Genomic DNA, 117,500 nt, shown 5'->3' with positions numbered 1-117,500 from the left:
CAAGAACGGTGGCGATGCGACGGTTGCGAGGTGTGACGTGAAGCGGCGCCGCGGTAGGTGGTTGATGTTGTGGTTGGTGGTTGTAACAATGGCGGTTGGTCCAAAATAAAGATAGTAAAAGAAAAACGGCTATCCTGAAGAGTCGCAGCACGCATAAATGACATTTATTCCCTCTAGACAACGGGTTTGGGCCTAACTACACATATACTTACAGAGATATCTCACCTAAGGGACCTGAATGGTGGTTTGCGAATTTGGTAACCACAACAATATATATATATATATATATATATATATATATATATATATATATATATATATATATATATATATATATATATATATATATATATATATATATATATTTTTTTTTTTTTCAATATTTATAGATATTTTTAATCATATATTATTTTTACATTTATATTTATAAATATATTTAATCGATAAGAATATAAAACTGAATAGCAAGGCAAGTATATCAGTGGAAAAGAACAGGTTTGGAAGAAGACAGGGCTTTATACACCGGAAAGAAAGTGGTTACGAGGAGATATGATGGAGATGTTTAAGATCATGAAAGGTATTGATAAAATAAGTGAAGATGAATTATTCAACAGAGTAGACAGTGATAGGACCAGAGGACCAGAGCCTGATAGTAAAGAAGAGGGGAGTTAAGACGGTAGTAAGACAGGGGAGAATTGACAGGGGAGACAGGGGAGTAAGACAGGGGACAATTTTCACTCAGAGAGTAGTTAATGTATTGAATGGTCTCCCTGGAAAGGTACTGGAGGCAGAAACAGGAGATAAGTTTAAATTAGAATTAGATAGATACCTGGAAGTTATGGAGATGGAGGGGTATGGGGATGTTGGCAGGACTTTTCGGTCGTTTGAGCATTGATGGGTGATTGTGTGCATGTGTATGGAGTGTTGTTGGTGGGGGTCTTGTCAAGGGGTATTGTGTGGTTGATGTGTGTTTTTAACCAAGACCGTGCCCCCTCCCCTGAGGGGAAGAAGAAAATAAATTTTAAAATGAATAAATAAATTCAAAAACTCTAAAAACTTTGAATAGATTTTTAAAAAATAATATATATATATATATATATATATATATATATATATATATATATATATATATATATTTGTATATTCTTCCTTGGATCTTTTGAATATGGATTGGTGTGGTGTCCGCCCACGCATGATGGGCTGAATGGCGTCCGTGTGTGTGTGTGTGTGTGTGTGTGTGTGTGTGTGTGTGTGTGTGTGTGTGTGTGTGTGTGTGTGTGTGTGTGTGTGTGTGTGTGTGTTCATATACCCTTTGTCGTATGTCCTCAAGGACATTCTCTTTCCTGTGCAGGTTATTGTGATGAACACGTTCCGTTGTTTTCACGATAGAAGACTATTTGTACGTCATCGTCGTCGTGGAATCTGACGTCCTCGTATTTATGTATCTGATCAGAATCGAACATTTTTATCTCACCACTGCCACGAGCATGACCCGTGTATTTGATGGACATTGCGAGTCCCAGAGGAATCGCACGTGGGACCTCCTGAATAAACACGTGTCCACGCGGCAGGACAACCCTGGGACAAACAACCCGTCACTCACCGAGTGACCTTGACGCGACCCCAAATGCGCAGTCCCCAGCTGGATATCACCTCTTCATGAGTTAATCTATTTCGCCCGTCTTGTGTGCTCTGATCGCCTTGAGGGACTCGACGAAAGTCCCATGAGACCGTTCTGGCGCCGAACGACAGATGGCGCACAATACCTCTGTGTGACGTCACAGTGGCACCGCCCAATCGCGGTCGTCACGGAGCATCCTCGGTTCGTCCTCATCCTTTCGAAGACATCCTGACTCCTCTCTCGCCATTGTGTCCATTTCCGTCTCCGCTCCACCTCCACAACCCCCGCTACCTTCCTCACGATGAAATGCCTTCCACTCGTTCATCCGCTGAAAATTTTGTCCGGAAGGTTTTTATTGAATGTTTTGCTGACGAGACGTTATGAACCCGTCGTGGTTTCTCACGACAATCGCTGTTTTTTTCGTGACACTTGTCCGAGGGAAGTCTCACAACCTGACTCGGCTCGTCGTGTCGATCTGTGTGTTCGATGTGGAACTGAAAGAAATTGTCGTTCTTCGCCCCTTCAACCTGAATCGATGACGAAGTGTTGAAATTTTGTTTCAATCTTCCTGTTATTATTATTATTTGTTTCGTGAAGTTCTCAGGTTCGAATTTTCAGCTTTTTAACAACAGGTCGAAAAAAAAAATGTGAAGAAAAGTGAAATTTTGTCCTGAACGAAATGAAACCATTAAATTGGTGACCAGTTCGACATGTGACTCCTCTCTTGGTGTATTTACTCAACAACAATCATTGTCCCATTACCCTCGACCCCACCACACATTCCCCTCAAAGCCTCCATCCACTCCCACTGAGGTATCTTCTCGCCACCTCTTCCACATTTTCACCAACTCCCGTCTGCACTTCCCCTCAACTCTCCCCCCTAACCCTTCTCCCTCAACTCTTCCACCTAACGCTTCTCGCTCAACTCTCCCCCCTAACCCTTCTCCCTCAACTCTCCCCCTAACCCTTCTCCCTCAACTCTCCCCCTAACCCTTCTCCCTCAACTCTCCCCCCGAACCCTTCTCCCTCAACTCTCCCCCGAACCCTTCTCCCTCAACTCTCCCCTAACCCTTCTCCCTCAACTCTCCCCCTAACCCTTCTCCCTCAACTCTCCCCCTAACCCTTCTCCCTCAACTCTCCCCCCTAACCCTTCTCCCTCAACTCTCCCCCTAACCCTTCTCCCTCAACTCTCCCCCTAACCCTTCTCCCTCAACTCTCCCCCTAACCCTTCTCCCTCAACTCTCCCCCTAACCCTTCTCCCTCAACTCTCCCCCTAACCCTTCTCCCTCAACTCTCCCCCCTAACCCTTCTCCCTCAACTCTCCCCCTAACCCTTCTCCCTCAACTCTCCCCCTAACCCTTCTCCCTCAACTCTCCCCCTAACCCTTCTCCCTCAACTCTCCCCCCTCACCCTTCTCCCTCAACTCTCCCCCTCACCCTTCTCCCTCAACTCTCCCCCTCACCCTTCTCCCTCAACTCTCCCCCTCACCCTTCTCCCTCAACTCTCCCCCTCACCCTTCTCCCTCAACTCTCCCCCTCACCCTTCTCCCCTCAACTCTCCCCCTCACCCTTCTCCCTCAACTCTCCCCCTCACCCTTCTCCCTCAACTCTCCCCCCTCACCCTTCTCCCTCAACTCTCCCCCTCACCCTTCTCCCTCAACTCTCCCCCCTCACCCTTCTCCCTCAACTCTCCCCCTCACCCTTCTCCCTCAACTCTCCCCCTCACCCTTCTCCCTCAACTCTCCCCCCCCTAACCCTTCTCCCTCAACTCTCCCCCCTAACCCTTCTCCCTCAACTCTCCCCCCTAACCCTTCTCCCTCAACTCTCCCCCTAACCCTTCTCCCCTCAACTCTCCCCCCTCACCCTTCTCCCTCAACTCTCCCCCCTCACCCTTCTCCCTCAACTCTCCCCCTCACCCTTCTCCCTCAACTCTCCCCCTCACCCTTCTCCCTCAACTCTCCCCCCCCTCTCCCCCAACTCTCCCCCCCACCCTTCTCCCTCAACTCTCCCCCCTCACCCTTCTCCCTCAACTCTCCCCCCTAACCCTTCTCCCTCAACTCTCCCCCCTAACCCTTCTCCCTCAACTCTCCCCCTAACCCTTCTCCCTCAACTCTCCCCCCTAACCCTTCTCCCTCAACTCTCCCCCCTAACCCTTCTCCCTCAACTCTCCCCCCTAACCCTTCTCCCTCAACTCTCCCCCTAACCCTTCTCCCTCAGCTCTCCCCTAACCCTTCTCCCTCAGCTCTCCCCCCTAACCCTTCTCCCTCAACTCTCCTCCCCTAACCCTTCTCCCTCAACTCTCCTCTCCCTAACCCTTCTCCCTCAACTCTCCCCCCTAACCCTTCTCCCTCAACTCTCCCCCCTAACCTCTTCTCCCTCAACTCTCCCCCCCCCTAACCCTTCTCCCTCAACTCTCCCCCCTAACCCTTCTCCCTCAACTCTCCCCCCTAACCCTTCTCCCTCAACTCTCCCCCTAACCCTTCTCCCTCAACTCTCCCCACTAACCCTTCTCCCTCAACTCTCCCCCCTCACCCTTCTCCCTCAACTCTCCCCCCTCACCCTTCTCCCTCAACTCTCCCCCCTCACCCTTCTCCCTCAACTCTCCCCCTCACCCTTCTCCCTCAACTCTCCCCCCTAACCCTTCTCCCTCAACTCTCCCCCTAACCCTTCTCCCTCAACTCTCCCCCCTAACCCTTCTCCCTCAACTCTCCCCCTAACCCTTCTCCCTCAACTCTCCCCCCCTAACCCTTCTCCCTCAACTCTCCCCCTAACCCTTCTCCCTCAATCTCCCCCCTAACCCTTCTCCCTCAACTCTCCCCCTAACCCTTCTCCCTCAACTCTCCCCCTAACCCTTCTCCCTCAACTCTCCCCCTCACCCTTCTCCCTCAACTCTCCCCCCTCACCCTTCTCCCTCAACTCTCCCCCTCACCCTTCTCCCTCAACTCTCCCCCTCACCCTTCTCCCTCAACTCTCCCCCCTAACCCTTCTCCCTCAACTCTCCCCCTAACCCTTCTCCCTCAACTCTCCCCCTAACCCTTCTCCCTCAACTCTCCCCCTAACCCTTCTCCCTCAACTCTCCCCCCTAACCCTTCTCCCTCAACTCTCCCCCTAACCCTCCCCCCTCAACTCTCCCCCCTAACCCTCCTCCCCCAACTCTCCCCCCTAACCCTTCTCCCTCATCTCTCGCCCCTAACCCTTCTCCCTCATCTCTCGCCCCTAACCCTTCTCCCTCAACTCTCGCCCCTAACCCTTCTCCCTCAACTCTCCCCCCCAACCCTTCTCCCTCAACTCTCCCCCTAACCCTTCTCCCTCAACTCTCCCCCCTAACCCTTCTCCCTCAACTCTCCCCCCCTCACCCTTCTCCCTCAACTCTCCCCCTCACCCTTCTCCCTCAACTCTCCCCCCTAACCCTTCTCCCTCAACTCTCCCCCTAACCCTTCTCCCTCAACTCTCCCCCCCTAACCCTTCTCCCTCAACTCTCCGCCCTAACCCTTCTCCCTCAACTCTCCCCCTAACCCTTCTCCCTCAACTCTCCCCCCTAACCCTTCTCCCTCAACTCTCCCCCTAACCCTCTCCCCAACTCTCCCCCTAACCCTTCTCCCTCAACTCCCTCCTCCCCCCTAACCCTTCTCCCTCAACTCTCCCCCCTAACCCTTCTCCCTCAACTCTCCCCCTAACCCTTCTCCCTCAACTCTCCCCCTAACCCTTCTCCCTCAACTCTCCCCTAACCCTTCTCCCTCAACTCTCCCCCTAACCCTTCTCCCTCAACTCTCCCCCCTAACCCTTCTCCCTCAACTCTCCCCACTAACCCTTCTCCCTCAACTCTCCCCCTCACCCTTCTCCCTCAACTCTCCCCCTCACCCTTCTCCCTCAACTCTCCCCCTCACCCTTCTCCCTCAACTCTCCCCCCTATCCCTTCTCCCTCAACTCTCCCCCTAACCCTTCTCCCTCAACTCTCCCCCCTAACCCTTCTCCCTCAACTCTCCCCCTAACCCTTCTCCCTCAACTCTCCCCTAACCCTTCTCCCTCAACTCTCCCCCTAACCCTTCTCCCTCAACTCTCCCCCCTAACCCTTCTCCCTCAACTCTCCCCCTAACCCTTCTCCCTCAACTCTCCCCCTCACCCTTCTCCCTCAACTCTCCCCCTCACCCTTCTCCCTCAACTCTCCCCCCTCACCCTTCTCCCTCAACTCTCCCCCTCACCCTTCTCCCTCAACTCTCCCCCCTCACCCTTCTCCCTCAACTCTCCCCCTAACCCTTCTCCCTCAACTCTCCCCCCTAACCCTTCTCCCTCAACTCTCCCCCTAACCCTTCTCCCTCAACTCTCCCCCCTAACCCTTCTCCCTCAACTCTCCCCCCTAACCCTTCTCCCTCAACTCTCCCCCCTAACCCTTCTCCCTCAACTCTCCCCCTAACCCTTCTCCCTCAACTCTCCCCCTAACCCTTCTCCCTCAACTCTCCCCCTAACCCTTCTCCCTCAACTCTCCGCCCTAACCCTTCTCCCTCAACTCTCCCCCTAACCCTTCTCCCTCAACTCTCCCCTAACCCTTCTCCCTCAACTCTCCCCCCTAACCCTTCTCCCTCAACTCTCCCCCTAACCCTTCTCCCTCAACTCTCCCCCCTAACCCTTCTCCCTCAACTCTCCCCCTAACCCTTCTCCCTCAACTCTCCCCCTAACCCTTCTCCCTCAACTCTCCCCCTAACCCTTCTCCTCAACTCTCTCCCCTAACCCTTCTCCCTCAACTCTCCCCCTAACCCTTCTCCCTCAACTCTCCCCCCTAACCCTTCTCCCTCAACTCTCCCCCTAACCCTTCTCCCTCAACTCTCCCCTAACCCTTCTCCCTCAACTCTCCCCCCTAACCCTTCTCCCTCAACTCTCCCCCTAACCCTTCTCCCTCAACTCTCCCCCCTAACCCTTCTCCCTCAACTCTCCCCCTAACCCTTCTCCCTCAACTCTCCCCCTAACCCTTCTCCCTCAACTCTCCCCACTAACCCTTCTCCCTCAACTCTCCCCTCACCCTTCTCCCTCAACTCTCCCCCTCACCCTTCTCCCTCAACTCTCCCCCTCACCCTTCTCCCTCAACTCTCCCCCCTCACCCTTCTCCCTCAACTCTCCCCCTATCCCTTCTCCCTCAACTCTCCCCCCTAACCCTTCTCCCTCAACTCTCCCCCTAACCCTTCTCCCTCAACTCTCCCCTAACCCTTCTCCCTCAACTCTCCCCCCTAACCCTTCTCCCTCAACTCTCCCCCTAACCCTTCTCTCAACTCTCCCCCTAACCCTTCTCCCTCAACTCTCCCCCCTAACCCTTCTCCCTCAACTCTCCCCCCTAACCCTTCTCCCTCAACTCTCCCCTCACCCTTCTCCCTCAACTCTCCCCCTCACCCTTCTCCCTCAACTCTCCCCCTCACCCTTCTCCCTCAACTCTCCCCCTCACCCTTCTCCCTCAACTCTCCCCCTAACCCTTCTCCCTCAACTCTCCCCCCTAACCCTTCTCCCTCAACTCTCCCCCTAACCCTTCTCCCTCAACTCTCCCCCTAACCCTTCTCCCTCAACTCTCCCCCTAACCCTTCTCCCTCAACTCTCCCCCTAACCCTTCTCCCTCAACTCTCCCCCTAACCCTTCTCCCTCAACTCTCCCCCTAACCCTTCTCCCTCAACTCTCCCCCTAACCCTTCTCCCTCAACTCTCCCCCTAACCCTTCTCCCTCAACTCTCCGCCCTAACCCTTCTCCCTCAACTCTCCCCCTAACCCTTCTCCCTCAACTCTCCCCCTAACCCTTCTCCCTCAACTCTCCCCCCTAACCCTTCTCCCTCAGCTCTCCCCCCTCACCCTTCTCCCTCAACTCTCCCCTAACCCTTCTCCCTCAACTCTCCCCACTAACCCTTCTCCCTCAACTCTCCCCCTAACCCTTCTCCCTCAACTCTCCGCCCTAACCCTTCTCCCTCAACTCTCCCCCTAACCCTTCTCCCTCAACTCTCCCCCTAACCCTTCTCCCTCAACTCTCCCCCTAACCCTTCTCCCTCAACTCTCCCCCTAACCCTTCTCCCTCAACTCTCCCCCTAACCCTTCTCCCTCAACTCTCCCCCTAACCCTTCTCCCTCAACTCTCCCCCCTAACCCTTCTCCCACAACTCTCCCCCTAACCCTTCTCCCTCAACTCTCCCCCTAACCCTTCTCCCTCAGCTCTCCCCCAAACCCTTCTCCCTCAGCTCTCCCCCCAAACCCTTCTCCCTCAACTCTCCCCCCAAACCCTTCTCCCTCAACTCTCCCCCAAACCCTTCTCCCTCAACTCTCCCCCCAAACCCTTCTCCCTCAACTCTCCCCCCAAACCCTTCTCCCTCAACTCTCCCCCAAACCCTTCTCCCTCAACTCTCCCCCTAACCCTTCTCCCTCAACTCTCCCCCCTAACCCTTCTCCCTCAGCTCTCCCCCTAACCCTTCTCCCTCAGCTCTCCCCCTAACCCTTCTCCCTCAGCTCTCCCCCTAACCCTTCTCCCTCAACTCTCCCCTAACCCTTCTCCCTCAGCTCTCCCCCCTAACCCTTCTCCCTCAGCTCTCCCCCTAACCCTTCTCCCTCAACTCTCCCCCTAACCCTTCTCCCTCAACTCTCCCCCTAACCCTTCTCCCTCAACTCTCCCCCTAACCCTTCTCCCTCAACTCTCCCCCTAACCCTTCTCCCTCAACTCTCCCCCTAACCCTTCTCCCTCAACTCTCCCCCTAACCCTTCTCCCTCATCTCTCGCCCCTAACCCTTCTCCTCATCTCTCGCCCCTAACCCTTCTCCCTCAACTCTCGCCCTAACCCTTCGCCCTCAACTCTCCCCTAACCCTTCTCCCTCAACTCTCCCCCTAACCCTTCTCCCTCAACTCTCCCCCCTAACCCTTCTCCTCAACTCTCCCCCTAACCCTTCTCCCTCAACTCTCCCCTAACCCTTCTCCCTCAACTCTCCCCCCTAACCCTTCTCCCTCAACTCTCCCCCTAACCCTTCTCCCTCAACTCTCCCCCCTAACCCTTCTCCCTCAACTCTCCCCCTAACCCTTCTCCCTCAACTCTCCCCCTAACCCTTCTCCCTCAACTCTCCCCCTAACCCTTCTCCCTCAACTCTCCCCCTAACCCTTCTCCCTCAACTCTCCCCCTCACCCTTCTCCCTCAACTCTCCCCCTAACCCTTCTCCCTCAACTCTCCCCTAACCCTTCTCCCTCAACTCTCCCCCATAACCCTTCTCCCTCAACTCTTCCCCCCCGAACCTATCTCCCTCAACTCTTCCCCCCGAACCCATCTCCCTCAACTCTTCCTCCCGAACCCATCTCCCTCAACTCTCCCCCCGAACCCATCTCCCTCAACTCTCCCCCTAACCCTTCTCCCACAACTCTCCCCCCAAACCCATCTCCCTCAACTCTCCCCATCACCCTTCCCCCTCCAATCACTTCCCCTTCCCAAAGTTGCCCCCCCTCACATCCACAAAAATTTCTCCTTTCCCCCCTCCCTCTTTCACCTCGTCACTCCACCTCCTCCAATCCTCAACTTCCGTCTGCCCCTCTTATTACTCCCCACTGTACCTCCTCCCCCATCACCACCAAGCCTTTTCTCTTACTCATCCGCTCTCTCCCCTGGCTCTTCTGCAATCCCCCACACTCTTTCAATAACTCTCCCCCTCCCCTCCTCTGCACCCAAAGCCTCCTCCCCTCCCTCTTTATTAACAGTGTAGACCTCAACTATCCGGGGCCTTCGCTCAAACCTTTCAGATCTTTCCATTCAGGTTGCCACTGACAAACCAGACAATCTGCCGAACAGAAACTTTCCTCCCCCAAGACATGTCTGACTCCCAAGTATCTCTCCCTGGTTACTCCCTCCTCCGGTGTGATAGACCTGAGCCTCGTCCTGGTGGAGGAGTTGCTCTCTTCATCAAAGACTATTCCTCACTCACCATGCACTGCCCTCACTCCCAGGAATACCTCTGGCAACGGCTTCCCTCCACTCCCACCTCATGTTTATATGTGTACTGTTCCGTCCAGCAAACAGTGATGACTCCATGTACACCTCACCATCCGAAAACATGGACTAACTTCTATCTTCTCATCCAAACTCTCTCTTCCTCTTAGGTGGTGACTTCAATTGTCATCATGCCAGTTGGCTATGTGTGGGTACCTCTCTCACTTGTCATGGCACCTCAACAAAAGCTTTCTGCGACTCATTGGGACTGACTCAATCGGTCAACTTCCCGACCCGGATCTCAACCAATGGTACTCCATCTCTTCTGGATCTTCCTCCACTCCAATCGGTTCTTCTGACCATGTCCTTGTCAAAGTGGACATCTCTCTGGCTGTTATCAGCGAACCACCTCACCGCCGTCGAGTCTGGCATTTCACTCAAGCCGACTGGCAGGGTCTCCGAGCAGCCATCAAACTTAGGCTGGTCTCCTATCGCTACTTTCTCAAACATCAACTCATCCTGGGAATTCTTTCAAAGAAACTTGCTCTCCCTCATGCACAGATTTATCCCCTCTCGTGTTCAGTTGTCCTACCCTTCCTCCCTTTGTTTCACTGAAGCTTGTGGCGAGGCAGTTGTCCTGAAACAACTTGCCTTTGCCTCGTGGAAGGCAAACCCAAATGAGGGCAATCTCAGTTCCTTCCATAAAGCTCGGAACAAGTGTGTATCTACCCTCAAGAGAGCCAGGAAACAACATCTTTCTCATCTCAAGTCTGAACTCTCAAACCTCTCTCCCTCCTCAAAATCCTGGTGGCATCAAATTAAATCTGTTTCTGGTGTTTGTTCCCCCTCCATCCCCCCTTACCTCAAATGGCCGCAATGCTGATACCACACGTGAAAAGGCTAAATGCCTAAACTCGGTGTTTCCAGCGAAATCTTGTGTCCAAACCCCATCACTTTCTCTACCCACCTTACCCAGTCGCACCCAACTGTCCCTGAACTCTGTGTCCTTTTTGCCGAACAAGGTGGAGAGCTTGCTGTCAAACCTCGACTCAGATTCTGCAACCAGTCCAGACGGCATCAGCCCACGTGTCCTCAAAGCCTGCTCTTCTGCTCTTGCTCACCCTCTCTCTGTTCTATTCACCCTCCCATTTGCTCAAGGTCATCTGCCATCTGCTTGGAAATCAGCAAACATTACTGCCCTGAATAAAAAAAGGTGCAAAAACAGATCCCTGCAACTACAGACCAATCAGCCTTCAACCAATCATCAGCAACGTTATGGAATCCATCATCGCTTCAGACATCAAATCCTTCCTTCTCTGCAATGGCTTGATTTCTGATCATCAATTTGGTTCCAGACCAGGTCACTCTACCCTGGATATGCTGCTTCTGCTCTCTCACCAATGGATGGAGGTCCTCAATGCCAGACAGGAAATCTGAGCCGTATCCCTGGACATATCACGTGCTTTTGACACGGTATGACACCCTGCCCTACTCACCAAACTCTCTTCCTATTGTATCCAAGGCCATCTCCATTCATGGCTCGCAGACTTCCTCTCCTGTCGCAGTCAACGTGTGGCCCTAAATGGAGTTCTTTCATCCCCCCTTCCTGTCCAGGCTGGAGTTCCTCAAGGTAGCGTTCTTGGCCCTGTTCTTTATCAATGATCTCTCCTACTCTGGAAAATTCTCCATATCTCTTTGCTGATGACACTACCCTCTGCCATACCATCTGTCATCCCTCAGACCGACAAGCAGCAGCTTCTTCGCTCACTGCAGATCTGGATAAAATCACAAACTGGTCCAACACGTGGAACATGTCTTTCAATCCAGACAAATCTCACACTCTCACTATGTCTCTTCGAAAGGACCATTTAGAAAACCCCCCCATCCACTTTCTCAACAATCCTCTGGAAGAAGTCCTTTCCTTCAAGCTTCTGGGTCTCACTATCTGCCATGACCTCTCCTGGGAAGGTCACATTTCCAACCTCGCCTCCAAAGCCAGTCGCCGACTGGGAATCCTCCGTCGTGCAAAGTCCTTCCTCGGCCCTCTTGAGCTCCTGACCACTTACAAAGCTTTCGTCCACAGCCTGATGGAGTACTGCTCTCCGCTCTGGGCTGGTGCTCCTGCCTCCCACCTTTCTCGGCTTCACGCTGTGGAAACCAAGGCATTTCGGATCATTGGCATCTCCCGCAATGAGGCCGAGCCTTTGGGCCTCTCACCGCAGGCTGGTCAGTGGTCTTTCTGTCTTCTACCGTCTCATCTCCAGCCTCGCCCCCATGCTCTCTCTGCGATTTGTCCCCACCACATTTCTGCAGGGCGCTCAAGGTCCGCCAACAACCCCCTTCTGGTAAAACTACCAAAATCACGAATCACTGCTCACCTTCACTCATTAATTCCTCTTTTTTTTCCCACCTTTGGAATGAACACCCTCACTATATTCATTCCCATTCTTCCCTCCAGGCCTTTAAAACAGCTGTTCACCACCACCTCTTATCATCCCCCATCAAAATCCTCGATCTTTTCTACCCCCGATAATCCACTCAAGCCTACCTCCTTCAAATTCCCTGCTTTCCTTCCTGAAAGTCCCCGTAATGTCCATCTTCTATTCTCCATGTTCCCCGTCCCATCCCTCTCCCTTCCACAGATCTCCTAATGTCTCTGTTCCCCACTGTTTTGTCCTTCCCACTCCCTCCCCTCTTGTCTCATGCCCCCCCCCCCTTGATGTGCGTTGTGTATTTGCTCTCAAACGAGCCTTGACAAGGTATACAAAAGAAAAAAAATCCTCTCAAACTCCCACTCGACCACAAACCCATTTGTTTTCTGCTCCATCCAGGACACACACAGCACTCTCCAAGTCCATAATTCAAAAGCGCGAATACACCTTTCATCATCTGCTCCGAGTCCAACTTTCACAGCCATAAAGTACAATCCTCCAAACGAGCGACTCCATTCGCCATTTTGTTTTTGTAATCTATTCCAATACGTTAAGACTTCCACACAGCGGACAAATCACGAACTACACTCGGAGCCAGAGCAAGTGTGATCCTAATCTCCATGGATGTAGGTTCAGTTGAAATTACTTGGCCAAGATAATGAAAACTCTCCTCTGGGGTCAGTTATGACGTGCCAATGTGTCCGTTTTCTCCACTTACACCATTCCAAACCATGACTCGAGTCTTGTCATCGTTTTGATGCAAGCCAAATAGCTCACTCTTCAACTTGACTTCCTCTGCCATCAATTCCAACTCCATCTTTGATTTGGCCAAGAGGGTGGTATCATCCGCGTAGCGTAGATTCCAAATGTCACGGCCACCAGCATCCCGCTCGTTCTGGGAACACGCACTTCACATCTCATAATCCTCTCACCAACAGCGTTGAAAAGCATCGGGGGCAGTGAATAACCTTGACGTACTCCTGTTGGTGGACCAAATAAAAAGAAAATATGAATTTCCAATGAGGCAGCAAAGCCCAATTTGTTGCCTTTTGGTAATTTTCCATTCGGTTGCAAACAAAGATAGATATATTGGACAATCAGACTCAATAGTGTAATGGTTTGAGCGTCCGCTCAAAGTCTGAGACATTGATTGTTCGAATCCCGGCCAAGTCATACAAAAGATTTCAAAAATGGTAGGTGCTGCTCCCTTGCTTGGCGTTCAGCATTTAAAAAGATTCAGCACCGACAATCCCCATAGGTTGGCATCCATGGGGAGATGTCCCACCGAGTGCGGTGAGAAAGTCGGTGCCGTATGGCATCCCATGGCACCCAGAATGTCACAGGAAGTGCTGGAACTTCCTCTAAGCTCAGCGAGTGTTTTTCTCGTCGAACATTCTTGTGTATAAATCACTGCAATCCTGAAATAAAAAAATAAAAAAAATAACAACTAGCAGATATATATCCATCAAAGGGGGGTGATTGGATGGAATGGCATTGGAAAGGAACAAGACAGCTGAACAACAATCCTGAGATGGTTTGGCTTGAAGCACGAGCAACCAGAAAGCAAGGCCCCTTTGTCAAAAGTCAATTTTTTTGTACTAGTTCAAACGTAATAAAAGGTTGGAATCTAGAACGGCACGCAGTAGAGTGCACACCGATGACAGGCTGAACATTTAACGTTTTGTATCCCACCGATCTGCAGCAGGTCCTTAAAAAAAAAAACAGAAACAAACATCAATTCAGGTTGTTTTTGTCACACACCCAACTCATTCACCAAATCAGTCCATAACGTTTTGAAATATTGTGTTATATAATCGGTTTTGTCCCATCTCTCAATGGTAAAGAATGTGGAATTTTTTTTTTTACTGATTCTGATCTTCACCAAAATATAATAATTTTGTCCTCATCACACACCTAACTTGACCACCAAATTTCAGCCAATCCATCCACAACTTTGAGATATCTTGCTCACAGACAAACGGACAGGGGTAAAAACAACCTCCATCCACCTTGGGTGGCAGAGGTAATAAATCTGCACGCCGTGAGAACAATTGCAACTTGATGATCCCTATGATGTTTGGCAATCATGGGCACAGTGGTGAGAAGAGGGGTGGGGGAATATGAAACCTGCCCCAACTGTCATTATTCATAAAACATCCCCTTCAGGTGTTGCAGTATTACGTCACCATACCTACTCATTACTTACTGGTCAAAATACAGGTCAACAACAAAAAAGAAAAAAAAAAAAAAAGAAGAGAGAAGTCTTCACGAGTCTGTCCTGAATTAAAAAGCCAAACACATGGAACCCCTTTTTAATCACCGTTATGGAATTTTCAATAAACAGCAACAACAAAAAAACATGACAAAATGGCAAGGCATTCAGCAAAACTTTACCAGTACAGAACATACATGTTAAATCAAAAAAAAAAGGTCCACTTAACATCTGTCACCAAAATTAAGCATTCAAAGGGACTCGCGGTACAAGTGGGAGTATGTACGAGTTCGACACAGCTAAATACTGAGAAGCAATTTTAAAACGAACAAAAACCAAAATCTTCAGCAAACTACAAAAACATTTCGGATTTATTTTTTTTTTAATATAAAAAAGGGTCATCGAAGGAAGTGGTTCTTTAAAAAAAAAAAGAAAAAAAAAGAATCTTAAACAGAAAAAAAAAGAGGCATTCAACATGAGAATGAAATTCTCTCAAAATGTTTTCCTTTGTTGCGAGTTCATCTGACTGATGGAGTCTCGTGTTTGCTTCAACACCAAGTTTATCAGATTTTTCTTTCCTTTTCTTAATCCGCAAAATACTTTCACACAAGCACACGGTGCACAACAAGCCGTGCAAGCCACGGTGGCAGCAATTTACTAAAAAGGTTCGGATGGTCGGAGCCCATTTCGGGCAAACGTGCAACAGTTTTCCTCTCAAATTCATTCCGATTAAACCTCCATGTTAATTAATTTTAGGGCTGTAGTTTTATCCACATCAATAATTTTCGTTTACAATTATGAACCAAAGCACACCAGCCAGGTACTGCATGGAAAATGTTCACGTCACAACAGAGTGCACATTTCACTGCACTAGAACTGGAGTAGACCATCAGGAGGCTTGAGCCGGGAGTGAACGATTATCCGCGGTAACTGCCTATTTCGGAGTCGGTCAATTTAAACATTACGAGCACTTTAATTCAAATGACAAATGAGATTTTTTTCCTTCCCATGTTTACAACATCTGCCAAAGAACCTGTTTAATGGGGAAATAAAAACATCAACAGAGTAATCCAGGATGCACACCGACTAAATAAAACGTGTTCATTTGTTAGTGAACACGTCAGATCTCCGACCCGAGCAAGTCAACCATCTCACCTTGTGACAGTTCCAAAATAAATGGAAGTATCAGCAATATTGGGGGAATATTTTTTTAAAAACAAACAAAAAAAAACCTGTCATTGATACACACAACTCTGATGGCTCCACTACAATAGTAGGAATAGACTACAATGTATGCTTGTAAGAAATTTAATGAAATAATCTCCCCTATCTCGCACAAAAGTGCACCGACAGCTAACACGTATATGAATACTTTAAAGAGCATTGGCATGAAGGCATTTCAAAATGTCATCACACAAAGCCAACTAAGCAATTCGGCCTTCAAAGCAGAGATAGGGGGGAAAAAAAAACAAAAAGCATCTCTCGTGCTTTTATTGAACAATAAAGCAAGAGCAACAATAAAAAAAACAAACAAACAAAAAAAAAAAACCATCAATCTTCCATGCACCAAAATAAAAAGCAAGGAATGAAGAGAAACTCTACAGGCTGCAAAATTAGAGGCCCATGGGATTATTAAAGGGGAGAATAAAACTGAAGGGAGCAATAGAAACCATGGCAGTTCAATCACGTCTCTTTATTCTTTCTGGATCCAAATTCACTTGTGTCACCATCGAGGATGAAGAGGCCTGTTAAATAGGGAGGGGGAATGGTTTTCCAGGAGGAGATAGAGGAGGCAGAGGTGGCAGGGTGGCAGAGAAAGAGGCGGCAGGGTGGCAGAGAAAGAGGCGGCAGGGTGGCAGAGGAGGAGGAGGCAGGGTGGCAGAGGAGGAGGAGGCAGGGTGGCAGAGAAGGAGGCGGCAGGGTGGCAGAGAAGGAGGCGGAAGCGGAGAAGGATAAGAGAAGGTGGAGGATGATAAAAAGAGAAGGCAGAGAAGGATGAGGTGGTGGCAGAGGAGAAAAGGGGAAGGTGGAGGATGAGAAGGCAGAAGAGGGAAGGAGAGAGATAGTTAGTTCAACTGTTCACAGGAAATTTTTAAAAAATGGAAAGAACGATGGTTGCAGTCTTATCAAGCTCTTCACACCCTTTTAAGCCTTTACCTTTAACCTGGAAAGAAAACTTGGGAATTATCATTACCGTTAGCAAACACAGAATGTGAACCAAGCAGAAAAATAGGGTTTATTAACCTTTTTATCCAGGTGAGAAATCTGGCTGCTAGCCAGTGTACCTGTAGGTTGAAGACCTCTCTTCAACAGAAAGATAAGTCGACCCTGAAAAGGCTTGAGATGCAAGCATTGTATTGTGCCATTCTCCAGAACATGGTGAAGTGTACATGTGTGAGTGAACAATGAGGGCAGGGCACAAACATGGAAAGGGTTTGAATGGGTGCAAAGGGGCCTCGTTTACCATTAGGATTAGCAGCTCCAACTCACACCTTTATCACGAAAAAAAGAAAGAAATCAAGCTGGGCTCATTAGTGTTAAAACCAGTTACTTTAGCTCATTATAACCACTGAGGGAGTGGGAAAAGGGGCAGAAAGGGAGGGAAACGTCAAAGGTCATACCCCACCACGCATTCACCCATGCTCGCCTGGCATCCGCTGCCTGAGCTGAGACCTTGGCCTGGGTCGCAACCTTTGGCACAAAGATGCCCTCTTGGGAAAGGCTCGAGGGTAAGGGAGAAGTTGGAGGGGGTGAGGATCACATGAGGTCACAGGATCAAATGTTGCCACAGCTATGAAGTTAACTGCTGTCAAATTTAGCAATGAAGTTACTCCAGTAATTTCATGTTAACAGTTTCAGCAACATTTTTCTTTAAACCAGGCAAGTTTACACTTTCTGCAACTTTATGAACAAGAACACAACACTTACAAAAATATTAACAATTCTTACTTCCTTAAATTAATATCAATGTTTTGACCTTACGACAAAATGCGTAGAGATTTAAAAAAAAACAGACCTGCAAAATTCATCGGAAAAAAACTCAAGCAAAATACCTCCAAGATCGCCTCTGACTGCCAAACAGAGAAAAACAGAGAATGATAAAGCTTGGAACCATGGGTAGAGTGAAACAGAAGATTGTGATGCGAAGGACAAGACAACAGCATTTAAAATACCCTTAAATGGAAGGCAAAATATACTTCACATACTGCCGTTACCACTTCACGATGTCAATTAAATTGCACTTTGAAGGAATTGGTTGTCATTCAAACTGTCCCCCCCCCCCACCCCACCCCTGAAAGGTGACTTGCAAAAACAAAATCAAACACAAACCAAAGTATACTTAACCTGGTTCTTTGGCTTTGTTCTTCAACATGGACGTGGGTGGAGCAAGAACTTCAAATTGAAAAAACCAATAAGTCATCCCAGCAAGAAATGTCCAAACGACGAATCAATGTACCAAACAGCCAAAATCAAAATGGTTGGAATGTATGGTTTATCGTACACAGAGTAACAGATGTTTGTGTGTTTGCGTGTGTACGTGTGTACGTGCGTAGTTAGTACTTATGCAGTGCTTTTAGGCAGCAAGAAAATAAATTATTTGTTCCAGGGGAGCAGGGATGGGGGAGGACCCAAATTCTCTCAATGGAATTGTGTATCGTACAACCCCACTCTGGGGAGGGAGGGGGGGGGCATGAACCCATCCAAGGAGGTCTTCACTTTTTTTTTTTTCAAATTTAAACAAGATTTGACCAAATGCTTAAACTAAAGAAAATCTCACAAATATTTAGTCATGGCACATCACAAAAGTCATGTAAAGTCTTGCAATGTCCTTCATCCGCAGGTGGAAGGAGGACTGCTCCCCCATTTGGGATGACGTCCCTGCCTCAGTTTGCACTTTTTGACGCCATGGACACGAAGGCCCTCAAAATCATTGGAACCTCTCAGGATGTCTTTTGCCCCCATGAAGGTGGAGAGGTTTCTGTCAACCCTCGACTGAAGTAGACAGAACGTCATTAGCGCAAGTGCCCCGAAAAACCTGCTCTGCTACTTGCACACCCTCTTTTTGCTCTGTACACACCATCATTCATCTGCATCTGCTTGGAAGTGGAAGTGGAAGATAGTCATCATCCATCTGCTTGGAAGTCAGCCATACTCACCACATAACCACAGCACAGGGATGGATGAATGGACTGCGACAAGCTCACGAGCGAGTGGAAGGACGGACGAGCTGGCGAGAGGACGGGCGGCCGACGGACGGGCGAGCTGGCGAGAGGACGGGCGGCCGACCGACGGGCGAGCTGGCGAGAGGACGGGCGGCCGACCGACGGGCGAGCTGGCGAGAGGACGGGCGGCCGACCGACGGGCGAGCTGGCGAGAGGACGGGCGGCCGACCGACGGGCGAGCTGGCGAGAGGACGGGCGGCCGACCGACGGGCGAGCTGGCGAGAGGACGGGCGGCCGACCGACGGGCGAGCTGGCGAGAGGACGGGCGGCCGACCGACGGGCGAGCTGGCGAGAGGACGGGCGGCCGACCGACGGGCGGGCTGGCGAGAGGACGGGCGGCCGACCGACGGGCGAGCTGGCGAGAGGACGGGCGGCCGACCGACGGGCGAGCTGGCGAGAGGACGGGCGGCCGACCGACGGGCGAGAGGACGGGCGGCCGACCGACGGGCGAGCTGGCGAGAGGACGGGCGGCCGACCGACGGGCGAGAGGACGGGCGGCCGACCGACGGGCGAGAGGACGGGCGGCCGACCGACGGGCGAGCTGGCGAGAGGACGGGCGGCCGACCGACGGGCGAGCTGGCGAGAGGACGGGCGGCCGACCGACGGGCGAGCGAGCGAGCAGGCGACCGACCGACGAGTGGGCGACCGACCGACGGGCGACCGACCGACGGGCGAGCGGGCGACCGACCGACGGGCGACCGACCGACGGGCGAGCGGGCGACCGACCGACGGGCGAGCGGGCGACCGACCGACGGGCGACCGACCGACGGGCGAGCGGGCGACCGACCGACCGACGGGCGAGCGGGCGACCGACCGACGGGCGAGCGGGCGACCGACTGACGGGCGAGCGGGCGACCGACCGACGGGCGACCGAGCGGGCGACCGACCGACGGGCGAGCGACCGACCGACGGGCGAGCGAGCAGGCGAGAGGACGGGCGGCCGACCGACGGGCGAGCGAGCGGGCGACCGACCGACGAACGGGCGACCGACCGACGGGCGAGCGACCGACGGGCGAGCGGGCGACCGACGGGCGGGCGAGCGAGCGACCGACCGACGGGCGAGCGGGCGACCGACCGACGGGCGAGCGACCGACCGACGGGCGAGCGAGCGGGCGAGAGGACGGGCGGCCGACCGACGGGCGAGCGAGCGGGCGACCGACCGACGAGCGGGCGACCGACCGACGGGCGACCGACGGGCGGGCGAGCGGGCGACCGACCGACCGACGGGCGAGCGAGCGGGCGACCGACCGACCGGCGGGCGGGCGACCGACCGACGGGCGAGCGGGCGACCGACCGACCGACGGGCGAGCGAGCGACCGACCGACCGGCCAGCGGGCGACCGACTGACGACCGAGCGGACGGGCGATCGACCGAGCGAGGGACGCACAGACGCGGACAAACCAGGGACGCACAGATGATCAATTATTGCATAATTCAAAAGAGATTGCAATCATCAATCAAAAATGTGAATAAAGTTTCTGGAGCAGACTGCAGTTCTGATAAACTACTTCGCACTACTGCCCTTAAAACCAAGCTTGCCAAATTGAAGCAGCATGTCCAACGCACTAAGATTCAATCTAAACTATAGAAGTACTGATTGCATAGATAGTGCACAAAACTGATTCAACATTCCAATGCAAGATGAGTTAAAGAAAAATTCAATCGAAATATGGGACAAAGCAAATCAATATTATCAGAAGAAGCAAGAAACAAGGTAACGTAATTGGACATGAATGCTTCAATGGACATGCCTCTGCCTATGTTCGATGTCAACACACTGAGGTTTGTTGTCAATTAAAGGAGAAGGGGAGAGAGAGAGAAAAAGAAAGGGGGAAAAAAAAAACAGTCAAGTCGAAGAGATATCAAAAGCTTCAAACTCCAGTTATGATGTGCTGAATGCTTCTCAAAGGACACATGACCTTTGGCCAATTGAACCCAAAATTTAATCAGTTCTTGTTTGTATTCGTCCATACTTTTACCAAATTTGGTTGAAATCCCTTCAGTGGTTCAAGTTATTGTTGTAATTGATCTTCAATTGAAGGCCACCAAAATCTAATCAGTTAATCTTTGCATTAGTCTGTACTTGTGGAAAGTTTGTTTGAAATCTCTTTACAAGTCACCGTGGTAACAAAAAAGCCACAACAGTCGGCTGGGCAACCCAAAAACATCACACCTCAGGCTGCGGAGGTGTAAAGATTCCCAAGGTGGAAAAGAAGACTAATTACACTGCAAAAGAAAATCTCAGTTTCATATAAAAAATGAAGAAAGCTCAAGCAGGTGAGATGAGACACCTGATAATATACAGAAAATATGAGCGAAGAAAAATCAAATGTAAATGCAAAAAAATATTTAAAATAAATAAAAGATGATATCAATGAACTATGCAATGACTAACTTAGAACAACAAAGTGAGGCAAATGACACAAAAAGATCGTTTCGATCAGTTTGTAGCGTCACTGGAAAAATCTAATAGCCGTCGCAATGTTGGAAACAACGTGAAGAACTTTATGGAAAGAGAAGGAATAAACACAGAACAGTAACATTGGAGTGACAGGTGTACAGTTTACACCATGTGTTGACTCTTAAAAAGAGCTATTTATATTATTTATACTTTAAAATAACGCGAAAGAAAAAGAGAAGTATGCCTTGACATGGACAGCACGCTCCGCCCATCGACTGGAACAAATGGGATGCCAAGTTTCTTAGAACTCCACACCGCATTGGCTGGTTATTGTGGTGTGCTGATTGGCCAGTGTGGTCGTGCTCATCATAATCCGTTGTCATTGGTGTGTTTAAACAGCACATGGATCAGATATTCTTCTCTGTGAAGGAGTTGAGCACTCGTAAAACTGGAACAGCACTCGGCAGAGCGCACAGTCTCGCCTCACTTGCTCATTCTGAACAATAGCACATGAATACACAAACTTTGTCTGGCCATGAACCCCCTTCTGGTGAAACTACCGAAATCCAGGATCACTGTTCAACTCCACTCATCTGTTTTTTTCCCCACCTTCTTTCAATCTCATTCTCTCCTCCAGGTCTTCAAGACAGCTGTTCACCACCATCTCCAATCATCCCAAATACCAAACCATGATCTTTTCTACCCTTGCTAACCCCCCAACCCAAATCTCCTTGCAATTTTTTCAGTTTTCCCTCCTTCGAGTTTCCTTATGTATCCATGTTCCCCACCAACCCCCATGCAGCTACCTCTGTCCAACTTGTCCAACCCATGCATGCGTGTTTTGTGTCCTGCTTTTGTCTGTTACGTCCCGATCTGTTTTGCGCACGAGCTCTTCCTCGAACCTAGACTATGTATTATTAAAAATAAAATAAAAATCATGAACGAAACAAGCTGTTATTATGGCCTATGATGGCCCACTGCGATGATGGCCCAGCCCAAATATCCATGCACCCTATTAGGTCATATACATCGCCATTATCCGTATCTTTATTGATTATTAGGATATTTAATGACTAGATTTGTGCACATGAAGGCTAAATTGTGTCAATGAAGACAAATAATAATAATAATAAAAAAATTCCAACTGTATTCCCCCATGTCTTGATCGTTTGTGTGAAGTTTCGCATCGATCTGTTAAGTGGCTCTGGAGAAGATATATTTTTTTTTTTACGTTTTCATTTTCAATCCAATATGGCCACCCGACCTTGTGAATGATGTCATAAATTTAATTATTCACTCACATCGGGTCGCAGATCAGATAATATGAAGTTTCAGGTTTGTCAGATATGAATTCTGTTTCAAACAATTATGGTTAGAATACCATTCCACTAATCCATCCATTGGTACCATACTCTGTGTAGAGAGCGTTGGTGCTGCCTGAGCAGTCTCCTTGGCTATTGGCGAAAATCTAGGACGGGTCGCCACTCCGACACAGGATACCAGCAAGCTGGCACTCATTTTGCCAACCTCGGAAGGATGACAGGCAGAGTCAACCCCTCCTGGTATTTGAACTCAGGATCCTCAGATCACAAGCCCACCACCCTAACCATTGAGCAAACACCAGGGATATTTCACCAATGAAGTCATCGTTATTGCCCTATGTACGCCATTGTCCAAGTTTCAATTTTTTTCGTTAAGCGGTTTCAGAGAAGATTTATGTCCATTTTTTTTCCATTTAATCCAATATGGCTTCCATACCGTGTGACATGTGATGTGGGAAACTGGACAGATCATCCAAATGGTAAGAATCCAACTACGTCCCATTCGTGGGGAAATAAATAAATAAACAAGCAGTCATTGACTGGTACTTGCGAAATCATCAACTTGACCTCTGACCTTGTCTAATAAAAGCTGTCTCTTGAGAAGGTAGTGACGCAAACCAGAAGTTTCTACGATGATTCTGTACCAAACCATCAAAAATCGTAACGTCGACCGAAGCAAAAATCTCCATTTCTCGACGCAATTATTTAATATTATTTTATCAAAGTCACAAAACCGTAATATTCGGCCATCCACCAACAATCTTTACATAATCTGACGGCTTAGCGAGTCAGGCATGCGACGATAACCTTTATTGGGATAAAAAAAAGACTTTTAAACACCATCTTTATCGAAAACACCGTCAGCGCGCACACGCAAAACCTTTACGTGACTCAACGACGCATCTGCTCGAGCGTGCTGCACCATGTGACAAGCCGTGATGCGGGGAATGAAATATTTTTTATGCAATCTTAAAACGTCTCCAAAACATCCGATTTTTACCAGAATTTCGACAACCGAGTGTTAAGCGTCCTAAGCTATCGCAAAACCCGAAGACAAAATTAAAATCGAAGTTAAAACGAACTCGCAACGTCGACCGAAGCAAAAATACTCCATTTCTCCACATGAATTTACGGAATTATGTTTGACTTCACTGTGACCTTGACCTTTGACCGATTTTGACCAAAATCTAATCAGCGCTAGCAATCACCCTCCTGAATCACCTGGTGTAATTTGACATTGGTAGCTTCTTCCGTTCTCGAGTTATCGTGTCTTCAAACAAACAAACAAACAAACACACAAACAGAGGACGGAAGTCATCAATATACTTACGAAATCTTTAGATTTCGTAAGTAATAAAAATAAAAAAGTCGACACCAGAACCGAAACAGGAAATTCGGATTAGTTTGGAGTTTTTAGAAGTGGGAGACAAGGATGGATACGGTTGCCTACTTGGTTTAACACTTACGCCGAATACATCAAGAGAAGAGCACTCGAGAATTGGACTGGCATCATTGTGGTCGGTCGGAAGAAGATCTATATCAGATATGCGGAAGACACAACTCTGCTCGCAGAGTCTGTTTTTGAAATGAAAGTTTCTCAACAAAATCAAAGAATAAATCAAAACAGCAGGGTTGTACATCAATACTGGCAAGACTAAAGCAAACATAATAAGTGAAGAAAAAGAAACAATAAACTTCGATGGAGAATGTTTGAAAATAATGGAGAGCTTCAACCTTTGAGGAGCTTTTGTCACTGATGATGGAAGGTGTGTAAAGGAAATTAAATGGCATTATAGGGATAGGAAGAACAGCAATGAGTAACTTGAGCAAGATCTAGTCTCTTAGCATCATCAACAAACACTAAACTCCACCTTGTCAAAGCTCTCACATTTCATATCATAACATTTATCTGAAATCTGGAATATGACCACAATAGATGAGCAACATCTGGAGGCTCTTAGAATTGGTGCTGCAAGTAGACCTGTCGAGGGTGTCTTGTACAGAAGAGAAGCATTAGTGTGAAAGAAGAACTTTGCATTAACACCAATTTCTTTTGTCGTCTCTAAAGTCATTCATCACCGTAATTTGAGCACATTTGTCAGAGATGGCGAGAATTTGGGACACATGTGCACGTTGGGGAGAATAGACGACAAAAGAGGAAAGGGCCATCAGAGACGAAGATGGTTACCATTTTTAATGGTGTTTAACGGGGGTTTTTTATTTATTTATTTTTTAATCGGCGGGGAAAAGTTAGAAGTCGGGGGTGCGGTTAATACTTCTTCTTTTCGGCTGCTCCCGTTCGGGGTCGCCACAGCGGATCATCCGTATGATCCGCATAGTGATTTGGCACGTTTTACGCCGGATGCCCTTCCTGACGCATCCCTGGTCGCCTCTTACAACACAGGGATATGGTACACCTATTTTAACCGGGGTATACACCGGCCCAGTACACTGGTACTCATTTCGCCGACCTCGGAAGGATGACAGGCTGAGTCAACCCCCTGGTGTATTAATTCAGTGGCCCAACGGGGCTTGAACTCAGGACCTTTTGGATCCCAAGCCGCTGCCCTAACCACTGCGCCAACACCAGGAGTGCGGTTAATACACGGGTAGAGAAAATAATCAGTCTTAAAAACAATTAATTTTTCAATGCTGAATTTCAATTACCGAATAATCTGGATAATAAGCGCATGCACTCGTTTTTAGATTTCGTGGAACACGTGTGCGCTTATACGTATTGAAAAAGCCATGACCTGCACTTATAATGGTAAATGTTCTTCAGAATGGCTGCATAGATGTCAGTTGTTATGTCATCTCAATTTTAATTGTCCGTACCTCGGAAATAAACACTAAATACATTTCCAGTCCTCAAGCACATATCTGTTTAAACTCTGCAAAGAGTTCATTTTCCATGTCCGGGTAAAAGGCCCGTCTTCCGCTTCTTATCTTCCTTGAACCTTTCCCACTCTGAAAAATTATTTCCTCATTCTTCACCATTCATATCAAAGTCCTCGTGTTAACTCCAAATTTCTTACACGTCTGATAATGGTTCTTACAAGAGTAAAACACGATAATCTCAATCTTCTTTTAACGGGTGTGTGATCGATGCTACACAGGCGTGTCCATTTTGATCGTGATGAAAGACGTTTTACGACCCTCTCTCATAAAGGGTCGGAAAACACCCTTTTCCGACGCTTGATGAACATTATTTTGAACGTTCAACTCTTGTAAGTACCAGTGCAGGGTTGTTCAAAGCAAGAGCAAGTCCACCGATCGTCAAGTATCATCCGTTCTTCCTATCACGATGTCAAGGTGTTCATTCACCGCAGCATTCAAAATGTCTGCCAGTCTGCAGAAGAGTTTGGGAACTGGGAAGCAATTCGGTGTGGATGAATCCACCATCTGGTGCTGGAGAATCAGCAAGGCAACGACAGAGAAGATGCCAAGGAAGAAGGTGGCGCTCAGAGGAAAGTCGGCGAAGTGGCCACAGCTGGAGGAGCATCTCATCGTTTGGGTCCGGAAGAAGAGAGCAGAGGGTCACGCCATCTCAACACTTGCTCTCAGGCTGAAGGCAAGGAGATTCGCTAAGGAGGATGACATGGGGGACTTCACCGCCAGCCCGTCACGGTCCTACAGGTTCATGGCACGCCATGATCTGTCAGTTTGACGCTGCACACACATCTCCCAACATCTACCTCACGACATAGCTGATAAGACAATGCGCTTCCAGTGACTTATCAAGCTTCGCCGGAAGCATGAATGTCCCCTTAGCAGGCTCGGGAACGCCACTCAGATCTTGCTTACCTTCGACACACTGAGAGGGAGCACAATCACAGCGAAGGGGAAGCACACCGTGACGATCAACACTACCGGTCAGGAGAAGGACCGATTCACTGTCATGCTCTCTGGCACCGCAGACAAGGGAAAGCTTCCCTCATATGTCGTGTTCAAGAGGAAGACTCCACCCAAAGATAAGTTTCCAGCCGGCCTCATCACTTGTGCGCAGCAGAAGGGGTGGATGGATGAGGGACTGGTCCAGGACTGGGTGCGCACGGTCTGGAGTAGTAAGCGGGATGGTGGTCTCTCCCGACGACGGAGCATGCTAGTCCTGGATGCGTTCAGATGTCACAAGTCCGACAACAACAAAGCACTGCTCTGTCAGACCAACACCAATCTCGTCGTCATCCTGGGTGGGATGACATTGCTCCTGCAGCCCCTTGATGTGTCCATCAACAAACTGTTCAAGGATGGGCTACATCGCTGCTGGTTCCACTGGATAAGGAGTGGGGAGAAGACCTACACCAAGAGCGGGAGTATGAGAATGGTCAACCTTCCGACGATCTGCAGCTGGACTGTCAAGGTGTGGGAGGAGGTGCCATCACACATCATCAAGCGAGCATTCCTGAAATGCTGCATCGCCAACAACATGGACAGCACAAAAGACGATGTCATATGGGAGGAGGAGGCTGCAAGTGACTGCGACAGCGACGAGGACTTGCTCTACCCTGATTCGGACGAGGAGTTACGTGCCATCTTCGACGAGGAAAGCGGTGACGAAGATTTCCTCGGGTTTTAGTGAAAAGCTTCATCAAACCCAAACGGCCCTTTTCAGGACCAAAACTTCACAAGAAAGAATATTTATTTTCTAATATCTCTTTTCTTACTTTTTCCATCAATGACAACAAAAAATCCTCAATATAATATGAAAACATAGGGGCAATACCCCTGGGCGCTCACCTAGTAACGGTTGGATAAGATAACCAAGCAACCACTGGTAGGCAAGGATGACCCACAAAATATGTAATGGAGAAGAAAGTAAATACCTATGGATTTTCTGTTTGAAGCAGTGAACAAAGATTAGTGCATCACGGGTGATAAAGGTTGTGGTCAAGTTTCATTGAAATGGTGTGTAGTTTCAGAGAAGAAAGCAAATACCTCTTTAGGGGGGACAACCCCCAACAAACTGCCTGCATGGACCCCTCAAACCGTTTAAAAAAAAAAATACCATGAATGAACTGGTACATACATGGTGATGAACATTGTGGTAAATTTCATCTAAATTGTACGAGTAGTTTCAGAGAAGTTACAAGTATTTGTGGACGGACGACAAACCATCCCATCAGTTCCCTAGAACTACGTTCCAGGTGAGCTAAAAATAAGAAGAAAGAAAGAAAGACAGAAAGAAAGAAATATGATAATAATTCTTGACATCGTTTCCTCTCCAACCTCTTTTCTTCATCAGTTCTTCCTCTGTTTTCTTGTTCATCAGTATAATACAACTCGTGCAAGCGATCACGGGTGGGAGCTTTGGATGCGTGTGCTGCACTTCGGGAGTTCAATGCATGCATGTAAGTGCAGCACATCGATGAAGCTCTCGCGATTACACACCTGCCATTACAGCACTCGGCGATCAGGTAATTCGACTGACTTCACCCCAAAAGGTTCGATAAAATTACAAAACAGACTTCAATGTTCCGATAATTTTGCGCTTCATTTGGATTTCAAAAACTTTTCATTTTGTGCTATTTAAAGTTAATGTACAAACGTATTTCGATCGAGATTATAAAATAAATAAATAATCACATATATATGTGTATGTATATATATATATATATATATATATATATATATATATATATATATATATATATATATATATATATATATATATATATATATATATATATATAGTGATTGGGATATAACTGAAAGGTTTCGGTCACCTGTGCATGGAAACTTGTTATGTTACCCTGATGATCTCATGAGGGTGAAACCGGTCGTTGAATGCAATTTTGGTTCACTTGTGACAGCTTCTAAAAGGTTATTACATTTAACATCATTTTAATTTGCTCTGCGAGATACTCTCTTCCGGGAGCCGTGGACATGGCTCTGTGTCGTGACAGTGACGTCATGGCGTTTGGCTTAGGTCTGAGAATGGGTTTCACAACTTCACTAATCCCGACCGTATTCAATTAATGGCTCCAGGTATGTGTGGTTGAGCAAGAGATAATGTTCCTGCATGGCAGGCGGGGCTTATCGCTCTCGGGACGTGCAACAAGGGGTGTATGGGACATGATCCTTGCGCTCACCACTCACAGTTTGGAGACACACACACACACACACACACACACACACACACACACACACACACACACACACACACACACACACACACACACACACACACACACACACACACACACACACACACACACACACACACACACACACACACACACACACACACACACACACACTATGAGGGTGAAAAACATGGGTGTAGTTAATACATTGGAAAATATGGAAGATCAAATCAAGGAAATGGGTGGAACCATTCGAATGAACCTTCTTGATGCTGCTCAAGATCACGGAAGCTGTCACAACGTAGTGAGAGTCATTCGGTCTCAGACATGAGAAAATGGAAATAATCATTATTTGTAGCCGGTAGAGTTTTCTGTGATTTTTTTTTCTTTTTTCTTAAGACATGATGGACAGTTGCATGTGACAACATGTTTTTTTACAGTGACCTGGTTTGGCATGCCAGGCACTTTTAATATGCCATTGGTGGTGCAAAATCCGATTCAAATAGTCTTTTAAACATAATTTTCAGCATTTGGACGAAAGAGTGGGAATTTCAAAATGGTTAATCACAATAGCTCCGTTCCTCAATGCAAATCGGACTCACGAGAAATGTCTACGACCCTTCGGCCTTTCACGGACGCTCATCCTCAGACGTGTTTTTTTTTTTTTTTGCAATACGGACCGCAACATATTAGCTTTTTGACAAGTTGATCATTAAGTTCTCCAACCGTTTCATTGTGCAGAGGTACACCCTTTTCTCGCAAATACACTTACAAGTAATTCTGGCTTCTATAAAAGTTTTTCTTAGTCGTTTCATTCTACAATCCTTAACTGGGAGGCATGAAAGATGTCCAGGCCACCCTTATTTACTTTGTTACTGGGGAGGGTTCTGCGCATGAGCAATCTGAGGCAGATTACGTCATATCAAAAGTGCCGCATTGGCAATAGTTTTGAATAAATTAATCATTCGGAATCATTTCAGCCAATTGTTGCACGTTTAGACTTGTAAACCACACCGAAGATTCACTTGCGCCGTTTCAGTGGAACACGGTTTGGTGGTTTTACAAAAATGCAGAAATCTATGATCTTGAAAATGTCAAAAAGCCATTCACAGTGTGTGCATTAATGGTCCAGAACATGATTATGCATGACGTCAAGCCACTGCAGAAGCTGCTGCACACATTCATGGCTGAAAAAGACAAATTGAAATAAGAAGACAACAAAATCTCTCGTTCTGGTAAAGCAAGAATCTGATGCAGGACGTTACAAAGATGTGGCTACCACACAAATACAAGATGCCAGTGTGCAGACATATCCCAAAAGGTACTTGAAAGTCTGAAATCTCAGAACAAGTGACACGAATGAGAAAAAAAACCGATTTGAAAGGCCAAGGTAATTCTGACAATGACCCCTAAAAACAAACAAAAACATGATAATAATAAAAATAAAATTGCCAAAAGGCGACCACGTGTGACTTCTTTCAGGTCACACTGAGGTGAACAGAGCCGCTATCCACCAGGAGCGACTCCTTGAGGAATATCTGCCTACGAGAGATTCCGATGAGAATCGTTCTACAGAGTAACCATGAAAAATGTGTTTGCCTCATGAAGTCACCAAATGACGTCATAATGTCTCAAGCTTGACATATCTCGAAAGCACTCATCGAGGTGTTCAATTTGAGGTACAACACGATATGGTTCCTAAAACTTGAAAATTTGACCTTGGGGTCAAATATGTTTGACCTGAGGCGCTAACCATGAAGGTCAAGGCCAATCGCCACCAAAAATTAATCAGCTGAGCGCCAGACCATGAACTATATTCCCATGAAGTTTGAAGACGATCCGATCAAAATTACTCAAAAAAAGGGTTTCATCGACTCCCCTGATTTGTGACAAAGTGACCTTGACCTTAAAATTTTTATGTGCTGAAAGGGATCTCTATAGGCCTCTGATATGCGAAGTTACAAAAATTTCCAATGATAACTGTGCTCTACAGAGTGATTTATACGTGATTACAGACAAAAAAAAAAAAACATATGAGGGTCAAGGCCAATCGCCACCAAAAATTAATCAGCTGAGCGCCAGACCATGAACTATATTCCCATGAAGTTTGAAGACGATCTGATCAAATTTACTCAAAAAATAAGAGTTTCGTCGACTCCTCTGATTTGCGACAAAGTGACCTTGACCTTCAAAATTTTATGCGCTGAAAGAGACCTCTATAGGCCTCTGATATGCGGTTACAAAAATTTCCAATGATAACTGTGCTCTGCAGAATTTTTTATACGTGATTACAGACAAACAAACAAAAAAAACAACAACAAAAAAACATACAAGCTGACTAACATATCTTGCAAAAACTTTGTTTTGGCAAGATAAAAAGGTCGGATTGTTATTTCCATCTCTCCGATACATGGCCAGCCCTTTCTGTGAACGAATCATATTTGTAAGGCAGTTGATAGCTTTCCTAGTACTTGTTTGGGGTGGGAAAGCATGGCCATCTGTTGAAAAAGTACTTTGGTATAACAATGAATTTCGATTTTTTTTGTTTCAAGGATGAAAATAACAGGGGTTTAAGCTCCCTCAAGTGTTTGCCCTCACCATCGCTGAACTCATCAATAAAAGTCGAGGTGCCACCGTTTCCAAAGCAGATATGTGCTCATATACTTTGAGGACACCGACTGCACTCTGTATTCTCATCTTTGCTCACTTTTGTGCTTCAACACATTTCCCCAATTCAACTACATACATGCAGAATTCTTTCTACCAAATTAAACACGGACATGAGAACGGGCAAGGGCATATTTGTACAAACAAGAACAGGGAGGATGGTGGGGCGACATGGGGACAGGACAGCGTTAATGCCCTGAACTTTCAAACGGCGTCCCAAAGGAAACAAAATAAATTTGCAATTTTAGGACGGACGATCTTGCCGGACGACTGAAGAACACCAATAGTAATAAATTCCTTCCATTAGGTCATATTTTGCCATGAGTAACAGCCGAATGAAATAAAATTTTTTTACCGCCCACAGGATACCCTTCAACAAAGATGGCGTTGAGCTGGAGACAACAAACACATCTCGAACTAGAAGTGCACTCGGTAGAGCGCATACCTCCGCCACGTAATGCCTGATCCATGAGAACACATCGGGCCCATTACATTTTTGAAATATCATGCAATATATCGTTTTTGAGCTCCATCTCTCAATGGTGAAGAATTGCTTAAAAAATGATCAGATCCAAATTCATATCTTCACCAACGTCAAATTAATCTGTTTTTGCCACACACAACCTGTCCACTAAGTTTCATCTGGATCCAACCACAACTTTTTGAGATATGCTATATATAGTTTTTGGCTCCATCTCTAAATAGTGAAGAATCACTTTTAAAATTAAAACAATTCTCGTATCCAGATCCGGATCTTCAATAAAATCGAATCAATTCTTCTTCATCACACACGCAACATGTCCACCAAGCTTCATCCAAATCCGTCAACAACTTTTTGAGATATCATGCTATATATCGTTTTGGCCCGATCTCTCAATGATGAAGAATCACTTAAAAAAATTAAAAAAACACATACAGATTCGGATTCGGATAATCACTAAAATCGAATCAATTTGTCCTCGTCACACACCTAACCTGCCCACCAAATTTCATCTGGCTCCGTCCACAACTTTTTGAGATATCCTGCACACAGACAGACAGAGAGGGGTGAAAACATAACCTCCTTCACCTTCGGTGGCAGAGGTAATAAGGAGGTGTGGGATGTGGTTTCCAGTTCCAACCTGCTTGTTAGATTCATAATTTTACTTTTCACAGCGAGTAAAACACAAACTTCAATGGGAGAAAATAAATGTTAGTTGACTACAAGCCTTGTGAACATAGTTCGCACATCAAGTCAACTGGGGGGGGGGGAGGGGGGGATAATACTAAAAAAAACCTTGTACTGTGAAGTTTGTGTAACACGAGTAAAATGGCAGGTCTGATTAATGGAAGCAACAAACCCTAAAGTTTGAACATTAATAACGTGATCTAAATTGTCCAAAGACTTGGTCAGGAACTCGGTGTTGCAAGCCATGTTTTTGCACTTTTACAGACGCACTTAATTTACTTACAAGCAGGGTACTTTAGATCCTACACGTGAGAATTTTGAATCGTAAAGAATCATCATGCTAAGGAAGGGGGTGGGTGGGGAAGGCGTCTGAGTGTCGAGGTGGGGAGGAGGGAAGGGGGAGAGGGCTGGGGTTGTTCGGATAAGAACGATGGGGATGAATCTCATACCATTGTAAATGAGGTGAGGTTGGCGTAGAACTTAGTAGGGTCGATATCCACTATGAACTCCACCACGGCGAGGAACCTTGCCGTAACCACCATCTTGCTGTGTAGCTGTACGATGGCAGAAGAGATGTGGAGAGGAGAGAAACAAAGAAACAAACAGAAAGAAGATGAGGAGAGGGAGGAAAAATAAAATAAAATAGTCGGGAGAGAAATGAAACCAGAAAAACTTTAACTGCCATTAAAGTGCACTCGTAAAACAATGTTTGTTCGTAATATTTATACTAGGAATTTAAAAAAAAGTTTTTTTGGAGTTTCACAATTTTTTTTTTTTTAAACAAAAGTAACAACTGCAAAATGCACCATCAAGCATCAAGGAGTAACCATTGCATTTGACCGTAATTTTTATTCAAGCAGAAACATATTGCCTTTGTGGTTCACCGACTGAGTGGCTAACCAGATGATTTCTCTCATAGTCAGACCGATGACTGCAAGACCACAAAAACACTTCATGTGATCTCCACATCGGGCTAGAGTTGGTGCAACGTGGAGGTGGTTTGGCGTCGCAGCTGCATTGAGCTGCCCAGGTATGTCCTTCGGAATGGGATTTTTCTGACCGTTGCACAGTTTGCTTGGGGCTTCACCATGTGAACGGCATCACTCAACATGTGGCTCCCTTCCTCATGTTTGGATTGGCCTGTCAGCGGTTCTGTGTGCAGTGGATCCGGTGGTCAGTTGCTCGGACAGTGGAAGACATATGGGTGCCACCCATCCAATGGCATTCAGGAATGCGGGTCAGCAATCATGGATGGAGACTCAAAGCTAGGTTTGATTTCTGGTGTTGTGTTGTCGCTTTGTGATAGCAGCCATGTATTTTAATACAATTTCCACCATTTCACTCTATAGATTATGTATTTACAATGATTTTATGCAAAAAGTATTGCAACATTTTATGTTAAGCGCTTGGAAGCGTTTGTATTGTTATGGATTTGGTCTAAGGGGTAAATGCGGAATAGATTACAATAGTTATTTCAGAGTGCATGTTCACATTGGTGCGATGTAAATGCTGCAATTAATGAGAATGTCGAGTAGGGTTCAGAAGCTCTAGTCTTCCTGCCCAAATGTCTGTTTCTAAGGCCCATTCCACCCGCACGACCCTGCCACACACTGTGCAACATTCTCTGATGTTAATCAGTCCTCCTATACATTTTTCGCAAACCACCCAACGTATCACAGCTGTCCCACCCATCCCCGCAGGACCAAATAATAGCAGAGACATTGCGTTGCTTCAGGACTGATCGACCAACACCCCATGGGAGCATGAAGTCTCATCACCTGGTTGGGTCCTGCATGTTGTTCTTTGAGGTCCCTGCCTGTTCACCTGCACGTGTCTTATTGAGAGTGCAGATAACCAGAGCTCTTATCCTTCGTGGTTTGTGCCTGCTGTGCTGTGGTCCCTGCCCGGGTCTGCGTGGTTCGGTGGTGCGCAGCGAGCATGGTTGGAAAGACACTGTGATGGAGGCCAAACAAAGACACACCGCGTGGAGCAGGTTCTTCTCTATCTCTCTTTCGATCCATTTAATTTGGTCACCCCGAATGAGCAAGTTTTAAGTAATTAAGCCATCAAGTGCCGCAGGCGGCGGGCACGTTGGGTACAGTAAACCCTTGTTTTACATGGGTTTGGGTTACGCAGTTTCGACTTTATTCGACACCATTCTATTTTACCAAGACCCAGTCTCACTTTTATATGGTATTCTTCTTCTTGTGGCATGTGCACTTTGTGGGGCTGGTGGAAACTGAGGGACACAGTGCATACAGTCCTGCACCCATCTCTCTGTGCATCAACACTGCACTTTGTAGAACCATTATTAGGGTATCCAGTCAAATGTACTGGGTAACCTATTGTTTTTCTTCTGTTTATTATTTATTCTTTTTCTTCCGCCGGCAATTCACGAAATTTGCGGATTTTTTCACTTTAAAAAACATTTTCTCAGGAACGGTAAGTCCGATCGACACAAAATTTTCACCAAAGTATGTATCTTTTTTGATAGCATACTGAATTGATAATTGTGACGTCATAGGTCACGTGGTACGGGCGCCATCTTGAAAAAAAACGATAAACTTTGGACCTCTGTATCTCTGAAACCTTCCAATGGGAAAATTTTTTTTGCTTGATACATTTTACTAAGCTCCCTATAGGGAATACGTGTGATTTTTCATGACGTCATAGGTGAAGCAGTATGCCAGTGAAAGTTCATCAAGTAGAACGCTGCATGGGAAAAATCTGAAATTTGAGCATCATATACACAGAAATTCATCGTAGAAAAAAATTATTGTGACGTCATCGGTGACATAGTTTGGCAGCCATCTTGTTTTGAAAATTTTTTTTTTAAAAATCTCCAGAACGGCTGAACAGATTGAGGCGAAACTTTCCACATATATTCCACATGACGTCCTTTTTCAAGTTTGTTAATTTCTTCTTGATAGGTCACATGGTTTGGTGGCCATCTTGAATTTACTCGAAAACCTTCAAACATCTCCAGAACGCCTTGTCCGATCAAGGGGAAACTTCACAAGTATATTTTGGACGTGTATGCGATATAAGTTTGTTAATTAATAATTGATAGGTCACATGGTTTGGCAGCCATGTTGGACATAAGACAAATATTAAATAATGTTTTCTCTGGAACTCCTTAAGCTATCAAAGCGAAAATTTGCAACTGCCATCGTCCATCAGATCTGCATACATGGTAAAAATTTATTACCTCAGAAGTCACATGGTTTGGCGGCCATCTTGGATAGAAAAACAGACCTTATCAGATTTACACAAAACTTCACACACTTGTTACCGTCCACGATAGGAAGCAGAATTTAAATTTATGATGTCATAGGTCACATGGTTCGTCAGCCATCTTGGATAGAAAATGAATAAATTTGAAAAATCTTCTTCTCCAGAACGGCTGGACAGATAGAGGCGAAACTTTACACATATATTCGCAATGAGGTCCTTTTTCAAGTTTGTTAATTTCTTATTTTTCGGTCACATGGTTTGGTGGCCATCTTGAATTTAAAACATCTCCAGAACAGCTGGTCATATCAAAGGGAAACTTCACATACGTATTGCTCAGGAGTAGTGAATATAAGTTTGTTAATTTGTTATTGATAGGTCACAAGGTTTGGCAGCCATGTTGGATTTAAGAAAATATTAAATAATGTTTTCTCTGGAACTGTTAACCTATCGAAGCGAAAATTTGCAATCATCTACCATCGTGTATGCACGCGAGGTAACAATTATGTCACACGTCACATGGTTTGGTGGCCATCTTGGATTGAGGGATAAATATTAATTAATGTTTACTCTGGAACCACTGCTTCTATATATGCGAAACTTCAAAATTATAATTTAGCCGACATGTGAAACGTGGGTTTAAAATTTCAACCTGATCAGCCACACGGTTTGGCAGCCAGAATTATTTAATTATTTAAATCTGAGAACTTTTAGATTTGTTTTTTTCCAGAAGGCTCACTTGGCTCCACCTGAATGCATTTAAGGGTACAGAAATAGCAAATCAATTGATACTGACAATGCCCCCAGGAAAAAGGGCTAACTGCATTCGTAATAACTAGATTGAACACTTTGTGCGATCCGGTTCACAACTCGCCTGTTCCGCGCCGTCTCGAAGCAGGGCTGTGTTTTTATCACTCTTAAATAATGTTTTCTCTGGAACCGCTTATCCTATCGAAGGGAAACTTTGCGGCTGTCATCTGCAGAAAGTCTCACGTTGTATCAAAGGCGAACGTCTGGGTACCCGGTCATCACTGCCAGCAGTTATAAAGTGGCAGTTCCAGTCAATTACTATATTTGTTTCTATGGAACACGATCTGTTTTATTGAATTCACATGTTTTTTTTTGCCATTTAAATATACTTTATGTTTATTCGCACCAAAGTGTCGATCGTTACTCCTGACAGCCAAATAAAAATTTTTTTTTTAAATGGTGAAAGCATTTCAGTAAAACAAACTACTGCCCGAAAAGAAAAGCAATGCTTGGCAAGCAAGTGACGCGCAAGTTTATAGGCGAGAGGACTGAGCCCAGAACACAGCCCCCTTTTTCCCCCAAAGGCGCGTGGTCTTATTTTACACGGATTTGGGTTATGTGGGGGTTCCAGGAATGTAACCCTCGTGTGACACGAGTGATTACTGTATTTATCATTCTTCTGTTAGTTTGATTTACCATGTGTGAAGTAGTGTTTCTCTTTTTCCCCCCTCTCCACCAGATTGTTAATAAACCCCGTTAACGAGAACCTGTTTCGTGGCCATTGGGAGGGGAGGGGGAGGAGTTGGACGCGGAAGTCCGAGTAAGTATCATTAATTGGGAAAATAATCCCAAAGCAGGGATGTTTGGGAACAGCACATTTAAGGTGCCATTTAAAAACAAACCGCCGGCAAAGCTCCGCTCAGCTCATCACTGTCAGCAGGTTGGACTGCGGCCACACGGTTCTTAAACCACCGACCTGCACGCAAATTACGGGTGGACATGGTGACCTCTCATCCTCCACTCACCTAGTGGTCCGTTGGTGGTGGTTAGAATCCCGCGACCGTAACACTGTCAAGAGCGGGATACTTACCCGAGGTCCAGTGACAGATCCCCCCTCAAATTCAAATAAAAACAAATTGGGTTTTTATTAAATTCATTCTAAATTGAAATGTAAAAAAAAATATATAAAAAAATTTTCGACAAAAAAAAAACACTAAGATTAACTCCAATTCTTCCAGAGAGGAGGCAGCTTCAAATTCACATTAAAAAAAAAATATTGAGTGAATAAGAGAGAATTGAATTGGTCATAAAACTCAAATTACGCATAATGGATTTAGATTTCTTTGGAGGACTTTTATGTAAATGGTGTACCCTCCTCCCTTCTCTCGTCCCAACGAGATTAGGGATGAATTGGGGAACGAGTGTTGAGAAGAGTAGAGTGGTGGATGTGATTGGAGTGTGTGACCCAAATTTAGAGCGATTGTGATCGAGTTACATGGTGTGAATGTAAAAGAAAAGGAAGAAGCACACGCCCCTGTGAAGATTAATCCCCGTCGTAGAGATCGTGGGGATTCAGTTGTTTTGGGAAATGGATGCCATTCCAGTGTTGGCGCTGAAAGAAGTAAGGAAATAAATATATGGGTGTGAGAGTATAAAGGGCCGAGGGTGTGGTCCGAGTACGAGCCAGAGCGAAAGAGAAACTGTCTTTTGCAACCTGTGAAGGTGGCGGGGTTTCTGGTAACCCTCGACTCAGATTTTGCAACTGGACCGGACCGGACATCAGCACACGTGGCCGAAAATAAGTTGTGACTGTTCTTGCACATTACGCTTTCTACTCTTTGTAGAAAGACTCTGGTCTTTCTGGTCTCTGATATGACTGGTCATATCTCTCATCCTGCACATCGGCAGGCAGTAGCGCATTCCATCTCTGCAGAACTTGATAGAATCATGAGCTGGTCAAATACTTGGAGGTCTTTCAATCCTGACAAAGCTTACACTCTCATTGTCTCTCTGAAAGGACCATCTGGTGAACTCTCCTATCTACTTTCTTAACGATCCTCAAGAAGTTCAGTCACTCAAACGTTTGGGCCTCACTATCAACCATGATCATTCTTGGGTAAACCACACTTCTACGTTGGCCTCCAAATCCACTCAGCAAACTTCGTTGTGCAAAGTCTATCCTTGGCACACCTGAACTCTTATCCACAGCTTGGAGTACTGTTCTCCCCTCTGGGCTCGTGCCCCTGACTCACACCTTGTTTAGCTTGATGCCATGAAAACCAAGGCCCTCAAGATCAAATCTCTAAGGATGAAGCAGTGACGATGGGTCCATCACTTCAACATTACAGACAGCTCGGTGGTCTTTGTCTTCAACCATCTCCTTTCTGTTCTTGCACCCTCTGCTCTTTCCATGCTCTGTCCTCTCCTCCCCCACCAGGTTCTCAGGTGCCAGAGCAGGAGAGCTAGGCAAGCAATCTTGAGTCAGGGCCACACTGCCCAGCCAGCTGAAATGTGCCAGAGAACAGATTGGATCGCTCTTTCACTGCAATGACATGTTGGTGTGTTACCCATCGCTTGACAATTAGTAAACCCATTTAGTTTAAAAGGATTACCGCAGTGGATTTTTGGCTGGGAAAATCGCCCTACGATAGAGCCAAATTATCTTCAAAACCCAACGTGCGTGCTGAACTCTGGTGCATTGGCAACTGAATTGGCACCTTACCCATGTTGTACCACGGGCGTCGGGGGTATGGAGAACGCACAGTCCAGTGAACAATGGGCGTCCTGGGAGTTAACCTCCGGTGTTCTCAGGTTACCCGTTCGGAGACGAGGTCAGCTGCAATATATATATACATACATACATATAGATAGATATATATGCATCATGCTGTACGAATGAGCTCCATGTCTCGTGTACAGGGTGAAAATGTCTGCAGCTATGGTGTTTTTCCCTCGCTCTCTCTGCAGTTTTTTGAACCATAACCAGTAAGGCTTGAATCACACCGAGATGCCATCTGGTGATCGCAGTAAAGCACACATTCTCCACCATTGATAACATGTAGAATGTATAATGCAATTGTTGGACTGGTCCGGCGTTCATTCTAAAGGCCTTGAGGCACGAGAAATGTGCATAACACCTGACTAAGTTTCACCATGATGGAACTGCTTCGTGCAATCATTATTCAGCACAAGCAACTCGTGCACCCTCGGGTTTTTAGAGGTGACAAAAGGCATTATGAGAAAATGTGTAACAGTCTTTCCAAGACACCAGTGTGTGGATCATCCACAACACACCGACTACATTCTTTAACAATCCATTAAAATGTCACGTCTGTCAGAAAAACAGAGGAATCAAATCATTGGACACCTTCAAGCAGAGTCTTCCATGAGCCATGTTGTAAGGCTCTTTAACCTGAAGAGAAGAACTGTTTATGACCTCAGAAGATGTGATCAAGTCACTGGACCAACAAGTGGACGTCCCAAGATGACTACCGCTCACGATCATTCGAAGCAATTGGTTTAAAACAGCCCAGAGTACTGCAAACACTCCCTGGATCTCAATGCAACGATTGCTGCTGGAGGTGGACATACCTGGTATCGAAGATTGTTCCTTCGACATTGGATCCCCATGAGAAAACATTTCCCACAATGCAGCAATGCATGATTAGGTCACAATGAACTGGACATGTGATCATTTAGCATTCATCTCTGTCAAAGGTTTGCACATTAAATGTTCCATGAATAAATCCCATCAACAACAATCACGTGTTCAGTTTTTTTTCTTCTTCTTATATATGGCAGAGAATATACATCTATATTAGCAGCGACCCACGGAACATCCCGACATTGTAAAATGTAACTTCAAGTCCTCACCTCTCTCTCCCCCCACAACTCCACCAAACCCCTAAGTCCTCACCCTCCACTTCCAGACCCCCAAGTCCTACCCCCCCCCGTCTCAACCTCCAAACTGTATCCTATATCCCCCCCCCCCAACTGCTAAAAAAAAAGTTAATTTGTCCAACTCGAACATATTTGATATTTTGAGCCTCTCCAGGAGGTGTGTGTTTAATATGATGGTTCGGTGATTGCGGATCGCATTCCAAGAAAGCCGAGAGGTACACACAATCGCTCCAAGCTGTCTAGCCTGGGTTTGAATCCTGTCCGGACGGTGGTCATCTCTGGATGGTGGTTATGTTCAGACGGACCCTCCCCTCACAATGCCTTACCTTGCCCTCACCTCAAAGTATCTGGACAGTGGCTATGCCCGGATGGTGGTCATCTCCACATGGCGATCATCTCCAGATCCTACCCTCACGCTGCCTTGACCTGCCCCCTCCACCCCTCACTCTAAGCTCCCTCCTCTCCTTCTTACTCTCCTCCCCAACACCCCCCAATATTCCCATCAGCGAAGTGACGGGTTGTATTTGCTAGTGCACAATATACTTTGACATCAACTAAGAGTGTAAGAGTCCATCCTTTTCCTTCAAAACCATTGCAATTCTTCTTCGGATGCTGTCACTTTATATATGTATAATTTTGTTATGCTTTATATATGTACATACAGCAATTGGTAAACATATTTTTAGCTTATCTGGAATTGGAATTCCAAATAAGGTATTGTCATCATGCACCGTCCGTCTCCCATTCTGACTTCTCCGGCTGAAATGTGGCAGCAACATTCCGCTACTGACTGGTAACGGGAATTGCAAAGCTCGTTCCGGTCATGTGAATTTAAGTAGGTCAAAATGGCTGACTTAGTAAATTCCTTGAAAAATATTCTTCTCCAGACCCACCAGTCAGAATGCTACCAAATTTGAATTACAACATTAGGAGAAGGCTCAGAGAAGCTACAGGTTCAGTGGTCCTTTTTTTAAATATATATTTTAAATTGTAAAACACATGTTTAAAAACAATGTTGTAATGGGCTTTGAGGGGCGCCATTCCATGTGTTGAAGGACTCCTGTTTCCTCTTTCTTTTGCAAATAAGTTTTAATTATTCCAGCTGAGTGGTTTGAAGTTTGGACAAATAAGTATTGCACTACAAGGGATAGCATGGCAAACTAAAATTTGTTTGTACCTTCCGACAATCAGTACACCATCAATTTTCCAAAAACCACTCAAGGACCACCCCTTCCCCTCCCGCTCACCCAAACTTGAACTGAAGATCCTCAACAATCAGTTATCGACTTCAAGGAGAGTTCTTCAAAAGTTCCAGTTTTTTTTGTCGTCTCACATACTGCCTTCAATTCGATCCAAATAACAAACTTTGACTCTTCTGTCCATAGCACCTCTGACCATTGTTTTGTGGTCCAATTTCTGTGTTCTTGTGCACATTTCTAAAATGAGGTTTTCTTCCTGCATCACATCCTTCAAGTCCCGACTTCAAAAGTGACTGTTGTACACCATTAATGGATGGACGAAACCTCAGCCTTCTGCTCGTTCTGTTGTCAATACGGGACTTTCAAAATGACTTGATCTGCCCCACAATGCTCGGGCACGCATACGCAGAAACCCTGAGAAACATCGATCTTCAGGGCATGTGAACTTCTTTTGCATGTGCGCGATTAAAGAATGTCACCCAAAATGGCTCACAGAGCTTCTGACGGAAGCTGAAAATACTTGGAAAAGTACTTGATAGAAAAGGTGGGGTGTGCATCTGCACAATAAGAGAGTTGTAGGGAGTCATCGTATCTGGTTTGCGTGCTTTTGGACACTGATGGGAAGGACAAAACGTACCTTGTGACTGCACAGGGTAAGTTGAAAAACAACCTCAGGTACAGTATTTTGTTTGTTTGGTTCTGGGGACACAAGAGAAATGGACAAGAATTTTGCATCTATTGCTAAATGGAGAAGCTTGTATGTGTATGTGTACATCTACAGCATGTCCACCACCACTCAATTCCAGTAACAGGATGGTAGGAACTCGACACATCTCATCCACAGGTATTTCTCGTATTTCCCCAGAGTACGATTTGCATCCAGGAACACAACAATTACGATTAACCATTTCGAAATTGACACTTTCGTTTAGATGTCAATCATGCTGTTAAAAAGGCAATTTCACTTTTCGATTGTGCGCTGGTCACGGCAGGTTAAAAGAGCCCCGTCTTGCAAAAGAGTCGCTGAAAATGTGCACAGCACATGCAGCGAAACGCTGAAGCATTCATCCACCATTTTGAAAGTCCCGTATTTAACGCCTCGCTTCTATTCCTTAAGGTTACAATCTTCAAGTATTGCTCATCCTTCTTACAGATTATTCGGTCTGCTAAAGATGGGTTTTTCCAATTATAGATGTTTCTCTGAACTTGTTGATTGTATAGATATCACATCTTGACAATCGAGTAATGCGAGTTATTCCACTCAAAAGGTTTTCTTTCCTTATGCAGAATCAACAAGAACAAGAGCAATCAGAACTTGCAGAACCTCACCATGACTTGTTTTGTGTGGTTGATGCAACCCCGCTTTGATTGGTCGCCTCACGCTGACCCATGACGTGGTTTTTTTTTTGTTACTACTATTCAATTTAATTCAGAATTGGATTAAAAGAAATGAAATTCAAATCAAAATAAAGACCAAATAGGTACAGTCCTGCATTGGAGTAATTAGAAGAACCCAAACAAGGAAAAAAAAATATATACATCAAAGATGAAGTCATCAGGAGGAACCTGGATGCGATTTACATTTCAGCTGCTACTCCTCTACCCTCAAACCCATCTGGGCACAGCCAAGTGAGCCTTATTCAAAAAAAAATAAAAATATATATATATACATCAAAAATAACTCATATCCAAAAATTAAATAATTCTGGCAGCCAGACCATATGTCCAATAAAGTTGAAATTTGGAACATGTATTTCCCTTCACTACTAGGTCATAAATATGAAGTTTCATGTCGATCGATTAAGCAGTTCCATAGAAAACATTATTTAATATTTTTCTTCAATCCAATATGGCTGCCAAACCATGTGACCTATCAATTATTCCTCAGCCAAACTGTACACCCAAGGCTTGGAGAACATTTGTGTGAAGTTTCTCCTCGATCTGTCCAGCCGTTCTGGAGAAGATTTTTTAATCGGTTTCACAGTAAATCCAATTTGGCTACCAAACCATGTGACCTATGTCATACATGTGAACCTTTTGTCCCTCATGGATAACAATGATAATCCACCGAGATTTTACCCATTTTGTTTTAAGCTACCAGTTAATCCTGATAGATTGGTATTCTGTGGGATGAAACGTTGGCTTTTAGGTCTATGTATGTGCAGCCCATCACCCTCTCACCCGTCTGTCTGTTTGTTTGTCTGTGTGCAGGATATCTTAAAAAGTTGTGGACGGATCCGGATGAAATTTTGTGGACAGGTTGGGTGTGTGACAAGGACGAACTGGCTAGATTTGGTGAAGATCCGGATCCAAGAATTTTTAAAGTGATTCTTCACCATTGAGAGATAGGGCCAAAAACGATAGAGCACGATATCTCAAAAATGTATTGGGCCAGATGTGTTCTCATGGATCAGGCATTACAGGGCAGAGGTAAGCGCTCTACCGAGAGTGTCCTGGTTTGAATTGTGATCACAAGTTTTTGATGATTCTGATCAAAGTGAATTACAGATTGCTCACCCAAACTCGGCTGTATCAACAAATCAATGTTGTTTTAATAGTCGAAGAAAACACTTGTGGAGGCTTTGAGCATATTGTTGATGACCATACCATACATATATTCAACTCCTGAAAGTGTCTTCTCAGACTTCACCAGGTGTGTTACCTCATATAGGCACGTTTAAAAACATGAAACGGAGCCCTCCCAGATCTCAAATAGATATACATACAGTACCAGTCAAAAGTTTGGACACACCGACTCATTCAAGGGTTTTTCTTTATTTTTACTATTTTCTACATTGTAGAATAATTGTGAAGACATCAAAACTATGAAATAACACAAATGGAATTATGTGGGAACCAAAAAAAAAAGTGTGAAACAAATCAAAATATATTTTATATTTTAGATTCTTCAAAGTCACCACCCTTTGCCTTGACGACAGCTTTGCACACTCTTGGCATTCTCTCAACCAGCTTCATGAGGTAGTCACCTGGAATGCTTTTCCAACAGCCTTGAAGGAGTTCCCACATATGCTGAGCACTTGTTGGCTGCCTTTCCTTCACTCTGCGGTCCATCTCATCCCAATTGGGTATAGGTCGGGTCATTGTGGAGGCCAGGTCATCTAATGCAGAACTCCATCACTCTCCTTCTTGGTCAAATAGCCCTTACACAGCCTGGAGGTGTGTTTTGGGTCATTGTCCTGTTGAAAAACAAATGATGGTCCCACTAAGCGTAAACTAGATGGGATGGCACATCGCTGCAGAATGCTGTGGTAGCCATGCTGGTTAAGTGTGCCTTGAATTCTAAATAAATCGCCAACAGTGTCACCAGCAAAGCACCCCCACACCATCACACATCCTCCTCCATGCTTCACGGTGGGAACCAAACATGCAGAGATCATCCGTTCACCTTCTCTGCGTCTCACAAAGACATGGCGGTTGGAACCAAAAATCTCAAATTTGGACTCATCAGACCAAATGACAGATTTTCACCGGTCTAATGTCCTTTGCTCGTGTTTCTTGGCCCAAGCAAGTCTCTTCTTTTTATTGGTCTCCTTCAGTCGTGGTTTCTTTGCAGCAATTCGACCATGAAGGCCTGATTCACGCAGTCTCCTCTGAACAGTTTATGTCGAGATGTGTCTGTTACTTGAACTCTGTCAAGCATTTACTTGGGCTGCAATCTGCGGTGCAGTTAATTGGTGATTTCTGAGGCTGGTAACTCGAACAAACTTATCCTCTGCAGTAGAAGTAACTCTGGGTCTTCCTTTCCTGTGGCGGTCCTCATGAGAGCCAGATTCATCATCGCACTTGATGGTTTTTGTGACTCTACTTGAAACTTTCAAAGTTCTTGGAAATTTTCTGCATTGACTGACTTTCATGTCTTAGAGTAATGATGGACTGTCATTTCTCTTTGCTTAGTAGAGTTGTTTTTGCCATAATATGGATGACTACAGTACAGACAAAATAATGGCCTTTCACCAAATAGGGCTATTTACTGTATACTAACCGGACCTTGTCACAACACAACTGATTGGCTCAAACACATGAAGAAGGAAAGAAAGAAATTCCACAAATTAACTTTTAACAAGGCACACCTGTTAATGGAAAAGCATTCCAGCTGACTACCTCATGAAGCTGGTTGAGAGAATGCCAAGAGTGTGCAAAGCTGTCATCAAGACAAAGGGTGGTGACTTTGAAGAATCTAAAATATATTTTGATTTGTTGAACACTTTTGGTTCCCACATAATTCCATTAGTGTTACTTCAGAGTTTTGATGTATTCACTATTATTCTACAATGTAGAAAATAGTAAAAATAAAGAAAAATCCTTGAATGAGTCGGTGCGTCCAAACTTTGGACTGTGTGTGTGTGTGTGTGTGTGTGTGTGTGTGTGTGTGTGTGTGTGTGTGTGTGTGTGTGTGTGTGTGTGTGTGTGTGTGTGTGTGTGTGTGTGTGTGTGTGTGTGTGTCATTGAATGCTATCTCCACAAGTGGGTGGGTTTCAGGAGGTGGAACTGAGACCAACCAGGTGTCAAAGTTTGTCCGTGTGCTTGTGCATCAAATTGTGGGGTTTTTAAAAAAAAAAAATACTTTCCCAAAGTATAGTATGGGATTTAAGTTGGTGGAAAGTTGTACACAAAAATGAATGGATAAACAAACAAACAAATAAAGCAGACAGTGTTGTGAATATTTTATCTCCAATTCAACCTTGTTTTGACTTTTTATTTTTTCCCCTGTAATTTACAACATTCTGTTTATTTTCATCTCAGATTCAGTTTTCCATTTCAGGTCACCAGTTCCGGAAATGACCAAAATTACCGTGGTACATAAAAAAGGAGGGGGGTGGGCGAAGGGAACTCGGCAGGATTTTTTGGAGTCGCTTTGGTTATTGGATAATTTGGCCATATTTTAGACATGCCGACGATCGGTGTGCAATCACCTCTAAAATGGCATTAAGACAGTCACATGACCCACGAAGCAACTGCTTTGGTGTTGTACACATCCTCAATCAACTCACTTAATAATGGTGGAGGCTGCAGATGCGATGCGGCGCGGCACAGCACTTTTTGTTTTCGGTTAAAAATTTGAGCTTGGTTTGCCTTCAAGATGGGAAAGGATCCTTTTACATGTTAGAGCAATTTTGAACAATAGTACATTTCAACCTGGATCTACAACTGTACTTTATTTATTTTTCAAATTCAATTCCCAGTAATAAACAAAAACAGAATGAGGATGTCAAAAACTACAAAAATGGTCGCTTAAAGAAAAGAAAAAAAAAACATTTCATGAAAGAAGCATGAAGGCGGGAAATAAAAGGCTTTTTTCAATCAGACAACCTGCCCTCAGAATTTGAAGAGAGAAAAAAATATCCATTGAATGCTCGTATGAGATTTGATGGACACTTTAAGAGAATGTCTGATATCAGAACTTGATTGCAAGGGGAGCAATAAGGTGAAAGTGCAAGAACAATTGAAAGAAGTTTCTTGCACAAGTCCATCTTAACTCAGAGGATTGGCAGCAAACTTAAAACCGGTTGAGGTACCAACTCCATTTGGATACTTAAAACACCAATACAACATAAAAACAAACATTTCTCAAAAACAATTCCAGCATGGGCTGACGTCCAAGTATCAGATCTATCTCTTTCGGATTATGTGGAATCTAAAGCCCAAATCAACATCGACCGACACCATGCAGATCCTCGTATTTTCACCAATGACCACCCTCTCCCACAGCATCCCCCATCCTGCAGTTTGGCAGGCAGCAAAAACATCCCTCTCTGCAGACCTTGATGGAATCAGGACGTGGGCCAATAATTGGAAGTCTTTCAATCCTGGCAGATCTCACTCAGTCGTTCTCTCTGAATGGACTGTCTGTCAAACATTCCCATCTATTTTCTTGACAAACTGTTTGAAGTTGTCCCTCAAATATTTTGGGCATCACCATCAGCCATGTTCTGACTTGGGAAACCCACAACTCAGAGTTGGGCTCCAAAGTCAGCCACCGACTAAGCTTTCTCCGTCGTGCAAAATCTTTCCTGACAAATCAACTCCAAACAACCTGGAAAGACTTCATCCACAGCCACAGCTCAGGGCTAATGGCCATAATCTCGCACCTTTCACACCCCAATGCCAGAGAAATCAAGACGCTCAAATTAAATGGAATTGCCAGCAAAGTAGCTCAATCTCGAAGCATGCAACTCTCGCATCGCAGACAAGTTGGAAGTTGGTGGCGCCTTTCTTCCACTACATCCTTTCTGGTCTTGCACTGCCTACTCCCTGCCCCCCCCTCCCCCAAGCATTTGCTTGGATTGAACTCCCAAAGTCCAGGTTCACTCCTCACCTCTGCTCATTCTTCCCGCCCCTTTTTTGCTTGTGGGACCAGCTTCCTCAGTCTGTTCAACCACATTCTTCCCTCCAGAAAAAGATTCTTCCCTCTTCCCAACAATCCTCCACAAAACCCACCCCTCCTCTCAAGGTGGTAGTTTTTCCCCAGTTAACTCAACCTCCCCCCTTTCTGATTATTGCTCCATTGCAGTCATATGCAGCTTCCCCTTCCTTTATCACTCTTCTTGATGTGATGAAGCTTATCCCCCCCCCCTTTGTCCGACTTCCCTCCCTTTACTCATTCTGCCTCCAAATGGCCTTGCTGTTAATATGGAGCTCCGTGGAGTGCGGTCCCCCACTCTGAGCTGGTGCTCCCGACTCTCGCCTTGATCGTCTTGAGGGAATAAAAAAACAACGCCTTTGACAACATTGACATCTCAAGGCAGGAGGCGGACTGTCACTCTCCCACCAGTGGGAAGTTGGTGGGCTCTATTTTATACAAGCTTTCATCTTGCCTTGCTCTTCATGCCCTTTCCTGCCTCTGCCCTTCAAAAGTAACCACAGGTCAAACGCATTCCTCCAGAAACCCTCATCTGCTCACCCTCCAAAACACCAGGCTGGTTGCCCACTTGCATTCATTGGTCCCCTTATTCTCCAGATTGTGGAATTGTCACCCTGTGTCCGCTGTGTCATCTTCCTCACTTCAATCATTCAAGTACGCTGGCCATCACAATCTCATGTGCTCAATCATGCACATCCACATCCTCTTCAACACATAATTCTTTCCCATTCCTCTCCTCTGTTATTCTCACTTTCTTCCTTGTATATGTCCAAAGCCCTCTTCCTCCCCTCCATATCCTTTGGTCGTTTGTGAACCTGCTGCTCTTTGTTAGAGGATTTTGTTTTTATACAAGGGTTGAGGTTGCTGGAGGAGCCAAACAACACAGTCAAGGCACAAGGTCTGTTGTGCTCACATCGCAGACAAGCAGGTGGCACGTTTTATTTATTTATTTATTTTTTTCCCACCACCTAGCTCTTTCTGCCCTCTCAACTCTCCGACCATTCCAAGCAACTCGCGTTTTCAAGGAATCCCACCTTGGTTAAACTCCCAAATTCCAGGCTCACTGCACCTCATCCTGTCATGCCTTTCTCCTCCCATTTGTGGAGCTGCCTTCCAGAGTACACGATTGCACTTTTCCCTCAATGGATTAGAGCAAGAAGTGCACCATCCCACATCATACCCCACCCCTGACCATGAGCTTTTTGGCCCAAATAAAACATATGCAACATAATTGCCTTTGCAGGTCATTGCGTTTTCTCCCCGTTTGTCCATTCCCTCACTTGTCAAACTGTCCCCACTGTCAGTACATTGCCAATTTACCCCACATCCTCGCTTTCCCACGAGCTGAGATTTTGCGTCAAAAAAAAGAAAAGAAAAAGTAAATAAAAAAAATAATTAAAAGGCTCCGCTTTGTGTTCAGCACGTCAGTTATAAAAATGTTCAAACAAACTCAATTATCTACACAATTACGCCAGGCCTGATCAACAATCTTCAACATACCACCATAGTCTCCGTAATTGCCGTAGTTCCCGTAGCCGTAGTACGAGTAGTCATATGGAGTACTAGCATATCCCCCATAGCTGCCGTAGCCTCCTCCATAGTTGCCGTAGCCACCGTAACCCTGGTTATAGTAACCAGAATTCCAACCTTGTGGTGTAGCTGTAACAGAATAACAATGTACGTGTATTGTGAGCGGAGATCAAGATAAATAAATAAAAGGCCAAACATGCAACATATTGGAGAGGGAAAGGAGGAGTGATGTAACAAGGAGATGAACACATGCATCTGAAAACCACAAGAAAAAGGCCAACGAGAACCACTTACTTTCACCACCTCCAACATTTCCACTACTTCCTCTGCCTCTTCCTCGACCCCCTCCTCTTCCCCATGTCTGGTTTTGATAGACTTCTTTGGGCTGGGCAAGTTTTATCTCACACTGCAAGCACGTGCAAACAAACATGGTACTGTCAAACACAAAGTGCGTACAAGGGTGAAGATAAAAAGCAAATGTTTCAGAGTCCTGCAGCCTGTCAGAGACTGATGTTCACCACCTCAAGTTAAAAGCGGACATCTTTTCTAAAGTGAAAAAAAACATCTTGGAATGACTGCCAAAAAAAAACCACGTGATGGACCGTTTATGCGACCCAGGAGCAAGCAGAGGGATGCACACTTGCCTCTGAGCTGTTTAGACTCGGTTTGAATGCTGACCCAGCCGTAAACTGTAATTCTGGTGTTTTGCAAGCAAGGAGATTTATCAATGTGTCCGCCGTCCCTCGGATGGACATCATCCTGGGAATCCCGTCTACTCGCATTCGTTGGTGGACGTTAAAGATCCCACGGCGTCCTTCGCAAAAGACGAGACGAGCTATTCTGAACAAATAACAAATTCCCCTTCCAAACTACAGGTACATCAGCTGCACCAGCAGAAAATTATGCTACCCATAGGCCTGTGCGACAAGACGACTAACCTGGACAACAATTAAGATAAGTTCGCATCAATCTTCACACCACGACGTCTTAAAAAAAAAAAAAAAAATTATAAAATAAAAAAATTAAAAGAGGAAGTTTTAAATCAGACAAAAGGACGATTGAACCGACTATTTATTATAAATCTCAGCTGGAATTGGCAGTTCGTTCCATGGAGGCAAAGCACGAAGCTTGTCCTCATCTCAGACAGATCAGCGGCCTTTATTTATTTATTTATTTATTTAAAACCACCTCTGCTCTGCTTTCATCAGCCGGCTGACCTTCCGCAGATCCTAAAGGATCCACATATTCTTGTTGGAATCCACTTCTGTTTAAACCACCAAAATTCCACGCTTACTGCAACACTTTCACTCATTTATGTCCACCACCACCACCACCGAAGAAGTTAAATCTCCACAAACACCCAGCCGTCATTTATTTCGGTCTTCGGGGTCCTTTGACCATCGTGAACACTCAGTCGTGCTTAGCCTTTAAAAGCCCACTCAAATTGTGCTTATAAAGAGGGACACACAAATACTTAGATCCTATCACGGAAACCTATCACGGACACAGAGACAGATGACCTGAAAACGTGCCTCCTGCAACTTCATCGGTGGAGGCATAAAAAAAATAAAACAACAATAGTAGTTGTCAAAGTAGAGACCATTTGATGCAGTTTTGGAAAAGATTACCACATCAGTGACAAGTCAGTCACCACTATTTGGAGCAGCCCCGCGTCACGACGCTTCAGCTCCGTGACAAAGCACGTACCTTGCTGCCGGCTATCTCATGAAATTTCCTCTCCATGGCCCTCCTCACAGACGCCTCATCCTGGAAGGTGACGAAGCAAAAACCGCGGCGCTTGGTCGACTTTGTATCCACCGGCAGTTCGATCGCCTCCACCTACAAAAAAAAACAATAATAAATAATCACAACACTGCAATCATGACAAACTTCGACTTTCAATTTGATATTACCTGTGAAGCGCTGGCAAGGGTAACTTCATTTGCTGGATCTTTATCTTGCAAGCACACATGGCTGATGGTAGCATTATCACAATCACATTTGATGCGCAAAAGTCACACACCAGGAAACTACTTCAAAACAAAAACCACAAAAGACAATTCCCAGCAAACAATAAGTGCCACATCCCATTAATTGAGTTCCCACAATATTCCCACCAGGTGTTTACAGTTATCCGCACTTGTGTCACCTTGATGGCGAAATACAGTGACCAGGTGTGTCGTGGAGGATTGTGGGTGAGGAAGCTTGAGGAAAATTGCTTTCTGGACTTCCGAATCGAATCTCCTTTGACAGGGCTCTCCAGAGATTGTTACATGGAATTTTATTCAGTATTTAGTGCCAGCAATAAAAATTGAGATTTTAAACTTCTCTGGAAATGAAATCTCAGGTGAGGTATTATCGCACACTGTCCTTCCGGCTCCCATTTCAAATTTTCCCGCCAAACCGCTGGGCTGATCCGGTTGAAATTTGGCAGCAACGTTGCGGCTCGTGACTGGTAAAGGGGATTGCAAAGCTCGTTTCGGTCACGTGACTTTAAGTAGGTCAAAATGGCGGACTCGGTGAATTTCTTCAAAAAAAAAAAATCTTCTTCTCCAGACCCACCAGTCAGAATGCTCCCAAATTTGGATCACAACATTAGGCCAGGGCCCAGGTAAGCTACAGGTCCAGTGTTTTATTTTTTTTTAGTACTGTCAAACGCAAACATTGGCAGGGGATACATTCCTGAAAAATGCCGCAAATGTCGGGCATCGTTTCAATTGGAAAAAGGGGGATAGGTTCTCGGCGGTTTAAGATTCATAGGGGGGGGGGACAAATTCCATGGGGAAAAAACAAAATAAAAACTCAATACGCCTGGAAAAACCACAGAAAAAAATAAAAACGTAAATACGTGAAACAGGGCCGCAAATGTCGGACACATGTTATCAACTGCGAATTGCGGGACCCAACAGGAGACAGATTCTAGGCATGTGGAAGAGCCAAAACACAGAATGGATCAGGACGCAACATCACAAAAGGAACAGCAGAAAGAAGGGTGAAATACCAACAACAGGGCAATGAACAAAGTAAACGGAGATGGACAACAAGGGATATACTGGTAAGGATTAAAAGCAGGGAGAAAATACAGGGGGGTGGATAAGATGGATAGAGAAGCAAAATTGGAGGAAAGGAGGGGGGTTGTCAGTTTAGGCCAGATCAGATCTGTGACTTGCTACAGGCATCATGTGAAACCTGTACTAACCCGTTCCTGGTCAAGTGTCGGCGACTAAACCGGCTCTCCCCCACCAGGTCCTCCTGGGGAGAAGGGTGTATGTATGGGTATGGACACCCAGCAGGACAAAAAACAAAACCTGTCAAAGGGCAGAGGAACTCCTTATGAGCCAACGGCCATCCAAATCTGGTGCGCAACTGCATCTGTAGACGTCTTCCTTCAGTGGGTAACATTTCCTAAGAGGATGGTGGCAGGATTTGCACAATGGCCACCAAAACCACTTCACTCCCTGGTGCCTAGAATGTCCTATACATGAGATGGGGATGGGTCAAGCATCTGCCGAGGGGATGGCCAAACGGAGGCCACTGGAGTACCAGTGGAAAGTGGATGCAGCAATGTGCTGTTAAGCGCATGCTTCCAATGCATGTATGTATGTATGCATGTATGTATGTATTGTTGTGGTTTGACAGAACTGCATGCCTATAAGGCAATGGCACCCAACATACAGTGATCCCCAGGCAGTTATTTCATTAGTCTTCAGTGCAGTTAGACCTCCCCTCATGTCTCATGGGTTAATGGGACGAAGTGCGTTGTGAGGGTCTCATAGTTTGGTCAATTAGCTATCTCGATCTCATATTTTGATTTCTACTCCAACCCTTTTCTTTTAGCCATAGTACATAACAAGCAAACACACGACATTCAATATGCGATTGATAAGCACACCACGATGCCTCCCATAGCTCGAAACCACCACACAAAATAACCCGCGCACGGGCATCGAGAGCCATCATTTCGTTCAAATCTGCGCGCCAATTTCCAACTGGTATCTCACCTTGCTTCGCTCCTCGCTCACCAAACCTCACCACTTCGACCACAAACGCCTCCCACACATGGGGTAAAATGTTCCTGCACCCCCTCGTACCACTGCATCGCTACAATTTGCCACTACATAGAGGAGTACTGTACGACTCGGGCTGTCCTCAGTACCGCGCAATGCTGGGCCAAGCAACAGGTGTGAATAGCTCGACCACATCTCACCAGGCACGTACCGGGTGAGCACCCTGAATTGATACGACCCTCATCCAGTCGCCAGACCACCGCAAGACGGGGGAAACGAGGAGGGGTCGCAAGAAGGGCGATCCGGGAGTTTAGTATGGGGCCCGGGTGTGCATTTTGGCTCATGAGAGGGGGCCCGTGAATTGTGGGGAAAGTCCGTTGCTATTCAACATTTAGACTGCACTCTGAGTACGTTCAGGGCCAGGGTGCCGGCTCAGGGAGCATACCCTATGTTGAATCAGGAGCTTCAACCCGTGCCAAAGCTTATGGGCAACTGAGACAATTTCGGGACCGGAGCCTGGCAGGGTGTGGCTGGGACCATTGTGGCCAAATAGAGAAGCAGGATTCGGATCACAGCACGTCACTTTCAGGTCATCAGCGCACCTTTTGCCTGGGGCTTATAAAAGCCGGAGCTGTTTGCTCTTCTTCGTTGCCTGTTCTTTGCTCGCTGTCCTGCTCTTAGTGTGCGATTGCCAGGACGTGCTGCTTCTTGAGCCTGATCCAGGGCGATTGCCGAGACTCCTTGGTGTGTTGTTAATGTTCCACCACCCCCGAGTAGGTAGACAGACCAGTGCGGAGCACACACTGCCACGAGCCCCGGCAAAGTGATCAAGCAGAAGATAACGCGCCACATCTCCAGGTGGGAACACTCAGGCGAAGCATCCCACCGAGATACACGCTACACAAACAGACGTTTACACGGCTAGGTTAGGGATCTTTCACCTCACACATCTATTCTCCTCTCTCTCCACCTTTCCATCCCATCTTCTTTGGATGCACAAAGAGCATCATTACTGACTCGCAATCCCATTTCCTCTGGCACAACACCACACCCCCCACACCACCAGTATTCTCCCACCTTCCTCTCCCTAAAGGTTCTGGGTTCCGTTGGTCTGCCGACCGTGCCAGGTATGAAGAGGCCGTTTGTCCTCATCTGCTCTCTTTCTCTCTGGGCTATATTTAAGGTGTGTGTGTGTGTGTGTGTGTGTGTGTGTGTGTGTGTGTGTGTGTGTGTGTGTGTGTGTGTGTGTGTGTGTGTGTGTGTGTGTGTGTGTGTGTGTGTGTGTGTGTGTGTGTGTGTGTGTGTGTGGTGTGTGATGTGTGATGGCACCTATCCTAGCCTAAATTAAGATTGTCGAAGATGTAACGGGATATCTTTGCTCCGTGTCTTCTTTTGAAAGATTGCTTGGCTTTTGCCATATCCCACAAATTCCTTGCTATCCCCTGCTGTACATACAAATAAACCCCATTCAATGTGCCACATACGTTTCCTCACCATTGTAAGTAAATACTTTGTATTGAAATGTTCCCAGCTCATTTTTATCTTTTCCTCCATTGGTCCAGCATGGTTCACACCCTAATTTAGCCAGGACATTAACCCCCCCTCCTCCAACGGTCTGTGTCCGAGCTGGTACATGCTTGGCAGCATCTGATCTGGTAAGGTGATCCAATTGGGCAAATGCGTACTGAGGGCGTGTACCTCGGTAATTAGATCACGTGACCTTTAGGTAAATGGAATTCATTGGACGGAGGACAATAAGTCGTGTGGTTGAGTTATCGGCGTTCACGGTCGATTAGCGACCTGCTGCATCAAGGAGTAATTGGTGTGCGACAGCATGCGATTCCGGAGAGTCTGGTGGGAACCGGAGGTTGTTCATCCCTCATGGTCTTCGCAGCAGTATGTATGTTGGGGGGGGGGGGGTTGTGGTTCAACAGGTGTTGAAAAGATCATAGTTTTAGATGTGGGACAATCTGAGATGGTGGTGAACAGTTGTCTTTAAGACCAGGGGGGAAGAATGAGATTGAAGAGGTTGTGAAGTTAATTCCACAGGCAGGGGAAAAAAAAAGGAACAAATGAGTGGAAGTGAGCAGTAATCCTAGAGTTGGGTAGTTTCACCAGAAAGGGGTTGATGGTAGAATGTATGAACCCTGCAGAAACCTTGTGAGGGGAGGGGGTTTGCCTGTCTAAAGGATGAGGTGAGGGATGTCATGGGAGAGGGTGCGGTCATAAGCAAATAAATAGAGGATTTTCCAGTCAGAGATCATTGATGAAGATCAGGAATAGGACTGGGGCCAGAACACTGCCTTGGGGCACTCCAGCCTTGACAGGGAGAGGAGATGAGAGGATTCCTTTGAGTGCCACACATTGGCTACGAGAGTGGAGGAAGTCAGTAAGGCATGTGTCGAGTTGGCCTTGAATGCCATAGGTGGAGAGTTTGGAGAGTAAGGCAGGATGCCAGACTATCGAAATAATCAGACATGTCCAGCGAGATGGCCGTGATCTCACGCCTGACATCGAGGGCCTCCACCCATTGTTGTGCGCGTAGAAGCAGCACGTCCAAGGTGGAATGACCTGGTCTGAAATCAAATTTATGATCTGAGATGAGCTTGTTGTGGTTAAGGAAGGATTTCATAATCAACTGCAATGATGGATTACATGACCTTGCTGATGGCTGGATGCAAGCTGATGGGTCCGTAGTTGAGGGGATCAGTTTTTGCATCTTTTTAATGTAATGTAGTGATTGTGGCAGATTTCCAAGCAGCTGGACGATGACTGAGCACAAATGACAGGATGAAAAGGGCAGAGAGTATGTGCAAAAGTAGCAGAGCATGTTTGTAGGACACACGAATTGATGCTCTCTGTTCCAGCAGCAGAGGCAGAGTCAGAGTCTAGGGTTGCAAGAACGTTCTCTAGCTTATCAAGAGCAAAAAGACAGAGTCCAGGAGTGGTTGGGCACGATTGGGAGGGATGGGTACCACAAGTGAGTGGTTGGGGACACACGATTTGGAAGCAAACACAAAATTAAAGCATTCAGCCTTCTCACTAGCAGTCTGCTGTAGTGCCATTTGAAGGAGGAAGGGATGGGAAGGGGAGCACACTCCAGAGACAGACTGAACAAGGCACCACCAGGTTTAGAGGGATAAGAGTTTGAAAGTTTATTTTTGAGGTTAGACAAATGCTGTTTTCTGGCTCACTTGAGAATGGACACACACGTGTAGCGGACTTTTTTGGAATGCAATGAGATCGCCTTCGATGCGACTTGCCTTCCAGGAAGAGAAGGCAAGCCGTATCAGAGCAACTGCCTCGCCACAGGATTCAGTGTACCATGGGCGGAAAGAAGGGGAGGACAATTGAAGACGAGATGGGATGAATCTGTGCACGAGAGCGCAGGTTTCTGTGGATGAATTCCCAGGCTGAGTTAACATCAGGGGCAGTAGATATGGAAGACCAGTCCTGAAGAGAGATGGCTGCTTGCATGAACAGCCAGACTCGCCAGTGTTGAGACAGCTCTCTGAGAATAGCCAGAGAGATATTGACTCTCACAAGCACATGATCAGATGAACCAATTGGAGCAGAGGAAGAGCAGGAGACATTTTGTTTGGTTACGTGAGGATGACCGAAAATTACCATCCAGAAACACATCCTCAATATACAACGGTATTCATGTGGGAAAACTGCTTTTGGTTTTTGCTTTTTTTCAAATTACACAAAGGTTTTTAGGAATGTATCTTGAGCATAAATAGGAGAACAAATGGATTTGAGTTTCATATGAAAATGAACGGCAATATAAATGCTGCGACAGTTCAAAGAAGGGAAACAGGAATTTTTGTTTGGATGAATTTTATACCATGTGGTGCTCAATCAATGCTTGGACGATAAGAACTTTTCCAACGATTACATGTTTTGCAGTAAACATGTGTTTTGGTGACTCTTACAATATAATGCGACAAAAATGCCTTAGATGGCAATGAGACAATTGATTAGGGGACGTAGGAAGGAGAAGAGGGGCTGGGACGCTATTTTTGAACCCATGTTTATTTTGGTTGGCTTTTGCCCCAATTAGCACTGGCAGGATTGCTCGTTTCGCTTAACTACCCCCACCCACCCACAATTTGTATTTAATAAGTTAATTTAATTACAAATCAAGAGCAACACAACGTACATCATCATGTTTGTGCCAGATTCACCTTTATGCTCAGCCATCCTATAGATAGCTCCGGCAGGGTCAGGTTAGCCTTTTGGAACTTGAACCCCAGTTACGTCAGAATATTTAAATGAGAGAAAAATTCTACCACAATCCTTTCAATTCTCAATGCGTAAATTTGGTCCACCACCATAACTTTCACAAATATCGTGAGAACCCTGCATCGACATCCACTCTTCATTACTTGGCTCGCTGACCCACAATTAAAGCACAATAGATTATTTAAAACATCTTTAAAAACTTTCCTTCTGTCATAAGCAGAAATCGTTGGGACAAATATTTTTAGCTAGCACGACATACCTCTCCAAAAACAGCGAAGTACTCCCTAATTGTATCCTCCTCTGTGTCAGGGCTTACACCTCCCACAAATATCTTCTTTGCTGCCTCCTTCTTCATGGCCTTGGCACGCTTTGGATCAATCACCCGTCCATCAAGGTGATGGTCTTTCTGGGATAGCACCTATAGAACACAGAACCACAGGAAAGGAAAAGAGTATGTAAAAAAAAAAAAAATTATTTTAAACTGTTCTAGAAGGTTCGAGAAGACTTGTGAAGGAGCTGTGACATCACGCACACTTGGACATGCAGACAGATACATGACATCACCCGACTTGACTGTCACACAAACAACAGTGGAGATTGGTGGAAGTGACATTAGTTCCCAGAGCACTTTGGGGACTACCACTGACATCTTTATGACATCACTCTTCTCTCCACATTGGTGCCCATCTATGGCATTTGGCAGGTAAAAATGAACCATATGGATAAAAGGATGCGGATTCAAATCACACAACAACATACGATTTACACATACCTCTTCCACCGATGCAGAAGAACGAAAGAGTATGAATCCAAACCCCCGAGATCGACCTGTGACTGGATCCACTTTGATGGTACAGTCGACAACCTCTCCAAAATTAGAAAAGTATTCTCGCAGGTCTTTCTTCGAAGTTTCCCAGCTGAGACCACCAACAAACATCTTTCTGTGGGGTAAAAGGAAGGTTTTCAGGGTGATAACTGAAGTTCACACCAGTGGTGTGAACACCCTCGACAAATTAATTTTAATTACAAGCTTGTTCTATAACCAGAAGCCACTAGACATTGCTTATTGACATGAGGTAGTTAAATATCCAGAAACAATCAGAGATTTCCCATACTTTTGGGATCTTTCCACACATCTTAAACTACAACAACAATATTACAAAAAAAGAAAAAGAACAATCAATCAGATATTGTAGACCCTCGCTAGGACAAGTTTTGTGTGGTGTATTACGAGTGGTGTTTGGGTACTGGTGTGTTACGTAATTAATAAGAGACATAATTAGAACTGACACTATATACCTGCTGGCAGTGATGACTGGGTACCAAGACGTCCCGCTTTGATTGGACACCAGACCCTGACCCATGACGTTTGTTATCATGCAAATGAATTTAGAATGTGATGAAAATAAATCCAATAGAAGACCAAATACATTCAGCTGCTACTCCTCTACCTACAAACCCATCCAGGCACAGCTAAGTGAGCCTTATTAAAAAAAAAAAAAAAAAAAAAAAAAATATATATATATATATATCAAAATAATCAAAAAATTATTTAAATAATTCTGGCTGCCAGACAATGTGTCTGATCAGGTTGAAATTTAAAACACTAGTACGTGCGTGGCCGTACGTGCAAAAAAATAATAAAATAATAAAATAAATAAAACTTTCAAACCGCGTGCCAGAAACAACAACCACACAGGCCGTTCCTCCGCTCTCGCGTGCCCGCACGTGCGTGGCCGTACATGCAAACCAAAAATAAAACATAAAAAAAATTAAACTTTCAAACAAACACACAGGCCGTTCCTTCGCTCTCGTAAACGACTGGATTGGGGCATTGTGTTTATCTATAAATGTGCATAAGAAATCGAGAAATTATTAGAACACAGCAAGTCATCACTATCCGGAAGTGGTGCGTGCCTGTACGGAATGTTCACATGTATTCCACGAATTATCGCTTTCATTGAAGTAACAACTGCTGTGATACTTACACACACAGAGATAATTAAAATTCAAATTAAAACCAAATTTACCTCCCTGCCTTTGCTTGCCATGACATTCGCTGTCATTGACCATTGCCACTCCCACGCCACGGTAACTATGGTTCCCTTTCCCCATCAGCCACGCCTACGCAGCAACGTGTCTTGTCATTGGTTTGGTAAATAAATGGCCATAACTTGAGAACCTCTTGTCCGATTAATATCAAACCTTGAAAAGGCACATACTCAGGTCCCCAGCAATATATCTGGCAAGTTTCAATTAGATCGGACCAGTGGTTGTCGAGAAACAGCACGCGCGCGCGCGCGCACACATGGAATCATAGATAGATGTATTCTCCATCACGACTGGATCATAACTGTGAAGTTTCACCTCGGTTGATTAGGCGATTCAAGGGAAAGTATTGTTAAAGATTTTTGGTCAATCCAATATGGCTGCCAGACCATGTGATATCAATTATTCGTGAATACCCTGGTATCCCAAGGCTTGGAGAACATTTGTCTGAAGTTCCCCACCCCACTCACCCGACCTGTCTCGTCGTTCTGGAGAAGACTTTGTGTAAAGTTTTGCCTCGATCTGTTCAGCCACTTCAGAGAAGAATATTTTTGAAGGTTAAAAAAAACAAACAACAAACAAATAAACCAATGTCACCCCCGTATCTTGCCAAAAGGTGACCACGTGTGACTTCTTTGAGGTCACACCGAGGTGAACAGAGCTGCTATCCACCAGGAGCGACTCCTTGAGGAATATCTGCCTACGAGAGATTCTGATGAGAATCGTTCTACAGAGTAACCATGAAAAATATGCGTTTACCTCATAACGTCACCAAATGACGGCATAATGTCTCAAGCTTGACATATCTAGAAAGCACTCAGAGGTGTTCAATTTGAGGTACTACACGATATGGTTCCTAAAACTGGAAAATTTGACCTTGGGGTCAAATATGTTTGAGCTAAGGGCACTAACCATGAAGGTCAAGGCCAATCGCCACCAAAAATTAATCAGCTGAGCGCCAGACCATGAACTATATTCCCATGAAGTTTGAAGACGATCCGATCAAAATTACTCAAAAAATAAGGGTTTCGTCGACTCCCCTGATTTGCGACAAAGTGACCTTGACCTTTGACCTTGACCTTCAAAATTTTATGCACTGAAAGGGACCTCTATAGGCCTCTGATATGCGAAGTTACAAAAATTTCCAATGATAACTGTGCTCTGGAGAATTTTTTATACGTGATTACAGACAAACAAACACAAAAAATAAAAATAAAAATAAAAAAAAAACATACAAGCTGACTAACATATCTTGCAAAAACTTCGTTTTGGCAAGATAACAAGCAGTCATAGACTGGTACTTTTGAAATCGTCAACTTGACCTTTGACCTTGTCTAATAAAAGCTGTCTCTGGAGAAGGTAGTGATGCAAACCAGAAGTTTCTACGATGATTCTGTACCAAACCATCAAAAATCGAATGTTTGACCTCACTGTGACCTTGACCTTTGACCGATTTTGACCAAAATCTAATCAGCGCAAGCCATCACCCTCCTGAATCACATGGTGTAATTGGACCTTGGTAGCTTCTTCCATTGGAGTTATTTTTTGGATGTTTGACCTCATTGTGACCTTGACCTTTGACCGATTTTGACCAAAATCTAATCAGCGGTAGCCATCACCCTCCTGAATCACGTGGTGTAATTGGACCTTGGTAGCTTCCTCCATTGGAGTTATCATTTTTTGGATGTTTGACCTCACTGTGACCTTGACCTTTGACCGATTTTGACCAAAATCTAATCAGCGCAAGCCATCACCCTCCTGAATCACGTGGTGTAATTGGACCTTGGTAGCTTCTTCCATTGGAGTTATTTTTTGGATGTTTGACCTCACTGTGACCTTGACCTTTGACCGATTTTGACCAAAATCTAATCAGCGGTAGCCATCACCCTCCTGAATCACGTGGTGTAATTGGACCTTGGTAGCTTCTTCCATTGGAGTTATCATTTTTTGGATGTTTGACCTGTGACCTTGACCTTAGACTGATTTTGACCAAAATCTAATCAGCACGAGCCATCACCCTCCTGAATCACGTGGTGTAATTGGACATTGGTAGCTTCTTCCGTTCGAGTTAGGTTTTTTGTATGTTTGACCTCACTGTGACCTTGACCTTTGACCAAAATCTAATCAGCACTAGCCATCACCCTCCTGAATCACATGGTGCAATTTGACATTGGTAACTTCTTCCGTTCGAGTTATCGTGCCTACAAAAACAAACACACAAACAAACACAACGGAACTGATCAATGCACTTACGAAATCTAAAGATTTCGTAAGTAATAAATAATAACAAAAAAAAAAAAAAATGGGTGCTGAATCACGTGACCATTATCATTTTTTTTCTGTGGACCATTTTATCCCGAGATTCTCCTCAAAAAGTTTCATACTGATGAGATGCAGCGTTCTACATATATGTAATTATGACATCATAACGAAGGCACCTATGAAGTCATAAAAAAATAAGATTAAAAAAAATATATATCACAATCCCCATGAAGAGCACTTGCTTTGTGACAAGTTTCAATTTTCTCCTTGGTGCAGTTTCAGAGATAGAGGTCCAAAGTTTTTCCAACATGGCTGCCACACCACGTGACCTATGACGTCATAATTACCAATGAAGCATTCTACACGAGTCATTGCTCCAATGGTGAAAATTTCGTCCCAATCAGCCACACGGTTATGGAGAAAAACACGAAAGTTCTGTGCGGACAAACAGACAAAACGGACCCAAATGCAATACCCTGTCCTCCAGCGAGGGTAATAATCACTCTTTCACTCGACTCCTTCGTGCTTCTTACAAGGGATTATCAATATGCCGTCGAATCAATGGATCGATAATCCAACGGTAAGGCGTGCGATGGAGCCCGCTTCCAATCAGCACACAAGTTTCTCATTGAAACGAGGTTATATTAAGTGCTGGGTCTGCAGCTCGGTAATTTTGGTAGAAATTTGCCACTCGAACTCGGATAAGTGAATTTTTTGTTATTTTGTTTATTTTTTTTTTTAACACGATTGAGGCTTGCAGAAGAGCTAAAAATCAAGACGATGTAAATGAATCGCATGGGGGACGCATGGTCTCAATCGAAGCCGTGTTGACAAGTACAGCTGGCCGCAGCACCACTCTCGGTGCAATAGAACAACGTCGGACGCAGGAAATGAGAGCAATTTAGTTAGTGCACAATGCAAGGTTTATTTCCATTCCTTTCATCCTGAAACCAATATAATTTTTAAAAAGGACCCTTCACGCTTCATGGCAAAAGGGTTCTGCTGTCATTGGAAAGACAATGCAGTAAACCCTGGTCAAAACTGGGAAAAAAAATTATTAAAATTACCTCCACTCAAATTACACACTAATCTGTCTGTTAAACCTGGTGCATGAATAAGATTAAGATTCGTTGCGATTTTATAACAAGCACGCACACTATTTCTCAGTACAAGCAAAAGTACCCATCACTTTGCTGACTGATACAATTAAAAGACAACATGTTGAACTTCACAAGCAAATCTGTTCACTCAATCATTCGCCCGAGGTCATCTTCTATCTGCTTGGAAGGCAGCAAAGTCACATTTGCTCGGCACCCTCACTGAAGTAGAGATCCACCCCATGTCCAACGCCCATCCTTTCATCCTTCACACCAAGTGCCCTCCTTACTTCGTCATCCAACTGCTTCCTTTCCGGGCCCCTCCCTTCTCCCTCCACCCCCAGTCTGTGCCCAGGCCGCTCCCTTCATCCCCCTCGTCTATGCGCCCCTTCCCTCCCCTCCATCTGTGCCCTGAGCCTCTCATCGGTGCCCCGGGACCCTCCCTTCTCCCTCCCACGTCTGCACCCCAGAGCTTTCCCTTCTCCCTCCTCCCCCCCCCCACCATCTGCACCCCGGGACCAGCTCTGCGCCCCTACCTTCCTCCATATGAGCCCCGGAAACCTCCCTTCTCCCTCCAACCCCAGTTTGTGTCCGGGCCCCCCCCGTCCCCCCGTCTGCGCCCCGGCCCCTCCCTTCTGCCTCGACCCCTCGCTTATGCCCCGGCCCCTCCCTTTTACCTCCACCTCACCCCGGTCTGTGCCCTGGGACCCTCCCTTCTCCCTCCACCCCGTCTGTGTGCGGGCCCCTCCCTTCTCCCACCACATCTGCCCCCGGGCCCCTCTGTTCTCCCACCACATCTTCCCCCGGGCCCTCCCTTCTCCCTCCCCCGTTTGCGCCTCGGGCCCCTCCCTTCACTATTGCCCTATCTGCGCCTCAGGCACCTCCCTTCACTATCCCCACATCCGTGCCTCGGGACCCTCCCTTCTGCACCCCAGGACCCACCCTTCTCCCACGCCCCCCCCCGTCTGCACCCCGGGACCCTCCATTCTCCCTCCTCCGTCTGCACCCCAGGACCTTCCCTTCTCCCCCCCTCCCAAATCTGCGCCCTGGGACCCTCCCTTCAGCTCCGCACAGCTGTGTCCAGGCTCCTCCCTTCTCCCCCCCGTCTGCGCCCCGGCCCCTCCCTTCTGCCTCCACCCCTCGCTTATGCCACAGCCCCTCCCTTTTACCTCCACCTCACCCCGGTCTGTGCCATGGGACCCTCCCTTCTCCCTCCACCCCAGTCTGTGCGCGGGCCCCTCCCTTCTCCCACCACCCCCCACATCTGCCCCCAGGCCCCTCCCTTCTCGCTCCCCCCATCTGCTCCTCAGGCACCTCCCTTCACTATCCCCACATGTGTGCCTCGGGCACCTCCCTTCACTCCCCTCCTCGTATGCGCCCTGAGGCCCCTTCCTTCACTCTCCCCTCTCCCCCGTATGCGCCCTGGGCCCCTCCCTTCACTCTCCCCCGTATGCACCCTGGGCCCCTCCCTTCACTCTCCCCCGTATGCGCCCTGGGCCCCTCCCTTTACTCCCTCCCCATATGCGCCCTGGGCCCCTCCCTTCACTCTCCCCTATGTGCCCTGGACCCCTCCCTTCTGTGCCCCGGCCCCTCCCTTCTCTCTCCACACCCCGTCTAAGCCCGGTGCTCTCCCGCATCCCTCCCCCCCGTCCCCTCCCTTCTGCCTCCACCCCTCATCTACGCCCTGGGCTCCTCCCTTTTACCTTCACGACCCCCACCCGTGCCCTGGGACCCTCCCTCCGCACATCTGCGCCCCGGCCCCTCCCTTCTCCCTCCACCCCATCTGCGTCCCGGGGTCCCCCTTCTCCCTCCCCTCCATTTTTCCTCCCCCCGTGTCTGTGCCCTGGGAACCTCGCCCCGTCCTCCACCCTGTGCTGTGCCCCGGGCTCCTCCCTTTACCTTCAACCCCCCACCCGTGCCCTGGGACCCTCCCTCCGCACAGTCTGCGCCCTGGGCCCCTCCCTTCTCCAACACCCATATCTGCGCCCTGGCCCCCTCCCTTCTCCCTCCACCACCCACATCTGCGCCCCGGCCCCTCCCTTCTCCCTCCACCCCATCTGCGTCCCGGGGTCCCCCTTCTCCCTCCCCTCCATTTTTCCTCCACCCCCCCGTGTCTGTGCCCTGGGAACCTAGCCCGTCCTCCACCCTGTGCTGTGCCCCGGGCCCCTCCCTTTACCTTCAACCCCCCCCCGTCTGTGCCCTCCCTCCCCATGGTCTACGCCATGGGCCCCTCCCTTCTCCCTCCACCTGCGTCTGTGCCCCAGACCCTCCCTTCTCCCCTCCCCCCCACCCCCATCGACATGACAATTTATAACAGTCGGGATTCAAACCCAGGTTAAGCTGCTTAAAGGTGAGTTTGGATAACCACCAACTCTGGACAATGACGCTGAACAGCTTTGTGCAGACAATGCTCCGAGATCGCAAGTGGGCAAACCTGGAGGGGGACAAGCTCGGGCTGTGTGGAACAACATGAATCATGTGGATAATCTCTTTATCATGCATGGACAACCACCACCAATTAATTGCACAAGGACAACCACAACCACCAATTAATTGTACAAGGACAACCACCACCACTACTACTTAATTGTACATGGACAACCACCACCACCGATTAATTAATTGTGTAAAGACAACCACCACCACCAATTAATTCTGCCCGGACAACCACAAACCATGAATCTTGTTGTTAACCACGAGTGAAGACCGACATAGTTTCCCTGTGGTTGTGAACCTTGTCCCCACCACACGAGTTCACGGTTCCGTCCCGTTACCCAACTCGAGGTTCTTTGTCACACACGATGTTCCGAGTCCACGAGCCCGAACACAAGGCCGTTCGTGTGCACCATGTCCGAACCAACACCACACACACACACACACATTCCCAGCTCCTCCCTCACCCGTCATCATCCTCGCCCCGACTCGCGTTGATCTTCGAGCCGTCCAGAGCGTCTTGTCCGCTCATCGCGTCTCCCGCGTTCTCGCTCACCGCTCCGGGCCCTCCGGGCCCTCTCGGCACCATCCCGCCCGGACCAGGCCCGGCCGCCGGGGCCTGAGGTATAGTACACGCCACCTCGGTTTGTTCGCTCAACTGATAATCTTCGGCGCCCATCTCGGTGAAGTCGCGATGAGCAGCATGTCCCGACACCGCACCACCATCTTGCGGCGCTCCGTAGGCGCCATTCCCTGCATAGCCGTATTCCGCCATTTTCCCCCCTTATTCTCTTCCCTTGTTCGAGGAGATTTCCCGTTCCGAATCTAAACCAACGAGGTTTTTAACTTCAAAAATAAAAATATCAGCGAAACCTTTCACTCTATACTTCCACAAGATTCTCTTAAACCGCTGGGAACCAAACGCCACGTGCTCGGGCACACGCTGTTGAAGAAGAAGAAGAGGAAGAGTAAAAGATCTTCTTCGTATGAATCCACTTCCGCTGGATTTGGTTCTTCCTCTTGGAGCACCGCTTCTTCTTCTTCTTCTTCTTCTTCTCCTCCCTCATACAATCTTGCACAACTTTATATTTCCTCCTTTCTTCTTTATCTGCATTTAATGACTTTACGACGACAGAGAAATGGATTGATAAAAAAGAGACGAAGGAACAATTCAATGTCAAATGCTCTCTGCCGCGTACGCTAACGCCATGGCCCATAAACACCGCACACAACAAAAGCTCGGATCAATGCAACGGGAAAAGCGAACAAAAGCCTGCGGATGACTTCGACGGAATGTCTCTCTCCTCTTGTGGAACCGAGGCATTAGTGAGCGGGGAGGGGGCGGGATGATTCGACCTTCGGCTTCACTGAACCCTCGTGCAGGCACACCCGTTAAACTTTGCTGAAGCAGACACCTGGATTACAAGAGGCAACAACTACCTTTTCATAATCTTGTACCATGATGATTATGACAACAAGGAACTTTGACGCAGGAGGTCATTCGGCCCATCACGCCTGTGGCACACCATAACCACATTAAATAAACTAGTGCGGGCCCGGAGGTGCGTGCCAGTATGTGCAGTTTCGTGCCTGCAGTATCAGGTCCCCAGCTTCAATTGTGACGTCATATCAAACGAAGAAGAAGAATTGTGACGCCTCCTCTCTCTCGCCCCTCCCCTCTCTTGCCCCCCTCTCACCCTTCTCTCTATCCCCCCTCTCTCTCCCTTCTCTCCCCCCTCTCTCCCTCCCCTCTTCCCCCTCTCTCCCCTCTCACCCCTCTCCCCCTTCTCTTGCTCCCCCTCTCTCGCCCTTCTCTCTCCCCTCTCTTGCCCCCCTTTCATCCCCTCTCTCTCCCTTCTCTCTCCCCCTCTCTCTCCCTCCCTCTCTTGCCACCCCCTTTCACCCCCTCCTTCCTCCCCTCTCCCCCCTCCTCTGTCCCCCTCCCCTCTCTTGCCCCCCTCACCCCTCTCTCGCCCCTCTCTCCCTCCTCCTCTCTCATCCCTCTCTCTGTAAATGTATTCACAAATGTCTACCAAGCACAACGATTAATTCCAACCTTGGGAAAAAACAGCTTTCAAAACCTTGGGAAACAGCTGTTTCCCTCGGGAAAATTCAAACGTGGGGATTAATTAATAATTTGAATAATAATCAAACCTTGGGAGTTTGGCACATACCCAGAGAAAGGCACATACCCAGGTCCCCAGTGTCGATTGTGACGTCATACCAAACGAAGAAGAAGAATTGTGGGATCAATCCTTCAAAAAAAAAAAAATTCAATAAACATTAATTGTGACGTCATTCGTGATGTCATAGCACCGTGTCCTGTCATTGGTTCACAGATACATGGCCGTAACTTGGGAACCGCTTGTCCGATCGATATTAAACCTTGAAAAGGCACATCAGCAGGCCCCCGGCAATATTCCTGGCAAGTTTCAATCCGATCGGACTGGTGGTCGTCCAGTTATTAATAATTTGGGGAAAAATTGGCACGATAAGGTGAGAAGGTGGAACGACACCTTCAGCTGCCATATATACACCTTTTCAACACTGAAAAAGTAGTAAAATGGCCTTAACTTGGGAACCGATCGTCCGATCGATATAAAACCTCGAAAAAGCACATCCGTGGGTCCCCGGCAATATTCCTGGCAAGTTTCAATGAGATCAGCCCGGCGGTCGTCGAGAAACGGCGGTCGCAGACAGACAGAAAGACAAACAGACAGACACACACAGAGATTGCTGGAATTATAGATAGATACGGTGCTGTACATGTGCAGTCGAGTCATCGATGTTTTCTACTCGTACAAAGTTGCGCGGCTGTGTGATTGGGCAATCCACAGCACGTGGTCTCCATGGCGCCATTTTGTCCGCTGTTGTTTCGCAAAATACTCCAAGAATGAGGAATTTACAAATGCCGAGAGTCGATGCACAACACCACATATCCCCCTTTCTTTTAACCACATGTAAACCACATGTATCTCGGGGGACAACAATAATATCAATTAACTAGAAGTTTAAATGTAGTAATTGCCACAGCATGGATTTACCATAAAACTAGTAATAATAAACATGGCAACAGTTTAAATTAGCTTCCTTTTCTTATTCTCAAAGGACTTTACATTACTTCATCACATAATCTTGGGTCCAGACTGGAGGTCTGTGAGTTCTGGCATCCCGGCCGACCGGCACGTGTTCTGATGTGTTTTACACTGGTGGTGCGGTGGTGCCAGGAAGAAGTGGGAGCTCGGCGTCATCTCTTGCATTCCTTTAACAGGCAGATGCTGAATGAGACGCATTCCAGATCCGTCAATCGGACAGTTTATATGTGTGAGATCCTGTTTGCTCCAAAACTTGGAGAGGGACTGAAAATTTGGATTGTCCTTTTCAGAAAATGTCAGGTTTCCTCACTCGGACGAAGGAACCACATTCAAAGTTCACATCCTTTGCTCCACGGCGTTTGTCGGTGTGCACCTTTTGCTTGTTCTGTTTCTCTTGTACTCAGAACGCCACGTGTTTGTGTGACGGTGTGTTGGGCTTTGGCATCTGCAAACCAGATACATGTAGCTTGGTGTTCAGCAGGTGATCGCTGTGTTGTTGCGTGTCGAGTTGCCCGGTATGTTTGAAGAAAGTCCGTTGTAAATGTTTTCCAGTCCTTCCCTTCAATGTTTGCAGTGAGCAAGCTCTCCTGTAAGCTTCTATTGAATCACTCAATTTCCCCATTCGCTTGTGGGTAGTACACTGCTGACTTCCTGTGGATAATGTCTCTGGTCTTTCAGTAAGGTTTCAAATTCCTGAGATGTGAATTGTGAACCATTGTCAGATATCAACTCTTTTGGGTTTCCTTCTCTGCTAAAGATGGTTGACAAGAACTTGATCACTGTCGTGGAAATGACCTGGGAGGTGAAGCCAATTTCTGGCCATTTGCTAAAGTAATCAATGAGTGTGACAGCGAAACGACAATCCATTGACGCAGAGTCGAAGGGCTCCACGACGTCGATTGCCAATTTCTCCCAAGCGGCATCGGGATAAGGAACCGGCTGTAGTGGTGATGCGTGTGTCACAGCTGTCTTGTGCTGCTGGCAAGAAATGATTGCGCACTCGACATGCGCGTCTAATCCCGGACACCAATACAGATCCCTTAACCGCTGCTTTGTACTCACTATGCCCTGGTGCGTGTCATGTGCTAATTTCTCTCAGCAGTGTGTTTCTCCTGGGTCTCCCACCATAGAACCTCCTTTCATTGAGTTGGCGACGGATGCTGTGATTTGAAACTGTCGTACCTTGTGTCTGAAGGTCAGCTTGAATCTGTTTGGCAGTTGATCGAGGGGCTTTCTCCACCATTCGAACAATCCTTCACTGCAATCATTGATCAAGTTTTCTCTTGCAGCCACGTCCAGGGAGTCAGTCAGTCAGTCAGTCCGTAAATTTGACTATAACATTCTTTACCTGTGATGTACCAAATTTTATTGACCGCATAAAAATCTGCGCTCATTAAGGGGATCTACGGGGGGGGGGGGTAGACCCCCCTCCCCCCCCCCAAAATAGGTATTTGCTCTTTTCTCCAAACGACACAGAATTTCAATGCATCTTAACCACAACCTTCATCATCCTTGATGTACCAAAGTTTGGTCATGGCATGAAAAAATTCAGGGTCTGAGGGGGTCCTGCGGGCAGTTTGAGTGACTGTTGCTCCTGATCCGGGTGAGCTTCAGCACAGACTGTCCTCTTTTTTGTAATGCTGTGATGTTGCCCGATTTCCATTTTCCCAGGTGGATATCAGAGACCAGTCCTGAAGTGTAAGTGAAATAAATAAATAAATGATCATAATTACAATAAAAAAGTGCGAATGTTGAAGCAAATCATACTTTATGGCCCGCGAATACACGGGGTCTTCTATTAGCGAATAGCAAGGTCCAACAGTACTGTGTAGCAGTTAATATTAGCGAAAACATGGTGGATTCGGATGAAAACCTGGTGGACAGGTTGGGTATGTGACAGAGACGAATTGCTTGGATTTTAGTGAAGATCCAGATCTGGATCTGAGAATTGAAGTGATTCTTCATAATTGAACAAGAGGGTCAAACCAATACACAGACAGGCGCAGTCTCAGTGCTGTACCTGTATATTGGTTTGACCCACCCCACCTCGTTAAAAGATTTTGTATCAATGGTGATTGAATTTTTGAAATTTGAACGTCTGATATTTAAGTATGAATGTACACTGTTTGCTATTTGAGCACGAATTGGTTTGAAAAAGCGTGTTCTAACCACTGCAATTGCAGCTTTTAAAAAAAAAACAACCAGAGAAGAACCACCTTGAAAGGCAGCCCAGGCAAAAAGGATGAAGGGGTATGCCATAATGAAACCGACATTAGGCCGAGCCACGAGCAGGCCGTATTAAGAGGGGGCTGTGTTAGCGCTTGCCAAGCCAGCCGTTCCTTATCGGTTTTGAATGGAGTGCTTGCTTGAGTGCTTAAGCCACTTGGCGAGCTCTTCACAAGAAACTTGGTAACTGAACACATCCCAGATTCATTGCATGATGACGAGGATAAACATCCATACCATCACTTATTTCGTCCATGTCGATGAATTTGTTCGTCAGAGGGCAGATTTTGACACGACACGTGGTAAGTTTATAGAGGTGACGAGGAAAGTTAGAGTTTGATAGGAATCGAAAGCGGGTTTTTATTTTAATTATTTAGTTTTTCCCCAACGTGGTTAAAAATTCCTGCAAAAATTCATTTGTGGAAGGAGGAGAAGGGGTATGGTGGGAGTCTGGAGGAAGGGGGTGTGGGGTGGGATGAGGGAGGGGAAGGCCGGGTACCTCTGCTATTACCTCTATATATTTAATTGTAATGTCACTTTTCAGCTTTGTGTCACTATTGTTATGTATAACTTATAAGTTGTAAAAGTTAAAAATAACAACAAAACAAACAAACTACGAAGTCTGTCAATTCCCCTCCCCCCCCACTGGAAAATTTTACAAATCTCACCTGAGTACAGTATACTGCAACACTATTTCAAAAAGTTGTGGACGGAGTATGACAAAACTTGTTGGATGAGTTGGGTTGGTGACAAGAACAAGCCGATTCGATTTTGATTCAGGTCCGGATGCAGATGCAGCAGTGGGATACAAAACAAGCTCTTCAGCCTGGTGGAGGTATACGCTCTACTGACTGTCGTTCGAGTTCAGTGTGGTTTCTCATGCCACGACGGATTGTGCTTTTAGATAGTTCTGTAAACCAAGTTACCATCCTAAAATAGGCATATATGCAGATGCAGATGCAGTTGCATCTTTTAAAAGTATGAATGTATTATGGAAAAGTCTGGCATGATAAATGTCTTAGTTCATCGACTGCCTGAATTAAATAAAGCACTCTTTTTGCCCACTTAAACTGCTAAATCCTTGTGTTTGCCACTCTGAGAAAGCTCCCAAGGGCATCCTGAAAGTCAAGGTCTTCAATCTTGATGCCATTATAAGTCAACCAAAGTTGTCAACTGTCATGCTATCCCTCAGTCGATTCTTGATGCGACTTTGCATGGAAAAGACCCTTTCCGCTTCCGCATTTCCAACCATAACGCAGAGACAGTAAGCTGTGAAGTTGTGCATTTCCTTGTGTATAACTCTGTTGTCTTTCCAATGAGCACCTCCAAATACTCTCGCCTTGAGTTATATTGGTTCGGAAATGGTGGAAATGTGCATGCCCCTCACCATCTGTTCCATTTTCACCACCATTCAGAATCACTGTCCACTTCAACATGAGGCATTCTCCTCGACAACTAACCGGGTCAACCATTCTTTGAAATCCTGTCCTTCATCGCTCTGCTGACGTTCCTCCGTAATGGTGAAGCAGGGTATTTAAATGGTTGTTTTCCCATGTGGCTATATGTCTCGAATCATCCGTGTAGGCCTTTGGGGCAACTACTCGCATTGCATCCAGAATGCCAGTCCGTGGGAAGCGTTTCTGCAGATTCTGGAACATTCTATTGACTTGTACATTGATAAATGTATGGACTTAATTGCTAGTTTTATGGTTACCAATTAAATTGCAGCTTTTACTTTTTCTCACACCGAAATTACAAATGCCGAAATGCATGCACATTAGGAGTGCCGCATCCTAAATGTCACTCAAAGACAGGTAAATCCCCAGGCTGAGATCACCATTGGCGGAACGTTGTCAATACCCGGGTGGCGTGGGCAAGTCAGGATTATCAAACCCTTGTTCTTTGTCTTCTGATTCCGGGTCTCTTTTGCCAACTTCAGTATATTTGGCACAGTTTTGAAAGAAACAATCAATGGAAAGCTGTTTCGAACGTTTCTTTGGTGGCTCCAAATCCAAATATGTTTCTTATTTGGTAGTGTCTGATTGAGTGTCTAATTGATCAAAAAACAAGCAGTCAAAGACTGGTACTTACAAAATCGTCAACTTGACCTCTCACCTTGTCTAATAAAAGCTGTCTCTAGAGAAGGTAGCAACGCAAACCAGAAGTTTCTACGATGATTCTGTACCAAACCATCAATAATCGAATGTTTGACCCCACTGTGACCTTGACCTTTGACCGATTTTGACCAAAATGTAATCAGCACTAGCCATCACCCTCCTGAATCACGTGGTGTAATTTGACATTGGTAGCTTCGTCCGTTCTCGAGTTATCGTGCCTACAAACAAACAAACACACACAAACAAAGACACAAACAGATGACGGAAGTCATCAATATACTAACGAAATCTTTAGATTTCGTAAGTAATAATAAGAAAAATAGCAGTGTAGAATTGAGTGTCTAATTGAGTAATAAGTAATAAGAAAAATAGTAGTGTCAAAATTGAGTAATAAGTAATAAGAAAAATAGTAGTGTCTAATTGAGTGACTAATTGAGTAATAAGTAAGAAGAAAAACAGTAGTGTTTAATTAAGTAATAAGTAATAAGAAAAATAGTAGAGTCTAATTGAGTAATAAGTAACAAGAAAAATAGTAGTGTCTAATTGAGTGTCTCATTAAGTAATAAGTAATAAGAAAAATAGCAGTGTCTAATTGAGTACTAAGTAATAAGAAAAATAGTAGTGTCTAATTGAGTAATAAGTAATAACAAAAATAGTAGTGTCTAATTGAGTAATAAGTAATAAGAAAAATAGTAGTGTCTAATTGAGTAATAAGTAATAACAAAAATAGTAGTGTCTCATTGAGTAATAAGTAATAAGAAAAATAGTAGTGTCCAATTGAGTGTCTCATTGAGTAATAAGTAATAAGAAAAATAGCAGTGTCTAATTGAGTTTTAAGTAATAAGAAAAATAGTAGTGTATAATTGAGTAATAAGTAATAAGAAAAATAGTAGTGTCTAATTGAGTGTCTCATTGAGTAATAAGTAATAAGAAAAATAGCAGTGTCTAATCGAGTAATAAGTAATAAGGAAAATAGCAGTGTCGAATTGAGTAATAAGTCATAAGAAAAATAGCAGTGTCTAATTGAGTGTCTGAGTAAAAAGTAAAAAGAAAAATAGTAGTGTCTAATTGAGTGTCTCATTGAGTTACAAGTAATAAGAAAAATAGCAGTGTCTAATTGAGTAATAAGTAATAAGAAAAATAGCAGTGTCGAATTGAGTAATAAGTAATAAGAAAAATAGTGGTGTCTAATTGAGTAAGAAGTAAAAAGAAAAATAGCAGTATCTAATTGAGTGTCTGAGTAAAAAGTAAAAAGAAAAATAGTAGTGTCTAATTGAGTGTCTCATTGAGTAATAAGTAATAAGAAAAATAGCAGTGTCTAATTGAGTAACAAGTAATAAGAAAAATAGTAGTGTCTAATTGAGTGTTTCATTGAGTAATAAGTAATAAGAAAAATAGCAGTGTCAAATTGAGTAATAAGTAATAAGAAAAATAGTGGTGTCTAATTGAGTAAGAAGTAAAAAGAAAAATAGCAGTATCTAATTGAGTGTCTGAGTAAAAAGTAAAAAGAAAAATAGTAGTGTCTAATTGAGTGTCTCATTGAGTAATAAGTAATAAGAAAAATAGCAGTGTCTAATTGAGTAATAAGTTATAAGAAAAATAGCAGTGTCGAATTGAGTGTCTCATTGAGTAACAAGTAATAAGAAAAATAGTAGTGTCTAATTGAGTGTCTCATTGAGTAATAAGTAATAAGAAAAATAGCAGTATCTAATTGAGTAATAAGTAATAAGAAAAATAGCAGTGTCTAATTGAGTGTCTGAGTAAAAAGTAAAAAGAAAAATAGTAGTGTCTAATTGAGTGTCTCATTGAGTAACAAGTAATAAGAAAAATAGTAGTGTCTAATTGAATGTCTCATTGAGTAATAAGTAATAAGAAAAATAGCAGTGTCTCATTGAGTCATCGGTAATAAGAAAAACAGCAGTGTCGAATTGAGTGTCTCATTGAGTAACTAGTAATAAGAAAAATAGTAGTGTCTAATTGAGTGTCTCATTGAGTAATAAGTAAAAAGAAAAATAGCAGTGTCTAATTGAGTAATAAGTAATAAGAAAAATAGCAGTGTCTAATTCAGTGTCTCATTGAGTAATAAGTAATAAGAAAAATAGCAGTGTCTAATTGAATAACAAGTAATAAGAAAATAGCAGTGTCTAATTGAGTGTCTCATTAAGTAACAAGTAATAAGAAAAATAGTCATGTCTAATTGAGTGTCTCATTGAGTAATAAGTAATAAGAAAAATAGCAGTGTCTAATTGAGTAATAAGTAATAAGAAAAATAGCAGTGTCTAATTGAGTGTCCAATTGAGTAATAAGTAATCAGAAAAATAGTAGTGTCTAATCGAGTAAAAAGTAATAAGAAAAATAGCAGTCAAATTGAGTGTCTAATTGAGTAATAAGTTATAAGAAAAATAGCAGTGTCTAATTGAGTGTCTAATTGAGTAATAAGTAATAAGAAAAATAGCAGTGTCTGAGTGTCTCATTGAGTCATAAGTGATAAGAAAAATAGTAGTGTCTAATTGAGTGTCTAATTGAGTAATAAGTAATAAGAAAAATAGTAGCGTCTAATTGAGTGTTTAATTTAGTAATAAAGTAATAAGAAAAATAGCAGTGTCTGAGTGTCTCATTGAGTAATAAGTAATAAGAAAAATAGTAGTATCTAATTGAGTGTCTAATTGAGTCATAAGTAATAAGAAAAATAGCAGTGTCTGAGTGTCTCATTGAGTAATAAGTAATAAGAAAAATAGTAGTGTCTAATTGAGTAATAAAGTAATAAGAAAAATAGCAGTGTCTGAGTGTCTCATTGAGTAATAAGTAATAAGAAAAATAGTAGTGCCTAATTGAGTGTCTAATTGAGTAATAAGTAATAAGAAAAATAGCAGTGTCTGAGTGTCTCATTGAGTAATAAGTAATAAGAAAAATAGTAGTGTCTAATTGAGTGTCTAATTGAGTAATAAGTAAGAAGAAAAATAGCAGTGTCTGAGTGTCTCATTGAGTAATAAGTAATAAGAAAAATAGCAGTGTCTAATTGAGTGTCTAATTGAGTAATAAGTAATAAGAAAAATAGTAGTGTCTAATTGAGTGTCTAATTGAGTAAGAAGTAATAAGAAAAATAGCAGAGTCTAATTGAGTAATAAGTAATAAGAAAAATAGCAGTGTCTAATTGAGTGTCTAATTGAGCAATAAGTAATAAGAAAAATAGTAGCGTCTAATTGAGTAATAAGTAATAAGAAAAATAGCAGTGTCCAATTGAGTAATAAGTAAAAAGAAAAATAGCAGTGTCTAATTGAGTGTGCAATTGAGTAATAAGTAATAAGAAAAATAGCAGTGTCTAATTGAGTGTCGAATTGAGCAATAAGTAATAAGAAAAATAGTAGCGTCTAATTGAGTAATAAGTAATAAGAAAAATAGCAGTGTCCAATTGAGTAATAAGTAAAAAGAAAAATATCAGTGTCTAATTGAGTGTGCAATTGAGTAATAAGTAAGAAGAAAAATAGCAGTGTCTCATTGAGTGTCTAATTGAGTCATAAGACCATTACACAGTTGAAACTAGAGAGTTCACAGAACACGTTACCACGCGCAGTGTAAAAGTATATACTTCAATTTTAATAAAACTAGTACGTGGCCGTACGTGGAAAAAAAAAAACTTTCAAACCGCGTGCCAGAAACAGCAACCACACAGGCCGTTCCTTCGCTCTCGCGTGCCCATACATGCGCGCCCGTACGTGTGTGGCCATATGTGCGTGGCCGTAAGTGAACCCCCCCCCCCAAAAAAGAACTTTCAAACAACCACACAGGCCGTTCCTTCGCTCTCGTAAACGACGACTGGATTGGGGCATTGTGTTTATCTAAAATGCGCATAAGAAATCGAGAAATTATGAGAATACAGTAAGTCATCAAAATCCGGAAGTCCGTACGTTGTAACCTGTAATGGGGAACATGGCTGAGGATCTCTTCCCCAACAGCCACGCCTACGCAGCAACGTGTCCTGTCATTGGTTGGTAAATAAATGGCCATAACTTGGGAAGCACTTGACAAACCTTGAAAAGGCACATACTCAGGTCCCCAGCAATATACCTGGCAAGTTTCAAATAGATCGGACCAGTGGTTGTCGAGAAACAGCGGTCACTCACACACTCACACACACACACACACACACACACACACACACACACACACACACACACACACACACACACACACACACACACACACACACACACACACACACACACACACACACACACACACACACACATTGCTGGAATTATAGATAGATAATGATTTTAACGATGGTTATAAAAAAACAACGATATTTCCAAAATTTAGTGCCATTGAAGGAGTCTGATATACCACCCTTATACACCACCTTATTTAACATGGCCTCGTACTGCAAAACCAGAGGTTCTTGGAAGTATTGAAAAGGCAATTTGTGTACTACAGTGTTCAAGTATATGATTCAATTTAAATAAAGTAATGACTTTAAAAGTCGAAAAAAAATCAATCAATTCCCCGTTTTACCCAGTGTCTATAACATCACCCTGTCGAACATGTTACATTAGTTTTTCATTCCTGTTTGTGTCCTTTATGACGTCTTTAAAAAACAGTAAGCTTCCTGTTCGGAATGATTTTCAATTTTGTTTGACTGCCAGGCAGACACAGTAAAAATATTATCTTACCCCGCTCTGCACACGTGATTGGGACGAATTCAGAGACAAAGTGCTGTAAAACAGCAGGTTCGTCTTCCAATTCATGTTCAAAATGTAATATTCGATTGAAATGAGTTGTTGCTCGATCATTTATGGATGGAAGGATGGACAGACAAACATGAACCAATTGCTTAACCCCACTCTTTGCTTCTCGTGCGCGGGGAAATAATGATCGTGGTCTCACTTGTTCCTGACAAATATGCCTGTCCACCCCAGCCGTCATTGTAAATTTTCTCCCTTCCAAAATATGGGTGGATGGGTCGCTGTCAAGGGTCAGATGGAGATAATTAAGATCATGGTTCAGTATTGGGGATGACAAACAATGGTGGTGAATTGCTTGCTTGAAGCCATGGAGGAAGAGCGAGACGAGGCAAATTCTAGAAGGTGGTTCCATGGATGGGGAAGTGAGTAACAAAGGAATTGAGGTGTGCATACGTCCAGGATTTTAGATGCTTAACGAGGAGGGGATTACTGGAAGAACGCATGCATCCATGACTAGAGGAGCAGAGGGTGTAATATTGGAGAGGAGGAGGTTTAAAAAAAATACACGGAGACCACCAATCTGTCAGGGATGTGAAAAATAAGTGTTCTTTCCTTGTCTGTTAAGATTAATTATTTATTACTCGCAGGTAGACCCACCTTCTGGGCGGGAGTACCCTTCTCACTTTCTTGGAGCTCAGGTCAGAGTATGTGCACGAGAGGAAGGCTAAAGTACGTGCTTGTCTATTGGCCTTTCTTGGCTAATTAAGGCCAGTATTGGGGTTGAAACCAGAGGTGGAACCGGGTTTGAAACCTCTACGTTGGCCCAATAACTGTTAAATGTCAATTTTGAAGTTTTGGTGACCTCCATGGTTGCTCCATTAGAGCAAGTAAGATTGTTTCATGTCAGGATTTCTGTTTGTTGTGTTGTGCTAAATAGTGTTCATTAATTTCCCTAAGGCCTGCATGTGTGTCTGCCTGTCGTACTCATGCAAAATCGTTTTGGTACGTTTGCTCATTCCTGGGGGGGGGGGGGGATATTAAATTGCGATAATTATAATTATGATAACGAACATAGTTAGACACGCTCATAAAATGAAGGGGCACCCAACACCACTCACGGTGTTCCTTGTCAAATTCAGCCTTCAGTCGGCTTAGAGGCAAATGATCTTGGCATGCTTGTCTATACGCTATCTGTGGTTGCAGCCAAGCAGTTGACTTGGTGGGGGTGGTGAGGGGGCATCTATATGACAGTATCAACCTGCTCGTGGCAGGCCATATATTCCACCTCCTATCAAAATTGTCAACCACGCTCTGTAAGTAGTAAAGTTCACCTTCCTGGTAAGTACTATATCAAAGTACGTCCACATTGATGTTGAAATCTCACACACAATTTCTCGTGTTAGTGCAGCTTTTGGGAAGTTTAGTGATCGACTCTGCAAGAAAAGGGTCATCAGTCTCCAAACATAGCTTAAAGGCAAACTTTTATTCAACATAATCCACAAAAACAACATGGACAAGCGGGTATTCATGGAATACTTACCCCGCACAGTCTTGAGAAGGACTTGGTGCGAGCCAACTCTTCTGGCGGCAAATTTGTCATTGCATCGATCTACACTTCTGCGACAAATGTGAACAAATAATACTTTGAAAAGTCTGCTGTAAAGTACATTCATAGGCCTCTATAAAGTGGCATTCATTCTCGTTCTTGAGTGTTTTCATAACTAACAAGGCTGATAAAGATGCCAGAATGGATCGCTAGAATATAAATCGGGAGGCTGTTCTCCAGAGAGATGTCACACTTGCCTGAATGCATGTCTCAATTTTGGCACCCAAAATCCAATTATGTACTAACATTGTCTAACAGACCTCTACAAAGAGATACCTTCAAATTCAGAACCCAAATTCTGAATTCAGAACCCAAACCTAAAGCTCGAGGAAATACCTTGCTGATTCAGAACCCAAATGAATTCTGCACATTGCGATGTCGCAATAATCGTTCTTGGTAAATGTGCACGCAGAGTGATGGAATCGGTCAGTTTGTTACACGCATACCATTGGTGAAGTCTTTGTTGTTATCGATGTTAATCGGAAGCTGTTTACCCTGAACTTGTGGATTGTTGCTTAGCTTCAAGTGTTAAAACTCTTCAGTAATGTTTTTGCTGACCCATGTCGTCGGGTGTCCCAGAATGCGTGACGTGCGATGTGTTTTCTCTCTCTGTAAATTGGTGATATACTTGCTGCAGATTTTCTCTCTACCTTTATTAACTGCCCAAAACGTGTTCACCATCCAGATCCAAGGTGGCCTTCAATCAAATTGACTGAACAACGCGTGTGCATGCACAACCTTTCACCGGAGGGAGGTGACCACATTCACCACTGGGTCGTACTGATGGCATCCCTTCCGGCCTCTGTGCACCAGCCCTGAGTTATTGTCGTTATGATGACGTGTGACGTAAATCACCTTTCTTCATCCTCAACCTCGGCCGTCACAAACACGACCACCACGACCACCTGTACTTCGTCAATGGCTCCAATCATTCCCACCTTCTTTGCGCACCCTTGCTGCATCGAGGCTTACAGTCTTTTTATTAATCTATTTTCTTTCGTTTTCTTTAAAATATTTCATTTGGATATCTAAAGTGCTTTTAAAAATCTTGTTCTTTGCCATGTTCGTTTGTTTCTTCTTACAGTTGAGTCATGTGATTCAATGTTCAGCTAATTCATTAATGCTTTTTGCGAATTGCCTTCTGCAGAGATAAAAATGGAAAAGGATTCTTGCTCCAACTGTCCCCCCACTGGTCAAGACGGAAGCTTCCTCCAATCAACACATGACGTGGACTTCTCCTGGGGGAAGTTGACGACACTAGTCACGCGTTTAACACCAACGGTAACTATAACAGGCATACAAGGTGCCCAAGTCGTGAGAGGCTATTTAATTGTTCTGTTTTTCAACAAAGCCTTTAGCTCTTTATCGTGTTTCAAGCGACATCAGATATTACACGGTCAGGTGGCATACGAGTGCACTGTGTGTCGTGAGGAATTTGATCGTTCATCACCTTCACACAGTCATCAAATCCATCATGGCATGAAGAAGAGCTTCAAGTGCTCGGCGTGTAACAAGATCTTCAGTCGTTCATCATCTTTACATCAACAAACACACAGGGTGACATAGGAAGATCAAAAAAGGAGTGCACCATCATCATCATCATCATCAGAAATATGGAATAGCACAGTCCTTGTGCTCGTATAAGGTTTTGTATTATTTTCCATGTTTAGTCCAGCTGTCCGCTGCTTGAGGGGTACAAGCTTGGTCCAAATTAGTGTTCGGTAGGTTATAGCCATGGAGCATTTGTTGCCTACTTCAGAGTCTATGCCAACTCTGATGTTTCACTGTTGCAGCCTTAATGAACATATCAGGAGATTAAGTAAATTTGAAAATAAAATGATGAAATAAAACAAGTTTGTCGAGGTCTGTTAGACAATGTTATTACATAATTGGATTTTTGGTGCCAAATGTCAAAATAATTTTTTTTTAATCATTAATCGCACCACATCACTCATGGATTTTTAGATCATCGTGGAGGATCTCTAAGTCTTACTCACGTTGTTGTTCTTGTGGACTTTTTTGTTTCACAGCCTCCAGTTTTCATTGAAACTTTCTGAAACTTGGCAGATATATGTAAAAATACCCTGTGCAGACAGTAACCATCTCTGATTTTGAAAATTCTTCCTAGAAAAACAAGTGAAATCCTTCGATACAGTGCGTGTGGTGAAGCAAATGAGTACACAAATGTTAAAATAAGCAATTTATGCTTTTTCAGTTGAAAAACAATTAAAAAGCATACTTAATATTTGAAAAGTAAAAATCTTGTTATTATTGTGATAAGCACCTTTTATATATAACAGAAGGAATGAAATCGTTCGATACAGCGTGGCAGGGGGCCGCAAAAGAATGATAGCATAAGAAGAACTTAGCTTTCAGCATTCGGCGATCGGCGCGAAATGCGATGGTGGGCGGAAATGACATCTTTCGGAGCGAAATGCGATGGTGGGCAGAAATGACGTCTTTCGTTCGTTCATACATGAGAGGGGAGCGTTTCTTGGTTTTTTTCCCGTCAAGCAATAAATTAAATGGTTTTCACATATATAACACATTAGTTTCACAAATTTCCATTGAAATACTCGGGTATTTCCATCAATTCTCGCTATTTCCGTCTTGGTTACGCACTGCGCACTGCATATACTGGATGGCCGTCATTGGCTGTCTTGAGGCACGTGGGGGGGGGGGGGACACCAGAGACGTGGTAGTCACCGGGGACATTTCAAACTGGGTGCAATTGTATACAGCGTACGTGCTGTAAAAAGTTATGACGTCAAAATATCTCTGCTAATGTAAATCGCCTAAAAAATTATCTCCGAAACTAGGCAAGCTTTTATGAATTCTGTTTGCGGGAATCAAACAGGGCATTAGCAGAGATTAATTACCACACATATGATACATCACTATGACGTCATATCAATTTTTATGACGTCATTCCTATTTTTATGACGTCATTCCTATTTTTTGACATTTTTTGTTTCACAACCCAGAGTTTTCATCGGATCTTCGTGAAACTTGCCATGTACATGCAGAAAGCCCACGCGCAGGCAGTAACCATCTCCGATTTTGGAAATTCTTCCTAGAAAAAAAGTTGACGTCATAATATCGCCGCTAATGGAAATCGCCGACACTATTATCTCCAAAACTAGGCAAGCTGTTTGAATTTTGTTTGCGGGAATCAAGCCGGGCATTAGCACAGATAATTTATCGCAAACCTGATACATCACAATGACGTCATATTCATTTTTATGATGTCATCATTAAGAGGACGAGGATCTTAGCTCATTCGAGCTTGTTGGGAGACACTTCACTTCACTCATTGCAAACTAGAAGGATACTCGGTAGAGTGCATACCTCCGCCACGTAATGCCTGATCCACGACAACATATCGGGCCCAATATATTTTTGAGATATCATGCTCTATATTATTTTTGGCCCGATCTCTCAATGGTGAAGAATCACTTTATAAATCAAATAATTCTCGCATCCCGATTTGGATTCAGATCTTCCCCAAAATTGAATCAATTCGTCTCTCACTGGTGAAGAATCACTTAAAAATGATCAGATCTAGATCCGGATCTTCACCAAAATTTAATCATTTCTTCCTTGTCACACACCCAACAGGTCCACCAGGTTTCATCCGAATCCGTCGACAACTTTTTGAGATATCATGCTATATATCGTTTTGGCCCGGTCTGTCAATGGTGAAGAATCACTTTAAAAATTCCAGCAGTGGGATCCGGATCTTCATAAAAATCTAATCAGTTTGTCCTTGTCACACACCGAACCTGTGCACAAAATGTCATCCCGATCCATCCACAACTCTGAGATATCTTGTACACAGACAAACAGACAGAAAGTGATGAAAACATAACCTCCTTCACCTTCGGTGGTGGAGGTAATAAAAACAACCTACCCAGGTTTACTCATCTTGGGGAGGTCGTGAACAAATTTTTCTGTAAGGCTCACTTGGCTGTGCCTGGATTGGTTTGAGGCTTGAGGAGTAGCGGCTGAAACCCGAATCCTATCCAGGTTCCTCCTGATGATTCCATCTTTGCTCTTTACTTCATTGGGTTCCTTAATGGTCTTCCATTTGATTTGGTACATCACGGGCGATGAAGGTTGTGGTCAAGTTTCATCAAAATTGTATTTGTAGTTTCGGAGAAGAAAGCAAATGCAAATTGTTGTGGACCCAGGGTCGTGGGGGGACTACGAGGGTTGGGTATCACTGGTTCTCCCCAGACTCACCGGGAATCACAGGCCGTCGCACATGAAAAACTTTGTGTCATGGCGGGTGGTTAAATGACCACGAACGCCAATAGCGTGACCACATGACTTAGGGTCCTCCCTCTGCCACCGTTTACCTATGAACACGTGATCTCCTTACCGGGGAATTGCGCCCTCAGCAATTATGCTGTTGTTATTTTTATTCGATCTTGATTAATGCGGCCGATCTTTTGCGAGCACAATACCGGACTGATATGAGAGCCAATTAGTTGGGGAATTATAACCTCCCGGTTAATCTACAAGCGGACATTGCTGGACTAATGGAAGAAAGGACAACCACAGACAGATTGGAAAAATAACACCAATAATTTATTTACAATGGGCGATGAGGGGTATGGGAAGGAGGGAAGGAAACTTAAGGGCTTTCATGGCGAAGAAGGGAAACCGGGGCAGGAAAAGGGGAAATGCAATAAAAAGAGTGTAATCAATACAAAAAACAAATTCCCTGCCCCCTCTTCCATTGTGGCATACATACCCAGGTCATGCTTTTGGAGGACAAATAAACTTAAAAGGGGAAATGCAATAAAAAGAGTGTAATCAATACAAAAAACAAATTCCCTGCCCCCTCTTCCATTGTGGCATACATACCCAGGTCATGCTTTTGGAGGACAAATAAACTTAAAAGGGGAAATGCAATAAAAAGAGTGTAATCAATACAAAAGACAAATTCCCTGCCCCCTCTTCCATTGTGGCATACATACCCAGGTCATGCTTTTGGAGGACAAATAAACTTAAAAGGGGAAAAGCAAACGGACAAGAACAACGAAAAATAAACCAATGTCACCCGCAGGGTGACCCGTATCTTGCCAAAAGGTGACCACGTGTGACTTATTTAAGGTCACACTGAGGTGAACAGAGCTGCTATCCACCAGGAGCGACTCCTTGAGGAATATCTGCCTACGAGAGATTCCGATGAGAATCGTTCTACAGAGTAACCATGAAAAATATGCTTTTGCCTCATAACGTCACCAAATGACGTCATAATGTCTCAAGCTTGACATATCTAGAAAGCACTCATCGAGGTGTTCAATTTGAGGTACTACACGATATGGTTCCTAAAACTTGAAAATTTGAGCTTGGGGTCAAATATGTTTGACCTGAGGCACTAACCATGAAGGTCAAGGCCAATCGCCACCAAAAATTAATCAGCTGAGCGCCAGAACATGAACTATATTCCCATGAAGTTTGAAGACAATCCGATCAAAATTACTCAAAAAATAAGGGTTTCGTCGACTCCCCTGATTTGCGACAAAGTGACCTTGACCTTTGACCTTGACCTTCAAAATTTTATGCGCTGAAAGGGACCTCTATAGGCCTCTGATATGCGAAGTTACAAAAAATTTCCAATGATAACTGTGCTCTGCAGAATTTTTTATACGTGATTACAGACAAACAAACAAACAAAGAAAAAACAAACAAAAAAAAAAACATACAAGCTGACTAACATATCTTGCAAAAACTTCGTTTTGGCAAGATTACAATCTTCATGAGCAGTTGCTGTTTGAAGGACCGGATAACGATGATTCAAGGGTGCTGAAGAGGGATGGAGAGAGAGAGGTTGATACATTGCGAGCAGAAGTGTTTCGGAACTCGATTGATAAAGGAGATGGATTAAAAATAGTGGATGATATCAAATGTGACAAAAGGTATTTATAATTAAGTCCTGCACCCCCACCACCCACCCCCTCCCATATCATTCCTTGTGAACGATCACCAGCACTCCCTACCCCCTGCCAAACGCCGCCAATCCCCTGCAGGTTCCTATCCCTCTCCTCTCCGTCAATGCGTGCGCCTCGAGTATTAGAGGGCTTCGCGGCTGCAATATTGGGCGCGCCGAAATTGGTGACCCTTATTGTTGGGTCGCCGAAATAGGTGACCCTTATTGTCAGTAATTCTGTCTGTTTGTTTGGATGTTTGTTCATTTGTCATCAGCATAATTGGTAGTATACATGGGCGGATTTTGACCAAACTCGGGTGGTAGGTACATCTTATGACCTAGTGCTTTGGGAATTGTGATGGTTGCTAGGGACGCTTTGGTACCCTAGCAACAACCGAAAAACCTTCAAAATCGGTACCGTTCACGTGAAATCAATTCCGAAAGCCATTATCCCACATCGGGGAAGGAAATTTGGCACGAATGATCCACAGGTGATGCTCTATCAAATATATTCCGGTTTTTGTGATATATGGAATACTTTACCCGCAGCGCCCCCTACAATTAGGTTATGCGTGAAATTTGGCAAAAATTGAAGACCCCCTAGCGACCAGGTGAGTGCATCGATACGAATGAAACTTTGCAGGTTCATGGTACTAAATGAGTACTACAACTTTGACTCAGGACATATTGACCGATTTCGCTTCGGTCAGGGGTCAAAGGTCAATTAGTGCAAAAATCGATAATATGCGAGAGCTGGAGGTGCCTTCGCGCCAAATGCTACTCCTCCTAGGGTTATGGTCAGATGGTCATGAAAATTCACACTAATCGTCTGGAATACAATGTGCACAAACAATCGAGCCGGATTTTCGATTTAGATCTTTGTTCACCCACAGCACCCCCTCGAACTTTGGGGATTTCTGATTTCAAACCGCATTTTCGGTACTTTTCATTCAAATAGATACCGAGTAGTTATCAGTAGATGGAACTGGATGAGATTTGATATGCATAATCTTAAGGTGATTCCCTATCCGCTATATGACATCCAATTTGCTCTATATCTTATCGTTTCCATGCTCGGCGACCCATCGCCGCCTTCCGGCTTGTATTCAGTTATTGTCTGTACAGATTAAAACAAACTTATCTCAGCAGAACAAAGGTAACTCATATCACAAATAAACTGCTGCAATCGGTATCACCAAGTATGAGAAAGTAAATGCAAAAGAAGATGTTACTCTTTTTTAATGACAGCTCTTCGACCGTGTTCACGCCAACTACCTCAAGTCTATCACCAACTGCCACCACCAAGCAGGTTCTGGAACTCGTTTCGTTTCGAGAGAGAGTCCAAAATAAAAAGGACGCTATCACACCAACGCACCTGTTCATCTTTATATCCTCGTGAAGTATATATTTGTTCCACCTGCTGACTATTCTGTTGCTGCTGGAATGATTGATGATCGGCATCCTCACGACAATTCACGGACTGGTGTTTGTGTGTTTGTTTGTCGGGCGACTCCTCCTTCAGGTCCGGGGCGATTACATCCAGACTTGCTACATAGGATCAGCACGACCCCAAGCCGGTGGTCTTGGCGGGTGAGGGGGGACAGACGCAAATTCTCGATGTAAATGTGCATCGTATAGCGCCGCCTCCAGGTCGGGGAGGGTATTACAAGTCTTCACCATTTACAGTACAGTGCAGTGTTTCTGTCCCCACGTTTTCCTGTACAGTGAGGCGTTTTGAATATTATAAACAGTCGGCTATGTTTTCAGTTCATGCACGTAACTCGACTTATCTTTCTTGCCAACGCAGAGCTGTCAGTTGCCTATACACCGCCCAAATAAAAGTATGCCTCACAAGAACGCGTTGCATGCTTGGAACAAGATCACCCGACTCGGGTGGGTACTCTGCTGTCGTTATCATGAACTCGTGCATTGGAAGCAGGTGACAAGAAGCTGTCGTACATTGGAGATCTAAATTCTCATGTAAAAACCGAAACTTGGACCGTGTGCTCGATGTGGAGCGTCGGTGCGGCCGAAGCAGTTTCTTGGTAAGGGTACACCGAGTGGTTTACCATTGTCTTCCCAGCGTCCCTTTTCTGGACTCCATCCTTTGCAATGCCGAGCGTCAAGTGAGGAGGCTGCAGGTACCATTTAAAAAATAATGTCTTTGGTTTGACTCGGACAGGATTCGAACCACTGACATCCCAGACTCGGAGTGGACACCAACCATCGTGCCACTGACGTCTGGTGAATTCTCACAGACAAAGCAGGCCCATAAAAACGACAGATACCCAAATGTATTCACCATTTGCACATCTGACAAAGACTACTGAAGCAGGAAAGTCTGTCCGTCGTTACTTACCACGACACATTCGGTCGTTACTTATCCAATCTCAACCAAACTTGATAGGAGGACTAAGGGTCACACGACGGAGGTTGTGGTGGCTTAATTTGCCCCCCCAACCCAAATGAGTTCACCGCCCTGGGATAAATCCGTGTTGAGGTGTATATCTGAGTTTAAATAGATCATTATGGCGTTTTTCCAAGGCCTCTTTGAACAACAAAAGTAATTACGACACAAATGATAAGAGCATGATATTAATGTTATTATAAAACAATATTATTACTAATAATATTCCCTCACCCAAAAAGGGTTTTACCTCCTTGGACAAACGCCGTGTTCGCGGGAATGAACAGCTTTTCATTGAGTATCGTGGAAGCAAGGGAACCGGAAGTGAATTTTTTTAAAAAAAATAAATAAACCACAAACACATATGATTACGTTTTTAAACAGTCGCTACTGCTGGTTATCATGAAACTGAAAGAAATCTGGACGAATTCCGACATCTTTGAGGTTTTATAATCTTATCACGTTCACCACAGACAAACCGGGACCAGAGCCTAGATCTACCACAATCTATATACCACAAAAGAGATAATAACAGTACACTTCCTGCCGCTCACGGAAAAAGTGGGTGTGATGTCACCAAGTTTGAATGTAAAATGTATATTCATGTTTTTCCTCATGCATAATTAAATCTCCGCCAATGGCTTGTCTCGTGCATATTAATGTTTTTCCTCTTGCGTCTTTATGCTCCACCCATTGTGGCGTCATTTCCGCCACAGAGCGCAAGCAGACTCTTCCTCTTCCTCGAAGTGGTGGGAAGTGTGGTTTGTGGGAAAGGAAGGATTTTTTTTATACCGACGCTGAAGGAGTGATTTAAACCTCTGCAAGTGTTGTGTTAAACTGCCTGGAACATTCTTCTTCAAGAATCTGGACACTTAGGCCGTTCAAGGAAAGTGGGTGAACTCCTGATATGGATCTGGGTGTACAGATCTGGATTCACAACTTCACCAAAATCGAATCACTTCGTCCTTTCAACACACCCAACATGTCCACAAAATTTCATCCGAATCCGTCCACAACTTTTTGAGATATCCTCTACACAAACAAACAAGAAGAAGTCATCGTGTAGAGCACGATACTTGGCAAAATCCACCCCCCCCCTCTCCAAAGGTTGCTATGGATACATAAAATTGTCCATTTCATGATGGTTAAAATTCACAATCTTAATCAAAGCTCAAGCCAATCGGATGAAAATTGATGATTTTAGAAGTTTGACCTTGACTTGAACTTTGACCTTTTGACCTCAAAAATAGTTGGTTTCCCAATCCAGTGACGCGCTGTACAAATTTCAAGTCAATCGGATGAAAATTGATGATTTTAGAAGTTAGACCTTGACTTGAACTTTGACCTTTTGACCTCAAAAATAGTTGGTTTCCCAATCCAGTGATGCACTGTACAAATTTCAAGTCAATGGGATGAAAATTGGTGATTTTAGAAGTTTGACCTTGAGTTGAACTTTGACCTTTTGACCTCAAAAATAGTTGGTTTCCCAATCCAGTGACGCACTGTACAAATTTCAAGTCAATGGGATGAAAATTGATGATTTTAGAAGTTTGACCTTGAGTTGAACTTTGACCTTTTGACCTCAAAAATAGTTGGTTTTCCAATCCAGTGAAGCGCTGTACAAATTTCAAGTCAATGGGATGAAAATTGGTGATTTTAGAAGTTTGACCTTGAGTTGAACTTTGACCTTTTGACCTCAAAAATAGTTGGTTTCCCAATCCAGTGAAGCGCTGTGCAAATTTCAAGTCAATCGGATGAAAATTGATGATTTTAGAAGTTTGACCTTGAGTTGAACTTTGACCTTTTGACCTCAAAAATAGTTGGTTTCCCAATCCAGTGATGCACTGTACTAATTTCAAGTCAATGGGATGAAAATTGGTGATTTTAGAAGTTTGACCTTGAGTTGAACTTTGACCTTTTGACCTCAAAAATAGTTGGTTTTTCCAATCCAGTGAAGCGCTGTACAAATTTCAAGTCAATGGGATGAAAATTGATGATTTTAGAAGTTTGACCTTGATTTGAACTTTGACCTTTTGACCTCAAAAATAGTTGGTTTCCCAATCCAGTGAAGCGCTGTACAAATTTCAAGTCAATCGGATGAAAATTGATGATTTTAGAAGTTTGACCTTGAGTTGAACTTTGACCTTTTGAGATCAAAAATAGTTGGTTTCCCAATCCAGTGATGCACTGTCCAAATTTCAAGTGAATTGGATGAAAATTGATGATTTTAGAAGTTTGACCTTGAGTTGAACTTTGACCTTTTGACCTCAAAAATAGTTGGTTTCCCAATTCAGTGATGCGCTGTACAAATTTCAAGTCAATCGGATGAAAAATGACAAGTTTAGAAATTTATGCCTCAAGGTCACCTCAAGACGTCGTTTGACCTCAAAATCAATCGGCTTCTCAGTTGAGACGACCTCGACAGCTTGGTAAAGTTTCATAACGATCGGTTTGGAATTGTGACCTGTAGATGATAAACAGACAGACAGACAGACAGACAGACAATAACAAAATCCATTCATCCATTGGGACCAGACTCCGTGCAGAGCGTTTTTGCTGCCGAAGCAGTCTGCTTGGCTATTGGACACAATCCTGGACGGGTCGGCACTCTGACACAGGATACCAGCAAGCTGGCACTCATTTTGCCGACCTAAGAAGGATGACAGGCTGAGTCAACCCCACCCGGTGTTAATTCAATGGAAAACAGGGGCTCAAACTCAGGACCCTAAGATCCCAAACCAGCCACCCTAACCACTAATCCAACACCAGGCTTACAAAGTTTCATCGAAATGGTGTATTTTTGAAGAGAGCAAATTCCTATTTTGGGGGGGTGGTCTAACCCCCCCCCCCAATAGACTCCCTTAATTAGTGCAGATTTTGATACAGTCAATACACCTTCGTTAGGCATCAGGTGTGAAGGTTGTGGTCAAGATTAATCAAAATCGCATGTTTGGTTCAAGTGATTATGACTGAAGTGTTTACGGACTGACTCTCACTCACTCACCTACGGACACTGCCCGGTCACATAAGCTCACCTGACTAAAGTCCAGATGACCTAAAAATTCAGAGTCCTGGGGGTTTAGGAAGGGAAGACCAGAATTTTTTTTTTTTAATCTAAATAAGCACGGCATAGTGCTGCTCCCGATGGGGGTGGAGTGGCGGGTGTAACAAGTCAGAACTTGAAAGGCACTCGGTAGAGCGCATACCTCTGCCAGGCTGTACAGTTTACGTCTTGTATCCTACTGATAGGCCAGATCTGGATTAGCATCATCACCAAAATCGAATCCATTCTTCATTGTCACACACCCAACCTGTCCACCAAATTTAATCCCAATTCGTCCGCATCTTTTTGAAATACCCTGCTCGCAGACAAACAGACAGACAGGGGTGAAAACATAACCTCCATCCACCTTCGGTGGCGGAGATAATAAAATACACGAATACCACTCTCATAGTGGAGGCTGGAGTTACCCAAGGCAGTGTTTTGGGGCCCAGGCTTGTTCCTCATCGATTCTGATGACTTCTCCCGCCTCTGGGAAATTTCTTCCTTTTTGCAGACGACTCCACATTGCGACATCTGTGTCTCTGCTGATCTGTGGATGATTAGATTCTTGTCTGATAAATGGTACATGTCCTTCAATCCTGGGAAAGCTCAGCCTCACACTATCACTTTGGAAGGATCGTCAATTCAATCCACATATTTCCTTAGTCATCCGCTGGAAGAGGTTCAGTCTCTTGAACCTCTCGGCCTCACAACCAGCCATTATCTTTCCTGGACAGACCACATCGGCCTCCAAAGGCAGTCACAGACTAAGCATCACCGTTGATCTAAGTCTCTTCTTGGAAAATCAGAACTCCTCATATTCTTCAAGGCCTTTATCCGTAGCTCAATGGAGTACTTCCCTCTGCTATGGGCGGGCACCCCAGCTTCAGATCTCTCCTCCTTCACATCTGCTTTGTTTTCTACGTTCACGGTCGATGGAATCATCAGGTCGTACATGAGCATGACGTCCTTATTTTCAATGATTGCTCTGAGTTCGTGTTCCCATGTGTTTTCTGGTGCAAAGTTGTTCTGATAATTGTTTTTTGCATCCTGAAAGCAGGTGACTAGTACTTTCTGTTTCTGTCTTGCAGGACCTACACTTGTTTGTCTGGCCCGGTCCCGCCATCTTTTTAGATCCATTGGTGTAATGTCCTTGACCTCGTGCATTTATTATTCCTCGTTCTCCGTCCCATTTGAGCTGTGACCTCTTCTTAGCCATTCCAATGAGCCTTCTTTGTCGATCCCAACTCGGTCAAATTATTTTTTGTATTTCCCTGCTCTTTTGTCGTTCTCCCAGTTGTCGGTGTTTATTTGTTGACTCGTATGAAAGCTTGTCAAAGATGAAAGCTTGAAATTATTTTATTCGAAATATTCAAGGAGACTTGAAGACATTGATGTTTCAATTCGGAGCAAGAAAAAGCGTTATTTTAAAACACGACACGAACAAATGTGATCCTATTTTCCTTATCTTCTGGGACGTTTCATTTCCACGGTACAGCGTCGTGAGCACGCCAAAGTCTGAAGCCTCGGCCTAGCGTCAGGTGTGCTTTTACCTTCTATATTTATGAGACATTCCACAGATGTAAATTCACACTCGTTTTACTCTACGTGCAGCAAATTTCACCTCCCTGCGCCTTGTATTTATTGTTACTTAAGAAAACGCTTCTGTACACCATCCACGAGGCCCAGTTGCTCGTCACCGACTACAATTCCAATTGATGAGACGTAATTACTCTTTCATGAAAAATGTTTTTCAAGTTTGTTTGTGTTTTTTTTTGTCCTGGAAAATGGACCGTAGTGAACAAACAGTCATGTTAAAAGATTGGCCTTGAAAACCCAACTCAAATTTATCCTTCTGAAGGGGGATGGACAAATACACAAACACACATTGTGCTTCATATCGGAAGATGTTTCTTTTTATATCTTTCTTTCGTCTTTTTTTGCAATTGTTGTGGCTGTATTTGTTGCCGTTTCATTTTCCTGTGCGGTATCTTCTATTCGCACCTGTTTTTGGAAATTCTTTGCAAGGTGAGCTCGGGATACTTTTTCAGGTTTGTTGTGTTCTTGTTTGTTTACAAATGGAATCCGACAGTCTGTTGATCATTTCACTTACTTAGCGAGTCCAACATTCGTCGCTTTGTGCACCTGGTTGAGTTCCATCAGGTCGCTCCCTCCCTCTCGTCTCGACAGGTACATTCTTGGGATGCACTGGTTTTTGTGGAACATTTTGTGGATGTTAAGGGATTCTCTTGTTTTGTTGTCTCACCTATTGATTTATGATTGGGGCCAGTTTATTTTGCCACAGCTGTATTGGAACACTGGTACGACGAGTTGGTTGATGGTTTTGATTTTATTTCTTGAGGAGAGATACGTTTTCAGGATCAGCTTCGTTCTACGAAGGTATTTTTTGGCGATGGCTTTGCTCATTTGTTTGTGACATATTTGGTGGCTCTCTTCTAGTCCGAGGTATTTGTCTGATGAAAACGATGAAAGCATCGTTTTCTAACTGCTGTATTGTTGTTTCAAAGTCAGTTTTTATGTTGTCTGTTTTTGTTGGTTTACTTTGTACAAATGTGCACTTGGCACACATATCTAGTCCAACTTACATTTGAATGTCCTCAGAGAACCGTTTTACTAGTTTTAGCTGTTCTGTCAATTTTTCGTTATTCAGTGCGGAGCTTTAAATCATCCATGTATAGTAGATGCGTCACCTTTCCTGTTTCTTTCGACGTTCTTCTTTTGATTGTTAGCGTGTATCCTTATCATTGTTTGTTGGTGAGGTTACTCTGTGGGTCCAGAGCCAGACAAAACAAGAGGGTGGGGGTGGGGGGGGACTGTATCTAGACTGTATCCCTGGAAGATCCCACACCATATGTTCACATTTGGTATTTTGATATTTCCTTCTGAATGTTGTAATACCAATGTAGTGGGGCAACTTAGCATAACAATTGTGCATTTTGTGAGGAAAGCACCAAATTTGGCACACTGGTAGCCTCACATATTATGAACAGATTTGGATATTGGGCCATCTCAAATTCAGCCGCTGATGGCTGTGGCAGCCATTTTCCACTGCCATCAAAAATTTGAGATGCCCGAATATCCAAATCTGTTCGTAATATGATAGGCTACTAGTTTGCCAAATTTGGTGCTTTTTTATTTTTTTTTTGTATACCTTGGTCGAGGCTCGTATGAGAGCTAACACACAACTCACAGCAAGGAGGCATGAGACAAGAGGGGCGGGAGTGGAAGGGACAAGACAGTGGGGAACGGACACATTAGGTGAACTGTGGAAGGGAGAGGGATGGGGATGGGATGGGGAACATGGCGAAGAGAAGATGGACATTACAGGAACTTTCAGGAAGGAAAGCAGGGGAATTGAAGGAAGTGGGCTTGGGTGGATTATCGGGGGTAGAAAAGATCGAGGGTTTGGATGGGGGAAGATAAGAGGTGGTGGTGAACAGCTGTTTTGAAAGCCTGGAGGGAAGAATGGGAAAGAATAGAGTGAGGAAGTTTATTCCAAAGGCGGGAAAAAAGAGGAATGAAAGAGTGAAGATGAGCAGTGATTCGTGATTTTGGTAGTTTTACCAGAAGGGGGTTGTTGGCGGACCTTGAGCGCCCTGTGGAAATGTGGTGGGGACAAATCGCAGAGAGAGCAGGGGGGCAAGGCTGGAGAGGAGTCGGTAGAAGACAGAAAGACCACCGACCAACCTGCGGTGATTGAGTGAGAGGCCCAAAGACTCAGCTTCATTGCGGGAGATGCCGATGATCTTAAATGCCCTGGTTTCGACAGCGTGAAGCCGAGAAAGGTGGGAGGCAGGAGCACCAGCCCAGAGGGGAGAGCAGTACTCCATCAGGCTACGGACAAAAGCTTTGTAAGTGGTCAGGAGCTCAAGAGGGCCGAGGAAGGACTTTGCACGATGGAGGATTCCCAGTCGGCGACTGGCTTTTGAGGCGAGGTTTGAAATGTGACTTTCCCAGGAAAGGTCATGGCAGATAGTGAGACCTAGAAGCTTGAAAGAAAAGACTTCTTCCAGAGGATTGTTGAGAAAGTGGATGGGGGGGTTTTCTAAACGGTCCTTTCGAAGAGACATAGTGAGAGTGTGAGATTTGTCTGGATTGAAAGACATGTTCCACGTGTTGGACCAGTTTGTGATTTTATCCAGATCTTCAGTGAGCGAAGAAGCTGCTTCGAAGCATTTCCTCACAAAATGCACAACTGTTATGCTATATTTAGCTAACTTGCCCCACTAATGTGATATTCCAAAGCTCCATTGCTTTTTCAATCAGTTTGATTATTTAGGGATTGATTTTGTACATTTGCATGCATTTTATCATCCACAGATGTGGGACACTGCTGAAAGCTCTCTTATTGTTTATCATCCATGATGTACCAAAGTTTGTCCATTTAATTTTAATTTTAATTTTTAAATTAGATCTAAGGAGGTCTGTGGAGTGGGGAGGGGGGGGGGTTGCTCCTCAAAATAGATATTTGCTTTCTTGTCAGTTACATATTTTGTGGGTCATCCACACCTCTACCAGCAGTTCCCTGGTTATCTTATTCAACCGTTACCAAGTGAGTGCCCAGGAGTATTGCCCCTATTTTCTTCTTTACTGTAAACATTTCGTTCTAGCTTGTGAGGGGATGTCAGAGGGACATTCGGATACTTGTGTAATGACAGTGTCTCTATCCAAGACCACCTTCTTCACCACACTGTCGAGGTTATTTGACATTGGTGCCCTTCGTTTTTTGGTTTGTACTGTAGATTCTTCGTTCATTGGTTCGCTATGGAAGGGAACATTACCAGCAGTATCAACATCGCTAGGTGACATCTCGTTGGGTTCGGAGAGCACCGGGGCGTCAAGAGGCACGGTCGGGGCGTCAGGAGGCATGGTCAGGATGTCAGGAGGCATGGTCAGGATGTCAGGAGGCATGGTCAGGATGTCAGGAGGCATGGTCAGGACGTCAGGCGGCATGGTCAGGACGTCAGGCGGCATGGTCAGGACGTCAGGCGGCATGGTCAGGATGTCAGGAGGAATGGTCAGGACGTCAGGAGGCATGGTCAGGACGTCAGGCGGCATGGTCAGGATGTCAGGAGGCATGGTCAGGACGTCAGGAGGCATGGTCAGGACGTCAGGAGGCATGGTCAGGACGTCAGGCGGCATGGTCAGGACGTCAAGAGGCATGGTCGGGGAGTCAAGAGGCATGGTCAGGGCGTCAAGAGGGATGGTCGGGGCGTCAAGAGGCATGGTCAGGGCGTCAGGAGGCATGGTCAGGACGTCAGGAGGCATGGTCAGGATGTCAGGAGGCATGGTCGGGGCGTCAAGAGGCATGGTCAGGACGTCAGGAGGCATGGTCAGGATGTCAGGAGGCATGGTCGGGGCGTCAAGAGGCATGGTCAGGGCGTCAAGAGGCATGGTCAGGGCGTCAGGAGGCATGGTCAGGACGTCAGGAGGCATGGTCAGGATGTCAGGAGGCATGGTCGGGGCGTCAAGAGGCATGGTCAGGGCATCAGGAGGCATGGTCAGGGCATCAGGAGGCATGGTCGGGGCGTCAAGAGGCATGGTCAGGGCGTCAGGAGGCATGGTCAGGACGTCAGGAGGCATGGTCAGGGTGTCAAGAGGCATGGTCGGGGAGTCAAGAGGCATGGTCAGGGCATCAGGAGGCATGGTCAGGGTGTCAAGAGGCATGGTCAGGGCGTCAAGAGGCATGGTCAGGGCGTCAAGAGGCATGGTCAGGGTGTCAAGAGGCATGGTCAGGACGTCAGGAGGCATGGTCAGGACGTCAGGAGGCATGGTCGGGGCGTCAAGAGGCATGGTCAGGACGTCAGGAGGCATGGTCGGGGCGTCAAGAGGCATGGTCAGGACGTCAGGCGGCATGGTCAGGACGTCAGGCGGCATGGTCAGGACGTCAGGCGGCATGGTCAGGATGTCAGGAGGAATGGTCAGGACGTCAGGCGGCATGGTCAGGATGTCAGGAGGCATGGTCAGTGTGGTGTAGCCTGCGGGCATGCAGGGCGGGGCATGATGATGATGCATGATGGGCATGATGATGGGAGGAGGGGTCGGCGTGGTCATTGGGTCTGCAAGGGATATAAGGTGTGCGCGCCGCCTGAGGCGTTGTAGTAATGCTGGAGTCGCCCGGCTCGTGAGTGTGCTGAGTACGTAATAAAGGAGAGCCGCGGGCAAAGTACGCCCGCGCTCGCGCTTGTGCAACACAGCCCGGCTCGACTGTTCCCCCGCTCGTGTCTGCCTGCTAAGCATCTTCTATTCAGTACATCACAGTCAGGACGTCAGGCGGCATGGTTAGGATGTCAGGAGGCATGGTCAGGACTTCAGGAGGCATGGTCAGGATGTCAGGAGGCATGGTCAGGACTTCAGGAGGCATGGTCAGGACGTCAGGCGGCATGGTCAGGATGTCAGGAGGCATGGTCAGGATGTCAGGAGGCATGGTCGGGGAGTCAAGAGGCATGGTCAGGGCGTCAAGAGGGATGGTCGGGGCGTCAAGAGGCATGGTCAGGGCGTCAGGAGGCATGGTCAGGACGTCAGGAGGCATGGTCAGGATGTCAGGAGGCATGGTCGGGGCGTCAAGAGGCATGGTCAGGACGTCAGGAGGCATGGTCAGGATGTCAGGAGGCATGGTCAGGACTTCAGGAGGCATGGTCAGGACGTCAGGCGGCATGGTCAGGATGTCAGGAGGCATGGTCAGGATGTCAGGAGGCATGGTCGGGGAGTCAAGAGGCATGGTCAGGGCGTCAAGAGGGATGGTCGGGGCGTCAAGAGGCATGGTCAGGGCGTCAGGAGGCATGGTCAGGACGTCAGGAGGCATGGTCAGGATGTCAGGAGGCATGGTCGGGGCGTCAAGAGGCATGGTCAGGACGTCAGGAGGCATGGTCAGGATGTCAGGAGGCATGGTCGGGGCGTCAAGAGGCATGGTCAGGGCGTCAAGAGGCATGGTCAGGGCGTCAGGAGGCATGGTCAGGACGTCAGGAGGCATGGTCAGGATGTCAGGAGGCATGGTCGGGGCGTCAAGAGGCATGGTCAGGGCATCAGGAGGCATGGTCAGGGTGTCAAGAGGCATGGTCAGGGCGTCAAGAGGCATGGTCAGGGCATCAGGAGGCATGGTCAGGGCATCAGGAGGCATGGTCGGGGCGTCAAGAGGCATGGTCAGGGCGTCAGGAGGCATGGTCAGGACGTCAGGAGGCATGGTCAGGATGTCAGGAGGCATGGTCGGGGCGTCAAGAGGCATGGTCAGGGCATCAGGAGGCATGGTCAGGGTGTCAAGAGGCATGGTCAGGGCGTCAAGAGGCATGGTCAGGACGTCAGGAGGCATGGTCAGGGTGTCAAGAGGCATGGTCAGGACGTCAGGAGGCATGGTCAGGGTGTCAAGAGGCATGGTCAGGACGTCAGGAGGCATGGTCAGGGTGTCAAGAGGCATGGTCAGGACGTCAGGAGGCATGGTCAGGACGTCAAGAGGCATGGTCAGGACGTCAGGAGGCATGGTCAGGACGTCAGGCGGCATGGTCAGGATGTCAGGAGGCATGGTCAGGGCGTCAAGAGGCATGGTCAGGGCGTCAAGAGGCATGGTCAGGACGTCAGGAGGCATGGTCAGGGTGTCAAGAGGCATGGTCAGGACGTCAGGAGGCATGGTCGGGGCGTCAAGAGGCATGGTCAGGGTGTCAAGAGGCATGGTCAGGACGTCAGGAGGCATGGTCGGGGCGTCAAGAGGCATGGTCAGGGCGTCAAGAGGCATGGTCAGGACGTCAGGAGGCATGGTCAGGACGTCAGGAGGCATGGTCGGGGCGTCAAGAGGCATGGTCAGGGCGTCAAGAGGCATGGTCAGGGCGTCAAGAGGCATGGTCAGGGCGTCAAGAGGCATGGTCAGGACGTCAAGAGGCATGGTCAGGACGTCAGGAGGCATGGTCAGGACGTCAGGATGCATGGTCGGGGCGTCAAGAGGCATGGTCGGGGCGTCAAGAGGCATGGTCGGGGCGTCAAGAGGCATGGTCGGGGAGTCAAGAGGCATGGTCAGGGTGTCAAGAGGCATGGTCAGGGCGTCAAGAGGCATGGTCAGGGCGTCAAGAGGCATGGTCAGGACGTCAGGAGGCATGGTCAGGGTGTCAAGAGGCATGGTCAGGACGTCAGGAGGCATGGTCGGGGCGTCAAGAGGCATGGTCAGGGTGTCAAGAGGCATGGTCAGGACGTCAGGAGGCATGGTCAGGGCGTCAAGAGGCATGGTCAGGACGTCAAGAGGCATGGTCAGGGCGTCAAGAGGCATGGTCAGGACGTTTTCTTTTTTACATTCTGTGACGGTGTGTCCCGATTTGCTACTTTTCAGACACGAAGCTTTCGGAGAAAACCTTTTCATGTGTCCGAAGGCTCCACAAAGGGAGCATGTTAAGGTAGCCGACGATGTGTACATGTGAAACTCTCAATTGTTTCGGGACACTTTAAATAAGATATTTAGACCTGTATCATCCCCGTGGTCTAGCAGGACCATGAATACCTGTCTCCTGAAACTCACCAAGTGCTTCACATGCTCGTTGCGGCACCTGAGGGTAATCATCAAGATTCGGGAAGGACTGGTGTTGGCTTAACTTAACGGTTAATGTGGCTGGCTTAAGATCCTCGGGTCTTGAGTTCAAGCCCTTGTCGGGCCGTTGAATTTTAGTTTTTTCAAAGTTAAAAAACCCATTTATATCCATAGTTGCCAACATATGTACAGTAAAACAAAAATATATGAAAGTAATATTTCCAGAACTTGGTGAACTCAGAAGGCTACAATCAAAATAACATATTCAGAAGCAAATATGGAGGCATATTCAGAAGTGAAGGATTGTATTGATATGCCTATGGACTAACAATATAAATGAAAAATGGTAAGTTAGACCAAAACTAACGAATGATAAAGAAGGAAAAATGGTCAAGAATATTGTGAACAACAATAACAAGAATAAACAGATAAAAAAGAAAGAAAGAAATAACAGCAAGGTGAAGACTTGCAAGAGTGAATAACAAATCAGTTTGTAAGAAAGGAAACTTTCAATAATCCAAGATCAGATTTGGTTCATAAGAAGACTTAAACCGACCAACAGATGACTGCTCCATCAAGACTATTCCAAAGACATGGCCCATAATAACGTGGTGTATTAATTGCTGGTGTATCCACCGGTACTAACGACATTGTGGACGAACTTTTCATCTGACACAAAAAACAACAAAACTTTTGGTTCAACCGTGACGTGTCACGAACATCTTGATCGCCCATAATGGCTCCGACAGCAAGAATAATGTCCTCTGCAAGAATCCGTTCTGGTGGAATACACACGAAGGCATGCTTCCACGTTCGGGTCTCAAACCTTTTATGGCGTGAACAAACATTCGTCGCAAGGGCGATGTATCACCTTTCCACCTAGACTAGATGGAAAAGGCACAAATAAAATAAAATAATAAATAATAGAGTGCTCGATAAGTGAGTAAGGCTCAAGCAGTCCTGTCGGAGCAGGGAAACCGCACCGAATGAGCCTGTTCTTACCGTAAGGGCTCCTCGCTCACTCTCTGTGTCCCAGGAAAGGAGGGGGTGGGAGGTGGTAACGTGGAAGCGGGATGGACAAAAACGGTACAAAGGTGAGATGGAAAAGGGGAAAGGGGGAGGGTGAGGAGGGTATGGATGGATGAAACATGAGCAGACACCATGATATCACACCCAACGCACCAATGGCCAGCAGGGGGCGAGAGAGAGAGAGAGAGAGAGAGAGAGAGAGAGAGAGAGAGAGAGAGAGAGAGAGAGAGAGAGAGAGAGAGAGAGAGAGAGAGAGAGAGAGAGAGAGAGAGAGAGAGAGAGAGAGAGAGAGAGAGAGAGAGAGAGAGAGAGACAGAGAGAGAGAAATAAAGACAGAGATTTGACATTTTATCAACAGGAATTGAGAGTAAATGGTAAAAAGTCATTTGACACGAAGCCGGCACACCCCCAAGGCAATAGCACCCAACATACAGCAGTCCCAAGACAGTTATTTCCTTAGTATTCGTTCAGTTAGCCCTTCCATTATGTATAGTGGGTGTATGGGACAAGATGCGTTGCATAGGGCTTTTAGTTAGGTCTTCAATCCCCTTTACTTTTCTTTCACCTATTTGTTCACTTCAACTTTACATGCAACCTCTCCACGCATGCATGCCAGACCAGACAGGAACGCACTCATAAGCATACATGCACCATTTCCCCGTTCAAACTGCGTGCCATTCACCAACGGACGCCTCACCTCACGATCCTACTACCCTCACCACAATCACCACACCTCCTAAAAATCCCTACAGTACCGACGCTCAACATCCTCGCCACAATCACTACAAATGCTTCAGCCACCTCACCACAACTGCTTCAACCACTCCCGATGCTCCAACATCCTCACCACGAACACCACAGCGCTTCCTCCATCTCACTACAACCGCTGTGACGACAGTTTGTTCCCTGGATGCTTACCACAGTCCTTTGGGATGCCAGGGGGTGGAGGACATTGTGAGTCAGAACACATTGGTATGTAACATGAAGCGCAAAAATGCGCTGGGACTCATTCAATGACATCTGGGTAGCCCTGCCGCTCCGCTAATTAACAATGCTGGAATGGAGCCCAGCGCACGTTCATGGACGGAGAGTGCTTCCAAAAACCTGCACCCTATATAAATCCAGGAGCTTTGTTGCGTGGCTGAGCCTGGGAGCAAATGAAGCCATTTTTAGCTCCAAAGTCTGGCAGGGTGGGCATACTCCTCGGGGTGGTGTCTGCGTGCCAATGAGAATGCTCGGAAATGCCTACAGGACCTTTTTATCAGTTTTGTAGCTCCTCCTTCGCCCGGGCTCAATCAAGATGGGGACAGAGAGCCAAGAGCAGATCTGACTCACTCACCAAGCCCGAGCCGACAGCGCCAGTCACCGAGTGGGGGCGACACTGGCTAAACCGAGAGAGCAGCGCGAGTCACCGAGACCGAGCCAAGTGACCAGTGACTGAATCGTTACCGAGTCATTGCCGGGTCATTAGCGCTCCTATTGAACCTCACGGTTGAACCAAAAGTTTGTTGTTTTTTGTGTCAGATGAAAAGTTCGTCCACAATGTCGTTAGTACCAGTGGATACACCAGCGATTAATACACTACGTTATTATGGGCCATGTCTTTGGATACGTACTCCTGCACTACTCTTCTGCATCACATTTGTACCTCCCAATGATGCACCATGGACACCCCCAGGTTTCTTCCCTTCTCCCCCCTCCTAAGCGACTGGGAAGTGTAGGTCACCTTCGTCAAAACAAAATTGGGGGAAATAGGAGAAAAAATAGGATAAAAAAATGTACAAAAATTTTTTTCCTTTGCTTTTTTTTTTGATATGAAAAAAAACATAAATTAAATGGTGAGTTTTGGAACAAAAAAATAGGTTCTGTTCTGGCATATGGTTAGCTATCATTTCTTGGAAGCACAGCTGTGTCACTAATGTCACTACCAGTACACTGGAACACATTTTGCCAACCTTGGAAGGATGACAGGCTGAGTCAGCCTCACCTGGTATTAATTCAGCAGCCAACAGAGCTTGAACTCAGGACCCTAGGATCCCAAATCAGCCAACTTAACCACGAAGCCAACCTAACCCCAAAGCCAACACCAAGCTATAAAAAAATTTTTTAATTTTTTTTTCAAAAAATAGATTTTCAAAAAGCCAACTTCGAACAAAAAAAGGAAATAAATAGGAGAAAATGTATTTTAAATAAACAGCCTTTGAACAAAACAAAAAAAGGGGGGGGGGGGGAAACAACCACTTTTTTTTTTTTGGTATACACTGTCGAGGCTCAAATGAGAGAACTTTGGTGTAAAAAAAAGCACAAAGTATGGAAAAAAATAGTGAAAAAATAGCAATAAATTTTGAAAAAAAAAGTCAGGAGAAAATTGTGAAAAATAGCACTGCAACCACCGACATCTCTAAAGTAGTAAAAATAAAAAAATAAAAATAGAAAAGGAAACCAATCTTTCTATTTTGGGGGAAACAAGTTTTTAAATAGCACCAAAATACCAAAAATAGATTTAAAATAGCCAAAAAATATGGGGAAAAATATTTTTGCTTGCTACGAATCGTCTTCGGCAGTCAGCCATGCCAGGTGTTGAATGAGGTCGAAAACCCCTCAACTGCCTCTCTTCTTTTTTTGCTCTCTAATTTCCTCGGGTGTGTGTCTGATGCCACCTGTAATGTTCGCGTAAGATAAGAATGTGTAAGTCCTTTATATCGGTTTAGCCCTGCCCCGTGTCTTCTTTTTATACACAATTAACGTCATCGGAGGAGAGGGTATTGCATTTGGATCCGTTTGTTACTTGCTAAATCGAAGATTTTTCAAGTATATTAGTTTTTCGATTTTGTTATTCTGTCTCTGTCTGTCTGTCTGTCTGTATGTCTGTCTGTCGTCGACAGGTGGCAATTTTAAACCGATCTGCACGAAACTTCACCACATGGTAGAGTTTGTCATAAGGAAGAAGCCTGTTGTTTTTGAGGTCAAAAGGTCAACATCTTCGGTGAGATTTCTAAAATCCTCAATTTTCATCCCATTGACTTGAAATTTGAAGAGGATTTATATTTCAGGTCACTGAATTCAACCACCCATTATTTTTGAGGTCAAATTTGTTTTTCCGGATTTTGCAAGTATCATGCTCTGCACATCTTCTTGTTTTTGTTTTTTGTCTGTTTGTTTGTTTGTCCGCACAGAATTTTCGTGTTTTTCTCTGCAACTGCTTGTCGGATTGAGACAAAATTTTCACCATTGTAGCGACAACTCATGTGGAATGTTTTATTTATAATTATGACGTCATACGTCACATGGTGTGGCAGCCATGCTGGAAAAATGGGAAAACTTTGGACCTCTGTATCTCTGAAACCACAACAAGGAAAAAGTTGAAACTTGTCACACAGCAAGTACTCCTCATGGGGAATAAATGCGATTTTTATGACATCATGGGTACCTTCGTTATTATGTCAGAATTGCATATGTAGAATGCTACATCTGATCATTATGAAAAATTTTGAGGGTCATATTGGGATAAAATTGTCGGAAAAAAAAAGTTTGATGACAGCATCAGTCACGTGATTTGGCAGCCAATTTTTTCTTCTTCTTTAAACCTTCAAAAATCTTTTTCTCTGAAGTGGCTGAAGAGATCGAGGCAAAACTTTACATGTTTGACCACCTATCTATGAGGAACAAAAGGTTCACACGTATGATGTCATAGGTCACATGGTTTTTCAGCCATATTGGATTTATCCTAATACTTATAAAAAATCTTCTTCTCCAGAACGGCTGGACAGATCGAGGGGAAGCTTCAGAAAAATGTTACCCAAGCCATGGGTGTACAAGTTTGTTAAGGAATAATTGATAGGTCACATGGTTTGGCAGCCATATTGGATTGAAGAAAAATATTAAATAATGTTTTCTCTGGAACTGCTTAATCAATCGACGTGAAACTTCACAATTATGATCTCGTAGTGATGGGGAATACATGTTTTAAATCTCAACTTAATCAGACACATGGTGTGGCAGAAATTAGAAAAAGGATTTTTTTTTCATAACTAACTCCATCCATCGGACAAACTATGCCCTATTCTTATGAGGATGTGCCTCGTACACACGTCTGAGCAAACGTGCGTTTGCCATAGTGTAAATAAATAAAGAAAATAAATTGAGAAATCGAAAAAAACAAAATCTGCCACATTCAACACCAACAAGTGGAGGAAAAGGAAAAATAATACGGACTAATATTTAGGAAGTTTTAAAGCAGCCCCAAGAAAGGCTAAACCAGAAACACGACAAGCAGAAACGTCGGCCCAAAAACCGGGAAGTTCAGAAAAGGCCTGTGAAGCACTTACCGTGCATGCTCTGTCTCTCAGATCTCCACAGAGGAGAATCACAGGGAAACACTCCCAAGGACAAACAACGAACACAGGGAGGCAAAAAGGGCGAGGAAAAATGACAAGCACAGCAACTCACAGCCCAAAGAGAGGAAACAGTTACCATGACACCATGCACAATGCACCAACGGCCAGCAGGGGGAGAGAGAGAGACAGAGAGAGAGAGAGAGAGAGAGACAGACAGATAGATTTTAGACACAGAGACAGAGACAGAGACAGAGACAGAGACAGAGACAGAGACAGACTTTTTTTGACTTTTGGGGTCCTTTTAATTACAAAAGTAAAAATATATGTTTGTACAATTAACAATTTACAAATAAAAAATACCCCAAAAATGAAGAGAATAGGATTAAAGCGAGGAGAAAAACAGGAATATAAAATCAAAAAATGTTCATTTGAACTCCAAGAAAAGCAAAGTGAAAAAAATAAAGCAACACTTCAAAACTTAAACAGGTTACATCATCTAAGGAATTACATCAAAAAATAATACTAATTCATTTTGATGTATCTTACAAACACCCTCCAAGCACCATTTTTACACAAAAATATCAACAAGAGCCAGGACTTTAGAAAATTTAAATTCAAGTTTTAACCTTGCAGAAACAAGCTCACTGAAAAATGACATGACGCTACATTGTTGAAAGGATTTTCCACTTCTTTTCTCCTTTCTAGATAAATATATAGCAAGCTTTGTTATTCCAACAAAAAAAATCACAACAGTTTTTTTGACTTGGGCCACAGTTTGCTCGGTTTCATGTGCTTGGATAGATGGAGTATCATTTACAGACCCATTAACAGTTTTAATTACATCATCGACCTCATCCGTGCGAGTCATGGATGCACACGTTTGTACAGTTTGAGACGCGAGACGCACGGCATGTCCGGGAGTGTGCACGATCCGTGCCTCGCAAACCGCCCGAGCACGGATGATTGCTTGGTTTAGTGACAAATGCTGAGGGGCCGGCGTGTAAACGCTCCGTGACAGAAAAATCACTGGAGCACGGACGGCGAAACAAAATGAATTTGGCTGTATATATTTTTCCCACGGGAACCAGGTGTGCAATATGCACAGTACGCCGGGCATGAGCAGTGGGGGTGGCGAGCACGGCTGGGTTCCCCGTGGGAAAACCCGAATGCCCAGTGGGAAAAAAAAAAACAAATTGGTTGGTGACAGACATATGGCTGAGCACATCGGTGGACGCAGAGGACCCATTATAGTCAGGGTAAGAGATAGCGACTGTAACGTCCACATGGAGGTGCCAGTGATGGTAGCCTCCATTGGGGCCCAGTGCCCCCCAGGGCCCAGCCTAAGGGGGATGGCATTGCGAGGCCCACATGGGGGTGCCAGCGATGATAGCATTTTTGAATTTTTGAAAATTGGGGCCCAGGAGAATCGGTCGTATGGAAATTGTTGTGGCCACGGCTTGTGAGCGTAGTGTTCTGATGAAGCAGGCACCCCGGGCGCTGGGGACTTGTCGGCCAGGTGAGGCCATAGGTAGTTCCAGGGGGGCAGTCATATGTTAGTGGGCACAGGTACCCGAGGAGAGGGGCCTGGCATGTCAATGTAGAGTTTAGTGTAGTGTTCAATGGGCCCGGGTGCCCGAGTAGTGGGACCTGGGGTGCTAAAATGCCATGTGGTCATCGAGGGGGGAGTGCCAGTGAGGGCATCTCCCATGATAGGGTGAGGAGCAGGCAAGCTCGGAGGCAGCTCCAGCATCTCGGGGGGTGCTAATGGTGAGTATGCAAGTGGGCAGACCTGCCAGTGGAGCCACACTACCCAGTCACAAAATTGTGCGATTGGGTATGGGGATGGTCATACTTGGTCCTTGGGGGGATTGGGTATGAATTTGGCAATGGGGATAGTGGGATATAGGAGACAAGAGGTAGCAACGAATTGTAAAAAGAGGGGGGCTAGGGTAGTGTATATGAGGGAAAAGACAATGGATGTGTGCGGACGAGTAGGGCCAACCTTGAGCTCTCTCTCCCAGTACCACTGCCCCAGGTATGTGCACAACAGGGACTGGCTGATCATGTTGGTCAGACCTGGTGTTTGATGGCATTACCTTTTCCTATCGAGCTGTTTGCTATGTCTATAAAAACCCACAAAAAACATATATGTATATATATATATATATATATATATATATATATATATATATATATATATATATATATATATATATATATATATATATATATACATACATACACATACATATTGTTGCGGCCACGGGTACCGAGACACCAGCTTGCCACTCAGGGGTATTAATCCCCGGTTGTCCTCGGAAGAGCCGGACCTGGGGCCACCACTCACAATTAACGTTATGGCACGGTGGGTTGTTTTAAAACCATGAACGCCACCCAGTCAACCACGAGTTCCAGTGTCCACCATCTAATTATTCTGTTTAACTAGAGGTCACGTGGTTACCTGAGTGGAGAGCACGCCCTCGACAAAGCACCAATGTTATCTGATTAGATTTTAATTAGGGAGGCCGAGCGTTTTAACAGCTGGTGTGTGCTGACTATTTTTGGTCAAATCTGTGGTAATTACCTCCCAGTCGATCAAGGTTCGGATAATGCTAGACCAATAGAAGGAAAGGACAAACACGGACAGGTTGGAAATCGACAAATAATTTATTAATAATAAACTAAATAAATAAAAATAACTTTTTATTTTCTGAGGGAAATAAAGAATGAATTTCAAAGCAAAATCAACCAAAATGCCAAGAAAGAGACAAAGAGCAGATGCTTATCGGGGGGGGGGGGGGACGGGGGAAGAATTGTCTCGCTCACCAGAAAGTCGTCCGTGAAGCAAAAACGTCCTGAAATGCATGCGTGCATGTCACGTCCGTCACCAGCACCCAGCCTTGCCGTGCACCCTCTCGCGAACAGCCTTGAACGCCAGTCGACATCTGGAGGGCACCAGGATCGTCTGTTGCGGGTTTAGACCCTGGTGTTGTTGGTGACCTACCCGTGCCTCACTTGTTGGCGGCGCTGCTCACACCTACACGCTCGCTTGCCCAAGCACTGGAAAGGACGAATTGTCTCGTTGTTGGCGCTGGTCAGACACCTGCTTCTTGCTCGCTTCTCATGCTTACTTCTCATTCTCTTCTCTCTCCCTGGCTTTCTTTCGCTTTCCTCTCTCCCGCTTTTCTCCTCCTTTCGCTTTTCTCCTCCTTTCGCTTTTCTCCTTACAGAATGCACCTCCCGTTTGTTTTATATCTCCGGCCCGTCTCCACGGGTGGTCCGCCCCAAGCTCACCCTGCCCCACTGGCGCACGGTTACCATGCCGACTCGTGCGCTTTCAAAAAGACGGGCATCGGAGCTCACTAAATATTGTTGCTGAGGAAGAATGGGGGGCGGGCTTCAGAGGTCATGAAAGAAATGCTGAGGAAAACGTGTCTGTCGTAAAGAAAAAAGCTTCCCATAAGAGAGGGGATCTATCCTTTACCCTTCTCAATGCATCACATTTAAGATCCCATTAGACATGGGGATGGGGCTAATCTTAAACATGCATTTAAGGAAATAACTGTCTAAGGACCTGGATGTGTGGATGCATTCATCAGACCAGATTCTGAAATCTGTAACAATATATATGCACTAAATGGCCAAAAGTATGTGGACACCTGCTCGTCCAATATGTCATTCCAAAATCATGGGCATTAATATGGAGTTGGTCCCCCTCTTTCCTGCTATAACAGCCTCCACTCCTCTGGAAGGCTTTCCCCGAGATGTTGGAACATTGCTGCGGGGATTTTCTTCCATTCAGCCACAAGAACATTTGTGAGGTTGGCCACTGATGTTGGGCGATTAGGTCTTGCTCACAGTCGGCATTCCAATTCATCCCAATGGTATTCGATGGGGATTGAGGTCAGGGCTCTGTGCAGACCAGTCAAGTTCTTCCAAACCAATCTCGACAAACCATTTCTGTATGGACCTCCCTTTGTGCATGGGGGCATTGTCATGCTGAAACAGGAATGGGCCTTCCCCCAAACTGTAACCACAAAGATGGAAGCACCGAATCATCTTGAATGTCATTGTATGGTGTCACATGAAGATTTCCTTTCACTGGGACTAAGGGGCCTAGCTAGCCCAAACCATTATTCCTCCTCCACCAAACTTTGCAGTTGGCATTATGTATTGAGGCAGGTATCATTCTCCTGGCATCCACCAAATCCAGATTCATCCGTCGGACTGCCAGATGGTGAAGCGTGATTCATCACTCCAGAGAAGGCGTTTCCCCTGCTCCAGAGTCCAATGGCGGTGAGCTTTACACTTGAGAAAATTGAGGATTTTAGAAATCTCACCTAAGTTGTTGACCTTTGGCCTATGTTGACCTCAAAAATAATTGGCTAGTTGAATTCAGTGACCTGAAATATAAATCCTCTTCAAATTTCAAGTTAATGGGATGAAAATTGAGGAGTTTAGAAATCCCTCATTAGTTGTTGTGTGTGAAGGTGACTAGCCAAGGATGGCAACGATAAATTTTGGTGAAGATCCGAATCCAGATCTGGATCTGAGAATTTTTGAAGTGATTTTTCACCTGAGAGATTGGGCCAAAAACGATAGATAGCACAATATCACAAATGTTTATGGATGGGGTCACACGAAACGTGGTGGACAGGTTGGGAGTGCCACGAGGAAGAACTGATTCAATTTTGGTGAAGATCCGAATCCAGATCTGGATACGAGAATTATTTAATTTTAACTGATTCTTCACCAATGAGAGATGGGGCGAAAAATGACATTGCATGATATCTCAAAAACGTTGAGGACGGATTCGGATTAAACTTGGTGGACAGGTTTGGAGTGTGACAAGGACGAATTGATTCGATTTTGGTGAAGATCTGAATCTGGATTCGAGAATTTTTCAGATGATTCTTCACTGATGAGAGATGGCGCCAAAAACTATATGTATAGCATGTAATCTCTAAAAGTTGTGGACAACTTGTGACAAAACGAGGTGGAAGAGTTGGTTCGGTGACAAGAACAAGTCGATTCGATTTTGTTGAAGGTCCAGAATCAGATCTGACCTCTCAGTGGCATACAAAATGTGAACTATTCAGCCTGGAAGAGGTATGTTCTCTTCGGAGTGCCGTTCTGTTTCACCAAGTTGTCACTATGAGTGATTTTTCATTTGTTTATTATCTTGCCAAAACGAAGTTTTTGCAAGATATGTTAGTCAGCTTGTATGTTTTTTATTTATTTATTTATTTTTGTCTGGAATCACGTATCGATCAATCTGCAGAGCACAGTTATCATTGGAAATTTTTGTAACTTCACATATCAGAGTCCTATAGAGGTCCCTTTCAGCGCATAAAATTTTCAAGGTCAAGGTCAAAGGTCAAGGTCACTTTGTCGCAAATCAGGGGAGTCGACGAAACCCATATTTTTTGAGTAATTTTGATCGGATCGTCTTCAAACAGCATGGGAATATAGTTCATGGTCTAGCGCTCAGCTGATTAATTTTTGGTGGTGATCGGCCTTGACCTTCATGGTTAGCGCTGGAGGTCGAAAGTTTTTGACCCCAAGGTCAAATTTTGAAATCTTAGATACCATATCGAGTAATACCTCATATGAAAGCGCTTGATAAGTGCTTTCCAGATCTGTCAAAAGTTTGACGCTATGACGTCATTTGATGACGCCATGACAAAAAAAACGGATTTTTCATGAAAATTTTATTTTCTTTCTCATCAAAATCTCTTGATAGTTCATGTTTATGAGTCCTGGAGACATACTATCAATCATACTAAATTGTTAAGGTCAAGGTCAAAGGTCACAAAAAGGTCAATAATCAAGGTCGACGAAACCCTTAATTTTTAAGTAATGTTGATCGAAGGATCTCTAACCTAGGTGGATATATAGGGTGTGGTATGGCGCTCAGCTGATTAATTTTTGATGTTAATCGGCCTTGACCTTCAAGGTCAACTGAAAGGTCATTCTTTTTTAACCCTAAGGTCAAATTTTCAAGTTTCAGTTACCATATCGAGTAGTACCTCAAGTTAAAGCCCTTAATGAGGGCTTTCTAAACATACAACTATTTTGACGATGTGACGTCATTTGACGATGTTATGACGAAAAACTGCATTTTTCATGTATTTTGCATTGATTTAGTTCACATCAGAAACTCTTGTGGGTTCATAGATGGTTGTCTTTTTGGAATACTTTTAAGTGCACTTAATGGTCAAAGTCAAGATCACTTTGAAGTCAATTTTGGAGTTCGATGAAACCCTTCTTTTTGAGTAATTTTCATCGAATCATCTCCAAACTTTGTGGGAATGTAGTAAATGGCTTAGCACTCAGTTTATTAGTGTTTGTTTGTGATCGACCTTGACCTTCAGAGTTAGTGCCTGAGGTCGAACATATTTGACCCCAAAGTCAAATTTTCAAGTTTTAGGAACCATATCCTGTAGTACCGCAAATTGAAGTCCTCGATGAGTGTTTTCTAGATATGTCAAGCTTTAGCCATTATGACGTCATTGGGTAACGTTATGAGGCAAACACGTATTGTTCATGGTCACTGTAAAACGATTATCATCGGAATCTCTCGTAGGCAGATATTCCTCAAGGAGTCGCTCTGAGTGGATAGCAGCTCTGTTCACCTCAGTGTGACCTTAAATAAGTCACTCATGTTCACATTTTGGCAAGATACTGGTCACCCTGGGGGTGACATTGGTTCATTATTTATTTATTTATTTTGAATAAGGCTCATCATGTACTTTTGTGTGCTTTTCGTTACATCATCCACCATGGACTTTAGAGCAAACCTGTTATCTACTGCATTGTTACCTCTGCCTGTGAAGGTGGACGGAGGTTATGTTTTCACCTCGATCTGTCTGTCTGTGAGCAGGATATCTCAAAAGGTTGTGGGCGGATTTGGACGCAATTTGGTGGACAGCTTGGGTCTGTGAAAAGGACGAATTGATCAGATTTTGATGAAGATCCGGATTCGAGAATGCTTTAATTTTTCAAGTCATTCTTCACCATTAAGAGACGGGGAGAAAAACAATATAGGGTGTCCACATCAAAATGAACATCCATGACACATTTTGTGGGGGTCATCATAATTCAATCTGAAACACAAAAGAAACTTTAAGCTGAGAAACTTAGATATACGGTGTGGTACCTGTCCAACTTTCAACATTCTCAAATTTATCCCAAAAAAAGTTACAAGGCTTCAATGTAGTTTCATTTTAATGTGGACACCATGTGTCGCATGATATTTCAGAAAGTTGTGGATGAATTATGACAAAACTTGGTGGATGAGTTGACTAGCTGACAAGAACAATCAGATTACATTTTGGTTCAGGTCCGAATTCATCAGTGGGATCCAAAACGTAAATTGTTCAGCCTGGAGGAGGAGGTATGCGCTCTACCGAGTGTCGTTCTCATTCTAACTATTTTATCCCTTCTTCACTGATCAATAGTGGTGAGAATTCATAGAAAAGGTCAAGCCAGCTTCGGTTTTGTTACTTGTAAGTGTAACAAGCTCTCGCCAAAAGCAAAACCTGCTGTCATACTTGCCTATACCTTTATATACATCATATGGAGATACTGTACAAGGAATCTTAGATGTGGTGGACATTATTTTTCCCACGATGTTTGTGGTTGGTATCCCACCACAGTATATTTTCACAGCATCCCACGAGTCCACCCATCCCACCACAGCATTTCACAACCTGGTATTTTTCCCCTCGCTCCATAACAGCCTATGATTTGTAGCAGGGATCGTCTCGTTCAAGTTTACATCTTTACATGTAAGTAAGTTAAAAATGGATCTTGTGTGACAATATCTTTATCATTTCGTAACTTTATACTGGATTGTGCAAACGTCTGAGGCTACCTTGAAAATAAGCATTTTTATTGGCACAAAGACATTTTTGATAACTAAAGGGTGTTATAACGGTCATGTTTAATTGAAAAAAACAAAAAATTATTTGTATTTTACAATAATAACGTATGACATGTCAATATTTGCTGTGACCATATTTTTCATGCAAAACAGCGGATATATCCATTTTGGAATGTTTTCAGATTGCAGATATCCAAAACAGCGGATACAGTCGTGGCCAAAAATATTGGCACCCTTTGCACTCCTTTCAAAGAATACACCATTACTTCAAGAAAATTGTTTAAATTTTTTTTGGGAATCCACATTTGTATTTCTTTGGTTTGTAATGGAACAAAACAAAAAAAAAGCTGAAAAAAATGAGCAAATCTTCGCTTATTCCATACAGACATCCTAAAATGGGCCGGACAATATTATTGGCACCTTTTAGAAGTTATTAGAAATTAATAGGTTTCAAGCAGGCGATTCTCCTTTACTTTGGAATTGAACTCACCTGTGGTGAACTGCAGGTGCCTGCAATATTTAAATCACTCCTTCAACCAGTTTGAATGGAGAAAAGGAGTCATTCTGTTGTTTTGTGTCGCTGTGTGCTCCTCAATGATCATGGAGAGAAGAAAGAAAACTAGAGAATTGTCTGTGGAGGTCAAACACAAGATTGTAGCCGAGCATGGACAATCTCAAGGCTACAAGTACATCTCCAGAGACCTTGATGTTCCTGTGTCCACCGTATACAATCTTATCACGAAGTTTGAGGCCTATTGCACTGTAACCAACCTCCCTGGACGTGGCCGCAAGAGAAAACTTGATTGAAGATTGCAGCGAAGGATTGTTTGAACGGTTTCAAGATGACCTTCAGACACAAAGTACGACGGTTTCAACTCACACCATCCGTCACCTACTCAATGAAAGGGGTTCTCTGGTAGGAGACCCAGGAGGACCCCACAGATGGGAGAGAGACATAAGAAAGCCCAACTGGAGTTTGCCAAAACACACCTGAACAAGCCAAAATCCTTCTAGGAGAATGTCCTGTGGACAGATGAAACCAAATTAGAGTTTTTTGGTAAAGCACATCATCTCTGGTTACAGAAAACAAAATGAACCTTCAAAGAAAAGAAACACCTTCTCTACAGTCAGACATGGAGGAGGTTCAGTGATGTTTTGGGGTTGCTGTGCTTCCTCTGGCACTGGGTGCCTTGAATGTGCGTGGCATCATGAAATCAGGAGATGACAAAGACATCTTGGAGCGCAATGTTCAACCCAGTGTCAGAAAGCTGGGTTTCCGTCAAAGGTCATGGGTCTTGCAGCAGGACAATGACCCCAAACACACTTCAAAAAGCACCCAGGAATGGTTCAAGACAAAACGCTGGACTGTTGTGAAGCGGTCAGCAATGAAGTTGTGCTACCAAATATCAAGTCATGGGTGTTAATAATTTTATCAATGCCATTTCTTTTTATTTTCTGATTTAAAAGGAGATATTAAGTTCTGAAGCAAAACAAAGGTTCTGTAACATTAACAGTGAAACAAAGAATTGTGGAGGCAAAATAGTTCCATCAATTTCAACATATTTTTTTAGAGAAAATTGTGAGTTATTTGAAAAAAGTGCAAGGGTACCAATATTTTTGGCCACAACAGCATATCCATTTTGGAATGCTTTCCTGCGATTTCTGGAGAAATTCCGTCGGGAGGTCGTTCCATGTATTCTGTAATGTTTCCCATCAAGAAATAAAATAAAAAAAAGTTTCTTTTCAAGGTGGCCTTCGACTTTTGCAAAGTCCTGTACACATTCTCGAGTTGCTTCGGCTCGGCCTCTGATGAACCCACACGATCATCATCGGAGTTCTGAATGCTTCTTGAGGAAATCTTGTTTCGGTAATAAAGTACATATGTCGTCTCAGTAAGGAGTGATTCAAAATATTATAACTTACACTTGTCTATGCTTTCTTGAGCTTCCATGAGCCTCGATTTCTATACATCAGTAAGACACAACGAACGACCTGTTCGAATGTTGCTTGAAACATCATTTTGTTTTTGTATCATGCTAAGCAGGTGTGTTGGCATGAGTCAATCCACGTGGAAAAGAAATGACGTCTTTCATGTTGGTACTTTCATACATGATGACATTTCATGGAAAGACAGATGCATTGTCTTCGGAAGCAAATGTGTGCCATCACGTGCAGCTGTGCCAGTAGTGTGCATTAGCATAGGCTTTGACTTGCGAATGCCTACATTAGTGGGAACCACCGCAGGGGGGGGAAGAGGTGGGGGAGGGAATGGGGTTTGTAAACCGTGTGAATGTTTGAGTGGACAACTTATAAGTTGGTCGGTGTGCGTGCTTGGAACAAACATTGATGGCTGAGTGAATGCATTGATTTTGTGCCATAATGAAACCTGGGGTGTGTGCTAAGGTGGTTTAACTGCAACATTGTTTGTGATGCGTGAACAGATTCATGTAACTGGTGGTTAGCTCTATGAAGAATTTTTCAGGGCATTGATGATTGCTCTTTGTCTCCTGCTGTGTAATCGAATCCTTACTGTAATTCAAATGAAGAACAAACAACATGCCAGGCATGAATTGTGGGTCATAGAGAAAGTTTGTTTCTCTTCCAATAGTCAAAAAGCAATCCCATAGTGAGAAAGGAATGTGTCGAAGAAAATAATATGATGAGGCACACAAAAAAAATCCCAAACTTTCCCTGTGTTTTTACCTCCACCACCGAAGGTGGAAGGAAGTTATGTTTTCACCCCCCTCTCTGTCTGTCTGCTTGTTTGTCTAAGGGTGTGCAGGATATCTCAAAAAGTTGTGGACGGATTCGGACGAAACTTGGTGGACGGGTTGGGTGTGTGACAAGGAAGAATTGATTCGATTTTGGTGAAGATCCGGATCCAGATCTGGAGAGGAGAATTATTTAATTTTTAACTGATTTCTTCACCATTGAGAGATCGGGACAAAAACGATGTACAATACAGCATGATATTTCAAAAAGGTGCTGGGCCCGATATGTTCTCGTGGATCAGGCATGATCAGGTGGATCAGGTGCTCTACCGAGTGCCGTTCTAGTTTCTCATGCACGGTAGACTCGTACACCGGTATTATAGAAACGCCGGAAACCCAAAAAGCCTTTTCTGCCTCATGGCTTCATCATCAAGTTTGATTATGACTCATACGTAGTGGGCAGCAGAAGTTTTTGGAAAATGATATTCACAAAAGTCCAAGAAACAGCAACGCTCTATAAAACATGAACATTTGGAAGCAGTTCATATAAATACATATGATATGAAGTGTAAATGGCATTATGAGAGCAGAATGTATCAAGTTTTGTTAACGTTGTTGTTAATGTTGTTGTTCATTCCACAATTCCACTAGGTTTCTTGACGAGTTGACATTTTCTGATGAGGCAACTTCTACATCAGTGGTGAGGTCGAGCACCACAATTACTGCATTTTGGGGATAGAAAAAACCTCAGGAAGTCTGGCAACATTAAGGAGACTCACCAAAATCAGTCTGGTCTTCCCTCACGCAGCCATGCATCATTGGTCCTTTCTATTTTTTTGGGAAGAAGCGACAGTCTGTGGTGAACATGACTTCACAATGTTCTGGAATTTATTTGTTCCTCAACTACAGAGATGAAATCTTTCACCTTCCACCTTGTACTAGCAAGACGAGGCTCCCTGCCACTATGCTTCGAATGTGTGACGGTTCTTGAGTGATGTATTCCCAGACAAGTGGATCAGTAGACCTGGACCAATTGCTTGGCCACCTCGTTCACCTGACTTGTCAATACTGGACTACCTTTTATGGGACTACGTAAAACTGTTGTTTACTCAACAAAACCACATTCTTTGGATGAACTTAGGGCAAAGATCACAAATTAATGAAATTACTTAGCAGCAACTGGAGAATGTTATCAACAAGTTGTAACATCGGATTGAACGATGTATATTAGGAAAGATGTCGGTGAAGTTGAATCCTAAAAAATTGAACGATATTGAGTAAAGACTTGAGTAATTATGCTTTAATGCATCATTTATAGTTTGTTTCTACAATGTGTATGTTAACAGTTATAAAAGTTCATAGTTGCTTTTATGGACACCCTGTGTGTATATGTACTGTATATATGATGACGTAAGAAATATATTCCCTTGTACATTAAAAAAAACAAATAATTCATTCATTTCTTCATTCCTAGATTTGTGACTTCCTCCATTCAAATGGTCAACATGTTGCCTCTCTTGCCTTCTCAGTGAAGGCTAAAGCCTGGTGCTGGCTTCGTGGTAGTGTGGCTGGCTTGGGATCCTAGCGTCCTGAGTTCGAGCTCTGTTAGCCATTGCATTAACACTAGGTGGGGTCGACTCAGCCTGTCATCCTTCCGAGGTGGGTGAAATGAGGACCGGTGTACTGGTCGAGGGGCAAAGCATCAGCAGCACAGCTTCACTCCAAGAAAACGATAGCTACCCAGAAGCCAAGCTGCCATACGCAAGAACAGAAGAGCAGAGGCTAGAGTTCCACAAGGCAGTGTTTTTGGGGCCCAGTCGTGGTCCTCATCGATACAAATGACCTCTCCGATGGTCTGGAAAATCCTATTCCTCTCTGCAGGTGATTCCATGTCTTGGAGCATGGCCTTTCGTCCTGAGAAATCTGTCTCACCCTATTGCTCTGAAAAGATTGTCAAATGAACCCACCTATTTTATTTGTCATCCACAAGTAGAAACTGGAGGGTCAGTCATTTGAACTTCGAGGTCGCACCATCAGCCAGGACCTTTCTTGGGCCAACCATAAAGCAAAGCTGGCCTCCAAAGCAATCCGCAGACTGGACATCCTCTGTTGATCCAAATATTTCATTAGAAAATCAGAGCTACGAAGTCTACAAGGGCTTTGTAGCTCAATGGAGTACTGCTTTCCACGAGGATGACATCACGTCTCGCGTGGATTCTGTGGAATCAAAATCTCTCAAAATTATTGGAATCTCCCATGATGAGGCTGAAACACAGCATCCGTTGCTCTCACATCACAGGCCGGTTGGTGGTCTCTCCGTTTTTACCTTCTATCTTTAGATATTGCTCCCTCTGCTCTCTCAGTCCTCCGACCCTCCCTATCGACTCCAGGATCCAGTAAACCCCCTCCTGGTTAAGCTTCAAAAATTCGGTTAAGCTTCAACGGTTGCATTTATTATTTTACCAAAGAAAGAACCATGAAGACTGACTTTGATCGGGCACACAAACAATAACAACAGCAACAACAACCACAACCTCTATGGCAGCAGCAACAACAAAAGCAACTACGTGTTATAAAAGATCCTCTTTCCGTGTGTTCCACTTGTCTATATGTTCGTGTGATTTCTGCTGTTCAACGTTTGAAGAATTGGGCTGTCATATTGATTTTCAACCAGGACTGTAAACTTGCATCGTACTCAGTTGGTTCCTCAGTTTGCTTTTTATGACACTCATACTTGAAAACATTTGCTCGCA

General features: G+C 44.9%; 1 protein-coding gene and 3 long non-coding RNA genes across 8 annotated transcripts; 2 read left to right on the top strand and 2 right to left on the bottom strand.

Annotated features, from left to right (window-relative positions):
- Nucleotides 1–14,278: 14,278 nt before the first annotated feature.
- Nucleotides 14,279–66,139, bottom strand: LOC147019250 (heterogeneous nuclear ribonucleoprotein A/B-like). Of its 4 annotated transcripts, none has more exons than XR_015062705.1 (9): nt 65,609–66,139; nt 58,073–58,241; nt 57,560–57,718; nt 50,756–50,887; nt 49,343–49,454; nt 49,019–49,177; nt 32,506–32,610; nt 16,814–16,914; nt 14,279–15,937 (listed from the first exon to the last, which is right to left on the bottom strand). XR_015062705.1 is itself a non-coding variant. In XM_085899587.1 (8 exons), the coding sequence occupies exons 1-7, from the start codon at nt 65,914–65,916 to the stop codon at nt 32,537–32,539; spliced, it is 1,113 nt and encodes a 370-aa protein (XP_085755713.1). In that variant the 5' UTR covers nt 65,917–66,139; the 3' UTR covers nt 14,279–15,937; nt 32,506–32,536. The 4 variants fall into 4 exon arrangements, 2 of the variants coding, with proteins under 2 accessions (XP_085755713.1, XP_085755714.1); XR_015062704.1 differs by having other exon boundaries at nt 16,840–16,914; XM_085899587.1 differs by lacking the exon at nt 16,814–16,914.
- On the top strand, nt 15,797–16,448 carry LOC147019251 (uncharacterized). Its single transcript, XR_015062709.1, has 2 exons — nt 15,797–16,016; nt 16,063–16,448. It is a non-coding gene; the product is annotated as an uncharacterized LOC147019251 (long non-coding RNA).
- A 12,085-nt stretch (nt 66,140–78,224) lies between the features above and the next one.
- On the top strand, nt 78,225–80,720 carry LOC147019249 (uncharacterized). Of its 2 annotated transcripts, none has more exons than XR_015062708.1 (2): nt 78,225–78,263; nt 79,553–80,720. It is a non-coding gene; the product is annotated as an uncharacterized LOC147019249 (long non-coding RNA). The 2 variants fall into 2 exon arrangements; XR_015062706.1 differs by lacking the exon at nt 78,225–78,263 and adding an exon at nt 79,341–79,456.
- Nucleotides 78,463–87,689, bottom strand: LOC147019248 (uncharacterized). Its single transcript, XR_015062710.1, has 3 exons — nt 87,463–87,689; nt 80,865–80,991; nt 78,463–78,878 (listed from the first exon to the last, which is right to left on the bottom strand). It is a non-coding gene; the product is annotated as an uncharacterized LOC147019248 (long non-coding RNA).
- Nucleotides 87,690–117,500: the final 29,811 nt, after the last annotated feature.

This window comes from Eptatretus burgeri, chromosome 10, assembly GCF_056783735.1.
Source record: "Eptatretus burgeri isolate ZD-2024b chromosome 10, Ebu_testis_v1, whole genome shotgun sequence".
NCBI classification, from domain to species: domain Eukaryota; kingdom Metazoa; phylum Chordata; class Myxini; order Myxiniformes; family Myxinidae; genus Eptatretus; species Eptatretus burgeri.
This window is presented reverse-complemented; position numbering and strand designations above follow the sequence as displayed.

What these genes read in the sequence shown, in the direction of transcription:
- LOC147019250 (XM_085899587.1), bottom strand. Translation starts at nt 65,916, where the DNA reads ATGGCGGAATACGGCTATGCAGGGAATGGCGCCTACGGAGCGCCGCAA. An exon ending in CTTCTGCATCGGTGGAAGAG is followed by an intron (nt 57,719 to 58,072) that starts GTATGTGTAAAT and finishes TGTGTTCTATAG; the next exon opens with GTGCTATCCCAGAAAGACCA. An exon ending in ACTTCGCTGTTTTTGGAGAG is followed by an intron (nt 50,888 to 57,559) that starts GTATGTCGTGCT and finishes TTTTTTTTGTAG; the next exon opens with GTGGAGGCGATCGAACTGCC.